This window comes from Nothobranchius furzeri, chromosome 9 (genome assembly GCF_043380555.1).
Source record: "Nothobranchius furzeri strain GRZ-AD chromosome 9, NfurGRZ-RIMD1, whole genome shotgun sequence".
NCBI lineage: Eukaryota > Metazoa > Chordata > Actinopteri > Cyprinodontiformes > Nothobranchiidae > Nothobranchius > Nothobranchius furzeri.
In genome coordinates this window covers 70,335,910-70,438,061 of record NC_091749.1, presented here as the reverse complement: position 1 = coordinate 70,438,061, position 102,152 = coordinate 70,335,910, and the positions used below count along the sequence as shown (strand labels likewise).

Below are 102,152 nucleotides of genomic sequence, written 5' to 3'. Positions count from 1 at the left end.
AGGTTTATTTTTAACTTTTTTAACAAAAACATTGTTTTTATATTAATGATGCTTACTCTTTTTAGTTCAGTAAACTAAACGTCAAAAAACCAAAATTATTAGATACCTCTTTTTCTTTTATGTATTAATACACCATGTCAGCATATAGCTTAAGAATTGCTTGGATTTTTCTCAATAATTTTAAGTATGATCTTTACATGAAGGTTTAATTTGAAGTAATTTATAGATTTGAGCATTAATCCCACATGCTCCTGAGACCCACTACACTGTCGGGATTGTAATTAGATTTCTTCATTGTAATAATTTATTCTATCAACTCACTTGCTTAAAGAGCAAGTCACCCCCAAATCAACTTTTTTCTGATAAACTATATAAATGTGTGTCTAATCGTGCTGCAGACACGTGTAGTTAATAGTTTTGCACTTCAGTGCTTTTTAGTTAAATTTTTAATTTTCTGCCTAAAACTTTCAGTGTTGTGCCGTTGTCAGGTAAAAACTCTGCACTGCATTAGAATTTAAATCTGCCACCGCTATTGGCTAAGAGGTATGCTATGATGTAAACTGGTCCTTATGTCACAATGCCATTGTGAGCCTGTGTGTGTGTGTGTGTGTGTGTGTGTGTGTGTGTGTGTGTGTGTGTGTGTGTGTGTGTGTGTGTGTGTGTGTGTGTGTGTGTGTGTGTGTGTGTGTGTGTGTGGACCCTTTTACTACCTACGTCATCAAAAGTTGCGCGCGCAGCCTGGCAACGAGAGTGAAGGCTTCCTCATTCACACTCAATACTAAAACAGCGTTTTAAACCCTTTGTTTTGAAGTTCTGAGCACATAAAAATGTCGGGTTGTTGCGTGTATGGATGCCAGAATCGCTTCTCTTCAAGCAGTGGACTGAAACTTTACAGAATTCCGAAGTTCTACCTTTTTCCTGCTCAGGTCTTTCCATGCACATGCCTGAGATGTAACTGCAGCCTTTTCTGTTTTTCCCATCCTAACACAAAGCTCAACTTTGAATAAAATTGCTGCTGCGTGGCTGCAGCATGACCCAAGTCTGGAACATCAAAATGACAGAATTAAACAAATTTATACACTTTATTTCATGCTTCAAATTAACATTTCATTCTAATTCATCTGTATTTTCCCACTGCATATTAGTATAAACTGTATTTCTCTAAAATTAACACGACTGTACTCTGAGCACGCCAAAAAAAGAAACCTATACTATACTCAGCCTGCCATGCAGGTACAGTTGGCTGTGAAGACATAGTTCTCTGGTTTGTTTACTACGACCCAAGCCTCGTACGTAGCAGTCTTGTGTCCTTGTCTTTGGCTAGGAAGGACTTCTGCCTTCAAGACGCAAAACTCAGAGTCTATGTGGTGATATTTCACTTTCTGTACGTGGCCACAGACAACATAGTTGTATGCATTTAACGATTTGTATGCCCGTAGCTTCTCACGTGTGTACTTACTGGGCCTCTCCACTAAAAACGTATATATATCAGGCCACTGGATATCTGGCCACGCACCTACATCTTCCACCCATTCCGTAATGCCACAGGGATCCGGGAGTCTGTTGCCATTCGTTAAAGTGAGTTTAATGATATAACATTCAAGATTTGCCGTGATAACCCCGCAGCGTAGCTTGATAAAGCCTGAAACAACGCCATTCTCTGTTGCCAAGCTGCGCGCGCATTCTCGCTGACGTCATATTGTTTACAAACAGTAAAAGGGTCTATTCGTTAGCGGCTCCGCCCTCTCGGTCTGCTAGGCAACAGCATTTGTTGTATTTTTCAAACATGAAGAGGGAGGGAAGTAAGTTTCTTGTAGCTCCACTCTCACTTCATGTTTAAAAAAATGCAACAAATGCTGTTGATGAACTATGATGTCAGCTGATACATTATGATGTCACAATGTCGTTGTGAGCCTGTGTGTGTGTATTTGTTAGTGGTTCCACCCTCTCAGTCTGCCAAGCAACAGCATTTGTTACATTTTTCAAACATGAAGTGGGAGTGAAGTAAGTTTCTTGTAGGGGGTGACTTGCTCTTTAAAAATTATGAAAATCATGAAGAAAACATTAATGATGCACAGAAAGACAATTGTGGAAGTTTAAAGAAATCGGGTTTACTTTATAAGAACGTGTGATGACAAGTATATTTTATAACAAAGTTTTATATTCAATATATTTCCTTTCTGAGGATTTCCAGTAAACGTAGTCAGAAACAATAAAAAACGGCTATTCAAAAACACAGCCTATGTACATACATGACTTTATTTCTACAGTAATTTTTGACACCATCTACCTTATTTCACACAGCTGGTTGTATTATATATAACTTCCAGACCAAAAATCAATCAATCTAAACCAGGGGTGTCAAATATACGGCCCGCGGGCCGGATCCGGCCCGCAAACGGGTTAAATCCGGCCCACGAGATGGTTGTGTAACTTTATTTTCATACTTTACAATGTAGAGTGAAAATAAACGTATCTTTGTGAGCAAGTTTTCTCTGTAATGAGTATAACTAAAACAAAGCTGCGCTCAAGACTCACACAAGAACTTGAATCACATCCTGAAGTTGGCCGCCACTCAGGATGTGACTTCTGATGTTGATGTGCTGGTGAAAGCTAAAAGATGTAAAGTAAAATGAGTCAAATATACTTTAGGTGCTGCATGAAACTGATCTAGCCATGTGATCTGTAAGCTCTTTGAATCACCAAGGAATGTTTTTATTTATTTTTTATTCAAATTTTCAAGTACACTTCAGGTGTTGTACTTGTACTATTTTGGATACACTGTCCTCAGGCTCCAGCTTTGTTTTATATTGATTGTATTAAAACAAAGAAAACAATCTGAAGTTGTTTTTAATTTACCGGTCCGGCCCACTTGGGACTAGATTTCCCTCAATGTGGCCCCTGAGCTAAAATGAGTTTGACACCCCTGATCTAAACTTTATTACTACTCCTCCATCATACTGAATAAAAAATAAAGCAAGCCATTCTGTGTCATGTCAAATTATAAAAGAAAGATTTTGAGTTCAATTTCCTTGAGAAAAGGCTCAAAAGGATGAAGTATAAAACAAAAATCCAAACCGATCGCACTTCAGCAGCTGTAACTCAAACCCAAGTGGTTGTAAATTTGATCCAAGGACAGGATGAGCTTTTCCTGCTGAGCATTTTAATTTTTCCTACAAGGATTCCACGTTAACAAGGATTTTAACAGGCATCCAAACATCAACTGTACCAGCGGAAAAGGCCGCCATTAAGCTGAATGTGTTCAAACGAAGCAGATTATCATTTATTTATTATTTCTACAGAAAAATTAGACAAATTTACACTGGCTTCCAGTTCGGTTTCATATTAAGTTCAAAATCCTCCCGTTGGTTTACAAATCTAATCATGAAATGGCCCCCTCTTATTTGGCACATCTTTTGAGCCCCTATGTTCCGGCGCGAGCCCTGAGGTCCTCTGACCAGCACCTTCCGCTTGGCCCTCCTGCCCGCTATATGGCCCCTGGCGAACGGGCTTTTTCAGTTTGTGCGCCTAAACTTTGGAACCAACTCCCCGACGGTCCGACTTGCCCCCTCCCGTCCCACTTTTAAAGCATGTTTAAAGAGCAAGTCACCTCCTACCAGAGTATTACTCCACTCCTGTTTGAAAAATGCAACAAATGCTGTTGCCTAGCAGACCGAGAGGGCGGAGTCGCTAACAAATACATAAACACACATAGGCTCACGACGACATTGTGACATCATATGGTACCAGCTAACGTTCTAGGGTACCTCTTAGCCAATAGCGATGGCAGATTTGAATTCAAATGCAGTGCAGAGTTTTTACCTGACAACGACTCAACACTGACAGTTTTAGGCAGAAAATTACAATTTTAACTAAAATGCACTAAAGTGCAAAACTATTGACGACACGTGTCTGCAGCACGATTAGACACACATTTATATAGTTTATCAGAAACAAAAGTTGATTTATATTTACTAAGACATCACAATATAACTATAGACACATTGCTAGTCTGTCTGTCTGTCTGTCTGTCTGTGCGTGCGTGCGTGTGTGTGTGTGTGTGTGTGTGTCTACTCTGTCTTCTCGATCCCCAGTGAGTCGTGGAGGATGGCTGCTTATACTGAGCCGGGATTCTCTGGAGATTTCTTCCTGTTAAAAGGGAGTTTTCCTCTCCACTGTCGCTTTATGCTTGCTTAGTATGAGGATTGCAATGCAATTTGCTGGGTTCCTTATATAGGAAACATTATTTCTGATTGGCTTAATGAACTGACCTGAAATGGAATGTTTATTATGTGAAGTGCCTTGAGACGACTCTTGTTGTGATTTGGCGCTATATAAATAAACTTGAATTGAATTTGGGGGTGACTTGCTCTTTAAATACATATTTCCATTCCCTGGCCTTCCCGGCTGAGACTTGTTTAACCCTTGTGCTTTCCTGTTTGTTTGATATTATAGTTTTTATTTGTTTTATCTATTTCATGCTGCTGTATCTAGTTTGGTGATGTATTGTTTTGTATAGCACTTTGGGTGGCATGTTCGCCGATTAAATGTGCTTTATAAATAAAGGTTGACGATGATGATGAAAAATGGGCTGTTTTTAATGAAGTCACACTACTTTCACAACAAAAGAGTTGGTAGGATTTTATAAACAATAAAAATATTTGGAAACGATCCTCAAATTAGTTCATGAACTTAATTTTTTTCACTAAAGAAAAACAATTTATTTATTTATTTATTTAACTTTTCCAGCTTTTTATTAGCAGAAAATTCCGATTTTGACAAATACTTTGCTGCATTTTTGACATGAAACTACTTGTCCTCATTGCCCTCTGGGTGTCCTTTAAAGAGCAAGTCACCCCCAAATCAACTTTTTTCCCTGATAAACTATAGAAATGAGTGTCTAATCATGCTGCAGACACGTGTAGTCAATAGTTTAGCACTTTAGTGCATTTTAGTTAAAATTTTAATTTTCTGCCTAAAACTGTCATTGTGCCGTTGTCAGGTAAAAACTCTGCACTGCATTTGAATTTAAATCTGCCATCGCTATTGGCTAAGAGGTACCCTAGAACGTTAGCTGGTACCATATGATGTCACAATGTTGTTGTGAGCCTGTGTGTGTCTGCATTTGTTAGCGGCTCCGCCCTCTCGGTCTGCTAGGCAACAGCATTTGTCAAACAGGAAGTGGGAGTGGAGTAATACTCTGGTAGGGGGTAACTTGCTTTTTAAGCACCCCCCCCCCCCCCCCCCCGAGTTTTTTAACAAAATTTTAAGAGAAATTTAATATATGGGATATTCTGACCACCTAAATAAGCACAGTATTTATCATGAACCACTTTCTATGAAATGTAAACACAAAACAATATTTGTACCTCTGGAATTAAACGAAATAACGAGATCGCGGATACAAGCGGCCGAAATGAGTTTCCTCCGTAGGGTGGCCGGGCTCTAAGAGATAGGGTGAGGAGCTTGGACATTCGGGAGGGACTCGGAGTAGAACCGCTGCTCCTCCGGATCGAAAGGAGTCAGTTGAGGTGGTTTGGGCATCTGGTCAGGATGCCTCCTGGACGCCTCCCTGGGGAGGTGCTTCGGGCATGTCCTGCCGGCAGGAGGCCCCCGGGTCGACCCAGGACACGTTTGAGAGGTTACATCTCCAATCTGGTCCGGGAACGCCTTGGGGTCCTGCCGGAGGAGCTGGTGGAGGTGGCCGGGGAGAGGATGGTCTGGAGCTCCCTGGTTGGGATGCTGCCCCGGCGACCCGGACCCGGATAAGCGGAGGAAGACGAAGATGAAGGAATTAAATGAAATTCTTAAATATTTTTATTATTATTGGCACACAACAGCCAGCATGTTCGCCTCTTTTAAGACAAATAACTTGTTTTCAGTCAGTGAATCATTTTAAAGCCCAACAACAAAACCCGTCTGTATTCAGTGAGCGGGGTTTTTACCTGTGAAGGGGGAGGAGCTACAATCTGCTCACCTGATTTCTTAAAACTCTTTAGTTTTATTTAAAATATTTACAAATATTTTTACCTAGAAAAAACCCAAATCCAGCCTTTTTTTTACTTCAACTGTAAATCATAATTTAAAGTAAAAAAACAAATAATTGAGCGATGGCCGTCCTCATTTCTTCACCACCTTCTCCAGGTAACTGATGAATCTCCTCAGGTTGGTTTTGATGTTGTCCAGCACACACAGCTGCTGCGGGCCGCATTTACCTCGTCCTTCTTTACGGATCTAGGAAAAGGGAACAAAAGGTCGTTCATCAAACATCAACAAAAAGAACACAGAGCATTAATCTCTACCTTGGCCTTGAAGACGGGCTGAAGAGCCTTAAGAGCAGGAAGTAAACCGATGTTTCTAGCAGCTAGCTCCGCCTCCTCTCCATCCGCAAACACGTCAAACAACGCGTCGAGGGCTTCTCCGTTCACTACCAGGTCTGCATCCTTGGTGGCGACTTGAAGTAAAGCGTTTCCGATCATCTGGAGGGGGAGAGCGTGTTCTCAGAGGAGGAACAAACGCTGAGGAGGAGGAGCAGAGAGGAGCGATACCTGAAGGAAGTCCGCCGTGTTCTTCTCCTTGGCTAAAGTGCTGCCAGTGATGCCCAGAATGGAGACGGCGTTGACCCTGACGCTGATGACTTCACAGCGGGTGGCGGCTTCGCTCAGCCTCATCAGCTGCTGCGGGGTCATACACTAACACAAAAGTAAAACGCACTGAGTATAAACGGGACTTGATAGTCAGGTGATACAGGTGCGGCGTACCTGAGGGATGTTTTTGGAGGCAATCATCTGTAACAGCGACCTCATGGCGCTGATCACAGCCTCCAGAAACTCCACATCTTTGGGAATGTCTGAATCAGAGGAAAAATTATTTCATTTACGAGTTTTTTTGAGTTTAGTTTAAGATCAATTAGAAAACGAGGCGAGACCTTCGGCGCCGAAGACCAGCGAGGACAGGTGCTGCGCTGCTTCCTGCAGGGCCGTCGCTCCGCCCAGAGATTCTGCATCCATGGTGGAGAGGATGCTGTGGAGGCAGGTCAGCGCCCGCGACTGAACGCGCTGCATCCTAAACACCACCAGTCTTTATTAGAGGCTGTTCAAAGCGCAGCAGCTGCACAGGAGACTGATGCAGATAAATGCTGCCTTTTTTATTTTTATGCCTTTATTTAAACTAAACTGAGGCACAGAAATACATGCAAACTAAAATCCTCTCATAATTGTCTTTTAATAACTAGGAAATCAAACCCTGTGTGGGTTAATAATTATAAGATGACAGCGTGGCCTAGATCCGGGTCCTGTTGCTGATAATGAACTCATACGAACAATAAATTCACAATAAAGCAGTTTGTTTTTAATTAAAGAGCAAGTCACCCCCTACCAGAAACTAACTCCACTCCCACTTCATGTTTGAAAAAGGCAACAAATGCTGTTGCCTAGCAGACAGAGAGGGCGGAGCCGCTAACAAATAAACAGACACACAGGCTCACAACGACAATGTGACATCATATGGTACCAGCTAACATTCTAGGGTACCTCTTAGCCAATAGCGATGGCAGATTTATATTCTAATGATGACGGTGCAACACTGACAGTTTTACAGGGTATCTGCGGGTTTAAGGGAGCCAAATTTAAGACTAGCGCCTTCCAGAGTCCTGGAACCCCCCAAGGCGCTTTACAACAAAACCAGTCATTCATCCATTCACACACACATTCACACACTGGTGGGGATGAGCTACGATGTAGCCACAGCTGCCCTGGGGCGCACTGACAGAGGCGAGGCTGCCGAGCACTGGCGCTACCGGTCCCTCCGACCACCACCAGCAGGCAACGTGGGTTAAGTGTCTTGCCCAAAGACACAACGACAGCGACAGACTGAGCGGGGCTCGAACCTGCAACCTTCTGATTATGGGGCGAGCACTTAACTCCTGTGCCACCGTCGCCCCACTTTGACCAAATTTAAGCTACTTTAAAAAATTAAATTTAAGCTATAATTTCCAGCTATTGCCTGGAACCGGTGCTAACCACGTCGCGAACATGGGATTAGCCATCCAATTACCATTAAGCTTGCACTTCCCCATGGCGCACGCTCCCACTAGCTTAATTGGCTAATGTGCTCATTTAAAATAGCCCCTTTCACAACCAACTGAATGTGTACGGTTCCGCTTACGCCAACATCGTACACAAAAAAAGCTGAACGCTAACTAGAAATTCACAAAAATTTTATAGAAATAGAATCTTGTTTATTGGGTCTTTGGTCATTTAAAAGCTAATTTAAGACTTTTTAAGGACCCGCGGATACCCTGATTTTAGGTAGAATATTTAAATTTGAACTAAAATGCACTAAAGTGTTAAATTATTGACTGCATATGTTTACAGCACGATTAGACACTCATTTATATAGTTTTATCAGTAAAAAAAGTTGATTTGGGGGTGACTTGCTCTTTAAAATGTCCGTATTTTGGTTCACGTGTTCTTTTGACTTTCAGATTTTGGCTCGTACCTCCACAAGTTTGGACTTTGTTAGACAAAAATGTGTCGGCTGAAAATGGACGCTTTTTTTTTGGTTCCATGGTGACGTATTACCTCTTTGTCAGGCCTCTCCAGCAGGGATCCGGGTGACAAACACTCAGTGCTTCCTGTCTGGGGAAATTTGTCTTTTTGAGAACCTTGAATAAGGAGAAAAAATAAAAAAATCAGACACACGTTTCCAGGAAACGGTGAGGTTAGTGATTTTTATTCCGGGTATGTGGTGCCGAGGGCTGGGAGGGCTTCTGTTTGCCTTTTCTGGTATGCTGTGCTTGATCAAAGCTCCTTGAACCTCAGCTGACAGGCAGAGCGGAGACATCAGACTAGACAGTCCGTCACAGAGGGCGTCGGGCCCCGTGTCGCTCTCGTCGCTGCTCGACTCCTCCTCCCACTCGTCGTCAGAAGGGTCTTTTAATGACACAGATAGAGAAGTGTTCAGCTCGTTTCTGCGTACCCAAACAAACTCTGCTGGTGAGTTTTGTGCTGCAGCGGCTCTTTTGAAGTGACTAGCACATTTGTGGTGGCCGTGTGTGTCACAGGGAATGAAAGCTGATGGGGAGGAGCCCGGGGTCAACACTGCTGTCCGTGGCCCCCAACACTCACCGTCAGAGCAGCACATGTTGACAATGATCTCTAAGGACGTTTGCTGGGCCGTCAGCAAGGCCGTTGCCTCCCTCAGCTCCTCCTTACCCCTCTGGACGGACACACACACACACACACACACACACACACACACACACACACACACACACACACACACACACCACGGGAGTCAGAACCCTAATAAAACAATGACTTTGAGCACAATTATCGCACTCGTTTGTGTCGGCTCGACGTGCAAAAGCATTTTTCCTGCTGAAGCTCGTGTTTTTAAGGCGGGATCGTAATTTCAGCTCGAATCTCCTCGTCACAGCTGGATAACTAATTTATAACGGTGCAACACACAGCGTCGTTTAGAGGGGAACTTTCAAACGTCAACACGCTGCCGGGGACAGGTTCTGTCTCGCCGGGTCAAGTCTGGGGAACGTCAGCGCGGGCCACGCCTCAAACACAACAGCCTGACCGCGCGCCAGCCTGGCTTTGCGCTTCCCGGGTGACTCACAAATCGCCTTTTCACCTGAACGCTTTCAGAGTCCAGACGTGGACAACGCCCTCCTCACATAAACACGAGTCAGACTTCAGAATCCAAACCGAAGGAAATCCGAGTCCTGTTAGGGACGCTGTTACCAAAAACTCTGGTGCAGATATTTCTCCATGTTTGGAAACATATTTGCGCATCATAAACTGACAGGAAACGACTTTACATGTCCCTTTTTCTATTTCAGTGAGGGTAAAATGTGTAGAAAAAGTGGATTAAATCACCTCAACAAGGAATTTAAACGCTTACATTTGAACTCTGGAGGGAAAACTGGAGTTTTCTGATTAGTTTTACAGCATAAGGTCAGTTTACTGGACATGTACAGTGGGGCAAAAAAGTATTTAGTCAGCCACCGATTGTGCAAGTTCACAGAGGTCAGTAATTTTTCATCATAGGTACACTTCAACTGTGAGAGACAGAATGTGAAAAAAAAATCCATGAATTCACATGGCAGGATTTTTAAAGAATTTATTTGTAAATCAGGGTGGAAAATAAGTATTTGGTCAATAACAAAAATTCAACTCAATACTTTGTAACATAACCTTTGCTGGCAATAACAGAGGTCAAACGGTTACTATAGGTCTTTACCAGCTTTGCACACACAGTAGCTGGTATTTTGGCCCATTCCTCCATGCAGATCTTCTCGAGAGCAGTGATGTTTTGGGGCTGTCGCCGAGCAACACGGACTTTCAACTTCCTCCACAGATGTTCTATGGAGTTGAGGTCTGGAGACTGGCTAGGCCACTCCGGGACTTTCAAATGCTTCTTACGGAGCCACTCCTTTGTTGCCCGGGTGGTGTGTTTGGGATCATTGTCGTGTTGGAAGACCCAGCCACGTTTCATCTTCAAAGCTCTCACTGATGGAAGGAGGTTTTGGCTCAGAATCTCACGATACATGGCCCCATTCATTCTGTCCTCAACACGGATCAGTCGTCCTGTCCCCTTAGCAGAAAAACAGCCCCAAAGCATGATGTTCCCACCCCCATGCTTCACAGTAGGTATGGTGTTCTTGGGATGCAACTCAGTATTCTTCTTCCTCCAAACACGACGAGTTGAGTTTATACCAAAAAGTTCTACTTTGGTTTCATCTGACCACATGACATTCTCCCAATCCTCTGCTGTATCATCCATGGGCTCTCAGGCAAACTTCAGACGGGCCTGGACATGCACTGGCTTCAGCAGCGGAACACGTCTGGCACTGCAGGATTTGATTCCCTGCCGTTGTAGTGTGTTACTGATGGTGACCTTTGTTACTGTGGTCCCAGCTCTCTGCAGGTCATTCACCAGGTCTCCCCGTGTGGTTCTGGGATTCTTGCTCACCGTTCTCATGATCATTTTGACCCCACGGGATGAGATCTTGCGTGGAGCCCCAGATCGAGGGAGATTATCAGTGGTCTTGTATGTCTTCCATTTTCTGATAATTGCTCCCACAGTTGATTTTTTCACACCAAGCTGCTTGCCTATTGTAGATTCACTCTTCCCAGTCTGGTGCAGGTCTACAATTCTTTTCCTGGTGTCCTTCGAAAGCTCTTTGGTCTTGGCCATAGTGGAGTTTGGAGTCTGACTGTTTGAGGCTGTGGACAGGTGTCTTTTATACAGATAATGAGTTCAAACAGGTGCCATTAATACAGGTAACGAGTGGAGGACAGAAAAGCTTCTTAAAGAAGACGTTACAGGTCTGTGAGAGCCAGAGATTTTCCTTGTTTGAAGTGACCAAATACTTATTTTCCACCCTGATTTACTAATAAATTCTTTAAAAATCCTGTCATGTGAATTCATGGATTTTTTTTTCACATTCTGTCTCTCACAGTTGAAGTGTACCTATGATGTAAATTACTGACCTCTGTCATCATTTTAAGTGGGAGAACTTGCACAATCGGTGGCTGACTAAATACTTTTTTGCCCCACTGTAGAAGAATGACAGATTCAATCTGAGGCCAGTTTCTCTCCATAAAGAAAGAGACTTTAATGATCTACTCAAACCCTGAGGCAACGGATCAGATGAGTAAAACCAGGGGTAAATATCCGTAGCTGTTAAGTGTGAGAAGACTGGCGTGTGTTGGACTGGTTGTCATCGTCCCACTTACAGGAAGCAGGTCAGAGAAGTCAGTGTCGATCTTCACAGTTTTCCCATTCCCAGCCTTTTTCGGCCCTTCATTCTCCTCTTCATCCATCTCCTCCTCAGCGAGATCTCCTGCCACCTGTTCCTTCACATCTGGAACAGCATCTCTCCGATTGGCCTCCTCTGCCCGTCGGAGTTCTGGGATCAGCACGCCGGCATCCAGGTCCAGACACCGAGACAGGGTGGCCACCACGGCGTCGAGGGTCTGGGACTGACGGGCCGCAGGGATGCTGTTCTTCATGTTCCACAGAGTCCCTGAAAGCCGACGCGGGGGCAGCTGTGAGGCTCAGAGGTCATAAACTCATCAGTCCTGCTGAGAAAAGACCACCCGTACCTGCGGCCAACGCCCTAAGGAGAGCGCGCGCCATGTCCGGCTGAGTCGACAGCAGCACGTTCTCCAGGGCGCCGAGCACGGCGGCGTTGGCGCTCCGCAGCAGCTCCGGGTTGTCCTCCGTCACCGTGTGCAGACAGTGAGCTGGGAAACATCAGACACGGAAGTTTGACCCGTCTGACTCAGACGCCAAACCGAATGAAAACGTCTTCATTTAAAACATTTCATCCACGTTTACAGCCAACAGACGTTTGTGATGCACTGCAACAAATTTCCATGTCAGGTAGACAACACGAGTTACTAATTTCTGATTTAACATGAAATTTCTCCTTCAAATCTCCAGAAATTGACAGTTTTTCTACATTTTCAAGGCAAACTGCAGCACTATCAGACACTTTGCTCACCTTCTGTTCTTTTAACTAGAAGGGAGCAAAAACAGAAAAGCCGACTCGGGTAAAATCCCGGTACCTCAAACAACCCCACGTTCACGCTGCCCCTCTGAGCCAAACGCACTCCCGGGATTCAGAAGTAACTCCTCCACATCACCCCGCTTCTCCTCCAGCATCACTGGCTGCCAGTCAACTTCAGGGTTCATTTCAAGATCCTGGTTCTGGTCTATAGGGCCTTACATGGACAAGCACCACCTTACATTGGTGATCTTCTTAGTCCCTACACCCCCAGCAGGTCCCTGAGGTCCAGTGATCAAAGCCTACTGGTTGTGCAGCACCAGGCTAAAGGTCAAAGGTGACAGATCATCTGCTGCTGTGGCCCCCAGACTCTGGAACTCTCTCCCCCTGAGCCTGAGATCAGTGGACTCAGTGGTCTCCTTTAAAAAGCAGCTGAAGACTCACCTGTTCAAGCTGGCTTTTGTATGACCTTCTTCACCTGTCTCTCTTTATTCTGCTCTCCCCACCTATTCCACCTTCCTCAGGTTCCACTGACTTCCCTCTTTCCTGTTCACTCTCTCTCTCTCTTAACATTTTTTAATCACAATTGCCTATTTTTGCTCATTTTAAATATATTTTCTAAATGCTTTTTAATATTTTTACATTTTTTGTTTTTGTGAAGCGCCTCGTGATTTTTATCTTGAGAGGCGCTATAGAAATGATATTTTCTTCTTCTTCTCCTAGCTAGCTGGAAATGAAGCGGGGCTCAGGTGGACACACACCGTTCTGTTAAGCTTGGTTTATGCTTGACGCATTCTTTCCGCTTGGTGATGCGGTTCGCGGATGGAACGCCCTTCACAACTTGCAGCGTTTATGGTTCACGCGGCTTGTCTCTGCGGTGAGCCAATATTCTCCCAAACTGTAGGGGGCAGCATGGAGCTCTACGGCATGCATCCAACACTACACCATAGTAGAAGTAGAAATTACTGCTGTTTACAACATGGCATTCCAGCATTTTTTAACAGCGTCCTCGTCTTTTCCGACAGTGCGAGCTATTTCTCTCCAAGAATTATTAACAACATGTTGATCACGGTGATCTCTGAGAGCTGAATCATACAAATGTCTGTATTTACCAACCTCTGCCATACTAGTTCTTGCCGGTCCACCATGTTTTTCCGCATCCGACCGTCCGCGTGGTTAGAAAATTTCCTAGGTGCGCGGTGCGGAAATTTTGGGCCGTGAGGAGGCGCGGTGGAGGGGTGTGGTTGTTAAAATGACGCAACTTTTCCGCGCGGAGCCGTGCGGACCTCGCGGACGCGTCAAGCATAAACCAACCTTTAGCCCCACCCCCAGACATTCTGACCAATCTGAAGATTCTTACATGGTTTGTTTGATTTTTACCTTTCTGTGTGTGAAAACGACTCAAATAACAGGAAAACAGAAGTATTAATGAGATGAATATAATAAAAATCTGTGTTGATGTAAAAAACATCTGCAGCCCAGTGAGATGCAGATGTTTAGCGTTTAAATCAACCAACATCCTCCTGATTTTTTATCTGGACAAGAACAACAAGAGATGATTTCTGTTACGTTTACATCTTTTAGATTCAATAAAGGAATGTTAATTTTCCCAGAGAAAAAGCCTTCAACATGATGAAAGTCTGGAGTTTTTCATGCCGTCTTTTTTTTGGAGAGCCAGCCTCAGTTGTCGTGGTCACGTCTGATCTGGTTGGTAAAATCCAGACATGCAAGTTTGTTTCTACGCTCAGCGCGAGAACTAAATGATCCTGCAGCAAAGTTAATGGTTATTCAGAGTCTGTCCTGTTTGGAAATCCCAGTACCTGGAAAACAATCTGGAAACGACCCAGTGGAATGAGGACGGGCTCACAGACACGCCCCTTTTTCCTGCTACGGTCCAGCAAATGGGCTGAAGTGGAACAAAGGTGAACAAAAGCAGAGCTAACACAAGAGATGCTGCAGGATCACGTCAGTGTCGACCCAAACGAGGTGACGTCTGATGACATGCGTTCTCCTCAGAACACAGAAGGAAAAATGACACAAAACTGCGATTTTTCTCCTACCAGCTGAGATGGCCAGCTCCACGTTGTGAGGATGTCTCTCCAGACACTGGACAACCACGTCAAAAAGACCCGACTTGTTGAACAAAGACAGCGCCTGGCTGCTGCTCTCACTGGGAGGAAAACATTCATATCAAACATGATTTAGTGGTTAATTATAGAAACAATGTGTGGGTGTAAGTAACAGCTGCGTCTGTCAGAGAAATACTTTTGAAACGAGAACTTATCAGAAACACGTTTATGGGCTTAAAGAGCAAGTCACCCCCAAATCAACTTTATTTTCCTGATAAACTATATAAATGTGTGTCTAATCGTGCTGCAGACACGTGTAGTCAATAGTTTTGCACTTTACTGCATTTTAGTTAAAATTTAAATTTTCTGCCTAAAACTATCAGTGTTGTGCCGTCGTCAGGTAAAAACTCTGCACTGCATTTGAACTTAAATCTGCTATTGCTATTGGCTAAGAGGTACCCTAGAACGTTAGCTGGTACCATATGATGCCACAATGTCATTGTGAGCCTGTGTGTGTGTTTGTTAGCGGTTCTGCCCTCTCGGTCTGCTAGGCAACAGCATTTGTTGCATTTTTCCAAACAGGAAATGGGAGTGGAGTAATACTCTGGTAGGGGGTGACTTGCTCTTTAATCATACAGAAAAGTAAAGATAACTTGTTTGATTTCAAATTAGAAAATGCAACCCTTTCTGGAACCTTAGCAGGAGTGGACCCTCATGACATCACCATAAAGAGTTTTAGTGTAAAATTAGTGTACTAATTCCCGGTACCTAGGAATCGATACCGGTACTTAACGGTGCCAATTTTCAATACTTTTGAGTGTTTAATATTTTAATTCTCTTTTATAATTAAATATATATTTTTCTCAATATATAACCATATTTGATAAATATCACAATAAATAACATACAACTGTTTGTATTTTAACATCGTCCTTGTAGTTTTATAAGCTGATGATTAAACTGAAGCAAACATCTTTACTGTGAACTAAATTTACTGTGTATCTTCATTCCTTTTGCCGTCTTTTTTAATTTGATTTTTCCTACTGGGAAGTTAGAATTTCCGAGGAGAAAGCGAACACACCATTAGCTGATAACAACGGTGGCAATGGAAGCTAACATATCAAGCTAACGTTATCTTAAACAGTTTATTTAGCTGCTGGAGCAGATTAAAACGATGATGCCTCACACTTAGATCGTTGTCACTGGTTTCATCTTCACCCAATCACCCGTCGCATTTAGTAAAGTGAAGCCAAACTTTAGAGCAAGTTCATGTTCTTCCAGTCGGAAATTCGGAGTTCCGAGGAGAAAGCGAACGCACCATTAGCGAAACGGAAGCTAACAAATCAAGCTAACGTTATCTTAAACATTTTATTTACCTACCGGAGCAGATTAAGATGAGGATGTCTCACTTAGATCGTTGTCGCTGGTTTCATCATCACCCAGTTACCCATCACATTTAGTGAAGTGAAGCCAAACTTAAGAGCGCGTTCCCTTTCTTCTAGTCAGAATTTCGGATTTCCGAGGAGAAAGTGAACGCACCATTAGCTGAACGGAAGCTAACATATCAAGCTAAGGCTATCTTAAACATTTTATTTACCTACTGGAGCAGATTAAGATGATGATGCCTCACTTAGATCATTGACACTGGTTTCATCATCGCCCAGTTACCCATCACATTTAGTGAAGTGGACCCAAGCTTTAGCGTGCGTTCTTTCTACCATGCTGCTCTGCTTACAACTCGCTCGCAGCGACCGACGACATAACGCTCTTGCGCATGCGCAGATGTCTAGGCAAGTTCTCGTTATGAAGGACGGGTACCGAAACGAGGCGCCGTTTCAAATGACGTGAATCAGTGCTCAGTCAGAACTATGGAATTCGGTCGGTACCTTAAAAAGTACCGAATTCGGTATCCATCGCTAATGTTAAATGGCCTGTATTTGATATAGCGCCTTCTAGATTCCTGGAACCCCCAAGGAATTCACCCATTCACACACACATTCACACACTGGTGGTGATGAGCTACGAGGTAGCCACAGCTGCCCTGGGGCGCACTGACAGAGGCGAGGCTGCCGAGCACAGGCGCCACCGGTCCCTCTGACCACCACCAGCAGGCGATGTGGGTTAAGTCTCTTGCCCAAGGACACAACGACAGCGACAGACTGAGCGGGGCTCGAACCTGCAACCTTCCGATTACAGGGCGAGCACCTAACTCCAGTGCCACCGTCGCCCCACTAAAAAGAAAGGGAACAAACGACGGCCCTGTTTACCAGATATTAAAGCCAAAGCTGACGCACACCACCTGTGCATTCTTGCACTGCAGCAGAGGTCCACAAATGGCCCGCAGGCCACAGTTTGGTGTCCCTCGCTCTACGATATTTCTGTATAAAGGTTATGCACCAAGACAGGTCCAAATATAAGTACTTACAGACATCTACTACTATATTTGATGATGCCACCCCACCAGAATTTCATTTGATCAATCGTGTTAGCTTTAATTCTAGCGGGAATCTAAACGAACTGCCCGGATTTTCTAGGTTGCTTTGGGATCTGTTTGATCTTTACTTAAAGGAAGTGAAGACTTGGCGGCCTTCAGACCTTACCACAGATTCCAGAGGAGGTTCACCGCTTCGTGGGCCACATTCTCCACAGGATTGTTCTGGTCGGTCATCGTCACAACGGCGTTGTCGAAACCAGCACAACACTGAGAAAAACAAGCATCTCCAGTTGTCCGTTATAAGAAAAGAGGGCAGATTTCACTACAAAAACACTTAAATCTTTTATGCCGCCAGGTCTTAACAAAAGGTCAGCGGCGAGTTAGAATTTCACACCGAGTCTATTTCTCCCCCAGCGTGCACGCAGCACTTTTTCATCGAGTCACCGCGGGTGAAGCCTTGGAGCGGCGTCTAATTGCGGGAGATATTTCGGCCTGCTGATGAGGAGGAACTGAAGTGGTGGAGTGAGCTAAAAGCAGCGGCGGAGTCTCACCTCTCTAAGCAGTGCTGTCAGAGGAGTCATCACGTCGTGCTTCACCATGTCCTCGCACACCTCCTGACCTCCACACGCACTCAGATTCCTGCCAGTGAGAAACAGACCCAGACGCACACTCATCATCATCAGTCGCATGGAGGAGACTCGCCATGTTTGTGAGGAGCTGAAACCAACACTAGGAGCAACGTTTCCGTGGTATAAACGGAGGTTTAGAAGGAGTGCTGGGAGAGAAGAGGGTTGGGAGATGATCAGTGATGTAAAAGAGCTCGATATGGTGCAAGAGTCGCTTTAATCATCTAAATTTAATTCTAATTTAATCATCTGTGCCCCAGACAAGCTGGTTCCCAAAGTCAGAGACTCTCTTGGTCAGCTTGCTTCTCACACCAAACCCCCTGTCAGGAATCTACGTGTGACCTTTGACCCAGCTCTCACCCTGGATTCTCATGTCAGTTCTCTTGTTCGCTCTTCCTTCTTCCATCTCAGGAACGTTGCTAAGCTGAGTCCCATTCTGTCTCGCTCTGAACTTGAGACAGTTCTCCACACCTTCATCTCCTCACGCTTAGACTACTGTAACTCTCTTTTCACGTGTCTGAGCAGAACCTCCCTGAACCGTCTACAGGTGGTTCAGAACGCCTGTGCTCGGCTTCTGACCAAGTCCTCCAAACACACCCACATCACCCCGCTTCTCCTCCAGCTTCACTGGCTGCCAGTCAACTTCAGGGTTCATTTCAAGATCCTGGTTCTGGTCTATAGGGCCTTACATGGACAAGCACCATCTTACATTGGTGATCTTCTTAGTCCCTACACCCCCAGCAGGTCCCTGAGGTCCAGTGATCAAAGCTTACTGGTTGTGCAGCACCAGGCTAAAGGTCAAAGGTGACAAATCATTTGCTGCTGTGGCCCCCAGACTCTGGACCTCTCTCCCCCTGAGCCTGAGATCAGTGGACTCAGTGGTCTCCTTTAAAAAGCAGCTGAAGACTCACTTGTTCAAGCTGGCTTTTGTATGACCTTCTTCACCTCTCTCTCTTTATTCTGCTCTCCCACCTATTCCACCTTCCTCAGGATCCACTGATTTCCCTCTTTCCTATTCACTCTCTCTCTTTCTTAACATTTTTTTAATCACAATTGCCTATTTTTGCTCATTTTAATATATTTTTTAACATTTTCTAAATGTTTTTTTATACTTTTACATTTTTTGTTTTTGTGAAGCGCCTCGTGATTTTTATCTTGAGAGGCGCTATAGAAATGATACTTTCTTCTTCTTCTTCTAAATCCAAACACTTATCACGATATAGCCTGACTTTCAGAAGAATGGCGCCCTCTTCTGGGCTACTTCCAAAAATTCTGTACAAATCTCAGTACTGTGCACAAGCCTGCATAAAGTCTTTATAATTTCATGTTAAATACAAAAACTAAACAAGTAAAGACAATAAAGACAATGCAGCTTTATTTATAGCACATATTTAATCCACAGAGGCAACTCAATGTGCTTTCCAGTTAGCAAGAACTTTAAAATCAAAGTGACAGCACAATTAAAATATTACACACCAATCAATTTAGATTTTTAAATTAAAAAGAAAAAAGACAAAGTTTAAGCGTGAGCAGTTACAGTGCAGAAGGTGCAGCATAAGAACATTGGTAACACCTTAGTTTAGGGAACACAAATTAACCATTAATTAGCTGCCAATTAATATGCATATTAGTGGACTACTAAGTCTGAACTAGTCATTATTAAGCACTTATTAAGAGCTTATGCTGTAATTTTAACATTAACAGGCCATAAATTAAGAGTTTTATCATAATAAGCCATTCATAATGATTTGTAGCTGATTAACGCACATGCTAATTAGCTCAAATCAATATGCGGCTTTTTACGAAGTAATTCAGGGGGAACATATTCTTGCCTTTGGGTGGTTAATTAATACTAAACTACTAGTAATTAGGTATGAACAACATCTGACTTTAGAAGGGGGAACATGTTCTAGCTTACAGGTGGTTAATTGTTTGTTGTTTAGGCTCTATTAACATGTGGAGTTTGGTGTTTATTTACATACCAGAACATAATATTTTTGGTTATTAATGCAGAATAATAATTTGCCTTGAATTACTTCTTAAACAGCCACGTATTGATTTGAGCTAATTAGCATGTGAGTTATCAGCAACAAACTAGGGATACAACAATACCACTTTTTTTCCAAACCGATACAATACCGATACTTGGATCTGAGAACTCGCCGATACCGATTACCAATACCGATACTTCTGCCACACAAACAATGCAATGATTTGGAATACAGATTTTATTTTCTTCTCTGCTTTCAACAGGAAAAGACTGTGAGGTAGATAAAAAAGTAAAATATCAGTTAACTTTTACCGATACCGACACTGGTATTGGTATCGGCACCGATACCAGTATCGTATCAGTGCATCCCTACAACAAACTGTTTACTTTCAGTTAACAAACCATTATGAATGGCTTATTTTTGATCAAACTCTTATATTATGGCCTGTTAAGAAGAAGAAGAAAGTATCATTTCTATAGCGCCTCTCAAGATGAAAATCACGAGGCGCTTCACAAAGACAAAAAATGTAAAAATAAAAAAAAGCATTTAGAAAATGTTTAAAAATCTATTTAAAATGAGCAAAAATAGGCAACTGTGATAAAAAAATGTTAAGAAAGAGAGAGAGTGAACAGGAAAGAGGGAAATCAGTGGATCCTGAGGAAGGTGGAATATGTGGGAGAGCAGAATAAAGAGAGAGAGGTGAAGAAGGTCATACAATGACCAATTCCAACCTTAATGTTGGAATTACAGCATTGGTAATAAGCATCTAATGATAGTTTCATAACGACTAATTCAGACTTAGTCCACTAATAAGCATTTGAATTGGCAACAAATTAATGGTTAATTTGTGTTGCCTTAAGTGTAACCAAACATTCATTCACAGGCTGATGAAAACATGAAGGTTTTCAGTTTTGATGTAAAAGTTGCTAAAGTTGGAGCACATTTGAGGTCATGAGGAAGCTGATTCCATCTGTGAGCAGCACAGCAGCTAAAAGCAGCTTCACCCTGTATGGTTCTGACACGGTTCTACCAGCTGACCCAGAGCCCTGCTGGGCGTAGATACAGGAAGGAGATCTGACACGTATGCTGGCCCCATGCCGTTGAGTGACTTATGAACTAGTAGAAGCACTTTGAAATGGATTCTGTAGTTTACTGGTAACCAGTGGTTTAAGAACAGGAGTGATGTGTTCGGTTCTCTTGGTCCTTGTTCAGACTCTAGCAGCAGCGTTCTGAATTGGAACTTTGGCTGAGATTCATGCATTGGCACAAAAGATGGATGCGATCAAGGAGCGAGTGAACGGATCAGCGCGGATTGGGATAGATTAATTTACGCCATTATTGGATTTTGTGAGGTTGAGGACCAGCGGAACTTTAAGTCTCAGAAGAAATTATCTCTGTCTGGCCCCAAAACAATTTCTTATCTGAATCTGGTGCCCTTGAGCCTGTGAGGCTGAAATGAATACCCCCCAAAGAAATGTGAAATGCTGTCGTCGCCATGGCAACTGTCTCCCTATCCCAGCCTGGGTGGGACTGCGAGCTGTGAAGCCCACTGAATCGTTTCCAGGAGTCACTGTGCCCTCTAAACCCAACGACCTCCTCCCCCGTCCAAACGGAGGTGATGAGCGCTGCTTATCGCGGCTGCATGCACTCATGTGTGGAGAGTCCCCAACCCTACCGCCCCACCTAGTGGACACTTATGTTCTGTAATGTCTGAAGTCTGTTGCATTTCTGTCTGAGGTGTTTTTTGCATTGCAAAGCTGCCCTCCCTATGGAGGGTAACTCTGAAGTGCCTTTTTTCCCTCCACCTGAACCAATCCTCATGTAACCCTCTGATCACTATTAAGGTAGCGTGACTCGGGTTGCGAATCACCACAGTCACCAATTCTTGTCATGTGTCTTTGCCTATGTATGTATGTCTGATCTCTGAATTGTGTGTACTGAAACTCTAATTTCCCTCTGGGATTAATAAAGTATCTTTGAATTTGAATTTGAATTGAATTGAATAAGCTGCAGTTTCTTCACAGCTTTTTCGGAAGACCAGTCAAAAAACTGTTGCAATAGTCCAGCCGGCTGGAGATGAACGCATGAATGAGTTTCTCTAGATCTTGTCTGGACATGAGGCCTCTGAGTCCTGCTATTTTATAAAGATTATTGTTCTTTGTGCAGCGCTTTGGTCAGCCTACATGCTGTGTTTAACTGCGCTATATAAATAAAACGGTGTGGTATGATAAAAGGCTGATTTAGGTATAGCCTCGTGACCAGTGAAGCTCAGATCCAAATCAACTAAGCCAAAAAGATTTCCAACCTGGGTCTTTGTCTTTCTTCCTGTGGAGACGAGCAGAGCCGTGTCCAGGACTTTTAAAATGGGGTGACCCATGTGGGGCACTTGTTTATGCATGGGTAGCACCAATGGTTATGCTTATTTATTTATTTTACACAAATCGTTTATTTATTTATTTACTTTCTAGTGAATTTTGGAGTTTCACATTGAACAATCACCATTTTTTTCTATTCATCTTCTAGTTTTGTGGCGGTTAGCAAGTCACTTCTTGTTGCATTATTGCCACCAACTGGCGTTGAGTGGGACTCTAAATACTATTTATATGAATATGAAAAAATAATAAATATTATTAATACTACAAAAATGTTCTGTAGGCCTGGGCTAGAAGACAATGTTAAAGGTGCATGCTACCACACACTATTTTTGGAGTTTACAACTCAAGCCTTTTGTCGACAATGTAAAGACAATTTAAACTGGAACTTAGTAGGGTGGCACCTGGGGTGGCCAATCAGATTCTAAGGGTCGCATGTGCTACACCAGGCCACTCCCTGGACACGCCCCTGGAGACTAATTGAGCACACAGCTTAAAAACTACTGATTCTTTACCTGAGCGCCCCGGCGGCCGTCTCTCTAACAGCCAAGCTGCCATCCAGCAGCAAGGGACCAAGACGCTTCACAGCCCCCCTCTGGAGAAAACCGGGAATGGTCTGGCTCTGCTGCACCACCCTGGAAATGCTGGCACAGGCGAACTCTCGCACATCTGCACTGGGACTCTGCAACTGAAAAGTAAACAAAACAACTCAGAGACACAAAAACTACTAAAATAATGCAGTGGCTGCTTTCCCTATGAGCTGTTTTTGTTGCACAAGGTAAAATTACGGTTGCATTTTGTGTTTCTCATTAAAAACTGTTACTGGTTGTGTACTTTGTTAAGACACACAACGATCCCTCAAGGACATGTACCAGGTTCTTTATTCTTTCTTTGCTTAAACATATGTGTGTCCGAACCAACTTGTGTGTCTGCCGATGACACAACAGCAGCAAGACTCGTCAGAAAACTGGAGGAAACGTCTTACAGATGAGCACTGAGGATCTCTTTGATCAGCTGGAGATGCACTTTCTGGAAGGGCATGTGAAATCCCCCCGTCTGGAAGATGCAATCACTTCTTTCCACTGCAAATAAACTGCTGCTGAACTCTCAGTAGCGTTTACAACATGTTTGATGCTATTCTCATATCATTTGTACATTTATGTTATATGCAGTATAATTACTTTCTATTAGGGATGATTGATATTATCGGTCTGCCAGTAATATCGACCGATATCAAGCTTAAAATTTAATATCTGAAATTTTCGGGATCGGTTTTCGGTCTTTTATTGACTTAATTCTTACAAACCATACCCCTGGTCCTCAGGGTTGCACTTTTAAACACCAGTTTCCCTACTGCTGAAAGAAAGAAAGAAAGAAAGAAAGAAAGAAAGAAAGAAAGAAAGAAAGAAAGAAAGAAAGAAAGAAAGAAAGAAAGAAAGAAAGAAAGAAAGAGAGAAAGATTTTCTATAGCGCCTCTCATGATAAAAAATCACGAGGCGCTTCACAAAAACAAAAAATTGAAAATATATAAAAGAATTTAGAAAAAACATGTTTAAACTAAGCAAAAATAGACTATTGTGATTACAAATGCAAAGAAAGAGAGAGTAAGAATAGGAAAGAGGGAAATCAGTGGATCCTGGGAAAGGCGGAATAGGTAGGGAGAGCAGAATAAGGAGAGGGTGATGAAGGTCGCACCCTAACCAGCTTGAACAGGTGAGTTTTCAACATTCTCCCTCTCCTGATAATAACACTTTACTCTCTTTGACGCTGGATGTGTTACTACTAGTTTACCCGTTTAATTATAGATCCACTAGGATAAATACAATAAAGTTTATCTCTCACCAAATAGAATATTTACTAAGACATCACAATGTAACCATAGAAACATTACTTGGTGTGTGTGTGTGTTAAAAGAAAGTTTTCCTCTCCACTGTCGCTACATGCTTGCTTAGTATGAGGACTGCTGTAAAGACTGACACTAGTCAGTGACTTGATGCAACCTGCTGGGTTCCTTATATAGAAAACTTTTTTCTCATTGGCTTAATGAACTGACCTGTATTGGAATGTTTACTGTGTGAAGTTCCTTGAGACGACTCTTGTCGTGATTTGGCGCTTTATAAATAAAATTGAAATGAACTGAATTGAATTTTTGAAGGAGACCACTGCGTCCAGAGTCATTTGATGGATTAAATGAATGGGTGATTAACAGGCATCTGCAGCACTTGATGTCCTCCTGAGGAGGCAGTGTCAAGCAGGTGTGCTGACGCAGAGCCATGGAAAACATGTAGGATAGTGTGCCTTGAGGACCAGGGTTGGGAAACACTGACATACACATATAATAAATCAGACTAGCTGACTAGTGACTCTCCGAGACATGCTAATGGCTAGCCTCTCAGATGCTAATGACAGCCTATCCATGCTTAAGGTCCGTCAAGGGGGTAGGAAATCCAGCTAGGCACACTAATGGCTAGCCTCTCCGATGCTAACGCCAGCCTATCCATGCTAATGGTCCGTCGAGGAGGTAGGAAATCCAGCTAGTGACCAGCCTAGGCATGCTAATGGCTAGCCTCTCCAATGCTAACACCAGCCTCGTGATTTTTATCTTGAGAGGCGCTATAGAAATGATATTTTCTTCTTCTTCTGTCCAGGCTAACGCTAGCCTATCCATGCTAATAGACAGCAGAGGGAGTGTGTAAACCAGTCAATGACCAGCCGAGGGCCGCTAGTCCCTAGCATATCTAGTAATAACGCCGTAAAGGTGCCATTTCTCAGTAAGCAGCGCCAGCCTCTCAGTTACCGGCACCAGCTTATAATTAATAAGATCAGTAGTTTGCTTCAGAATTTATATAGCCTCCTGCTGCTGGGCAGCAGTCTTAATTTTGGCCCCCATACCGAGCGATAGCTTTTGCGATCAAAACAAGAACAAAACTCCTCCAGCATTCCTTCAACTAGTTCATGCCCAGTTCAGTTATAAGAAGAAGTAGCACATCTAGCGGGGGCTCATAGAGAGCGGTATGTTAACTAGCTTACCAACGTTAGCTTATGTTCTCTCTGCAGCTGTTCAGTGATGTAAACATGTTGCTGACTTTGTCTAAATTCGCCCCTCTGTATTCATAACACAGCAGACATCCCAGATGTAAAACAGCTTTCATCCTCTCAGCGGTAAGAGTGTATAACTCCTCAGGTTAAGGTTTACTGGCATTATCCTGGTACACAATAACACCAATGCAACATTCATTATGTGTTCAATACTGGTGCAATACCGGATTTACATTGCATGCTTGTGTCTCTTGCAGCATGCTGCATAGTGCTGGTCCAACACTATGGGCCCCATGTCTGTGTTCACCTTGGGCCCCCAAATTGCTAAATCCGCCTCTGGTATTGGAGCAAAGTTTTTTCTTTTTTACTCAAGGTTTTTAGGGGTCGAAGGTTGCAATACTAGACTACTGCCTATGTGTATAAATACATGTACCACTGATATGACTTTTCTTCCAATTATTCTCTTAAGTGTTGGTGCTGCTGTAACAAGTGAACTTCCCCACTGTAGGATCAATAAAGTCTATTCTATCGGAAATTAAGTGCAGACAATATCGGCATAATGGTTAAAAAAAGCCAATATTGACCGTCTCTACTTTATTTACAGTAACATTTGTTTTTCCATTTTTCATTTATTAAACTATGAAAGTGAGTGTGCAATGGTACTTTTTGCTCCTATTCTGGAAATTGAAAATATTTAAGTTTTTTGTGTTATTTACTAGTTTTACTTTAATCCATCTCCAGACTGTTTAATTGACGTATTATCTGGCCCTGCAGCTCTGATTAAACATGGTTTTACATCACTGCCCAAATCTAAACCAAGCACTTTATTATTTAAATTTCCCAGCAGGTGACAGGGATGATACAAAAATAAAACATTTACATTAATTTCACTTCATTAATCCAATAAAGTCTTAATTGTGACCTATTTAACTGCACGGTGAAGCATTTTAGTAACAAGGTAAGCACTTTCAAAACCAAACTAAGCTGGCTAGAAAAATCGAGCACGAGTTAACTGAAGGAACTAAACTCCCAGCTGTCTGCATTTGCTCATCCAGACACAGGTGTAGGACAGGTGTTCGTGTGAATTAGCTCGCGCCAGCTTCACTAACGCACGCGAACACAACTCTGTGGGTTTAAAGTTCCTACTTTCTCCAGCAGCTCTGCAGCTGGACAGTCGTCTTCATCGTGGTCTTCCTCGGCCGGGTCCTCCTCTTTAACTGCGTTCACCGGCAAACCGACCGAGTTGAACTGCGGACGTTTAAATTTAGTGGTTTTGCTTTTACCCATTTCGGCCCGTTTCTACGGGTTCGTGTAAACAGGATGTCTGTTGCTGAGCGCTGGGCTAGGGCGAAAGTTTAGCGAAAACACCGACGACTCGACTCAGGCGGAAGCCATGTGGAAGGTCCTCTCTCCTGCCGTAAAGCGATTGCTGCTGGCGGAAAGCAGTGACGTTGTCGCAAAAACAGATAAGAGACGTTTTGTTCAAGTGTGGCAAACTCCTCAAAAGTAAAATCATTATTTATGTGGAAGTTTTTGATAGTTTTTTCTTTCTATTTGCACATTTTGATGATTGTGTTTTTTCTTTTCTTTTTACGTTTTATTTTACTTTTGATGTCATGTATTTATTTACCTCAAAACCTGGATGGCTGGGAGCTTTCTTCAGCTGAATGAAGATAAGACTGAGATCCTCATCTGTGCCCCAGACAAGCTGGTTCCCAAAGTCAGAGACTCTCTTGGTCAGCTTGCTTCCCACACCAAACCTTCTGTCAGGAATCTTGGCGTGACCTTTGACCCAGCTCTCATCCTGGATTCCCATGTCAGTTCTCTTGTTCGCTCTTCCTTCTTCCATCTCAGGAACATTGCTAAGCTGAGTCCCATTCTGTCCCGCTCTGAACTTGAGACAGTTCTCCACTCCTTCATCTCCTCACGCTTAGACTACTGTAACTCTCTTTTCACGTGTCTGAGCAGAACCTCCCTGAACCGTCTACAGGTGGTTCAGAAGGCCTGTGCTCGGCTTCTGACCAAGTCCTCCAAACACACCCACATCACCCCGCTTCTCCTCCAGCTTCACTGGCTGCCAGTCAACTTCAGGGTTCATTTCTAGATCCTGGTTCTGGTCTATAGGGCCTTACATGGACAAGCACCATCTTACATTGGTGATCTTCTTAGTCCCTACACCCCCAGCAGGTCCCTGAGGTCCAGTGATCAAAGCCTACTGGTTGTGCAGCACCAGGCTAAAGACCAAAGGTGACAGATCATTTGCTGCTGTGGCCCCCAGACTCTGGACCTCTCTCCCCCTGAGCCTGAGATCAGTGGACTCAGTGGTCTCCTTTAAAAAGCAGCTGAAGACTTGCCTCTTCAAGTTGGCTTTTGTATGACCTTCTTCACCACACTCTCTTTATTCTGCTCTCCCCACCTATTCCACCTTCCTCAGGATCCACTGGTTTCCCTCTTTCCTGTTCACTCTCTCTCTTTCTTTACATTTTTTAATCACAATTGACTATTTTTGCTCATTTTAAATATATTTTCTAAATGCTTTTTAATATTTTTACATTTTTTGTTTTTGTGATTTTTATCTTGAGAGACGCTATAGAAATGATATCTTCTTCTTTACAGAACTCATGAAATTACACAATTATGATTTCACAGAAGGAGCACCCAGTGTTAGCTTCTTAACGGGCCTGTGTGATACAAAAACCTATGGCATCAACAACACCTCTACTCCCCCAGAACCACACGTCTCAGTCACCTGTTGGACAGAGACTAAATCACAAATGGGTAAAAATCGAACATCAAAAGTGTAAAAGCCAGGAGATCAATATGGTGTTAAGTCATCATCCTGTGGGATCAGCCATTAATGATGCTTTTGAATACTGTTACGCTCCAGGCTGTCTAGGGGTCCTGGGGTAACAATGAGAACGCATGTTCTTGTGGTAAAAGTAACAAAACAACATTTATTTAAATAAATATAAACTCAAAACACAGATTAACAAGACACATCAGCAGCAACACAAAACGAGTAACAACTAAACTCTCATATTAACCAAATTAATACAAAAAACCACGAAAGACCATCACGATTTCCCTTTTACTGAGTGATGTCTTAATAAAAGCAAGCGAAGGGGTAAAGTGTCATTTACCCCTAAAAGGCCAACGGTTAAACACAGAGAGTTAAGCTCTCACCAAAGTTGTTACATTAAACTTAACAAAACCAAAAGCTGCTGAGGAGACAACAGCCCAGAGAGAACCTCCCGGGCCTGCTGCTCCCTGAACTGAGGGCTGGCTGACTTTTATGCTGCTGGTCATCAGGATCAGCTGAGAGAATCTAACCGGGAGGCAATCTAGTGAGATTGGAGCCAGGTGCTGCATCTCCTCTCTCTCTCTCTCTCACACACACACACACACACACACACACACACACACACACACACACACACACACACACACACACACACACACACACACACACACAGGGAAAAACCCAAATGGCTCTGAGCCATAACGAATACATTCAGAAAAGGTATTTCCTTTATGGAATCATCATTCTCATTCCAAATCTCAGGGCCCTTGTGACTCTAAAGCTAGTACACTTCATCTTATGTTGTTTCCCTCTTCATACATTTCCCTTCTGGCAGATAAAAATAAACAAGAACCGAAGATTGAAGTCAAAATAACATGAAAAAAAGATAGAACTGGATATATGTGATGCAGGTTGGAATGGGTCAAGTATCAGGTGTGATGTGTGAATAAAAGCAGCAATAAAAGGAAAAGTGAGAGCAGCCATGTTGTCTGGTTTAGAGACCATGTCCAGGAGGAAAAGACAGAAAGCAGAACTGGAGGTCGCAGAGCTCAAGATGCCGAGGTTCTCTTTGGGAGTGAAGAGGATGGATAGGATCAGGAATCCATGAGAGGGACAGCTCCTGTTGGATGTTTTGGAGAAAAAAGCCGGAGAGGGTTTGGACATGTCCCGAGGACAGAAAGTGATTACAAACAGAAGGATGCTGAGGTTGGAGCCACCAAGGCTGAGAAGACCAAAAGGGAGATTTATGAATGTGGCAAAAGAGGACCTGAAGTGTGTTGATCTGAGGGTAGAGGACGCAGAAAACAGGACTAAATGAAGACAGATAATTAGCTGTGGCTACTCCTGAAGGGACACGCCCAAAGAGGCTTTTCTAGTCACACTTGTGTTGATATTGTTAGAATCGCCTTAAAATGTTTATTATTTATGGAAGTTTAAACTTAAATCTACTCTAGTTCAAAGGTCAGTGTTGTGTGCATGACAAAACTTGGTGCATCAACCTGGTAGCCCTTCATACGGCTCTTTAATCATGAAGTAGCTCTCAGCTTCATGAAGGTTGGTGACCTCTGGTCTAAACACTAACAAGAAGATTCATTAGTAACGAACAGGAATGAAAATTTACAAATCAAGGAACATTTCACACCTGTTGTGTTTATTAAGGTAAATACATTTAAAAAATAGAGCATTTAGATAAAATACATTTAAAGTCATGAAAGGAAATAAACACATCTGCACTCACTTGAATGCATAAAATATACGAAAGATGAGTGGATCAGCAGCCTCAACAAGCACATCAACTCAGAGACAGTATTTAAAAAGGCTTTCAGTTCATTTCTTTGTTCCAAAACCATTTTTATCACGGTGACAAAATCCTCCTCAGTGCCGCTTGGACCACCTGATGGACCGGAGAGCTGCCGGCTCGTTCGAAAGCAAAACTCGACCGGACACCAGCAGATGAGATCAGAAGTCACTGGATATGCGGTCGTGGTTTCAGGATGAGTTTCCCCGTCTGGAAGATTTTAAACAAGATATGTGCAAAAGTTAACTCATCTAAAAAGATGACGGGCTAAATAACATCAGATCTGCTGACTCACGTCATCACAGGACATGTTGTATTCCGCTAAAACTGTGCGGCAGCGGGCAGCGATTCTGAAAGTTCAAAGGTCAAGGATAACAGCCAGCAATGAACACGGATGAGCCATTAACTGAGGGTTCTTCACCCAGACACCCAATAACACTGCTGCTGCTGCAGGTCCGCTGCAGCACGGAGGATACATCGAAGGTGCTACGACTCGTTTGTGTATCCCAGCAAAGAAGAGAGCTATCAGAGTGACGCAGCTGATGGTGAAGAAGGGATGATTCCATAGTGATGATAAGAAGGAGACCTGCAGAAGGAGGGAGGAACAAATCACAAACATCCCAGATTCATCCTTCAGCAATAAAGTTCAGCAATAATCTAGTCCGACTGCTGCTGTTGGCGCAATTAAATCCTAACATGAAAACGTGTCCTTTTGAAAAATGCTGAGGAGGTGAATCTAAATGATAAATGACCCGCACTTGTGTAGCGCTTCTCAGAGTAAGGACTCCAAAGCGCTTTACACTACAGTGTATCATTCATCCATTCACACACATTCACATACTGATGGTGATGAGCTACGATGTAGCCACAGCTGCCCTGGGGTGCACTGACAGAGGCGAGGCTGCCGAGCACAGGTGCCACCGGTCCCTCCGACCACCACCAGCAGGCAACGTGGGTTAAGTGTCTTGCCCAAGGACACAACAGCAGAATTCTCTGTCCGGAGCCGGGATTGAACCTGCAACCTTCCGATTACTGGACAACCCGCTCAACGTACACCAAGAACCATCTAGTTCTATCTTTTCTTGAAATATTTTTTAGACTTTTCTTTTCACTTGCCCTAATGCGTTATCTCTAAACTGTGGGCGACTTCTGGTATTTCTTCAGTTTCTTTATTTCACATTTATGTGGGCCGCTGATACTGACGTAGAAATTTCAGGGCAGCAGTAGCTCAGGAGGTAGAGCGGGTTGCCTCATGACCGGAGGGTTATGGGATCGGTTCCAGCTCCCGCCAGGGGTGTTCTGCTGTTGTGTCCTTGGGCAAGACACTTCACCCAACTTGCCTGTGTTGGTGGTGGTTAGAGGGGCCGACGGCGCCAAATGGCAGCCTCGCCTCTGTCACACCGGCTGTGGCTACAAAGTAGCTTACCATCACTAGCAGTGTGTGAATGTGAGAGTGCATGAAAGCGTCTTTGAGTGGCCTAAACAAGCGCTATATAAGTTCGATGTATTATTATTATTAATAAAATAAAGCTAAATTAAATAGTTTTGACAGATTGTCGTGTAGCACTCGTTTCCACTGGCATAAACTTTCCCCATCATTTAGGATGGAATCTTCTCCTCCTCCTCCTCATCATCCAGCTGTCTCTATCATTTCGCACAATAATTTATGTTTTTGACTAGAATTGATGAAAAACAGTTATGGTATGATGTGAGCACAAGTCCTAACTGGCTTATATAAGACCTAACATGCATGGTTATATATAATTTGTGTAAAACATAAAAATTAGGGGTAGCAGCTGTCACATGCATTGCTATTTGCTTCGTCCTCCTTCCAGCGATACAAACCTTCTGCGTGTCAGGGTCTATTAGCCAGTTCCACGCTCCAGTGGCCGTACAAACGGAAACAACGATCAGGATCACTGAAACACGAGGAGAGAATGGGGACAGATGCAACATAACACACAACAGGTATTTGTTTAGGCTTGGAGAAAAGGAGCAAAACATCGTTCCGGATTAACCTAATTTACACACCTCATACCCACTTACACCTGACAGTGAAAGATCTAAACAATCCATACACCTGTCCAAATGGTGCTGTACTTGGCCTCATATTGTGATTATCACGTGCAGTCCAAGTCTTCCAAATCTTTGGCGAAACTGTCATTTGAACTTTTAATCACATTAAGCCCCATTTGATCACGAGACTCTGCTGTAATGATGACAGTAAGAGTGAAAGACAATCATTCAATGGTAACTTACTTCGCCACCTGCCTGTTGCAGGTTGTAAACAGGACACATATTCTGTCAGTCTTCTCTCAAAGGCCTTCAGGTCTATTAAAAATAACAGAAACATTAAAAGACTACACATAAGACGAGCGTAAGGGGTTAACAAGAAAAAACTCCGAAGACTTTTACGCGTTTGTTTGGGTGGAGGAGAAATGTTCCGACTGAATTATGTCAACATCAACACGATAGCTGAGTTTAAGCTACACTTTGAGCCTAAATGCTAATTTTAATAACACTAAAAACACAAACGCCCCGTGACTACGTTCAGTGATGCCCCACACCACCGCTTAGATGCCCGACAAGTTCTCCGACAAGTACATGATTTATGAATTCAAACTAAAGTACGACTGAACGCCTTTCAGCTAGCAAACAAGCTAATCTCACAAGCAAAAGTCAGCTACCGTAAAGTTATGCGACATTATCTAACTAAACACTGCATAGAAATATGTTTATTTAGGAGGGAATGTGTAGTCAGAAACCTAAAGTTTACTCAAATGTCTAATAAACGGAGATGTTTTATGTTTTTCGTTTGCTACCTTCGGCCTGCTCCAAGGAGTTCATCTCTGAGCCGTTCACTGCTGCCTCCTGTTGGCTGCGTCACTTTCCCTCAGCTGAATGACAGGCCTCCAGACCAATCAGAATTACGTAAATTTCATGGTAATATTTGATTGGATGTGATGATTTTTAAGGGTGGAACAAACGCTGAAGCCCCGCCTTCAACGGTCTATTTGGTGCTTTGACCGACAGATGGCGCTGTCGCACTAAAATATGATTTTTTTTAGACAGGTGGAATTTTTTGGTTTTATTAAACATGCCAGAAGTACATGGCTTAAATCAAGTTTAACACTGAAAATGTCACGAAATAAATTATTCTAATATAAAAACAAAACAAAAGGGAATTATAAAGAATAAAAAGAATAATTTAAAACATTTAATGCGATGTTAAGTTTTATGGATTCTTTAATTTCAATGCAAATCACTGCAGAATTTACGCATTAAGAACATTGACCAGAGTGAAAATCCCATTTTACTGCCAGGATAAAAAAATGTTTAGATATGATGTGATAATACATTTTTAAAGTGAAACTTTGTACAGAAACTTTTAGTTATTCATTTGATTTAAATGCTTATGATAATTTCTCAACCAGAGGTTTTTTAAGTAAAAAAAAGATGTTTTCTTTTGAATCTTTATTTTTAGCAAACATGGAAACCATTTAGTGTACAAGAAGAATACACATCAATGCATTTGAACAGACAACTCAGTAGGAAGTTGTGATCTTAAGCCATGTTAACGTTAAAAACAAAATCAAATGCTGTAGTCCGCTTTTTTATTTACAGGCTTCAATTTGTTCTGCAGCCTGACATCAAACTGGTTTTTCAGAAGTTCCTCTATCTCATCATCATTTACGTTTTTTATGTCCAAGACGTCGATCCCTTCTTCAGGTTTGTAGGTGACCTCGCTGTAGGTCCATCCAACAAGGACTCTGAATCCTGTCGGCGTCTGCAGCGAGCAGATGGACTTATTGGTGAACAGAGAGGCTGGATCTGTTTGGAGCGAGTGGTTTTTTTCAGAGAAATGCTCCGGTTCTTGAGGCGTCAGGGTGAAGCAGTAGAGCTGCTGAGTTTCCTTCTTGCTCACCAGACTGGATTCAGCAAACGCCGGATCGAGAATCTTTGGTTTTCGACGAGTTTTCTCCAGGGTCCACGTCCCGTCCTTCTCAGTGAGATGAAACACCCCAGCGACTTGAGGCTGGTCCTTTCCTGAGATGAGCTCTATCGGCTCCCACAGCTGGAAAGACACCCCAAAGCTTACATCAGCTATGTAGGCCTTCTCACCAATCCTGACCATGTGGATAAGATGATCATCTCTGGATCCAAAGTCACCGTTGTTGAAAACTCTGGAGCCCAGCATTGTGGCATCAAAACCCATCTGTCTCATCACCCACCCAAACAGGGAGTTGCTCTCAAAGCACCAGCCTCCTCGACTGCGCCGCACGATCTTATTGAAAATCTCCTCCAGGTCCATGGTGATCCTCTCTCCGCAGTGAAGGCTGAGGTTCTCAAAAGGGATCGACATGACGTGCAGCTTGTGGATCGACCTCAGGGTGTTGAGATCCGCTGTGTCTTTGGGGCCGTGGAAACCGATCCTCTGGAAGTACTCCTCCAAATTCATCGTGCCTGTAAAATATCAGGATGTCGCATACATTTAGCGATTCAGAAAGTTACGCAATTTATCAGACAATTATCAAGCATTTACTAAATTGATCCAAGTGTGAGGGCAACAATTTCATTTAGTGGTTTTCTAATAATGGAAAATGATCAAAGATAACAAAACTTTTTGATCCTACTTCAGCAGAGGAATCAAAGCTAATGACAGTTAAAAAAAGAACACTATCAGAGCTCTCAGCTCTACAATTGCCGACAGCGTTTGGATCAGTTAATAATTGACTGAAGATGTAATTCATTGACGTGCAAAAGTAAAAGGTGGCGTGCAAAAGCTGAACTGTGTGTGGACATTTAATGAAGCTGCAGACTTTAGACTTTAGAAAAGACTTCATCGCTGAAATAAAACTTTCAAAAGTATTCAACCTTTATACGGCACTCATCCAAGTATTTTAATTTTTTTCATTTCAACCCCAGGTTGTTGTGATAGTAAATAACCAAAATGTGTTTCTGTTGTATCTGAAAATCAGAGAAAACAACGTGATCAAATGTGGATATTGGTAAAAGAAATCCCAAAATAAAAAAAGTGAAATAAACATTATTTGTGAATAATATCGATAATTATAAGACACTTTAGAATAATCTGGCTTCTTTTAGAACATTACATCACTGTTGAAAAATACATAATGTATCACAATTATTAAACAATATAGAACATTTTTGAAAAGTTACTGAACAATAGATATGTAGAGAATTGGAGGGTTAAATTATGACCAATAAAATTAGATGATTCTATATAAATATCGAACATCAAGCTGATTGATCTTCAGATAATCAGATATTAATTTGAGCTCTTAACACCTGGAAAAGAAAGTGGTCCCATCGTGGTTTGTGTGGCGTTGCCGTAGTATGACGTCATAGACACAGATCCCTGTCCTGCTCACGCTAGGCTACCTCACACATGGATGTTTATAAATATCTATGCGGGCGCTGACACACAACACAACTTCTCCTGCTCACTTCTTCTTTAGGATGACAAGTTTTGATTGTTTTACTAGAAAAAGCTGCAAATAAAACTTGTACCTCTCATCCGGGCATTTACATCCGCTCACACCACAAGGAAGCCAGAAAAAAGCAAGTAAATTATGTTTTGCTAACCTGCAGGAAATGTCGATGACAGTTATCCAGAAAGTAGCTAAGGGTTACCAGAAATGTTCCTGGGGTGTCCGCTGGGTGCCTTTAAGGTTTAAAAAGTCAAGAAGAGGGTTTGAAAAGCTGTTGGAAATAGCGACAAAGTCACTTAGTTGGCAACGCTGTCAGGGAGGAGCGCTTGATTTTATCTCGGGGCAGCGCAAGAGGGAGGAGCTTGTATTGTTTTTTATAATCGTTCAAAACTCAGATCGTATTTGGGATTAAAATTTGATTAATTGAGCAGCCCTACACACAAGCATCACAGAGATTAAAGTGTACACAAGAAAGCATGCTCTAGAGGTCTGCAGCTGTTCAACAGCTCATGAGAAGTAGCCGTTGGTTGCCATGCGTTAGGGAAGTTATATAACAGTAAAAAAAAGTTTCACGTGTCAGTAAAAATTTGCAACACAATTGTGGTTTTACTGGAAAAATGTATTCCCGTGTGATATTTTGTCCATTTCCTTCGCTAATATCTTAAAGTTAAACAATTTTACAATTTCTGGTTTGATGTTCAGTAAATAAAAGCCTCTGTGCTTCAAATGTGTAGAATAATGATGCACCAACTGTAGGCAGTAAGTTTAAAGATGAAGATAAAATCACAAATCATACATCAAAAAGTCCCGAACTTCGTGTGAATACTTTTATTGAGATTTTAAAACGTGCAAAAGTAAAACAAAAATAACTCATTGCGATAAATGGTGAGACTTGTTTAAATATGAATGTCAAAACTAGATAAATTGCATTTCTTGCAGAAATGCTGTTTGAATGCTGGATAGCTGAAACTGTAAGCTGAAGCTGCTGAACAGCTGAACTGAAGCAAGTAAGCAAAACTGTCAAAATGAGCTGAATGTGTTGAAAGATGTAGAAGCAAAAATCACCAACAAGCAAATAAAGCACAAAAAGTAAGTGAAGAATAGAGAAAATAATCCAAAATAGCAAAAAAAAAACTGAAATCTGTGAACATTGTATAAAAACCTGGACAGCTAAAATGTCTAAACACTTTTTATTTCAGTTGGAAAAGTTTAACAGTTTAGTCTTTAAGTTTAGCCGAACTGTGAAATTAGCAGCTTGTGCTAAATTCGGTAACTGATTGCTGAAGTCGCTGAATAGCTGAAGTGGAGCTGAAACTAAGCTAAAATGTCAAAATGAGCTGAATGTATTTAAAGATTTAGAAGCAAAAATCACCAACAAGTGTAATAAAGCTCAGAATAAAGGTGGAGAGTGGACAAAAAAATGCTAAACAGCAGAAAACTTTAATCTTTGAATATTGAGTAAAAACTCAAAAGTTGAAATGTTTAAACAGCTGGCATTTGAATGAGAATAGTTTAATAGGCACATTTTTACAATTGGCTGAACTGTGAATTTAGAAACATTTGCTTATAACATATGTTCAGACTTGATATGGGATGGATGAATGGTTGGATGAATGAAATGATAGATGGATGTTAAATGGTTTATTGGATGGATGGATGGATGGATGGATAGATGGATGGATGGATTGATGGATGGATAGAAGCATGTATGGATTTATAAGTGGATGGATGGATTCCTTAGGCAAGCTGGTTGATTTGATACATCACATGTGTGGGTGTGTAATTCCATTTAGCCATTGACCTCTCTCAACCAATCAGGGAGCTGGGAGGGAGCGGGGCACTTTCCCACCTTCTGGCGGTCAATCAAATTTAACTTGTTTCTAGTTTAAAGTACAGATAGTTAGTACAGATAGTTCAAAAAGATCAAAAACAGGAGTCTGTTATTGGCTCAATATTCAGCTTTTTGTATTCATTCCTATGAGACTTGGTTAAAGCGATTTGTAGTTCCTTGTGTTGCCATGGTAACAGATGTGTGCTTTAATAAAGCAATGCACAATGTCACATGACTCTTTTAAACTTTGAATAACATTTCTATATTAAAGTATGTTGATACAGTTGTGTGTAAAATGTTGACTCCGCCTTTGTAGAGAGGGTGCTCGCTGCAGAACTACAAAGGCGGAGCTGCACCAGAGTCAGCCCCGCCCATTCACGCAAACTCAGCCTAGCCCACTGACTTCTTCTGTTTTTGTTTTTCAACTTTATAGAATAGGCTTAAAACATTTTTATTTTATAGGGCCTATGGTTAAAATCTGATGTTAGCCTAAATCTGGACAAGTAGGGGAGTAGAGGGAGGTGGAGTGCACAGTCGGTAAAGACGGCTCTCCCTTGCCCTGCCTCCAACATGCCTACATCTAAATAGGATAGATTATCCAGAGTTATCTCTGTAGTTATGCTGCTATAGGCTTAGACTGCTGGAGGATACACTGACCACTTTTCACACTCTACTGCTTTATTCTACAATCTGCTCTTTAACTGTACTATTTTCTGCAATTTCAGCTGTTAACTTTATTTTCTCTCTAAGTGTTTTTCTCCCCAGAAGAAGCTACAATGACGTTCTGCTGAGCTGTGGTGGTCTCATGGAGGGGGCCATCGTCTAACACACTGCTGCTAACCACTAATACATTCACTCTCTCCTGATAATGGCTTTTTGCTTTCCTTGACTTTTGATGTGCTAATTCTAGTTTATACATTTAATTATAGATCCACTAGGATAAATACAATAAAGTTTATCTTTCACCAAATAGAATATTTACTAAGACATCACAATATAACTATAGACACATTACTAGTCTTTGTGAGTGTGCGTGCGTGCATGCGTGCGTGCGTGCGCGTGCGTATGTGTGTTCTGTCTTCTCCATCCCCAGTGAGTCGTGGAGGATGGCTGCTTATACTGAGCCAGGATCCTCTGGAGGTTTCTTCCTGTTAAAAGGGAGTTTTCCTCTCCACTGTCGCTGCATGCTTGCTTAGTATGAGGATTGCTGTAAAGTCACTGACACCACGTGCACAGATTTGGGGGTTTATTCAGACATTTGGCTTTGCATCATGAATCAAATGCTGTGAAGCTTTGAGGGCTCATGTTGCTGTGATGTAAGGTTGATGTTCTGCTGACTAAAGCATTAAGGTGAGTGTTGGGTGTTGATGGACATTTACTTCACTACAGTTCTTCCATTAAAGTTGTTTAACATGTTTAAAACATTACAAATTACAAAATGTTTAATATTTGTCATTAAAAAAATAAATGCAATATGGTAATTTAAGATCATCTCACTGCATTTGAGATCAGAGAAACAGCCGCTAAATCCTCACATAAGTTTTGTGCTTAATTTACTATTCTTGTTTTGAACTTCAAAGGATTATTTTTGTTTTGTAATCCAAACTGTATTATACTGAGGTTCAATTTCAGAAAATCAACAAATTTATCCTGTCCTTTATCGCACCGGAAGTTGAAGCGTTTTGAAGTAAAACTAAAACTTCATCAAAACTTTCAAAACAAGGCATTTATAAATCTAGTTTATTAAATCTAAGGCTCAAATCAACAAGGCATAATTTATAATAGAATATTCAGATATTTGTATTTTTTTCCAATTCAGATTTTGTTAAGCCGTTGTGTATATCAAGTAAAATGTTTTAATTTTTTCTTTTATTTTGGAAGAAACGTGACCATGCTTCCGGTATTAGGACCGAGCTAACAGGAAGTTAGCGAGTTCACCTCTCAAGTGTTCTGAGTCATTACAAGCCAACATTTCACTGTTTTTGTGTCGAGTTTACCGCCAGGGTTTATGTTACCAGTGAGTACGTTAGCAGCTAAGTCTAGAGAGTACAAAATGTAGCATAACTGTTAGCATGTAGCGCGTTATGCGGCTGGTTTAGTCGGGATTTACTAAAAACTAGCAGGTTTTAGGTTCTGATAAGGGTTCATGTAGAAACACTAAAGTCGTTTACTTATTTATTTGCACCTCAGCTAATAAATTATTACATTTTCAATTAACTCAATCAGCATAACTCTATTTTAATTGCTAGTGCTTTTGTGACTTTGCCATTTTGTTTTAAAAGGTTTTTGACAGATTGTCTGTCGCCATGGAAGACACACCTAAAAGCACATATTTAATAACTGGAGGATGTGGCTATTTTGGCTGTCGGTAAGAACTATTTTATTTATTTTTTAGATGATAAAAATCAGATGAAAAATGTTGAGCCTCCAAGTTGTGTTGTGCAGGCATGGTTTATGGCCACAAGGTGGCCCTGTCGCACCATTTACCAGCTAGATGAAACTCTATCTTGTTAAAAAGTATTTTGTGATGCACTGGATTTAAGCTCAGGCACCGTGTGAGTTATAAATAAACTCTCTTGAATTCATGTTTGCGTTTGCAGCCTTGCATGTGCTCTGCATGAAAATGGAGCCAGAATTATCCTGTTTGACACCAGCCCTCCACATCAAGAAGTCCCTGAAGACGTGGTGTTTGTCTCAGGTGATGTTCGGGACTATGCACTGGTTGAGAAGGCTGTCGTCGGTGTGGACTGCGTCTTCCACATTGCCTCCTATGGCATGTCCGGTAGGGAGCAACTAAACAAGCATCTGATTGAGGAAGTCAATGTTCAGGGCACGCAAAACGTATTGAAAGCTTGTGTCGAGCATGGAGTACTGAGGCTGGTGTACACCAGTACCTTCAACGTGGTGTTTGGAGGCCAGGTGATAGAGAATGGGGATGAAAGCCTCCCTTATTTACCTCTCCATCTTCACCCGGATCACTACTCAAGAACCAAGTCCCTGGCTGAGATGGCGGTGCTAAAGGCCAATGGTACAGCTCTGAGTGGCAGCTCGGATGTGCTGCGAACCTGCGCCCTGCGCCCAGCAGGGATCTACGGGCCTGGAGAGCAGAGACACCTGCCCAGGGTTGTTAGCTACATCGAGAAGGGGGTCTTCAGGTTTGTTTATGGTAGTCCCAGCAGCCTGGTGGAGTTTGTCCATGTGGATAACCTGGTGTCAGCCCACGTGTTGGCTGCAGAGGCTCTGACTGCAGAGAAGGGGCACCGCTCTGCTGGCCAGGCTTACTTCATATCCGACGGGAGGCCCATCAATAATTTTGAATTCTTCAGACCTCTAGTAGAAGGCTTGGGATATCCATTCCCCAAACTTCGCCTTCCCATCTCCCTCATCTACTTGTTTGCGTTTCTCACAGAAGTGATTCACCACGTCGTCGGGCCCTTCTACAACTTCCAGCCGCTGCTGACGCGCACAGAGGTGTACAAAACCGGAGTCACGCATTACTTTAGCATGGCCAAAGCAAGAGCAGAGCTGGGTTACGAGCCCCAGGAACGCTCCCTGGATGAGGTGGTGCGGTGGTTCCGAAGCCGAGGCCACGGGAGGAAGCGTCAGGACTCCTCTGTCAGACTACTACTCAACCTCCTGCTGGTTTCTGCCTTCGTGGCCGTGGCGCTGTCCTTCCTCCCCGTCGTTGGTAGTTGATGCTGAAACAAAAGATGGCAAACGCTCATCGTGAATCAGGACTGAGTCGAACGAAGATTGTTTGACTTTTCAATGGAAAATGTTCCAGAAACGGGGACCAATGATCCACAAATGCTGTATTGGAGCTGTTTGGTGTTCCGAGTTCAACAGAAACGAATAAACTCTTAACAAACTGAAAAGTGCTCATTGTGTGTTTCATTAAAAGCCGCTAAAGTGGAATAAAATCGCAAATATTTTATTTCTCGCTCATTTAGAACATTTCATCTTTGTTGTGTTTTACAGGATGAACTTGAGTGCCAATCCTAACTCTGGTGGATTGTTTGGTTTGGTTTTTTTTGCAGAAGGAGTCGGACCAGGTGAGGCGTGCTTTGTGGTGGATTTCAGTCTGCCTGGCGAATGCAGACTTCCCTTCGCTCTAAACTATTCTCCTCAGAGCCGACAGCCCCTTGCTGAGTTGGTCGCAATCATTGTTTCTCTGCAGCATTAACCACATTCCAGAGGGGCGCAGCGCATCCCGTCTTCCTCCCCGCATTCCTTTCAGGGAAACGAGTCCCTGACTCCAAACGGGCTTTTGTCGGAGTTCTGCCGCTCCGGTTCGGCTGGGATCGGTGAAAACCACACAAGCAGCCGCTCTGCGTTTATTCAGCCTGGTTAGTTTGCGCCAAAGCGGCTCTGGGGCAGAACTAGGGAGAAAGCCAACAAGGAGAAATTCCTCCGCGCAGCGCGCCATTGACTGTAAAGACCTTTCAACTTAACAAAAACTGAAGTTGACAAACGTATCGCTGTCGGCTGAAACTGTGAGAAAGAGTTTTTTTTTTTTGTTGTTGGCGGAGGGAGGGAAGCAGAGGGGAACGATGCGGCTCTCGGCGCAGATTTGCGGCTCCGCCGCTGCTTTGGCGTGAAGGAGCGACGGCGGCGTTTTGTTTTGATTTCCATGTGAAACACAATTAGTGCTCCGCGGTGTGAGCGCAGCGCACTCTCAACTTGTCCCTCTTCTATGGAGCACTACCAGGGGGAGCTGGAGCTCCGGGCCGCCGCGCTGATGGACGACCTCTCCCTGTACGACGCCTACAAAGACGGGATGTTCAGCACGAGGAGGGACCTGGTGATCAACCCAGATCTGGACTTCTCCACTCCGGCGGGCGCGGACCTGAAGACCAAGCCGATGAATGGCACCGCTGTGCTCCACCAGCAGCATCACACCGTGGAGAATTTCACAACCGGGAATAAAGTGTACATGGCGGCTCCCGTGCGTCCCGTGAACTGCAGCCGGACGGTACCGGTGGATTTCTGCGCCCCTCAGAGAGACGCTGCGTACAGCGAGGAGGGCTGCTGCACCAAATCCGAGGTGGCGCTGCCCTGCTACTCTGGCACCTCCGAGAGGCACAGGAGGTACTCTCTGGAGGTGCAGGGCCACAGGTATAGCACCGGCTCCACCTTTGACGGCGTGCCCATCAGCAAAGCAGTGCCTCTGCCCGGCAACAGGTGCAACAGCGTCTGCTTAACCAGCAGCCACGACGGGAGGTACAACGCCGCCAGCCCCCGCTCCAGCCTGGCATCCTCCCAGGAGCAGAGCAAGCACGCCAGCCCACGGTCCAGCATCAGCAGCCCGCGCACGAGCCTGGTGGTACCGGGTCAGGACAGGTACACGAGCCCCAGGTCCAGCCTGGTTCACTGTGAGGGCAACAGTGTCCTCAGCCCGCGTTCCAGCTATGCAAGCACGGCCAGTGACACGAGCAAGCACTCCAGCCCCAGAACCAGCCTGAACAGCTGCGACTGCTGCAGCAAGCCCAGCAGCAACCGGACCAGCGGCATCAGCATGGGCTACGACCAGAGGCACACCAGCCCCCGCTCCAGCACGGCCAGCCAGTACTCCTTCACCACCAGCCCCAGGTCCAGCTACTCGGACTCCCGGTACGGGCCCGTCGCGAACCATGACCTGGAGGGCTCCATCCTGTACGCGGCGCCGCTCGCGAGCCCTCGCTCCAGCATCTGCAGCCAGGACGGGAGCGCACGACCGGGGACCGCCGCCAACTGCGTGGTCAGTCCGCGCTCCAGCATCTCCAGCCACAGCTCCAGGAGCTCCCGCAGCTCCCGGGGCTCTATGAGCACCTACCCGGACATGCAGCTGCCCTCGCCCCGGACGTCCATGCTGGGGAGCAGCCTGCACGAGGACGCCCTGCTGCAGGAGTATGGAGACTCTAATGGGACCCCGAACCGCATCCTCCTGCAGGCGGTGACCGAACCCCAGCAGGCAGGAGGAACCGTAGAGATAACCGGGTCACAGTCCTCTCTGACTTACGGGATATCCTCCAAAACGGTGTCGTCGGGCCAGAGGTTCAAGCTGCCTTACCAGGTGACCCCCAGCCGGGAGAATGGGCCGAGCCAGGCGGAGAAGAGGCTGGAGGCGCTCACGCTGGAGCTGGAGAAGGAGTTAGAGATGCGCATGAAAAAGGAATACTTTGGTAGGTTTTTCATTCTGCAGCATACTTTTTATCAGTCGTGTGTTTTTTATGGTTTGGAGGAATAGCTGTGAGGTTTTTAGAAAAAAGGTTCCCCCAAAATAAAGAGTAATTGATTTTTTTACATCATTTTCCAGTGAGGGGGTCTTTAAAGTTTTGTTTCTGATGCAAAATCTGTCATGTTGACATTTTTATCAGGTATGAAGTCATGTTTGGATCTTGTTTCTTCTGCAGAAACATGATGCTTTCTCTGACTCCAAACATTCTGCACACTCTTCACTCAAGACATCGTCTAAATAGTAAAATCATTGTTTTTATGCATGCAGGGGTTCTTTTTGGATTGTTTGCTGATCTGTTTTCTCAACCACAATCTGCAACCTCGTCATGCATCATCTCTGCTAACCAGTGGGTCACACTCTGATAAGAAATGCTTTGCAGGGCAGTGCTAATGTCCTGGCAGAGCTAACATTTGCAAAGTACGGTGGCGTGGAGCTGAATGGAAGCCTCTGTTCTGGCAGAACACACACACACACACACACACACACACACTTTGGTCATTCAGAGCTGTGTGGTTAGGGTTTGGGATCAAGTTTGCCGTTCAGGTTCAAGCAGAGGATTGAGTTTTTCATTCAGAGTGATGCAAACTGAAAATGTTTGGCCTTTTCAGCATCTGAGAGGATTTATGGGCGTGTCAGACATTTATGGTGTGACAGGCGCTGCGGCACGGCGAGACTTTGAGCAACAGGAGGCTTGCAGAGGAAGTTGTCCTCTACCTTTTTAGGGTTTGCAGCCAGAGAACAGTGACATGTTGTAGCTGGTGCACTTGCTCAGACGGTCTCTGGCAGCTGTTGAGTAGATCCAGAGAAGCAGGTGAATGAGAGAGGATGGAAGATATGAGGAAGGCAGACAGGTGTGTGTGTGTGTGTGTGTGTGTGTGTGGTGGGGGTAATGACAGTGGTAATAGATAGAAATGAAGAGAGAAAGGAAAGGGAGGGAGAGAGAGAGAGAGAGAATGCAGCCAGACGCTCCTCAGTCCCAGCCCAATAGAGACGGCTCTGTTTCCGTAGCGACAGTACCGAAATTGATCACTGGGGCTTGTTTTAGGGGCCCCGGCGGTGCCTGCCAGCACCCCAAACAGCCCGCTCTGCTCCACGCCACTGGCCAGCCCCTGTGTGGCCCGTTTGTTGTGGTGGCGTAGGAGCTGTGAATCAACAGCTGGCCTGGTGGAAGCTTGCAAGTGAAGCTGCAAGCTGCCCCCCCCCCCCCCCCCCGTCCCTCCTCCCAAGCAGCACCCCCCACCCCGGACTCTCCCCGCAAAGCCCTTCATTAACCAGCCAGTGGGGTGTCGGGCAACACCAGACACTTGGCACACGATCCTGGCTGGCGGGCCAGACGTGGTTAGTGGGGGTCAAGTCTGATCACCTGCCCAGAATTATAATGGCAGTAGTCATGCACATGTCTGGCACACACATGCTGACTGTGTGTGTGTGCATGTAGGCCTCAAATGTGTGTAACTTTGCAGGAAAGTCCTTCATGCACTGTGGAATTTGTTCTTTCTTGAAAAAACATGAAATTAAACGTATTCAGTCCCTGCTGGTCTGCAGCAGGTCCATCTGTCTGCATAATACTCTAAACATAAACTTTCTGTTGCTCCTGATTCACCAAAAGGTGGATGAGATCATCCTTATATCTGCACGCCTGTCTTTGCAAAACTTCTCCTCAAGAAAACACAAAAATAGCTCCAACTCTGTTAGATTTACAGAAATTGGCTTAAATTTGGCCTGATTGTCACTAAAAATCCACGATTGTAGCTTCAGCTTCCAGCCTGAAATCTCACTAATCATTTCAGAAAATTTAAGTCGACATTTTCCGTCCTTCATTTCTGTTTACTTTACCCATTAGAAACCTGCTGCTTTTGCAGGAAGTGAATCACCTGCAGAGATTTTTATGTATTAATATTTGGCAGCATCACAGGAGGAACCTGAAACCGGATTCTGAATGTCCTGCAGAAGTCGAAACTCACACAGGGTGGGCGTTATCGGTTCGGTGATGAGAAAGACAAAGTCGGCCGCATTTATTAATATTTTCATTTATAATCCAGCTGCTTATTCTCTAAGGTATTTTTCCAAATCAAAATTAGACACATTTTCTTCTGCTTGATGCTCCTTAGCAACCAATTAGAATTAAAGTCTTCCTGCAAGAAGCTGCCTTTGAGTTTCCCGCAGAACAATAATCTGACTCGCGCATAAAAGCTGGGACGTGTTTGAATATATGTGCATCAAGTGATGGCATTTTTATTTTTAACCGCAGCACACATTGCATCCTTGCTTGCCAAGCGAACATGTTGGGACACAGGCGCAGCGCAGATCCAGCATCCTGCTCTGAACGCCTAACGAAGAGCGCTCTGGATCTCCCTGCTGTCCTGTAAAAAAACCCAAACCACATCCTCACTTCAGAGACGCTCCAGGATTTACAGCAGCAGGACCCGTAAATTGCATTTATGGTCCATGTTTACAAGTTGACGCGTGAAAATCCAGAAGCTCTGAAAACACGCGGCGTGTCGGTAACTGCAGCGAGTAGATGGGACAAAGATGTAAAGGTCCGGCTGAAGGAATGGTTTCTTTCTGTCCAGCTGCTGAAAGTCGAGGCACAGTTTTATATGGCAGAGATCTACGGGGGAGAAAAGATAAACGTATTGAGGATGAAATCATTACGGAACAATCATGCATAAGTTGTTGAGGGACTACAAGTGATTTTTTTTTCTAGAGGGTGACATCGAGGAGGATAATCTCTGATTTTCCTCGTTGGTGTTTCTAAGCTGCAGCCTTTGGCCAGAGAGTGTGTAGATCTCTTCCTTCCGCTCTGCTTTTTGCCTTTAAAAAAAACCCCAAACCATTCATCTGACGGCATCTGAACCAAACACGCCGGTGTCATGTCTGAATTAGTAACCTGGTGCTTTTAAACCCTGTTACCGCTCACCTTTCGGATTTACCACAAGCCTGAACTGCACGGAGTCACTAAAGCTGGGAGAAGCTGGGTTTGGTTGAACGAGGAGGAAACTTTAGTCAAACCTTTAATTTTTTTTGCAGTGCAGAGTTCTGGGTCATTTCTGGGAGGAGGAAGACCGGGAGTTACGATGGCTTGGTACTCTCAGGCCTTTCAGCACTTTGCTACGATGGCAGCCTATCACGGCCATTTTTCTAGCGAGTGATGTCACAGATCAGCACCAAAATGCCTCCACGCACATTAATAACATTCTGGGGACCTGGAGAGTGGCTGTGTGACATAAAGAGCCCTTCAATAACAAGAAGAAGCACCATTTTATCATTTATCTGTGCTCCACAAACTGGAGTAAATTACAGAGTTTGGGGGGGTTAAATTCAATTCAAGTTCATTTATAAAGCGCCAAATCACGACGAGAGTCGTCTCAAGGACCTTAGCGCAGTAAACATTCTTATATAGTTCAGGTCATTAAGCCAATCAGTAAAAAGCTTCCTATATACGGAACACAGCAGGTCGCATCGAGTCACTGACTAGTGTCAGTCTTTACGGCGATCCTCGTACTAAGCAAGCATGTAGCGACAGTGGAGAGGAAAACTCCCTTTTAACAGGAAGAAACCTCCAGAGGATCCTGGCTCAGTATAAGCAGCCATCCTCCACGACTCACTGGGGATGGAGAAGACATACACACACACACACACACACACACACACACACACACACACACACACCAAGTAGTGTTTCTATGGTTACATAGTGATTTCTTAGTAAATGTTCTATTTGGTGAGAGATCAACTTTATTGTATTTATCCTAGTGGATCTATAATTAAACGGGTAAACTAGTAGTAGCACATCCAGCGTCAAAGAGAGTAAAGTGTTATCATCAGGAGAGGGAGAATGTTTAAGTGGTTAGCAACAGTGTTCAAGCCGATGGCCCCCTCCATGAGGCCACCACAGCTCGGCAGAACATCATTGTAGCTTCTTCTGGGGAGAATTCTGCTGTTGTGTCCTTGGGCAAGACACTTAGGCCCTGTCCACACGTAGCCGGGGATCTGCCAAAACGTAGATATTTTTCTACGTTTTGGCCTGTCATCCACACGAAAACAGAGTTTTTTCACACGGAAACGGATCTTTTTAAAAACTCCGGCCAAAGTGAAGATCTGTGTTTTCTCCGTTTTGGGTGTCTGCGTGTGGACGGACAAAACCAGAGTTTTAAGGTCCGCAACGTCACTTTCCGCGACAAAAAATGCTGACATCACGTGTGCGACCTGTGTTTACACTAGCCGACAGCATGGATGCCCTCAGAGCTGCACTCGCTTTATCAATTGTCCAAGCGCTTTTTGCTTGTTTGTTTTTGCAAGCGGAATTACTGCTCCTTGTGGAAGACCACAGACGAAGGACGAGGTTAAGAACGGGGGAAGTACTGCCGCCTACAGGTCTGGCATGTCCTTAACAACGTATTTATCCGGGTACGTGTGGACAGAGTTTTTTTAAACGAGGTGGTGTGGATGCAAGTTTTTGGAGGGGCGGATACTCGTTTAAAAAAAAACCCGGCTACGTGTGGACTAGGCCTTAACCCGCCTTGCCTGCTGTTGGTGGTCAGAGGGACGTGCTCGGCAGCCTCGCCTCCGTCAGTGTGCTCCAAGGCAGCTGTAGCTGCATGGTAGCTCATCCCCACCAGCGTGTGAATGACTGGTTGTGTTGTGAAGTGCCTTGGGGGGTTGTAGAACCCTAAGAAGGCGCCACACAAATAAAGGACATTTACCATTTAGAAACCCAGTTTAAGTTGGATTCTCCTCCAAACAGGAAGGGAAGACTTTTAGTCTGACTTCCTGTCAGAAAGGGGGGGGGGGGGGCACATGTGGGTGGTTACCACGGTAATCCTGATGAGCCACTGGCAGAAGCTTTAATTTTTGTTTTGGTCATGTTTCTCCTAAACACAGCTTTTAAATGTGAGCTCAGATCATTGAAACCTTGATGTTGGAGGTGCATGCAGCTCGGCGTGATCTAAAGGTTCTTGTTAGAAATCGGCCAAGCAGAATAAAAGACTGAAAAGTGGCTTCACCGCTTCTGTTGTGATCTTCGACTTTCTGTCTTTCTGATCAAAAATCTGTTTTAGTCACGCGTTTAAAAACATCACCGGTATGATATCAGAGTAAAAGGATGTTTTGGGGTTTTAACTTTAATTTAAAAAAAAGGTTAAAATGACCAACTTTCGCTAGGAGAGTTAAACGTCTGTGTCTGATTTATTTTGAATGTAAACAAAAATCTGATTCTAAAAACTTAACCGGATGCTTTGCTGTCGAAGCTCATCCTTTATCCTAGTGGCACTCCAGTCTTGCCCGTGACTTGTGGGACTCGCTCCTTGGATTTTATCTGGGTTTGATCTGATTTTACACCAGATCCTGCTTCCGAGTCGCGTCGGTTCGGCCCACTTGGGTCCTGCGGGCACCGTGACCCCAGACTTACCCCATCAAGTCTCCGCACCGACGCACTCTGAGGAACGCGACCTCACCGGAGCTCGTCTTGTTTTTATTTAGATCGATTTGAAGCCTTCTGCGGACGTCCCTGTAGATCATCTGAACCCTGAAGTTAGAGTAGCTTTGGTACCTTTGGTTGGACTGAAGCGGGACGCGAGAGCTTCTGTTAAGAAAAACCTTCCTGAAATGGGTAAAATCTAAGATTTAATATTAAACTTTGTTGGAATAAGTAACTTGAATTACTTTTTATTTTATTCTCTCTTGTCCGTGTTGAGTTTCCAAAGGTTTTTATCTGATTTAACGTGTAGTTCTGGTTCAGGCTGCAGCAACTTTTCCCTCAGAACTGACACTTTTTTTTTCATTCTCAGAACTTTTTAATGTAATTTTATATTTTCTGTGGTATTCTGCCTTTTTCCAGTTTGTTGTAACCCTCAGAAATAACAACTCCAGCATGAGCAGCAAAGTAAAATAAAAAAAACCCAAAGTCACTTTTTTCCTGTTAGGTTTGGAGCTGCAGGTCTGACATTTTCATAAAAACAGAGAATTTCTCGTGCTGTTTGGCTTCACGGTGGATCACAAGTTCTGTTTCTACTTTCCTGACGGGTGACGGGCCTCCGTCAGCTCCCCGCTGGAGAAGCCGGGGCGCAGCAAGAGTCCGGTTGTTTTGTCTTCTAGAAACTCTTCCTTGCTGTTTAGCAGCGTGTCGCTCTCCTCTCAACATTTCCAGTCTGGGCTCGCTGTCTGTGTTCATTCTGCGCTGAAACAAACGTTTTTATAAATCACTGCCTTGTTGCCTTCGGCAGGTATCTGTGTCAAGTGTGGGAAGGGTGTGTACGGGGCCAGCCAGGCCTGCCAGGCCATGGGGAACCTCTATCACACCAACTGCTTCACCTGCTGCTCGTGTGGTGAGTACAGCCGTCAGTTAGAGGAGTCTGGAACGCAAATCCTACCTGAAGTCGTGGTTTTGGAGCATCATTGCCTGTTTATTGAGCTCCTGTTTCATATGCCATGTAAGACATTTATCGTGTGTGTGTGTGTGTGTGTGTGTGTGTTAGGAAAATATCTCAAGTACCGCTGGGTGGATTCTACTTCCTTCCTTAAAAATAAAGTTTTGGTTCCAGTCTGAGTGTTTACGTCCAGTCCCACACACCCCGACACATGGGAAGAATTTTAGCTGAAATTGCAGAAAAGTTTATCTGCCTCTTCCTCACACACACACACACACACACACACACACACACACACACACACACACACACACACGTCTTTCTATCATAGTGAGGACCGTCCATTGACTTCCATTCATTTTTGTGACTCCACTGTGCCTAACTCACACCCCAACCCTAACCATAACCAATCCTGATCTATTCCTAACCCTAACCTTAACTAAAACTTATTTCACACCATATCTCTAACTGGTATAGTAAGCTTCTTGGTAAGCTTCTAAAAAAAGTGAGGACCAAAAAATTGTCCTCACATTGTAGGGAAAATGGCCAAAATGGTCCTCAGTATGTAATAAATACAAGAACACACACACACAACCCATCCTACCTGTTCACATTCTTTATGATTGATAAGCTAATGGCTAGGAATGAAGCCAAGCTCAAAGCTGCCATCTGAAAACGGCTCCAGACACTTAAAGGATGTTATTTCCATTCCACATGGAGCTCTGTGGTTTTCACACACACACGCACGCACGCACACACACCACACCACAAACACTCACACACACAACTCCCATCCTACCTGTTCACAGATCATTTGCTGCTGTGGCCCCCAGACTCTGGACCTCTCTCCCCCTGAGCCTGAGATCAGTGGACTCAGTGGTCTCCTTTAAAAAGCAGCTGAAGACTCACTTGTTCCAGCTGGCTTTTGTATGACCTTCTTCACCTCTCTCTCTTTATTCTGCTCTCCCCACCTATTCCACCTTCCTCAGGATCCACTGATTTCCCTCTTTCCTGTTCACTCTCTCTCTTTCTTTACATTTTTTTAATCGCAATTGTCTATTTTTTGCTCATTTTAAATATATTTGTAAACATTTTCTAAATGCTTTTTTATATTTTTACATTTTTTGTTTTTGTGAAGCGCCTCGTGATTTTTATCTTGAGAGGCGCTATAGAAATGATATTTTCTTCTTCTTCACATTCTTTATGATTGATAAGCTAATGGCTAGGAATGAAACCAAGCTCAAAGCTGCCATCTGAAAACGGCTCCAAACTCCTTATTTTCAAAGCAGTTCACTTACAGGGTGTTATTTCCGTTCCACATGGAGCTCTGTGTGTTTGTTTGTTTTTTTATAACCGGTTAAACGTTGCACCCCCAGTGCACCCTGGAGTGAAATCCTGCAGGAAGCTGTTATTTTAGCCAAATTAGCCATTTAATGTGAAAATAACAAGGTTGGGTTCTTCTTGTTCTAAAGTGTATTGTTGCTGATTTAAAATGGCATCAGTTTCCCCTCATATCGTCAGTGCCCCAGTTTCACTATTTATGGTTATTTTGCAGGAATATCAAGAAATTCCTGTTGGAATCTCAACATCAGTGTCAGTTCTGCACAAAAATAGAGATATATTTGACTGAAAGGCTTTATGTATAACGTAATTTCTCTAATTCTACCTTATAGGTGGTGATTTTCTAGTGATGCCTGCTCATACTGATCTATTATTTAAATTTTTATTTTGCTATTTATAGTTTAAAAAATTCAAGAATAAATATATTAGAGGATTATTAAATTAGGTATTACTTTAGTGTGAAAAACATTATTGTTTAACATTTATTTATAGTCAAAATGGGGAAAAAGTAGAAATTTAAGATGGCAGCAACTATTTGTTCAGACTAGCCGTTAGCCTGTCAGTCTTGTGGGGCTCTGAGGCTGTTCAGCCTCTCAAAAAAAAATCCCTTTAAAATATATATTTTTAAACTCTCATAAAGCCTCAAAGAAATCAAATCCTGGCGTGTTTCTTCTCCACGACTGTAATTAAGTCTGCTCTTAGTCAAAGTTCAGTATTGTGTGTGTGTGTGTGTGTGTGTGTGTGTGTGTTTCTGTATGCCCCTTGCCACACAACTCCAGACCACCTCTCCTGTTTCCGCGGACAAACAACAGGAAGATGTCCTGATGGATTCTTTCAGTCTGAATGTGTCGTAGAGCTCTGCTCAGAGCCCTCGGGCTCCGGAAGAGCTGCCTATAATTTACATGTAACCAAAGCCACATATTTTCAGATTTATTGTGTGTTGGAAGAAAAGAGGGGGCCGAATGCTGAGTGTCTAGTTGCTGTGGTTGCTGGGTTTTCTGTAGGGAGAGAGGAAAAAACCCGAGCCCCCGGACTGGTTAAAAGCTGTTTCGGACGTCCTTATGATGCTTTTAGGGGTTTTGTTCAGAGGTCAGCTTTCATTTCCAGAACAAAGACGGTTACTCTTTGCTTTTGGTGGAATCAAACACATGTTCAACCAGATTATTTCCTCTGAAGACTAAAACTACTCCGAGGGCCCGGCTGAGGTAGCTGTGCTGGAAGTAATTACCTTCAGACAGAAATCGGACGTCTCCTGAGAGAATTATCGGTGAGTTTATTGGAGAAATCTTTTTCTGAGCTTCTCAGGTTGGTTTATTGGGAAACATGTAAAATATTGTTCTGCCTGTTTTGTTTTTAATGCCCTAAACAAACGTTTGCTGCTTCCAGAGAGCCTGCACTTGGCACGGCGACTACTCGGTGCTTCATCAGGAGCCATGTTCTGTTGTTTGTGATTTTTGGTTTCTGTTCACCGTCCCTTGTGCGTTGGTGTCCTCCGGGTGTCCGGCGCCCCACGGTGAGGCCGGTTCGCTGAGACGTAGCTCCCTGGTAGCTCCGGGCTTTGTTTAACCATGCATAATTGAGCCCTCCTCTTGGCTTACTCCGATGGTTGCACCCTTTTTTCATGAGATGGCCAAGAATGCAAACCCTCCCCACCACCACTTCAGCCAGCCTTCCCTGGAGGACCTCAATCACACACAGTCACAGAGTGTACCAGACCTGCTTATCAGAGGGGGCCGGCCCTGCTATGGACTCACTTTAAACAGCAGACACATGCCAGAGTGATTGTGTACTTGTGCCGCCACACGTACGGCAGAGGACCCGGTTCGGGGTCTTTTCAGTACAGATTTGATCTTTGGGGGTGTTTCTCAGTGTCAAGGCGCCTGGCCTTGCGAGGCGATGTCTTGCGCCGCGAGGCACCTTGCTTACGAGGACACTGTCCTTCCTCGGTCAAAGAAAACGGTTAAATGGAACGGACTTGCGTCACGTAACCGCAGCTTCCACGGCGGTCACATAACATCACGTGACACGGGAGATAACATCATATTTTATACGCATATGTTTATTAAATTAAAAATATAAGTGAGTTACTACCCGCTAGCCACCGAAGCTGCAACTACTAAGCAACTAGCCAACCATAGATAACTTCTTTGGATCCAAAAAAACATTTTAAATTAGTTGACTTACTTTTAAACTTGAAAATTGTCCCCGAAGTAGCTGCCGGCTTCTGATCCGCCGTCCTTTTGAAAATACCGCGGTGTATTGTGGGTAATTGTTGACCAAGGCTAGGCTACAAGACATCTCCCGTGTATCCCTGCTCAGCTAGCTAAACGGCTAACAAACGGAGAACACACGCCTCGGTAGAACATGAACATTGGAACACGTCTTGGCGGCTCCCGATGACGTATCTCCTAGGCAACCGGGGCGGGGCCAAGACATCAAGGCAAGGTTCCTTGACATTGAGGCCTAGTCCACACGTAGCCGGTTTTTTTTTTTTAAAACGAATATCCACCCCTCCAGAAACTTGCATCCACACCACCTCGTTAAAAACAAACTCTGTCCACACGTACCCGGATAAATACGTTGTTAAGGACATGCCAGACCTGTAGGCGGCAGTACTTCCCCCGTTCTTAACCTCGTCCTTCGTCTGTGGTCTTCCTCAAGGAGCAGTGATTCCGCTTGCAAAAACAAACAAGCAAAAAGCGCTTGGACAACTGATGAAGCGAGCGCAGCTCTGAGGGCATCCATGATGTCGGCTAGTGTAAACACAGGTCGCACACGTGATGTCAGCATTGTTTTTGTCGCGGAAAGTGACGTTGCGGACCTTAAAACTCCGGTTTTGTCTGTCCACACGCAGACACCCAAAACGGAGAAAACGCAGATCTTCACTTTGGCCGGAGTTTTTAAAAAGATCCGTTTTTGTGTGAAAAAACTCCGTTTTCGTGTGGATGACAGGCCAAAACGTAGAAAAATATCTACGTTTTGGCAGATCCCCGGCTACGTGTGGACAGAGCCTGAGAAACACCCTAAGACATTGCAGTTAAATGCTATTTAATGTGCATCTCACTGAATAAAAATACAAAATATGCATATTTTCTATTAGATTAACAGAACTTGTGTTCATGAAGCATGATATATAAGTAGTTACGTCACAAAAGGCATATGACAAATTCAGTGTCTCAGTTGGTTTACCCTAGTTTTAATCCGAGTTTTGGTCTCAAACTCCTCCCAAAGTTGTCCCACACGTTTTGCTCTTTCTGACGCATGAAAACTAAATTGTGGAGAAATTCAGACGTTCATAACAAATCCTTAATCATTTCAAGCAGAAACTTTTCCCGCAGATTTTCTAAGTATTTTTTGTTTTTCAGCAACATGACCGCGAGGCCCTGAACTTCCTCTAGGATATGGAAAAAATTTGAGACATTTCAGAATCTCCTCTGCAGTCGCTGCTTGGAATTTGATCCCAAACTGTCTCACAGTCCGATGAGAAACCAGCTTAATGGGAAATTTGTGTCATCATGAAGAGTTGTTTTGTCACAGTTATTTTATCTAAGAAAAGGACAGTTCCCACTGGTGATGTTCCCCAAAGTGGGCGGGGACAGGAAGAAGTCATCCGACCCTAGCAATAATCACAGCTAGCTAGATGGCTAACAAATAGTCACTAATTATTGGTATTTAAAACAACTTTTGCTCCAAAAAGCCATACAGTTGTGTTAGAATGCTAAATTGCCTAGTTTATGCTTCCCAGCTCAGTGGTAGAGTGTCCGCCCTGAGACTCGGAGATCGTGGGTTCAAATCCACGGTCAGGTCATACCAAAAACTTAAAAAACGGGACCCAATGCCTCACCCAGTTAACATTCAGCATTAAGGGGTGTGATTGGGGGCCTAAACCACCAAATAGTTCCTGAGTGCAGACATGTCTGCAGCTCACCGCTCCCCCAGGGGATGAGTCAAATGTGGAGAAAAAGCATCACCAGAGTGTGACGACTAACGGGACTTTAAAGCTCTCAAATGTACACGAGTCTGTTTGTTTAGATTACATAGTTTCTTCGAACCAAACTACGTCTGAATTACTACCCTGCTGTATGTGGGACGCTCCGTCTTTCATTCGGTAGTTTTGTTAAACCAGGAAATAAAAGCACACGATTACCAACGTCAACCATATGAACCAGAATATAAGATCGGATCAGGACCCATTTCAGTGTTTTTACTAAAGCAACACTAATAGTTTCTAACACTAAGCTGTTTTTTTAAAACTGGTTTCAGTGGTTCTTGAGCCAGAAACTTTGCCATGGGACACTGCGCTGCTGCATCTGCCGACCAGAAACTGCACCTAATAACTTTGGTGGTTTGGTTAGGCACTATTGGTTTTGGTTAGCTCACGTAAAGGCTATTAGTTAGCTTTTTTAGGAAGCAGTTGGCCTTTTTGTTGGCCTCATGGCAGAGTCTGGAAGTAAAAGTAAGAGAGTAATGTCTTTGGAGGTGAAGCAAAGAGCTAAAACCAGAGTGAAAACTGACATAGCCTACACTGGATTCAGTTTCAAACCATCTAAAACTACTACAAACATTGTCCCAATAAGCATATGTATGTATGTATGTGTGTATATATATATATATATATATATATATATATATATGCAGTAGGGGGAGAACGGGAAAGATAATGTGAAAGGCAGAACTTTTAACATGAGGAATTGCAGCACCAGGACTGTTTATGGGGTGCACAAAATAGGAGGTTCTACCCGTGTGTATTAGGCTCAGATTCATGACTGAAGACATAGTGACCTTATACTGAACACGTGAATATTTTACACACAGAAGGGACTGAGGGAGAAAATATGTTCCTCCTCCTGTGTGTCTCTCCTCTCTGCAGCCTCAGTTGGATGAGTTCAGTCCAGTTAACGCCTAAGGATCCACATTAGTCTGGTGATTGGTCTCTGTTGAAGTTTCTGAGAGCTCATGAAATGTTCATTAGACGGGATTTCGTCTGATGAATTGTCACCAGGCCTCGCTGGAACTTTAGCATGTTCAGATCATTTAGGAGAACAGTCTCATTCATTCATTCTTCTCCATTTTAAAGTTTTATTTAATTCTTGTGAAGCGCCTTGTGTTTGTTATCTAGAGAGGTGCTATATAAAATATTGGTTTTCCTCTCCGAGTGTCCAGCGTTGTTGTGAGCCTCTGTAGTCTGTCAGTTCAGGTTCTTTTTCAAAAACCGGAAAAGCAATGAAAAAAATATCAAAAAATGATAATAAAATGTATTGGGTGTGATAAAATTGTCTAAAAAAAGATGACTTATAAATTGCAACAAGAAATTTGACATAAATTTGGTGCAAATGTAGCAGTTTTTCCCAAAAGTGACAAGAGAACAAATTTCCGTGTGATGCCAACTATAACCGTACTCGTTCACGCAGCTGCAGCCTTTGGTTTTTTGCAGAATACGTCCGTGTGCAGCAGCAGCATCTGTTGGACTCCCAAGATTTCCACAACTTTGATTTTTGTCTTTCTTTCTTTTTTTATCACAGGAAAACAAAATGTTTCACGTGGCTTAACCACTTTAGAGGTGGCGTGCACCCACAGCAGGAGTTTTCTCTGAGTGGTGCATTAGGTCTTATTATGGGATGTATGTGTGTGTTTTGGTTTCAGCGTGAACCTGGTTTACAGGAGGAGCAGCAGCAGATCAGTTATGGGCTTTAAAACTCAGCTAGAAGCTGCTGTGTGAAGACACAAATCCATTTATCTGTTCTGCAGGACAAGACCTTGAGTTTTCTGCCAAAGACGGAGAACAGAGCATAAAATCCTCCCGCTAACAGAGGAGGATATTTTCAGTTTGTTTGTTTTAGTGTCGTAACAATGTTGAAACACTTAGGGTTGCTTTTGAGGTAACGATGTGAGGGAGGGATGAAACCCAGCGGTGGTGTGCAGCGAGCTCTTTCAGTGAGATGCTTCAGACGGGTCCGTGCTGAGAGGGGATTCTGACTCTTAATCAGCCTGATTGCAGTCAGGTGGGATTGCATGGATCTTTTTCAGCTGCAACTCCTGATTTCTGAGTTGGTGAAGACGAGCACTCTTACGGTGTCTGTACAGGATCTGCTCGGGGTCCTTCGACTGCCGATGACGTCAAAGTACGGCAAACCCATTCGGACAAAATACACTACACATGTATACTGTTGGGAAGAATTTAGCAGTTTTGTTATTAAAATAATGTTTCTTACGACGTAAGTTTGTATTTATAATGGTATTTGTAAAATAAAACACTATATTTTATTCATAATGTTGAACTCCTCTTTGAGCACATCCCTTGAAGGATCATAGGTATTAGCAACACCTGTGAAATAGTAGTGTGTCCCGTTTATTGAAGTATTTTGTGTTTAGAGTTTTTGACGTCTTGTCCATGCGTAGTTCAGTTACGCTCATAGCTGCTAGCCAAAACTCTGGAGTTAAAAGTTTTCTGGCTTTACTAAAATACCTTTCTGTACTTATTTGATTGATGGTAGTTTTACTTTCTATTAGACTCCATATGTAATCATTTGGCACGTTTCTAATTCATAATTTGTAAGAATGTAATCGGTGATATTAGCATTAGCACTCCTATGGGTTTTTCCATGTATATTAGCATTGCGCTAACCACTCGTTGCCAAATTGCAGTCTTTGCGATTAGAGAATCTCCTTTTGTCACATCGCAATTTAATTGCACACACAGTTAATCGTTCAGCCCTAATATACATGCAGCTCTATGCTAAAAGTGTATTTTCAAAGAGGAAATGATGGATTTCTTTGTAAAAGTTGTCCATCTTTCCAACAGAAACATTTGCCTGGACCGTGATAACAACGTAACGTGATTACGTAACTTCCGTGAAGTTCATGTTCACCCAATCAACTACTTTGACGTCATCGGCAGTCGAAAGACCCCGAGCCGATCTTGCACCCGAGCAGATCCTGTACCGACACCGTCCCAAAGCTTTTGCAACAAGTTCCTCCTCAGAGGGGAAGAAGTTGTTATCTTATGTTGAAACTTCCCAGCAGGCGTCTGACATTTAGGAAGTTGACAAATACCCCCAACTGGAATGTGACCTGATGTGACTCACGTCTGCATCAGCTGTTTTGTCTAGTCGAAGGTTTTCTTTGATATGTGTTTGGCTCACTGATTCACTACATTGTCTTGCTGTGGCTCGCACGTATTTTCCTAATCAGACACCAACCTATTAGTTTCATTATGACAGTAAAGTTGCTCGTTTGGGAATGAACTACTGGAGCTGCTGCTGCATGCCTGATCAGCTCAGCCTCATTTAGACTCACTCATGTCTGGGAGACATCGCCAAACATTTCAAGAATGACACACATGTGTTTTCTAATGAAGGAAGCCCAGAAAGCACCACTGAAGGGCTGTCTCCTAAAGCCGATGCAGCTGTGGGATCAGGACGCCGCCGCTGCAGAGCTCCTACAGGAGGGGTGGGAGCCTGATCTCTGGATGCACAGAAAAACCTGCATTTATGCTTGTAAATACACAAAACTACCAGCTTAGTTAATGACATTGCACAAACTTCAATGAAATTATGAAAATTGGAGCAGTTTAAAGTGACAATGTGTAGTTTTTGCTGTTCATTTCTGGAAAAACCCATCGAAATGTAATAATAATAATAATAATGATAATCATCATCATCGAACTTATGTAGCGCTTGTTTAGGACACTCAAAACGCTTTCACGCTCTCACATTCACACACTGTCAGTGATGGTAAGCTACGTTGTAGCCACAGCCGCCCTGGGGAGGTCTGACAGAGGCGAGGCTGCCATTTGGCGCCGTCGGCCCCTCTGACCACCACCAACACAGGCAAGTTGGGTGAAGTGTCTTGCCCAAGGACACAACAGCAGAATACCCCTGGCGGGAGCTGGAATCGAACCCATGACCCTCCGATCATGAGGCGACCCGCTCTACCACCTGAGCTACTGCTGAAGTGTTGTTGTAAATGAATTAAAAGATGCCCAGTTGTTGAAAAATATTGGCAGTTTCATAACATGTAACCATAAAAATCTGGTCTAAAATACATGGGAGCGGGTCTAAGTCTCTGGGCGACGCCATATTGGATGCCATATTTCCTTCTACAGAAGCCAGTGCCAGGGATGAAAGGGAATCTGATGTTCTTGTTATTTGCTGGAGGTTGCACTCCCAGGGATTTTTGACCCTAAGGGCCATCTGTTGATAAGGTCTAATACAAACACAAAAATAATGCTTGCTTGCAGTGATTTAGGTATGTGCTGCCCCCTATCGCCAGGGAAAATGCACACTGTCACTTTAAAGACAACAGGTCGTGGTTGCTTGGATCGTCTGTCATCTGAGGTATTTCAGGATGATATTTACAACATCAAAAAGTAATTATTTATTAGGTTTGTGCAGAAAAACAATTAAAATGGCTGAATTATCTCTTAAAGTAACTCAGATGTCCATTTCCCAAACGTAAACTAAGTTTATGTTTGTGATTTGGTGCTTTTATCCAAAGGGACACACGGAGGAGAGGCAGCAAAGCAGGTGAAGTGTCTTTTGTAGAGGGACGTGTTTTGAGCCTTGTTGTCCACTCCATGGGACAATACTAGATTATAGTTCTGGACTTAAGTTTAAACTTTAACCAGTCCGACAGGTGTGTGAATATCACTTGTAATTATTAAACAAGATTTCCTCTCAGAGGGAGCAGACGTGACCAGAGGACAAAGGTGGACGTCTCCCTTCAGAGGACCAGGCTGAGGCCTGCCGACGCCCGGCCAGAACTGCTGCACCAGAGGACATCTTAGTCAAATAATTCCCCCAACAAGATGACGCATCAGTCGTCTTCTTGTATGAAACAGAGGCTTATTTCCATGGCAACACCCTCATTCAGGAGTGCATGGAGCCTGCATGATCAGATATTACAGACAGCCAATATCAGGAGGAGCAGATGCCAGGACGTAGGTCCGGTTTTACCCCATTCGACAACGAGCTCTGCTTTAACATACGTGACATTTAAATAAGTTTAGCCTCAAATCCGTTTGCTGCTAGAATGCAGATTATCGGCGGGCGCTGCTCCGGCCGTGCGAGGATGTTCGGCCTCGCTGCAGCGCTGTCTGGTGACAAAGGGCCGGAGTCGGGTGGGGGTGGTGGGGGGAGGGGGTGCCCTCCCTGAATGGGACCAGCTAGTGACCTCAGACAGAAAGAATGTCCCCATTTGCTCAGTCGGCCCACTCCCCTAGCAGCGCTCCACACAGTCATCAGCACTGACGCCTTTGTGTGCACCTTCCAGACCCGGAGACCTCCCCGGTTCTCTGAGCGGAGCCTCCGTCCTGTCCCGTCCACCCATGTCTCTGTTGGAGCCACATCCCAGAACTGGGTTTGAACCAGAAAAATCTCTTAAATTAAAGAGGAGGGGGAGCATCCATGCTGGGAGACCAATCAAATCAGTGATGATGATTATTAAATCTGACTGATGGGGCAGCTTTAGGAGATCCGCAGGTGTCGTGCTGCTGGAGAGACGCATGAACTTCAACGGGGACGAGCTGGGGGGAGATCCAGAGATCGACCGACGGGGTTTTTCCTCTTCTGATGTGTAGATGTCATGGGCCGATATCTAGATGTTTTCTGTCATATTTACACATTAAAATTTCACTAACGACATCAGCTGATGCACGTTTCTGAACCTGAACCAGTTTTTGAACCAACTGTTGAATATTCATTTTGTGCTCAGAATTATGATTTAGAGTTGGTTAAAAACAGGAATGGAGGTCTTTAAAGTGACTTTACAGAGTTTTGAATTTTTATGCTCGTAAAGGTTTATGATGGGTCAGTCCTCCTGCATGCTCACATCATTCCCTTCCCTTGCTTGAAAAATCGTTCCAAAATGAAAGTTGAACCCACATCTTTTTTATCTGTGAATTCAATGCCGTTCGGCGAGTCTCAAATAAAAATTTGGGCATCTTACTGTAAAAAAAATATATCATTAATGTAAAAAAGAAACTCTAAATGAACTATGTTCACATCCGGATCGAACCCAGGTCTTCTGCACGAGAGTCCGACATCTTACTAGGTGAGCTAAAGCGCCAGTGACAATCACAGTATCTGTAACTTTTATATCCTTGATGACAGCTGAAACGTCAAACCAAAGAACGGTTCGGAGCGAAAATGGCTATTTTGCTGCTAATTTGCAGGAAATATCTAGAAGAAAGTTCTACAGAAAGTAGCTAAGGGTCCTCAGAAATGTAGCTAGCTTTGTCACTAGGCGTTAGGAACAGCGACAAAGTGGCACTGCCTCTCTCTCTGCTGCTAAAGCTACGGATAGCAAATGCTACGGGCGATGCCTGAGCGTGAACGCGCATGAAGCAGCCTGCTCGACCCGAGCATCTCTCTTTTTCTGTGATTTTACAGAAAAACAGGCAATCACAGTAAAAATGCCAGGGCTCATTCTACAGGACCAGGGCATTGCAGGAGAATGTATGAAGAAGACATTTATTATTTCTATACATGTTTTGCCTGTCTAACTTCCTTATAGTCCCTTCAAAGGTACGATGCAGCGTTTCTGATATGGGCCCAAAAAAATCAGCAGCACATATCGTCCATCATGACCTCTAGATATCGGTATGGGCAATAGGAAACCCCACGTCGGTTGATCTCCGATTGTTGTTGCAGCAATGCGGCAAACGTGTGACCTCCTCAGGGTTCAGCCGAGCTCCATCGTCAGAGCCGCTGCTTCAGATGCTTCCCTGCTGACCCCGCCTTAGATAGCAGGATCTGTTCTTGTTGTCATTTATACGTTATGATGTTTTCAGGTGATAAGAGACGCTCTGCATAGTTACATGAAAAGTGATCCAAACCGGTTTAAGCTGCCCTGCTGAAAGGTTCATGCCTATTATCTGAATGCTTAGTGTTTACTGTAGCAGCAGTCTGTTGGTCCCTGGATGCCTCACATCCAGTTCCTCTTATCCTGTGGTGTTTTCTGCATCGAGGAGAGAGAACGCTTTACTTTTATTGGAAAAAATCAAAGTTTTGCACTAGAAAAATAAAGTTCTGGCCTCACTGCTGATCTTAAGTATTGAATCATCATGTCTCATAGTTGGAAGCACATTTCTAATTTCCTCACGCGTGTTCTTTTCTCCAGGGAGAAGGCTTCGAGGGAAAGCCTTCTACAACGTCAACGGAAAGGTCTACTGTGAGGAAGACTTCCTGGTAAGTCCACCGCACCTTCACAAATGGACCTCCGCCTCTTGGAGGGCTGATGGAGGCTGCAGGTAGAGCGGAGAAGCTCAGATTAGGACTTTGACATCATTAGAAGCTGAGTACCATCCCCCGTAATTCAGACTAATTTCCCAGGGGAGCTCCTTCCCATCCTTACTGTTTAGTTTGGACACGCAGGAGGTGGCTGTCTACTTCTGGATGGACACGCTCTCCTTTACACGTAGAAGCTGGCGAGATAAAAAGTCTGTGAATCTGCCGGTTATTGCTTTACTCCAGAGGATTGTGTCCAAACGGAGGAAGGAGATCTAACTGGTTCCTCTAAACGGTTTGAACTCTTAATGCTCCATCTCATCTGCTGACTACACTTCCTGTTTATGAGCAGCTTCCTCTCAGAGCTGTTAGGAAACACTCAGGTTCCTGTTTTTTGCCTCTGACACTTGGAGGTGGGGGGCTGACCTGACGGGATGAGATTAATCTCATCGTCTTCAGGCTGAGACCCAGCTAGTCTGCCCCGTCACCCTTTAGGGGGATGGAGGAGTCAGAGGGGGAGGTGGCAGCAGATGGTAGATCTGGAGCGGTGTCATGAGGGCTGCCCCCCACCTCCACCTGGTAGCTGCGTCTCCTCCCTCCACCAGGCCCCTCTGTGTCATCAGGTCATGACCCCGAGGGGGTGGCTCACCACAGATGGTCACCTTTACCCCGAGTTCTGGTTTAAAGGGAACCTGATGGTTCCAGTTCCTCTGCTGGTGGTAATCGAAGGGTTTTTCAATAAGAACTTAATTGGGTCATCCACCGCTGCATGAGTTTTGTGTTTTCGGCCATCTTGAATTCTGTTGACTTAAAAGGATAAATAGTTGCTTTCTGAGAGCTTCATGAAAATCTGTGCAGTGGTTCATGAGGTCTTTCACTAACAAACTTGGTCCAGCCTAAAAGTTAAACATCTCATTTGTTTTTTCATCAAATCTCCAGTGGTCTCTGGTGTGCACGAACGAACGAACGAACGAATGTGAGTCATTTCTTGTAGAAAAAAAGCTCCCGTTTCAGAAAGTAGAAATTAGTCAGAGGAGCGAGGGGCAGAAAAAGACTTACTTATTAATATTCGTAATATTCAAACATCTTGCCTCTGATTGGCTTACAGCAATGCAACTCTTCCGCTGCCTTCGTTCGCTCTTTGATGGTTAATAAGTTTAATGTTGATGTTTAATCTCCACAAACGGCCCAAGCCTAAATGTTGTGTCGTTGCTAATGCTAACAGTTAGCTGCTATTAGCCGATACGCGCCCTGCTCTCTCCTTCCCGTGGGCAATCCCAAGCCAAGGTGGGCGGGACCATTAATGCTTTTTCTGACCCGATCGCTTTCCTTGTCTGTTTCCTGTCTGTGGCTAATGCAGGTGATGGGGCCTGCACGTGAAACTGAGAGTGACTGATAGTGCCTCAAAAAGAACAAGCATTACACGGTTTCTATGGTAACGAGAACTTCAAGGCTAACATTTGGAGTCTGTTGAGACCAACTCTGATCAGTTAGAGCTCGGCATGTTTGATGTGACTGAGTGAAGTTACCTCCACACCAAACTTTAGCGGTGGCAGCCATTTTGGATGGTCCACTCTCCGAAAGCGAATCAGCTGTAGATGAGCATCCATTTCAAACTTTCTGAGAAACTTGTCCCGCTGCTCATGAGATATTTTGCTAACAGACGAACACAAGTACTCTCACTACGGTCCATTTAGCTTTTTTTAGTATTGGTATTAAAATAAGTCTCCTCCAGATGTTCACGTCCACCGCAGCTGATTCTACAAAGACTAAAATCTTCCAAAAGTTCTCTTTGAGCTAAATAAATCTCATCATCTCACCCGCAGTACTCTGGTTTCCAGCAGACAGCAGAGAAGTGCTTCGTGTGTGGTCACCTCATCATGGAGATGGTAAGATCCGCCATACTTCTGGTTCCGCCCATTTTCTCAGTGACACCTTCTCATACCTTGTTTCTTCAGATCCTCCAGGCACTTGGAAAGTCCTACCACCCCGGCTGTTTCCGCTGCGTTGTGTGTAAAGAGGGTTTAGATGGAGTGCCTTTCACTGTGGACCTAGAAAACAACATCTACTGTGTCAAAGACTACCACACGTAAGGAAAAGCTCGCTGCTGAGCGGCAGGAATGTCCCCAGGAAATGTTGTAATGTTTTGTTTTTCCTGCTTTTGTCTTTGTTAGAGTTTTTGCTCCCAAGTGTGCCTCGTGCAACCAACCCATCCTTCCAGCACAGGTAAACAATCAAACGTCTCAGATTATAAAAATACATTTGAAAGTGTTTTCAATCCATAAATGTTGAGCCACGTTAACGAGAAATCTATCTCAACAACACCTCTAATCACTTTCCTCCTAATAGCAGAAGTTTGATTTTAGCAGCCAAAGGAAGGAGATTTGCTCTTACTTGGTTCGCGGTCCAACGGTGCCTGGAAAAGTTTTTATTTAGTCTGTTTAAGAAAACTTGTCCAAATACAGAATTTTAGAAACCTGAGTTGCGATTTGGGATTGTTGATTGCTGGTGATGTAATCAGATTATTCATTTTTTATGAGCAGGTCTGGGATTATTCTAAATTACCATTTTTATCCTTTAATCTAAGATTATCAGATTAGATCATTTCCAAATCATTTAAAGAAAAAAAGTCGAAACAGTTCCTGGATTTGTTTTCTGTAAAGGGTTTAATCCAAACCTAATCTGCAGGAGAAGACAGGAGATTAAATTATAAAGGCCTTTGGGGGGGCACTTTGTAGGATGTTTTTGTCTAGTCAGCTACATGAACAGCCTTTGTTCAGAGAAATAGAGTTTATGTGCTTCAGGGCTGATGAGCTAATGGCTAATCCGAGTCTAGATAAGACTGTTCCTGCTATTTTAATTCATTCGCTGCCAGCGTTTCTCACCGTTCTTACAGTTTTTTTAAGAGTGACAGAACGTTGCGCGCTAGGATGATGTCGACGCCAAAACAACCAAAACAAAGAGGAGACTCACCTCTTACATCAGGAAGAATCTGCGCATTTCAAGAGCTATCCGTTCTTTCATAATCCGTTGTTGAATTGTGATCGGCAGAAGCTTTTCCGGTTTGCCCCTCACTTTTTTTTACAGCAGCGGCCCAAAACGATCTCCTAACACATGGAAGTTCTGCTTCCTGATCACGTGACGTGTGACGTACGTGGATGAAGATCGGCTTTAGAGCTGAGATGCTTGTTCTCATGGTGCGGGGGCTCGTCCGACGCCCACACAGTAAAAACATGCAAATGAACGACTTTAGTCGTCATTGGTAGTGAATGAGTTAGAAACCTTCACATGACCTTCAGTTTAAAATTAAATTTTAATTCACAGGGAATTCTGTGTTTTTAGCGTCAGCAGTAGCCAATGTATCACTCCCGGTGCATCCAGAAAATGTAAATGCCGACTTTAGTCGTCAATGGCAGTGAATTGAGTTAATAAAGGTATAATTTGATTATTAATGCTTAATAATGCACTAACGTTGACTCGTTCACTGCCAATGATGACTAAAGTCTTCATTTGCATTTTTTTTACTGTGTGAGCATCGGAACGAGCCCCCGCACCGTGAGAACAAACATCTCAGCTCTAAAGCCGATCTTCATCCACGTACGTCACACGTCACGTGATCAGGAAGCAGAACATCCATGTGTTAGGAGATCGTTTTGGGCCGCTGCTGTAAAAAAAGTGAGGCGCGAACCGGAAAAGCTTCTGCCGATCACAATTCAACAACGGATTATGAAAGAACGGATAACGCTCGAAACACGTGGATTCTTCCTGATGTAAGAGGTGAGTCTCCGCTTTGTTTTAGTTGTTTTTTTGGCGTTGACATCATCCTAGCGCGCAACGTTCTGTCACTCACAAAAAACAGTAAAAACTGTGAGAAACGCTGGCAGCGAATGAGTTAAAAAAGCAGGAACAGTCTTAGATGATGTCACAATGTCATTGTGAGCCTGTGGGTGTGTGACAAGCTGCCATTTTCGGATCTATTGGGAAAAAAAACGAGTGAATGAGAGCTTAAAGAAGGTTCTTCAACTAAATTTGTTCAAGGCCGGAGTTTTTTCCAGCAGACACCGAGAGGGCCACATGCTCCTCTAAAATAAAGTTCAAGTATTATAGTATCTTAATTTAAAATATTTAAAATGGCTTTGTTTGTCATCTAAACTGGTTTTATTGTAGTTTTAGTTGTGTTTGATATATGTAAACCATTATTGATGTTTGGGACAATGAATTTTACTGCTAAACCTGGGAGTTGTTTGGTTCCGAAGGGTTGGGGGTCCGGGTGGAAAGGTCTGGCAGGCCAGATGTGGCCCACGGATCATCAGTTCAGGTTCACTGCCTTAGCATCTAGATGGAACATCAGGATTAGTATTTTTTTATATGTTCATTCTGTGTGTATTTTCATAATCCATTACTTTGTTCTTGTTTTACACAGCTGTGAACTCTAGCCGTCATCAGAATTTGCCGGCGGCGTCGCCCTCCACATGAAAAATAACCAGGCAGACGGACGCAACCCTAAAAACAAACACATACAGGAAACCAACACATGTGTATTATGGACATCGGAACATCCCACGATACATAAGATGTCAGTTATCAGAATGTTATACCACAGAGCAAATGTAATAACAGAAGAACGAGACCGTAACTAGTGGATAGACACGTACAAATTGCATAAAAAACCGGCGGATACCCAACACAGGCAATATGAAAACAACAGACCACGACGAAAAAAAAGAAAAACAAACCAAAAAAAAAAAGAACCAGAAACACAGAAAGACCAGAACCAAAACCAGTAATAACCCTTCCATATATCAAAGGCATAACGGAAAGAATAATAACAACAGTGTAAAAAACATAAAATCAACACACCAACAAAAAACCATACGTGATGGTCAGAAAAAGATTAGTACACCCAAAGGACAAGATACCAGCAGACAGAAGCGGTTTTACCATTAGGCATAGGTCGGCGGCCGCCTGGGGCCCCCAACATCAGGGGGCCCCCTCGCCCTGACTGCCGGCACCCTTCTGTTAATCCCACATTGGACTATTCCTTTAAGACGCCGATGCACAAACAGGAAGTGATTGGTAGTCATTCCACTCCAATCCAGTTGGTGGCAGTAATGCACCAAATTGTTGTTTGCCAAGTGCCATAAGACCACAAAGAAGAAGAAGAAGAAAAAGCAGAAGAAGAAGAGAGGCGGGAGCATTCGTAACAAACTCGAAGCGGTAGTCAAAACATTAAGCATGAGATGGAGTTATCCTAGTGGCTCCAATAAGAGAAAGAAGCAGCATGCTTTAAAAAAAGCTTTTATCTTCACTTCAAAAGTGACGTCGTTTTTCAACATAAACATCAAAAGGAAGCAGAAAAGGAAAGACAATGGAAAACGTTTAAAGGGAGGAAAACATAGACCAAAATGGAAAATAGAAAAAAAATAAAGAAAGGCAGAAGCACAGGAGCACTCAAAGGGAGAAAAGACATGAAAAAAGAGGAGGACTAATAAAAAGTGAAAATAACTCGTGTCAGAAGAGGGGAGAGTTTCGCAAATCCAGTTAAAGATAAGATTGTCGAAAATTTAGTGTAAGGGGCCCCATGTCTGTGTTCGCCTTGGGCCCCCAAATTGCCAAATCCGCCACTGCCAGCAGATGTGGAGTCATATAGAAATCCCATGCAAACTCTGCAATACATGGGGGAACTGGACGCCGACTCAACACACGGACAATAGAACATCAAAGAGCGTGAGAAGGAAACAAGTCGAGCACACAAGAGCAGCAAAACAAGGAGCAGAAAGTACAATAAAAAAATCAGCCGTAACTAGAGCTGACGATAATCAATTCATCGTGCGATAGATGAAAATGAACTCAATAAAATTTCCAGCCTCGATATATCGGTCCTTGTCAGACACGTGATCTGCATGTCAACCACACCCCCTGACCGCCATTTTAGGTGTATGACTCGCATTGCTAGTGGAAGCCGCAGCTGAAGTTGAAGCAGAACAAGAGTCAAAAAGATGGATAAAAAGAACAAGGAGTAAAACTGTGAAGGAGGATAGAGATTGGTATTTTCAGAGATTGTCTAACGAAGATCTCTACAACCTCAAAGGAAACAAACAACGCTCCGATGTTTCATTACAGCTGAAACATATCACTTGAGTTGCATTTTTGTGATATATAACATTACATAAGTGGTTATTTTGGGCTCAATAAGGTCGACAATAATGTCGTTTATCACCAATAATTTGTTGGACAATGTATCGTCCATCAAAATTTGTTATCGTCCCAGGCCTAGCTGTAACAGACCTCTGCACATGAGAAAACCCGTTAATGGACTGGGACAGCACACGGATCATAACACAGAACAACAAAAATACAGAAGATGGATTAAGGAAGCGACAGAAATACGGAGACGTGGACACAAACCCACGAGCAGAGATGATGGAGTGTCACCGTCGGATCACACGCGGGACAGTGTCATCAGCAAGGCAGTAGAGGGCGACACCGTCCTCTGCTGCTCGCGGATAAGCAGAAGCGACGCCGCCAACACCGGCGATCTCTGATGACGGCTAGAGTTAAGAGCCAAAACATGTAAAGTACAATATTTTTACTAAGCTGTGTTAAAAAAAAAGAACAAAGATGGAGATCATCAGGATTAGTACTTTCATCACAACCCTGTCATATCCAGTCTACTGCCCCCTGGTGGAGGATCTGCAGGTGGAAAGGGCCCGTTTTATTTATTTTTGTTATATTTTTCTAGAAATAAATGATAAAATAAACATTTACTTTTTGTTCTGACAGGGCTCTGAAGAGACTATCAGGGTTGTCTCTATGGACAAAGACTACCATGTGGAGTGCTACCACTGTGAGGTGAGGCGCCCCCTGCAGCGAGCACTGTGTCCTCACACACACACACACACACACACACACACACACACACACACACACACACACACACACACACACACACACACACACACACACGTTTGAGATGGGCATCGAGGTTAAAGCTCGACTCCATGACTCATTGACAAAAAGCAAAATTCCAGCACTCTGATCTCAGCTTGGGGGTGATGGTACTCTCATCCACCTCATTGCTTTCTCGCAGATGATTCATAATCCAGGAATGACAAAAACCAAATTATTCATCAAATCTGTGAGACCTTTTGCTCTTTTCGCTGTGAATGTTTCTGAATGACTGACGTTCTTCTTCCTAGATGTTGATTCGGTCGTTATGTAAGAAGCAGGTAATCATTCAACAGACCAGCTGCAGGCTGAGGCTGAAGTCTGCAGCCGCATCCCTCTGCAGGTCCTTAAATACAGAAACAAAACGATCTGTATCCAGTAACACACCCGGAGCCTTTGCTGTTGGTAACATAGATGGGATCTTGAAAGTGAGACCCATTCATACTTAGTTTGTGAATCGTTAGTGGTCAGCAGGTTTGTGTAAAGCTTCTGGGTTTGTCTTTACTGTCTGCAGCGGAGCTGAGAGGTGAAGTTTGCTCAGAGGATTCACCTCCAAGCTCTCAGGATTAACTCGCTCTCCGACGAGCGTCGTAAATATTACTGAAACGCACTCGTCACTGAAAAGCTCAACAAATTCGGAAGAATATGCACGTTTAAAATAATTCAATATTAATACATTTCTTTGTTATCCTCTTATTATATACATTTACAGTGTTTTATAGTCCTCATCGCACAACTACTGGATCTGGTCCGAGCCGGACCTGGTCTGAGCCGGAGCTGGATCTGGTCCGCGTCGTGGCTGGATCTGGTCGGATCTGGATCTGGCCTGAGCTGGACCTGGTCTGAGTCTGATCTGGATCTGGTCTGAGCCAGATCTGGATCTGGTCTGAGCCGGACCTGGTCGGATCTGGATCTGGTCTGAGCTGGGCCTGGTCTGAGCCGGAGCTGGATCTGGTCTGAGCCGGACCTGGTCGGATCTGGATCTGGTCTGAGCTGGGCCTGGTCTGAGCCGGAGCTGGATCTGGTCTGAGCCGGAGCTGGATCTGGTCCGAGCCGGAGCTGGATCTGGTCCAAGTCTGATCTGAATCTGGTCTGAGCCATGGCTGGATCTGGTCTGAGCTGGATCTGGTCCGAGCTGGACCTGGTCGGATCTGGATATGGTCTGAGCTGGACCTGGTCTGAGTCTGATCTGGATCTGGTCTGAGCTGGGCCTGGTCCAAGCCAGACCTGGTCGGAGCTGGATCTGGTCTGAGTCTGATCTGAATCTGGTCTGAGCCGTGGCTGGATCTGGTCTGATCTGGATCTGGTCCGAGCCGGAGCTGGATCTGGTCCGAGCCGGACCTGGTTCTGGTCCGGTTAGCCTAGGGGAGCTCAGACATCCGGTCCAGGCTGACTGTGTTTGTGTCGTGTCTCCGTCAGGACTGCGGTCTCCAGCTGAACGATGAGGAAGGACATCGCTGCTACCCGCTGGAAGGACACCTCCTGTGCCACAGCTGCCACATCCACCGGCTGCAGTCCAAGGCGCCGCCACACCCGCCATCCAGCTACCCTCTGCATGTGACGGAACTGTGAGAGAGGAGGCTGAGCTCCACCTGCCAGGTTATCCAGAACACCAGCAGTGAGCACAATGCGCCCCCCCCCCCCCCAGCTGGACCGTGAGGACACCAGGCCCTGCTCTCCCGGCACTTCTTCCCCCGTTTCCTGTTCTGGTGCCTGACACTGAAACCAGTAACATCAGAGCCACCTCCTGACCTCAGGCCCACCAAACAGAGGGTTTCCGGGTTTGGACTTCTTTCTCTGTCTTTATTCCTGCGCTCCGACTGAAGCGGATTGCAGCGGCTGGGAATGCTGTCGTCGCTGGCGCTCCGTTGCTGGACTGGACCAGGCCGGGCAGTGCCTTCGGAGTGGGCCCCCGTGCAGCTTCACACACTGAAGCAGACTGCTAAAGGCTATGCAAAAGGGCCCCAGAGTCACAACACCGGCACCAACAGCTGCACCACGAGCCCAGTGGACTGACTGACCGACATTCCACTTAGGACGTCCGAGGACCGCTCCTCGAGAGATTCACAAGCAGTGTCTTAATTAATGAATATATTATAAACAGAAATAAAACTTTAGATGCACATAGGTCGTCTTTTATATATAAATATATATTTCGCAGAAGTTTTCCACATATGAGCCTCGATGTAGATTGTATTTTTTATTATTTTTACATATCTGTGCTTGTTTTGGAGTCTGGAACACAGTCGGAAGCCTCAAAACTTGTTTTGGCTTCCAGGATCTGTCGCATCGTTTTCCTGCAAGATGCCGAGTCTGTTCCCGTCTGTCCCCCGAGCTTTGTGGATTCTAGCTTTAGCATGCAGTTTGTTTTATTTTTGGTTTCAGAGTAAATCAGTGACTTTTAAAACACAAAGGACACATTTTAACCTGATTTAAAGGGATAAACCTCAGTTTGGGGAAGTGGATTATTTCTGACCAGGACCTCATTATTTTATATCAAATTCATTATAAAGTTTAAATTATTCGCTATAAATAATCATACATGGTACAAATAAAAGGACAAAGTCTAGTTAAAAGAAAGAAAATGACTTATTTAGTCAAAAACAAATAAACAAAAATGCATTTGGGGGGTGGGGGGGTCATGCATTTGAATTGGAAAACTTAATTAATTTTGAATATTTAATTAGTATTGTAGTCAAACCCATCCGAAGCAGACGAGCGAAGGACAAAACCTTTTTTTTTTTTACTAAACTGTAAAAAAAAGAACAAAGTAATGGAGCTAAGGAGCAGCTGCTACAAGACCAAAGTGAATTATGAATACAAACTCTGGTCATGCGCTTTTCCACAGCTGCGTGGAGGTGTACAAGGCTTTAGCATTAGCATGAATCGATCTCTTAAATTGGAATTGTTTTGAGACCGTTTGGTTAGAAATATCCTCCACTTCTCCAAACTACAACTGCTGGGACACTTCAGTTACACCTAGACGGTTCCTTTAAAGACCAAGTCACCCCCAAATCAACATCTTTCCTGATAAACTATATAAATGTGTGTCTAATCGTGCTGCAGACACGTGTAGTCAATAGTTTTGCACTTTAGTGCGTTTTAGTAAAAGTGTAAATTTTCTGACTAAAACTGGCAGTGTTGTGCCGTTGTCAGGTAAAAACTCTGCACTGCATTTGAATTTAAATCCGCCATCGCTATTGGCTAAGAGGTACCCTCGAACGTTAGCTGGTACCGTATGATGTCACAATGTCGTTGTGAGCCTGTGTGTGTGTGAATTTGTTAGCGGCTCCGCCCTCTCGGTCTGCTAGGCAACAGCATTTGTTGCATTTTTCAAACAGGAAGTGGGAGCGGAGTAATACTCTGGTAGGGGGTGACTTGCTCTTTAAGAAACCGACGCATGAAGAATCTACCTGGCAGTTCAGGTGCTTAAAGAAGAATAAAACAAACTGCATTTAACTGAGTTCCTCACTTCCCACCAACCAAACCGAACCGGTGGTCTGCAGTGTGTGTGTGTGTGTGTGGGGGGGGGGGGGTCGTACCTGAAATCATGGAGCTGCTGGTCTCACCTTTGTGTATTCAGAGAGCCCCCCCTCATCCTTGCTGGTTTGTTTGTGTAAATATTCAAAAGACCTAAATGAGACAAAAACAACACGTGAAAGGTCACTCCTGTATGGATCTTCTGCACGACCAGGTCTCACTGGGACGTCTTTGAACAACAGATTTCATCTCAGAATCGTCCCAGACTTGTCTGAAATCAGTTTCCCATTTAGCACCAATGTGAAAACAGGATATTATAGAAGAAAATGTCCTCTTTAGGGGACACGGGGTCCCAGCATGATGAAACCTTAGGTTTTATGTGTCCTCTGCCTCTGATTGGATACTGATGCAACTTAAAGCTGCGTGTCTAAAACAAATTAGGACACAAAGATATTTATTAATTATTGGTGGTTTTTAGTGTCGCCCACTAACTGATGACTATAAATTTAGACCCACTGAAGACCAATAACATTGAATAAACATCAATAATAAAGACACTCGCTCACGTTTTACAGTTTAGTGCCAATTTTCTCTCTGCCAACAGCCGTGGTCCAGTGACACTCTGGATTCATGCAGACTTATCCAGCACATTTTGTAATGTGTGTGTGTGTGTGTTCGTGGCAGGGCCGTGACACACACGCACACCTGGGTGCGTTTGCAGGGCGACCAGCAGGATTACTTCCTGTTCTGATGCTGCAGACGCCGTTCGGTCCTGATCTGTTCTCTGATGCTGTAAAAATCACCGTTCTGAGTAAAAACTACTGAATGTGTTGAAAACAGGCCGATGTGACATGAATGTAATGTTTAGAGGAAAACGACTGCGTCTGATACATTCCTGTTGTCTTTGATGTCACTTGTGCGCCGTTCTTGAAGAACGAGGCACTCTTTAAAGTCATCTGCACGGATCGTCGTCACCCACAACAAACCTGCTTAAGGACGACTCTTAATTTTCTACTTTTCTAAAACTTTGCATAACGAGGCAGTTTTTATAAATCTGATTCTGTTTTCTGTCAGAATTCACTTTGAGCAAAAGCACGTCTTCGTTAGCTCCGTCAAGCACACCTTTTGTTTTGTTTTGATTACCTAGATGGATCATTTTTTTAAAAAGGAAACTAGATTTATTTATCTAAACATGAAAAAAGTCTAAATTTATTTAATGTATTAAAATCGGGATGTATCATTTAACTGTAGATGATGTAGTCTACTCTTTTCAATAAAGTGGTTTTGTAGCTAACTGCACAAGGCGTCAGCTTTTCCCTTTGGGAATTCATTTACCAAGGTGTGATGACCTTTGACCCCTCTGATATTTGACCTCCACCCAAGTGCGTACTTTACCTGACGCTTTGGCATTCAGCCTGAGTGAAAGCACATAAAATGGCCGATATTATTCGATCTTACATTGTTAGACGTGAGGAGGTCATGATGCAGGAATTCAACCGCAGGTTCAGAAACCAAACTGTTCCACCAGGAATCCATTTAGCTGTTGGTTTTGAGCCACTTTAAGCTGCAATGAGGTAAAAACACAAAGTAACCTTAGAGGTGCAATAGCCTTAGTGTCATTGAAAATGGACCAGGAGGTCATTTGGCCCTTTTTTTGTTTACTTTTGTCCATGCACACACTCTGAATCTAACCGCAGGTAGACTAAGGACCCCCCGTGGTGTGGTACTGTAAACACAAATGCTCTCACCAGCAATATAAAAATAAAAGTTAAACTGATCAGGGGTTTCTTGAGCTTTTCCAATTAAATAAATACAATTCCCCCCAAAAGACAAGCAACCAAACCAGGGGCGTAGATTTGGCATGGACAGAGGTGACGTGTCCCCACCAGTATCCGGCGATGACCAAATAGTCCCCACCAATAATTTGACCGCCAACGTTAAAAACCAACAAGCCAATCAATATCTCGTTACCCTAGAGGTGCGTAAAGAGTTAAAGTACCTACCTCTGTAACGTATATGGCCACTATGAGATGTAGATTTATAAGTCCCCATCAATGTCGAGAGCAAATGTACGCCAATGAACCAAACAACAATAAAAAGATGCAAAGATCTAAATGTATCCACAAAACAACCTGATGTGTTGCAGTTCGTTTTGGTTTTGCCCTCTGGTTTCCAGTAAATCGAGCACATCTTCTTCCAGTCTTCAGCTCACCTGTCTTTTGTCCCACAAGGTTCTGTGCTGGGGCCTCTGCTCTTCCTCCTCTATCTGCTTCCTCTTCAGCACATCCTGAGCTCCTTTAAAGGAATCTCCTACCAACAGTAAACCTTCTGATTAGGGGGTGAGCACTCAACTCCTGTTCCACCATCGCCATGGGACGCTGGTATTTGAAAATCCTCACAGATTTAATGTAAGTCACGCTGCAAATTAAGCTTGGTTTATGCTCGGCGCATTTACTTTCCGCTTGGTGATGCGGCTCGTGGATGGAACGCGCTTCACAACTTGCAGCGTAAAAGCTTGGTTCATGCTTGACGCATCCGCGAGGTCCGCACAGCTCCGCGCAGCAAAATTGCATCATTTTAACAACCACGCCTCTCCAATGCGTCTCCGCACGGACCAAACTTTCCACACCGCGCACCTAGGAAAATTTCTAACCACGCGGATGGTCGGACGCGGAAAAACATGGCGGACTGGCAAGAACTAGTATGGCAGAGGTTCGTAAATACAGACATTTGTATGATTCAGCTCTCAGAGATCACCGTGATCAACATGTTGTTAATAATTCTTGGAGAGAAATAGCTCGCACTGTCGGAAAAGACGAGGACGCTGTTAAAAAATGCTGGAATGCCATGTTGTAAACAACAGTAATTTCTACTTCTACTATGTTGTAGTGCTGGATGCATGCCGTAGAGCTCCATGCTGCCCCCTACAGAGACAAGCTGCATGAACCATAAACGCTGCGAGTTGTGAAGCGCGTTCCATCCGCTGAATTATACAAATGTCTGTATTTATGAACCTCTGCCATAACTAGTTCTTGCAGTCCGCCATGTTTTTCTGTGTTCGACCGTCCACGTGGTTAGAAAATTTCCTAGGTGCGCGATGCGGAAAGTTTGGGCCATGCAGAGGCGCGGTGGAGGGGCGTGGTTGTTAAGAGGACGCAAGTTTGCCGCACGGAGCCGTGCGAACCTCGCGGACGCGTCGAGCATAAACCAAACTTAAGCATCCATGGACTCACCCATCTTGACTCACAACAGGGAAGGATGTTGTTTTAATGTCCAGGAAACGGTAGAGGATGTCTCGCATAGTTTAAGCTAACTGTTAGCATGAACAGCTTTCCCTAACTGCTGAAATCTCATAGGCCTGTGTTTTTTGTGGAGATAAAAAAATCAATATTGCAAGTCAGTGGTAGAGTGGCATTGCTGTTATCCAATCCAACTTTCAGCAAATAAGACTCCATCTCAGCTGTGATGTCACAGACATGGCCTGCTGAGCCAGGGGTTTGTAGCCTTTTCTGAGCCCCGAGTTGTGCTTGCAAGGCATTCATTTTTTCTATAGACCATTGCAAATGTATAGAATAAACTGGTAATCCACACCTTTAAAAGCAAACCAGTTTATGAGCTTATTTTTAGCAAAAATCTTGTGCATAGTGCTGAAATCCTAACCACCAAATTTCAGCTCCACATCTGTGAAACTGAGTGAGTTTGAGCCATCACTCTGCTGCTGCTGAAGAAAGGAGGTGGCCATCTTAGATTGGATTCAAACCCTTTCCTTGTTTTGAGGCGACACGACAGCTTTAACCTGCTGAGGTTTTGCTCCAGTACAGCAGCAGCAAACAGTGCAACAATTCGCTTTTGTCTCACGTGAAGCCGGTCTACCCTCAACACAGAGACAGTTTGTTTTCTGTTGCATCTTTCATGTTCAGAGCTTAATTATGATGATGTCTGTTTTTGAACAAAACAAATAAAAGTCACAATATATTAATGTTTCAATTTTTTTAAACAATAAAATCCAAGTTTTGTGGCCCACAAGGACTTTTAACTTGCCGATTTCATCCCTCGTCTTGAAAAGTTTGGACACCACCTGGGTTAAAGTGTTTATAATCCAGATTATTAGAGAAGAGGACATGTTTTATGCCGGCGAGAACAGTGGTTTTCAGTGTGAGGAGCTTGTCGGTGTTGGTTGACAGCTCTATGAGTCGCTACACAAAGCAGCCTTTATGTAAGTGAGGGTTCCACCCTGTGACTCAGTGTGTGTGTGTGTGTGTGTGTGTGTGTGTGTGTGTGTGTGTGTGTGTGTGTGTGTGTGTGTGTGTGTGTGTGTGTGTGTGTGTGTGTGTGTGTGTGTGTCTGAGCAGAGGTCCCTGGAGGATCTGCTGTGAGGTGAGCTCTGTTACTCGCCACAAAAGAGACCAAGAACACCTACACTCCAGAGCGCGCAGACAGGAAATGAGTGAGAATGAGTTTTCACTGCAGGATCAAATCGATCAATCAGCCCAAGTTTATTCATAAAAGCACTTTTCATACATGAGAGTTAAACACAAAGTGCTTTTAATAAAATGTTTGAGCAGTAAGTCGTCAAAGACTGAAATTGAATAGTTTAATTCATGCAGAAAAATCTAATTATTGACCAAGTTCAAGCTTCAGAATAGAGAATCCATCCATCCGTTTTCTTCTGCTTATCCGGAGTCGGGTCGCGGGGGCAGTAGCATAAGGCGAGAAACCCAGACTTCCCTCCCCCTGCCACTTGGGCCAGCTCCTCCGGGGGAATTCCAAGGTGTTCCCTGGCCAGGTGAGAGACGTAGTCCCTCCACCGTGTCCTGGGTCTACCTTTAGGTCTCCTCCCGGTTGGACGTGCCCAGAAAACCTCACCAGGGAGGCGTCCAGGAGGCATCCTGACCAGATGGCTGAGCCACCTCAACTGGCTCCTCTCAATGTGGAGGAGCAGCAGGTCTACTCCGAGCCCCTCCTGAATGATCGAGCTTCTCACCCTATCTCTAAGGGAGATCCCAGACACCCTGCGGAGAAAACACATTTCAGCCGCTTGTATCCGTGATCTCGTTCTTTTGGTCACTACCCAAAGCTCATGACCATAGGTGAGGGTAGGAACATAGTTCGACTGGTAAATTGAGAGCTTTTCCTTCTGGTTCAGCTCTCTCTTCACCACGACAGATCGGTACAATGTCCACATCACTGCAGATGCAGCACCAATCCGCCTATTGATCTCACGCTCCATCTTTCCCTCACTCGTGAACAAGACCCCAAGATATTAAACTCCTCCACCTGGGTCAGAACCTCATCCCTGACCTGCAGAAAGCATTCTACTTATTTCAATTAAATTCAACATTTCTGTAGTTTAAAATACTTTAAATAGGCCCCGACCACCTGTAGGTCCTCCACCAGGGGCCAGCAGACATGTGTAGAACTGGATATGGCAGGTTTCTGATAAAGGTACTAATTCTGATGCTCCATCTGGGTGATGTAGAGCCAGCAGTGGTTTAATGGGAATTTGTCTCCAAGGGCTTAAAGGTAAACTTAACTGAGTAACAATTTTGTACTCATTATTTCTTATTATAACCGGTCACTCTGAGGCCTGGTCCACACGTAGCTGGGTTTTTTTTAAACAAATATCCGCCCCTCCAAAAACTTGCATTCACATTACCTCGTTAAAAAAAAAACTCTGTCCACATGTACCACGTTGTTAAGGACATGCCAGACCTGTAGGTGGCAGTACTTGGAGAAGCCAGGTGCCGGGCAATAGCCGTTCTTAACCTCGTCCTTCGTCTGTGGTCTTCCACAAGGAGCAGTAATTCCGCTTGCAAAAACAAACAAGCAAAAAGTGCTTGGACAATTGATAAAGCGAGCGCAGCTCTGAGGGCATCCATGCTGTCGGCTAGTGTAAACACAGGTCGCACACGTGATGTCAGCATTTTTTGTCGCGGAAAGTGACGTTGCGGACCTTAAAACTCCGGTTTTGTCTGTCCACACGCAGACACCCAAAACGGAGAAAACGCAGATCTTCACTTTGGCCGGAGTTTTTAAAAAGATCCGTTTTCATGTGAAAAAACTTCGTTTTCGTGTGGATGACAGGCCAAAACGTAGAAAAATATCTATGTTTTGGCAGATCCCCGGCTACGTGTGGACAGGGCCTAAGTTTTCCATGCAGGCTGAACATAAAATAGTCTCCTACACCTATCTCCTGCATTAGCTTCTGATAGAAAACAGACGGTGTGTCATGGTCAGAGGCAATAAGACGCAGCGTTCTCAAGCACAACCCGCTTTTATTGTCTTGCAGCAACAGCAACGTGTCTACATCAACCTCCCGAAGGAAAAGACAAAGAAGAACATCCTTACACCCTTATTCTAGTGACTTCTAGTGGCTCCCCCTATGATAGCCTTACTAGGACACAAACAGGTTTCACAACATCTCCCCCTTTAACAAAGGTACTTTAAACATAAAACAGTGTTGTCAGAACGCAGGACCTCACAGGGGTAGACTACCCTCAGTCCTGTTAATGGATTATTCTTCCCTTAGAACATAGAAAGAGATAGCCCTCAGTTTCTGAATCTGAGAGGTACTTTAATCTCCCGCCCCCTGGAAGTCACTCTCACAGGTGTGGTAGGGCGGAGAAGAGACCCCGGGACAGGGACTGGCAATGCCTTTCATACAGTTGATTCTTGGGAAGCAACCGCCCCTTTAGTTGGAGTAGTCGGTGTAGCTGGAACCATGCTCTGCTGCTGCTCCTCAGGATCCGAGGTGCCTGGGACAGGCTGAAGGTGTCGTCTGTTGCAGCGAGTCACGTTCCCATTCGCCATCTCCACCAAGTAGGATCTCGGCTCTTTAGACTTACAGATGACCCTGGCTGGAGTCGTCCACCCCTTTTCCCCGTCAAGCTTCACTACAACATCCTGGCCTGGGGGAAGCTCAGGAAGTGGACGAGCTGACTGTCTGCGGTTGTAGAAGAATCTGTAAGAGTCCTTAGCTGCAACATCCATTTGGCGCACCGTGTCCCTATTGACCAGACTGGGCAGCAATGTCTTGTCAAGTACTGGGACAGTGGTGCGGATTTGACGTCCTGTCATAAGTTGAGCTGGGCTTGCACCGGTTGCTGCAATTGGCGTAGAGCGGTAACTCATTAAGGCTAAGCAGGGGTTCAGCTGTTTGAGAATGTACTTGGCCGTTTGGACAGCTCTTTCAACAGCTCCATTCGACTGGGGGTAATGAGGGCTCAACGTAGTGTGGGTGAAGCTGTAGCTCAGTTTGAAGTCTTGGAACTCTGATGATGTGAACTGCGTCCCATTATCACTGACCAGTTGTAACGGGATGCCTCATCTAACGAACATATGTTTAAGCTTGTTAATGACCTGTCTGCTGGCTGTTGTAGTGAGGGAAGCAATCTCAATGTCTCTTGAAAAATAGTCAACGATGACAAGAAAGTTCTTACCCTCGAGCTCACATAGATCAGCTGCAATCTTTTGCCAGGGGCCATTGGGCAGAGGAGTATTCACGAGGGGCTCCCGTCGCTGTGTAGGCTTGTGCTCTCTACAAAAGATGCATGACCTCACCTTGTGCGTTATTTGAAGTCCAATGTTGGGCCACCACACTGTTGATCGTGCGGCTTCATGTAGTTGGTCAAGGACACCGGGTCTGAGTGCTGTGGGAGTTATGATGCGATCGTGGTAGAGCACTAGACCATCGGATTCTGAAAGGTGACTTCTGGCTGCATACAAGCCTAGCAGTGATTAGCTCTTTGCCATCCTCCGAGGCCACCCTTGTCTGATGAAGATGATTGCTTTTTGAAGCTCTGGGTCCCTCTGTGTAGCTCTATGAATTTCCTCCAACTTCTGTGACTTGATAGGTTTGCTTGTCACTACGTTGCTCACATATGCCTTGACCTGGCTGTCTGTCTCAGACGGGTAGCATCCGTGCAGTGGATGTCTGGAGAGTGCGTCGGCCACCACTAACTGTTTACCGGGAACATGCTCAGCAGTGACATTGAATCGCATCAGCCGCATCAGCAGTCTCTGACATCTCAGTGGCGTTTTATCAAGGTCGTATGAGTTGATCAAAGGCACCAAGGGCTTATGGTCAGTTTGTAGACGTACATGACCCATGCCTTGGATGTAGCGGGCAAAACGTTTGCAGGCCCAGACAGATGCTAAACAGTCTTTTTCGATCTGCGAATATCTTTTCTCTGCGTCTGTGAGCGTGCGAGAACAAAAACCAACGGGCCGTAACTCCCCCTCATGGTCCTGTAACAGTGCAGCACCCAGACCATAGCTGCTGGCGTCTGCACTGACAACTGTTGATCGGCCTGCATCATAATAACAAAGTGCATTGCTTTTGCTTTGTTGAATGCTTGCTCTTGAGGCTCGCCCCATGCCCATACAGTCTCTTTATTGAGAAGATTGGAGAGGGGGTGCAGCACAGTGGACAGGCCCGGCAGGAATTTTCCAACATAGTTTATTAATCCGAGTACCTGCCTGAGTTGTTCTACATTGGTGGGGCTGGGCATCCTAGCAATAGCCTCCACCTTGCCATCATCAGGTTTCACACCATCCGCACTGATGATGTGACCGAAGAACTGTAGTTCATTCTTTCCGAAGTGGCACTTGGACCCATTAAGCTTAAGGCCTGATGCTTTGATTGTCTGTATTACTGCATCTAAGCGTTGGTCATGATCCTCTTTGTTAGCCCCGATCACCAGTATGTCGTCCATCACAACGACAGTCCCCTCTAGGCCCTTGAGCAAGGTGCTCATGAGCCGCTGGAGGATCTTGGGTGCTGAAGTTATGCCAAATGGCAGGCGTCTGAAGCAAAACCTGCCCTTGGGAGTTATAAACGTGGTTAAATTTTGGCAGCTGGGGTCCAGTGGTATTTGCCAAAACCCACTGGAGGCATCCAACGTGGAGAAAACTTTAGCTCCTGCTAACTTGGAAGTGATGTCATCCAATGTGGGCAAAATGTAACGTTCGCGCTTTACTCCCTTATTCATTCGTTTTAAGTCCACATACACTCTGACCTCATCCTTGTTGCGCTTTGGAGCAGGCACCATTAGTGCACACCAGTCTGTTGGCTTGGTGACTTCCTCAATGATGCCAAGTTTGAGCATGCGCTTTATTTCCTTCTCCACCTTTGGGAGGAGCGGAAAAGGTACCCGGCGTGGGGTGGTTACGCTGTACGGCACTGCATCTTCGGCCAGCTCGATTTTTACCGGTTCACAGTTCAGCAGGCCCATTTCCCCAAACACATCCTCTGTTAAGTCACTACTAATTTTGTTAACTCTAGCAACTAGTCCCATGCGCTTCGCCACCGTCTTTCCCAGTAGGTTACTTGCGTATTGCCCTCTTATAACTGTAATCCAGTACTGGTACTTTTGGCCTTTGTACACTGTAGTAGCAAGGAATTTCCCCATGCACCTGACTTTTCCACCAGGGCTGTACACCGTTGGCTTACACTGGATAAGTTTGGGTCTCTGCTGGAGTTTATTAAAGGTCGTTTCTGCCATAACAGTGGTGTCTGCACCTGTATCAAGCTTGAAATCAACTGGATTGCCATTTACCAGTAGCTCAATGTCCCAGTCGGCATCTGAGGCTGACTTCTCAATGACTGTAGTTTTTTGCTCAGTCACTGCTCCCAGGAAAAGCTCCCCTATGAAGAATGAATTCTCATCTGCGTCCTCTACAGCCTCAGCCCTGACCTCTTGTAGCATTTTGGTTTTGCATACAACTTCAAAGTGTCCCAACTTATTGCACTTTCTGCATCTTTTATTGCGGGCTGGGCAATTTTCTGTTTTGTCATGCACCCTGTTGCATCTTTGGCACTTTGGTTTACTCTCACTATGTCGTTGCTCACGTACCTGACGAGGTTGGTAGTAACTCCTTCTCGTGCTGTTATGCCTCTGTTTCACCTCACTCACAGTGCTTTCCACATGCTCCGCACTTTGCTGTTTGACTTGTTCACTCTGGCGTGCCAGTTGAATGGCTCTATCCAGAGTTAAGTCTGCCTTGAGCTGCAGTTTTTGTGAAACATCTTTGGCAATTAATCCAATAACGATGCGGTCCCGGATCTGCTCGTCTTTACCGCCGCCAAACTCGCAGTGCTGCGCGAGTTCGTACAGGCTCCGCACGAAAGCCTCGACCGTCTCCCCGGCCCTCTGGCTCCGTTTTTGAAAACAGGCGCGGTCGTGGATAACGTTTCTCTTCGGGACGAAGTGCTCGTCAAACTTTTGTATGACCAGATCATACTCAAACTGCGGACTTGGCTTGGCCTCAGTAGCAGCAGGAAACACAAATGAGCCATATATTGGTTTGGCATCTCTCTCCATAGAGTAAAGAAGCGAGTTCACCTGCACTTCGGCGCTCTCCATCCCTAGCTTGGACGCCACTCGAAAACGGGAGAATCTCTGCCGCCATATCGGCCACTCTGCCGGCTGTGTAAAGTCGAACAGCTCCGGAGGTCCAAATTTGGCCATTTCTCCGTGTAACTCGGCGTGAAGTCCTCACTTCTGACACCATGTCATGATCAGAGGCAATAAGACGCAGTGTTCTCAAGCACAAAGTGCTTTTATTGTCTTGCAGCAACAGCAACGTGTCTACATCATTCTCCCGAAGGAAAAGACGAAGAAGAACATCCCTACACCCTTATTTTAGCGACCTCTAGTGGCTCCCCCTATGGTAGCCTTACTAGGACACATAAACTGGTTTCACAACACGGTGAAACTCTAGGATTAGAAAATCCTGACAGATCTACGTCACACTGTCACTAACATTCATGAACTCACCCATCTAGACCATCGACATATAAATATTGCACAATGGGTTTCCAAAGACTCCAATAAAACACATTTTTGAAGATAAATGGGAGGTGGCCACCACCGCCATTTTGACTGTGTCACAGGTTCCGTCAAGCCCAGACAATTCCATAAAAGGGAAGAGAGGTGGAGCTGAGGGTGGGACCGTAAGGCTGGGATCAACTGACGACACCCGGTCGAACTAGCTACAAGCTAACCTGAAGCTAACCTAAAGCTAACACGGAGGTGGGAACTAAGCTAACGGAGGTAGCAACCTAGCTACAACCGGAGTTTACTGTACACAGCACCAGAGCTTCTGAGTCAGAGATACACCGGGTTGACCGCTGGGTAAAACCGGGTGGAACACAGAGGTCTCAGAGAGCTTCACAAGCCGGCAGCCGTGCAGCAGACAAGCGCCGCTGCGATCTGAGATGCGCAGAGCTGCCGCTGGGGAGAACCAGGTGGAAAGGTTTCCATCCCAGAGCTCCACAAGCCAGCAGCCCGCGCAGCAGACAGAAGCCACGATCAGACAGAGATGCGCCGAGCTGTGGGGAGGGGAGAACCGGATGGAAAACATCGGTCTCCCGAGAGCTCCACAAGCTGATAGTGGGAACCCAGCTCCACCAACATGTTATATTTCAACCCATTTTCTAAAGTGCAGCATTATGTTAAATACACTGGGTTTTACCCTATTACATTTAAATTTTATGGTTAAACAGTACATGTTAAAATCTAAGCTCAGCTCGGCAGTGACCTAAAATACATAAATATAATTTTACTTACCGAAAAAAATGAAGTGGAGACTCCTTGGATGCTCTATTAGTGCAATTAATGCCACAGCAAGTCATTTTGTCCAACAATTGCACAAATAATATCCAAAAAAGAATACACAAACACAGAGAGACTCAAAATCCCGGAACAGTTTCCAAGCCAGACCGAGGCTCTACTGAGGCCTTTCCACGGAGCTAGCTCTGTGGTCACGTGGGTCTGATGCTCATTAATTATACAGAATTTTAGGCTTTTAATACACTTCAACAGAAGAGTCAGAAAAAATTCACCCCCCTCAGAGTTGTCATGAGTGTAAACTAGATCATTTAAACCAAGAACATGTTTTGGTACCAGGCTGTAAACATGTTCATTTCTGCTGTGAAATTGGTATTTTTAACATGGGAGTCAATGAGGATTTGCTCGCTTCTGACACCAGCCCCTAGTGGATGAGGGTGGAACTGCAATTTATTTCATTTCCGGGTTTGCTTCAATTTTTCACCCGCATTGTGGGGGCTTGATCTAGACTCACGACAGGGAAGGCTGTTGTTGGTTTAGCGTCCAGCAAACAGCAGAGAACGTCTCAGCTAGTAGAAGCTAACTGTTAGCATTAGCAACTCCACCACACAGCAGAACTCCTTCATTATTGTGTTATTTGTGGGGATAAAACTTCAATGCTGCAGAGCAAACAGAGTCAATAGAGTTAGCCAAAAAGAGGAGAGATGTCCGCATATCAGGAAATGAGACTCAAAGTCCTGTCGTCTGAAGCTAGTTACTCCTCCAGCACAATTCTCCTTCCTCAAACATGCGCATCGGAGCTTTTTCCTTCAGTACGACTCACAAGGCATTCATTCCTAGAGATTAAATATGTTACAGTGCTCTCTTTAGAATATTTTAAAAGCATTTCACTGTTTTTCTAATGGATGCACTTCTTGGTTCGGGGCTGTAAGCATAACGTTAGTGTATTTCTAAACTCGTTTCCATCTGTACCACCCAGATTATGAGAATTTGCTGAAGAATCGATGTTGCTTGTGCAACATGTGTTCAGCCGAAGCCCCGCGAGGCCTTTCTGGACTCACCAGACCTCCGATGCTGCAGCGTCTTGAGCTCGGCCCACGTACTTAACTTAATCTTTAAATAGCTCCTGTAGTCGTGGGAAAAATGAAGCTGGGCTTGACACTGTGACTTTTCTTAACATCCTCCAGGGTTTCTCTGCTCTCAGTGGCAGCCTCAGTCAGGACTTGATCACTGAGATTCTGCCCAGAAGAAGTTCCCTGAAGGTTTGTGAGAAGGGGACGGACAGCTGAACACATTGAAGGCATGTGAGGAATAAAGCTGGCTCCATACCCGTGAGCCCTTTCTCCACCTCCTCCTTCTCCAAGGCTGGCTTTCCAAGCAGTTTTACGTGTCGGGAAGCTGACCCTCGAACAGCCTCCAGCTCTGCAGCTCATGATGAATACAAATGTGTTGAGAACCAACTAAATAAATAAAAACACGCTTTTGGGAAGATTTCTGCAGACACTTTCAGACTTGTCCCAAACTCAATGCTGCACCTGAAATGGAGAGCGTACAGTCCCAAACTGGCACAGAGGTCACGTTACCATGGCAACCGCTGTGCCAGGGCAGGTTGATTGGGCCAAAGAGAGACCGGTCGACAGGCAGGAGGAAATAAAAGTGCCTGAGTAGCCGAGTATGAAGTGGAATGTGAAGGTATGCGGCTGCATTGTTCCACAGACATCTCAGGAACGCATACAGAACATTATTCATGCTCCCATGCCTGCACTTTGATTCCACTCGCTATGGAAACGGGCCTGGTGCTGCGTGTCGTTTCCTCGGTGTCGGCTTGCCGTACGGCCTCGGTGTCTGTGGACAGAGCCTCCTGCCGTGAGCACTCTGCACCGATAACTCATGAAGGAGGGACTCGGCTTCCTCGGACGCACTCGCTGGCATCTCGTTTCAGAGCCAGAGGTAAAAACGACAAGTCGGACTTGAAGTAATGTAGCGTTGCCTGGCAACAGCACAGAAAACCAGGCATCGTCTGGGGGTCTGAGGATCTTTTTTAACTTTGTGTTTGTCCTCATGCACACCCTGTAATTGCTTCCAGAGAGGGTTCTGCGTGGCGGAGATGCCGTAAATCACCCGACTCGCAGCTAACTGTCAGATATTTAACTGTGATTTCATGTTTGTCAGGATGGAAACGTTCAGTTTAGTGATGCTCAGCGTCTGGCCCAGATGTTGTTTGTTTTTCTCCGTAAATGGACAGGCATCGGGGGATTTGTGGGAAGGAAGGTTCCAGTACAAATGAATTGACCTTTGACCCTTTGTTCCAATAAATGGTAATTTCTGGGAAGGCTGGTTTGCTGCAAATGACTAAATCTGGCACTCTGACGCCATCTAGTGGTGTCCAGGTGACTTGAAAGGGAGAAGGCTGCAGCACCTGGAGTGGAACTGGGAAACGCAGACACAGAATGTTTTATTTCACAAACAAAGTGACGTGTGACAGAGTGAGGAGAGCACTTCACACTGCCGGGCTCAATTATCTAATACAGAATGATTTCCCAACAAGAAAAGCAGAGTAACAGGAGCCCAGGTTTCCTAATGAGACGTCCCACCAGCTTCAGCCGGGCTGCGGGGGAGTGACCAGCTGCCTGCCACCAGATCCTGAGCTGACCAGAAGGATAAAGATGAAATAATTGGGACATTCAAAGCCAGGCAACATTTTTCTTCAGGAAGTTGATGAGCCCGTTGGTGGACGAGTCGTGGGAGTGGACCTCTGCCACGTCCGTGAACTCCGGCTCGATCTTCTTTGCAAGCTGTTTACCCAGTTCCACCCTAATGATGGAGTCAGGGGATTAATCCTAGCAATGCATTCATTCTCCATCACTTATGTTAAATGAGTGACTCTCACCCCCACTGGTCGAAGCTGTTGATCTCCCACATCACGCCCTGGACAAAGATCTTCTGCTCGTACATGGCTGCAGAATGAGAATCATTAAAACGAGAGGACACACAGTTCTTTACAGTCCAATCGTAAAGATATGACATATAATAATAACAAGCTCGCTCAGCTTGGCAGCACAGGTTCAAACAGACTCTGTTACTATGCAACAGTCCTCACGGAGCCTCCTCTGGATGCTGGAGCAGTTTAACAGCTCATTGTTCCTCCACAGATTCAATATCGCTGATCAAAAACTCAAAGCTTTCTCCAAGAATAACTTTATATAAGAATAACTTCAAATTAGTGGATTTTGACTGTACTTCGTCTTTATAGAAACCGACTGAACCTCCTCCGCTTAGAAAAGGCCACATGGTAGCGTCAAAACTACGAGCTACAAAATCAGAACGATGAGTTTTTAAGTCAAAAATAGAAGCCTTAAAAAGTTAGAATTTCAAGGAACAGGTCAAAAATAGTCATAAATATTAGTTTGTAAATTGTTATCAGTTGTTACTTTAATCTCGTGACTTTACAATCTATAATAGTTAAAGTTATAAGTATTTTTCACAAAATCATGATTATCTAATTCTTATCGAATGATCTCATTATTATGTCAAAATCAATCTCACACTTGTGGTTTCCAGTTGAATAAACAGGAAATCCTAATTGTGACTCAAAGCCATTTTAGGCACAAGTTAACTCTAAATGATAAGATACGAGTAAAAACTGTAATTACAACGTCCCAACTTTGACTTTGAAACTCATCAGCTTGATTTGTTTCTGATTATTATTAAAAAATTCAATCTAAATGATGAGATTCAAAGCCATTTTGTATTTGGTAGTTTCAAGGGCAAAATTATAATTGAGACTTTAATTTCAACATCATGGATATGCAAAGTCGTAATTCTGTGATAACTAATAATAATTCCAAAATTGAGAGAAGCAAATGCATTATTTTGTTTTTATTATCATAATAATGAGTTTAATTTATTATGCCCTTTATATCAAGAAATCTCAAAGGGATCATTTCTAAAGGTTAAAAGGCTTTTTTAATGCTTTAATCTCATAATTATGAGTTATTTGTTTATTCATGTGTCATAAAATAAACTTTAATAGTATTTTAACAGATTTATGATACATTTTGAGACCATTTTTCTTATGAGTGGCAGAATCAATAATAATAATCTTGTCTAAACTCATGTTTCATCACTGAGTCTCACCTATGAGCGCTCCCAGAGTGAACGGTGTTAATTTCTTGAAGATGATGGAGTTGGTTGGTCGGTTTCCCTGGAACACCTGAGGTAGTCAGGAACAGGTGAGATAATGACTCCATGTGTTTTAATCTAGGGGTGTCCAATCCTAATTTTATTCAGCTGGTGAGCTTAATGAGCTGCTGAATAGGTGATCCAACCACTGAATCAGGTGTTTTGGAACAGAGAAACAACTAAAACATGCTGAATGGAGGCCTTGATGACCAGGGTTAGACATCATGATTCAAGGACACTAGGGGACACTGACTCCAGAGGTGGTTTGCACAAGCATCATGAGATCATCTGCTTGAATACTTTATCCAGCGGAAAGTAAATTATTTATGATAAGAGATCTATTTTCCACTTGACCTTGTGCGGTAAGAGTTTCTCCAGAGCCTCCCCGCTCAGACCACTGGCCTCCAGCTCCTTCCTGGCCTCCTCGGTGGTCTTACCCCTCATCAGTGCTTCTGTCTGAGCCAAAAAGTTGGCCAACAGGATCTGGAGCCAAATCAGAAACACACCCACTCAGTAACTTTAAAGAGCAAGTCACCCCCAAATCAACTTTTTTTTGCTGATAAACTATATAAATGTGTGTCTAATTGTGCTGTAGACATGTGTAGTCAATAGTTTGGTACTTCAGTGCATCTTAGTTAAAATTTTAATATTCTGCCTAACGGTCAGTGTTGTGCCGTTGTCAGGTAAAAACTCTGCACTGTTTTTGAATTTAAATCTGCCACCGCTATTGGCTAAGAGGTATGCTATGATGTAAACTGGTACATTATGATGTCACAATGCTGTTGTGAGCCTGTGTGTGTGTATTTGTTAGCGGCTCCGCCCTCTTGGTCTGCTAGGCAACGGCATTTGTTGCATTTTTCAAACATGAAGAGGGAGTGAAGTAAGTTTCTTTTAGGTGGTGACTTGCTCTTTAAAAGCTGTTCTAACATGGCAGAATGGGTCAGATGAGAACTATTTATAACTTTTACACAGAAACACTTGTTGCTATGACGACAGACACCTGTGCAGTTCCATTCGTACCTTGTGGTGCAGATTGTCCCTGATGGGGTGCTGGGTCTGAGCTGGTATCAGGAAGTCAGCTGGTACCATTCGTGTTCCTGCAATCAACAGGTCCAACTCAGTTATGGCACGACACCCCCCACCCCCTGCGTGTACCTTGGTGGATGAGCTGGTAGAAGGCGTGCTGTCCATTAGTCCCCGGTTCTCCCCACACAATCGGCCCAGTGTGGTAGTTTACTCGTGTTCCATGGTTGGTGATGTACTTTCCATTGGATTCCATGTCCCCCTGGTGCACAGACACTTGGTTATTTATTATCTGCACCAACACACACGCTCAGTCAGGAAGCTGTTTCTTTGACTTCAGCTTTGACCATCTCCTGGTTTTGGTTGGATTTTATATGTGACTTTTTGAAGTTATTTTCTTTGATCAATTGTAATAGCTGATACAGCTTTGTGAGCTCTGCTGAAACCCGAGGACGAACCTGTTGGAAGTAGGCAGTGAAGCGGTGCATGTACTGGTCGTAGGGCAGCATGGCGTGAGTCTCAGCATGGAAGAAGTCGATGTACCAGATGCCCAGCAGGGCCAGTAAAACAGGAGCGTTCTTATCCAAGGGAGCGGTTCTGAAGTGTTTGTCCTGCAGCACAAAGAGGCTGGTTTAACTTTATTCCTGGAGTGCTTTTCATCTACAGGGGTCTCTGTGACCACTGAGGCGAAGCTGAGAAGTTACCGTATCCTGCGCACATACCATCCAGTGAGCTCCAGAAAGAAGCTTCTCAAAGTTGTCGAAGCCTGTTGAGGAGATGGAACATGTCTGTAAGGATGAACTCAGACACATTTGCTGAAAGATTGTTCTTCTTAGCTCTGATAGCAGCTTCCATTACTGCAGTCCAACTGAATTATTGATGCAGGTATTGAACAGGTTTCTAAAAACTTCTGGGTAAAGAAGAGAGAATAAAACCTGGTGGATTTCTGTCTCAGTTGTGTTTCTGTGACAGCAAGGTTTATGAGTTTGTGAGCAAAATATCTCATAAAGCTCCAGAGAGATTATTTTGAGGCTCTCAGAAAGTCTAAATGGGACGTACAACCTCTTTAAACATCTGATTCCTGATGGCAGCAAATGCAAAATGGTGTTGAGGAGAATCTGGAATTGTCCTCTTCACAAGTTTCATAATTTACATCCTCACTGAAAAATGTTCACCTTGTTTATCCTTTCGATAGATGCATGGATGGATGGATGGATGGATGGATGGATGGATGGTTGGATGGTTGGATGGATGGATGGATGGATGGATGATGGATGGATGGATGGATGGATGGATGGATGGATGGATGGATGGATGGATGGAATCATGATGGATGGATGGATGGATGGATGGATGGATGGAATCATGATGGATGGATGGATGGATGGATGGATGGATGGATGGATGGATGGAATCATGATGGATGGATGGATGGATGGATGGATGGATGGATGGAATCATGATGGATGGATGGATGGATGGATGGATGGATGGATGGATGGATGGAATCATGATGGATGGATGGATGGATGGATGGATGGATGGACAGAATCATGATGGATGGATGAATGGAATCATGATGGATGGATGGATGGATGGAATCATGATGGATGGATGGATGGATGGATGGATGGATGGATGGATGGATGGATGGAATCATGATGGATGGATGGATGGATGGATGGAATCATGATGGATGGATGGATGGATGGATGGATGGATGGATGGATGGAATCATGATGGATGGATGGATGGATGGATGGATGGATGGATGGATGGAATCATGATGGATGGATGGATGGATGGATGGATGGATGGATGGAATCATGATGGATGGATGAATGGAATCATGATGGATGGATGGAATCATGATGGATGGATGAATGGAATCATGATGGATGGATGGATGGATGGATGGATGGATGGAATCATGATGGATGGATGGATGGATGGATGGATGGATGGATGGATGGATGGATGGATGGATGGAATCATGATGGATGGATGGATGGATGGATGGATGGATGGAATCATGATGGATGGATGGATGGATGGATGGATGGACAGAATCATGATGGATGGATGAATGGAATCATGATGGATGGATGGAATCATGATGGATGGATGAATGGAATCATGATGGATGGATGGATGGATGGATGGATGGATGGAATCATGATGGATGGATGGATGGATGGATGGATGGATGGATGGATGGATGGATGGATGGAATCATGATGGATGGATGGATGGATGGATGGATGGATGGAATCATGATGGATGGATGGATGGATGGATGGATGGATGGGATTAAAATGCACATCTAGAGCTGATTAAAGATGGCCGCCACAATAAGTGACTGCAGCAAACACAAATACATGGTTGTAACTAAATCAGTTTCACATATTTTAAACTAAAGTTGATTTCGGTGGAACTTAGTAATGACTTCAAATTCTTCCAGCTGAGCTTGTAAAATCACATTAATTCCAGATAACATTAGATTAGGTAAGAGACGAGAAACAAACGCATTCCTTCTGGTTTTTCATTGTCCTGTTGCATGTTTCTTCTAGAGAACTTACCGATGTGCAAGGCTATAGCCATTCCTATTGCAGACCATAAGGAGAAGCGACCACCCACCCACTGTTGGAGAAAAATGGCCAAAATCACAACACATTTCATGCAGAATTGCTTTCAAAAGGTTCCTTTTGTGACATTAAATTTTGAAATAAACTATTTATGGAAGCTGTGTCAGTCAAGTAGGGTCTTGTTTTATAATCACCCATCAGAAGTACTGTTTTCTCCGAGGTTTGAAGGCCATAATAAAGCTGCTACCTTTTAAATACCAACAATGTGACTAAAAGCAGCTCTCTGACCTTTGATGCAGCTCGGCCTTCACCGTAACCTCTGCAGCAGGAAAGGTCGCTACCAATAATAACTGAATCTGAAGAGAGGGGCTTCTGATTACCCAGCAGCTGCTCTGTAGCGTGTTTGTCCCACCTACTTCACAGGTCAAAAGTCTGGTTTATTTATAGCAGCTGCTCATATACCCCCCCATCACAGCGTTGGGATGAAAATGTGACCTGCAGCACACCAAGTCTTAAAGATCACTCACATCCCAAAACTCAAACATGTTCTCCGTATCGATGCCGAAGTCCTTGACTTTGGGCTGAGGACGCAGACACAGACGACAGGACAGATTAGAAGTTTCAATCCACACATCAGAATCCTTCAAACTGACTTTTAAACAGCGATGTGACTTACGGCGTTTGTGGACAGAGCAACAAAGTGCTTGGCGACAGCAGCTTTCTGTTGAATCAAGTCAATAATTAGGAAGGATGCTGGTCAAATACATTATTGTAACTGTAAACGCTCATTCATCCACTCACATCTTTGGCACGTTCAAGGAACCAGGCTTTGGCTGACTCGGCATTGGTGATGGTTTCTTGGGTGGTGAACGTCTGCAAATATAAGGGTATTAATGTTGAGCGATCCAACAACAATCACGTCTGCCTGAAGACAAGTTTTCATAACAAAATACATCTCGAGATGTTCAAACTCGGGGGGTCATTTATCTTGTCACTCCTCGTTAAAAGTCCAAATATGTACGAAACTCTGAGAAAGTCATCGTTGTCTTCAACTGATTCGTGTTTTAGGTCAGCCTGTTTCCAGGTGACTTTCGCTGTAATTTTACTTTAAAAAACAAATGAAATTTAGTGTTTTTTGTCATCGAAAGTTATACTCTGAGAGTTAACTGGTTGTACGGCATCTAAAAAAAAACTTGAAACCATCGTCACAAATTCTTTGTCAAGCCACTGCTGGCCTTAAAGCATCCAGATGGAGCATCAGGATTAGTACTAGGGATGTAAGAAAATATCAATATGGCAATATATCGTGATATTTTATCCTGTGATTTAATATTGATATTCAAAATCCATGTATCAAAATTTTGGAAGAATTTACATGCAAATATTTGTGTATTTTCTTGTCTTTTGGTGCAATTCAAACGCAGACCGCTAGATGGCAGCAGTGTGCAATGTGTTTTGTTTCCACCATTGAAATATAAATCCCTCAGTTATGGTTCAGGTACCTCGCGTTAAAAATGTTAAGTATCACTTTGGACTAGGGCTGGGCAATAAATCGGAAATTTATCGTTATTGAAATTTCTGACTCTTATCGTGATCATTTTTCCCATGTCAATAAATTTGATAATAAAGAAATGAAAAGATGTGTAGGTTGGTAAAGTTCACATCCCTTTAAGAAGCTGTACCACCTTGAGTCATGTAAAAATGTGACTCAAGTAATACATGTGACAGCCCCATCTAGTGGACAGCTTTTGTTTCTGCGCATACCTGCAGTTATCACCCATTTATCGTTATCGAGGTGAAATTCTCAATATATCGTGATACTGATTTTAGGTTACATCGCCCAGCCCTAGTTTGGACTGTTTATTGAATATTCCTACAAAAAAATTCAGTCTAAAAAAATTGCTAATATCATCTGACTGAATGTATCGCAATATATCGTGATATGTTGTATCGTCTCCCCTGTATCGTGATACTTATCGTATCGCCAAAATTTCACCAATACACATCCCTAATTGGCACCTTCATCAGAAACCTGCCATCTCCAGTCCTATTCGTGTCTACTGCCCCCTGGTGGGGGACGTACAGGTGGTGAGGGCAAATTTCGACTCTTTATTACTGTTATGCTGTGTTAGAATCACAAAGCAGAATAAAACTGATTGGATTGTGTTTTAAAATTAGGTTTCATACTTCAGAGGGACAACTCCTGCAGGAATAGTTGGCCATTTGCATTTCTTCAAGGATTGCTAGGCCTTTCATTTTTATGTGATTTATAAAGAAAGCAGAAAGCTTTTTATTCCACATGCAAAGTTTCTCTGGTTTGCTGAATCCGTTGGGCTTATACCTTGGACGCAACAATGAAGAGTGTCGTCTCAGCATCGAGTTGAGCCAGCGTTTTGGCGATATGGGTCCCATCGATGTTGGACACAAACCAGACACGAGGTCCATCCTTCGAGTACGGCTTCAGGGCTTCTGTCACCATCAGAGGACCCTGAGGTTCAAACCAAACTGGATGAAACAAATTCAAACAAGAATCCTCGAATATGCAGCGGTACTCACGAGGTCCGATCCTCCAATCCCAACATTGACGACATCTGTGATGGCCTTCCCTGTGTAGCCCTTCCACTCGCCACTGCGAACCCGCTTCAACAGATGTGCACGGCCGTCACAAACATCACCACAAAACATCATTAGCTCCAATCCATGAAAATGTGGAAACTTTCCGGCCTTCTCACAGACTCACGTGACAGAAGCCCTTCATCTTCTCCAGAACATTGTTCACATCTGGCATGACATCTTTGCCATCGACCATGATGGGAGTGTTGGAACGGTTCCTCAGAGCAACATGGAGCACAGCGCGCCCCTTCAAACACACACAACAGCACACGGAGGTTTATCCAACAGTCACCGGCTGCTGTGGACGTTTAGTCAGCAGTGAGCACCTCTGTGAAGTTGATCTTCTCTCCAGTGAACATCCTTTCTCTAGCAGCTTCAATCCCTCTTGATTTGGCCTGAAGGCAAACGTTTCAAAGAATAAAGTCTCATAGCCAATCATGATGAAGAAAGAGCTATGGAGGTTAAATTACCAGGTCAACCAACATCTTCATGACCTCATCCGTGATGAGATTCTTGGAGAAATCCAGGAGAATGTCTCCATCCTCGGTGTTGAGTGTGAGGCTGTCCAAACACAAAGACATGTGAAGGTTGTCCCTGGAGGACCTCAAAAAACAACTCTGCTCATTCGCATGCAACACCTGTAGCTCTCCCATACCTGAACTTGTTGAATCTGTCTTTGTCGGCCTCAAACATGTGCCTCATGTTGAGGCTCAGAGCGTGGGCTGTGTACCAGTCCTGCAGCTTCTGAAAGTTGGGGTCCTGAGTGAGTCCCATGTCTGTTTCAGAGTGGGGCTTGCTGTGCTCTGCTGTGCAGGGCTGTCTGGTCTGAGTGGAGCCCAGCTGGTCAGAGGGAAAGCTTTTTGACGAGTCCAGATCCACGCTCGCCCCTCCTACATGTCACACCACACCAACACAGCTCATGCTCTACAGAGCAGCAGGGGTCCAGCAACACGTTACAGCTGGGTTTTAATACACATGGCTACTGTAAATTTCACGTGTGATACTGAAACTGCTGAAAAATGTCGTATATTTGTAACCTCTCATGTTAACCCGACCTGAAAAATAAAAACCCTTTTTTTTAGATTATTTTAGATTATCCTAAAATTCTGTTTGATTGTAAATCACTGGCCTGTTTTGATTTATTATGACGTTTTATGCCCTTCAACCCAATTCATTATGTTAAAATTGGTTTGTTTGTCTATAAAAATGAATGTAACAAGGAAAAAGAGCATTGCATATGTAATAAATAAAGGTTATCTTATGGTTGTTAGGTGAATTTGACTCTATGTAGATTAGAAATGACTCCTACATCATGGGAAAACACTTTGGGTACAGCTCATTTTGTAAACTGATATGGAAATATTAACCAAGTGACGGATGTGAACTACAGGATGCAATATCATTTCTTTAACAGTAGAGGGCGAGAACACACCAGCCTGTGGAATGAGATTTGTTTTTCTGTAGAAAAAATGATACAGCAGGAACGAAGCGTCATTGGAAACGATTTGTTTATCACAGCAGTGTTTAATAATAATAATAATACATTTTATTTAAAAGCGCCTTTCAGGACACCCAAGGTCACTTTACACAAAACACGTAATAAAATACAATAAAACAATAATAAAACCCAAAGAAGAAAAACAAAGAGAGAAACAGTTCAATAAAATCAGAGGCAGATTTAAACATGTGTGTTTTGAGTTTTGTTTTGAAAAGGGTAAAACTGTCGATGTTCCTGATGTCGGTGGGAAGTGAGTTCCAGAGTCGAGGAGCAGAGCGGCTGAAAGCTCTGCTCCCCATGGTAGCGAGACGGGCAGAAGGAACCGCAAGATGGATGGAAGAAGAAGATCTGAGTGAACGGGACGGGGTGTGAATACTTATAAGGTCTGAGATATATGGAGGAGAGAGGTTGTGGATTGCTTTGAAGGTATGAAGGAGAATTTTGAAGATGGACCTGAATTTAACTGGGAGCCAGTGAAGCTGCTGGAGAACCGGGGTGATGTGGTGAAAGGAAGGGGTTCTGGTGATAATACGGGCTGCTGAATTCTGGACCAGTTGCAGTTTATGAAGGAGTTTGTTGGGGAGACCATAAAGAAGTGAATTGCAATAGTCGATACGGGAGGTGACGAGGCTGTGGACGAGAATGGCAGCAGTGTGAGGAGTCAGTGAGGGACCCCTCACTGACCCCTTTAAAACGTTTTTTATTTTAAAACGTTTAAAACATGTTTTATTGAAGTGAACCTGAAATTGTATTTGAAAAAGGTTTTAAAGCTCCCATGAAGTCAAACGTGAACTTTAAATGGTGAAATTCAGTTATCTTTTGTGATAGCTTTATATGTTTGTATCTAGATTCTAAACATAAACCAAAACAAATGAATGCGATTGAATTCATTTTCAACATAACTTCACAAAAATTAAAATGACAATTTACACTACATAAAGTTTCATATTAGAAAATATTACAAAATGGAAATGGTTACTCGACTCTCGATTTTATTTAGAAAGTTCAACGGAAATAGTTGCATCAATGCTGACTTGACAAGTGGCAAGCTTGGCTTTATTTTGGAAAATCCTACCGGAAGTGTTGGTTTCCTACTGGACTTGACTGCGGTCGCACACAGACAGGGAATTCGCTGTCAAGAGGGTGGATGCCTAAAGCTGGTGAGCTATATGCCTTGATGAACTTTACGTTTTACCTCTAATCGTATCGTGTTTATTAAAGTTGTTGAAGCCTTTTGACAAAAGTGGTCCCAGCTGAACTAGTACCACCGGGCTGCTTTATCAGCTCGTGCTTCTCACCGTTTTTTACAATCATGTCGCAGAGGGCTAGCTGAGTAGCTAACCGTTGCTCGCTTAGCTTTGCAGCTAACCTGCTTAGAATCATCAGTGTGGTGTCCATTATCGGACGCTCCGTACTCTTGACACGAATATTTCATTGTTACCCTTAATATGTCAATATTAAATTTCCTCAAACGCGCTTACAAGCAGTTTGAAAGAGCTGCTGACGCGTTTAGTACTATTGTAAGAATTAATACCCGAATAGCGGTGCACTAATCCAGCTTGTTGTCTGCTGATAGAGAGTCTCTGCCTAAGCTATCGGAGGAGCAGCGGTTGGCGCTCTTGCTTATTCCTGTTGTCACTGACACTGGTTTATGTTGTGAACATGGCTTCTAGTTTTGATCCACGTCTTGACAACGTTTAGCTGCGGTAGTTTATGCTAAGACGGGGGTGTGTTGGCGTGTGAGTGTGTGTGCGAAACCACAGCAGCGAGCTATTTGGGCTTTATGTCCGATAACAGACCTGGTCTCGAGTTGAAGTTATGCGCTGCAGTCGGTTCTGACCAATCGACGAAAATCCATTTTAGGTAGACAATTAAAAAACGTAATGTACCTGTCGTTGTGTCGACAAGGTGGGTAGAAGTGCACTAGCTTGCTAAGTAACGAGCGGGTGTTTGTGGTTCTGTGCGTAACGGCGGGGCGAGTGTCAAGGCTGGAATGCGGCGGACCCAGTTGTGTACCCGGGAATGACGGTCTGAGCAGGCCGTGGCGTTTTCCTGTCACTCGCTGCTCGGACTCACCGAGCTGATGCACCGACAGCGCAGAAGCCTTCCTGGCGACGCTGCATGTAGGGCGTCAAAAGACTATTAATAGCTGCGACATAGCGTTCCCATGACCGGAGCCATCGTGTCATCCCAGCGAGTTTCGATGAAACCGACCGAGAGCGCTCCGGGGGGTTTGTGATCCTGCACCGTCTCAAAGTATGGACTTTGTTTTTAATAATTCCCTGGCCCGGATACGCGTGAGGGAGGGAATAAAAGGAGATCGATCGTGTCAAACAAACAAACAAAACAAAAAAACATTGTCTTGTGAATGTCTATAAATAGACTAGTCAGGCGTGCAGAATGCTTTTCAGATTCTTTAGATTTTAAAGATGGAAACCAAGTTACTCCCATTGGCACCATGACAGCTGTGTGTGTGTGTGCGTGTGTGTGTGTGTGTGTGTGTGTGTGTGTGTGTGTGTGTGTGTGTGTGTGTGTGCACTTGACTTTTATATGTTTAAGTGGACAATTTTTGACTTAAACCTGTAACATGTGGACATTTCCACATTGTGGGGACATTTTGCTGATCCACGCAAAGCTTAAAGAGCAAGTCACCCCCAAATCAGCTTTTTTTCCCTGATAAACTATATACATGCCGCTGTCTAATCGTGCAGCAGACACATGTAGTCAATAGTTTTGCACTTTAGTGCATTTTAGTTAAAATTTAAATATCCTGCCTAAAACTGTCAGTGTTGTGCCGTCAGGTAAAAACTCTGCACTGTAGTTGAATTTAAATCTGCCACCGCTATTGGCTAAGAGGTATGCTATGATGTAAACTGGTATATTATGATGTCACAATGCCATTGTGAGCCTGTGTGTGTGTATTTGTTAGTTGCTCCGCCCTCTCGGACAACATCATTTGTTACATTTTTTAAACATGAAGAGGGAGTGAAGTAAGTTTCTTGTAGGGGGTGACCCGCACTTGTATAGCGCCTCTCAGAGTAAGGACTCCAAAGTGCTTTACACTACAGTGTATCATTCATCCATTCACACACACATTCACACACTGATGGTGATGAGCTACAATGTAGCCACAGCTGCCCTGGGGCGCACTGACAGAGGCGAGGCTGCCGAGCACAGGTGCCACCGGTCCCTCCGACCACCACCAGCAGGCAAGGTGGGTTAAGTGTCTTGCCCAAGGACACAACAGCAGAATTCTCTGTCCGGAGCCGGGATCGAACCAGCAACCTGGACAACCTGCTCAACCTGTTGAGCTACTGCTGCCCCGACACCCCAACACTTGGTCTTAGTGGTATGGTGTGAACGAGCTTTTAGATTAGGTGAGTTTGGGTTAAGGAACACATGCATACTAATGTACATCTGGAATTGCACAAATATTGAACACATACTGAATATTTCATAGAATATTTAGAGAACACTTTTAAAATATTGGGGTTTTCCCTTCATCTTTTTTTCATGTAATTAGATAAAAGTTAACTATCAACTTTTTATTTAAATACAATTTTGTGTTAAATAGAGATGCTGCACAGGGTTTTCTCTGGCTGGTCTTTTTAAAACATGCCACCCCATTTCTGGCATGCAGTGGCAGTATTTGTTTTCATCTAATTGTTTAAAAATCAGAGGTTTGTTTACTTATTCCTCAAAGGAGGAAAATGGCAATTTTCCCCAGCTTTTAGATCATTTGGACCATTTATGGGCATACGATATTTTCTATAATAATATAAAACAATATTATATTTATGAAAAAGATAATGTCATGTAATTTTCTTGAGGTGTTTTTTCAAAGTTCTCCATATTTTTAGAACTTTTTAGTTGAGTAGTTTTTTTCTACTATGCAAATTTAAGATGTAGAGATGAAAATATTCTCTACCAAATGGTTGACCTGGTATTTTAAGGGTATAACCATTAAAAAAAATCCAAATATAAACCGATTTATCAGTTAGACAGATGAATCGTTAAACATCTAGTTAAAACTACTTAAACTCGATTGATGCACTGATCAGTTGTGTGGGTGCTTTGTTACATTCTCCTAGGTTTCACATAACTTCTTTCAGATTGCAGAATCCACCACATGGCTTGCTTTTGACCTCACCATGAAATAATAAACTGTTTCACTGTTTAGTCAGGTGCTGTTTTCTTCCTGAGAATTGCTTCATGAGTTAAATCATGTGTAGAAACATGCAAATGTTTGCTGATCTGCTTTGTTATTAGGAATGTGCTTCAGAGTAGAGGCTAGGGATGCACCGATCAGGTTTTTTGCTGCCGATCACGATACTGATATCAAAGAATGCTGATCACCGATACCGATCACGTGGATTGGCCAGAAATTTTCTACAACATTATAATAAGTGCTACAAACAACATAATCTGGGAATAAAGGAAATGTAACCTAATCTAAAATGGTGTGTATTAAGGTTGTCACGGTGTTAAAATGTAACCTCACGGTTATTGTGACCAAAATTACCACGGTTTTCAGTATTTTTTTTAAACGTGCTACATTTTCACACAATTAAATAAACCCTGTATGTCAGGAAATATTGTCCTCAGTTTGTGTCTAAATTTTGCCTAAAATGTGTTATTTTGTAATTATGTTGTTTATTTGTTTACATTTTTCCCCTTTAGTCTTTAAAATACCAATATTTGCCCATAACTTCTTATTTTTTGTCTGTTTGATGTCATCATTTTAAAAATATTAGATCAGATGATACTCAGTACTCAAGTAGCCTTCTAATCAGATACTTTTTTACCCTTACTTGAGTAATAAACCCTATATCAGGAAAATATTGTCCTCAACTTGTGTCCCTCCAGTGAGCTTTGCAGATGTGGGAAAATGTCATCAGGCAGTAATCGTTGTTAAATTCATAATTATTCTCGGAGAGAGACCAACTCTTATCTGCCCCTGGGAGCCCCGTAATGCATAGCGTCATTTAAACATGGCGGTGTCCGCGACACGGTTTATATGCAGGTAGCGGCGCTGCGGCTGCTTTATATAGCGACTCGTTGCATTCTCCCTCAACCCAAATCCTCGGATCACGCATTTTAGCTAAAACGCTAACGTTAGCTTGCCTTGCATTGACTGTAGAGTTGTGGGTGATGGTCACGCAGATGTGTCATGAGATTTGAAGCGTTGCTGCCTTTCACAGACACTTTTTCTGCACGTGCTGCACACAGGATAGCCGTCTTCTATCAGCTGTCCCTCGGCATTCTTCAAATATCCAAAAGATGCTGTACTTCCCACTTTGTCTTCTTTGAGGGATAATAAATGTCCTCCTGAGCGCTGCCGTCTCCTCCTTTGGCCATTATTTCAGCTTTAGCTTCAAGAAAGTTTTGGTTGTAAACAACAAAGTGCGCATGTGCCGCCGGCAACTTCAGCAGATGATACGGTGGCTGGTAAGGGTCACCGCGCCTACACCGCAGCCACGGTAATCCCACCGAGATAATATAGTTTTTTTAAAAACAAGACGGTTATTATTATTTTCAACTTTTTTTTACCGGGGTTTACCGCTACACTGGTTACCGTGACAACCCTACCTGATCGGTCTGCTTTGATCTATTTTGAAAACTCTGATAAAAACCGATAGGGGCGCTATCGGCCGATTGGGATCAAATGCCGATCCATCGGTGCATCCCTAGTAGAGGCCACAGATATATTGGGCCAATATCCTCAATTTTTTCTATATCAGCCAAAATTATTTTTAGAAGCCGATATAGAAGAAGACAAAATCGGGCACCTGTGTGGCCAACTGCCGCCACTACTAGACTGAGGAAAGGACCCCAACACACTGTTCTTTTTATTGTTTTGAGTTTATTTTATATTTGAAGTTCAATAAATATTAAAAGATTTTTTTACTTATTTAATTTATATTGCACATAGTGCATGTTCAGTTGTCTTTCACAATCAATGTGCTGCTAAAACTTATATATATCAGCCTTAATAATCAGCTTTAGATATCAGCAACACAATTCTTTAAAAATTGGTATCGGCATCAGCCTTAATAAAACCCATATCAGTCTGCCTCTGCTCCAGAATATTGAGTCACATCTTTAATTCATCATCTAGTGATTGTAAATAATAGCATAAGAGCAGCTCACTAGTATTATGGGCTTT

At 43.9% G+C, this 102,152-nt stretch overlaps 6 protein-coding genes across 6 annotated transcripts; 2 read left to right on the top strand and 4 right to left on the bottom strand.

The window, feature by feature from the left end:
* Positions 1-5,799: 5,799 nt before the first annotated feature.
* On the bottom strand, positions 5,800-26,473 carry heatr3 (HEAT repeat containing 3). The gene is made up of 15 exons (XM_015954066.3): positions 26,201-26,473; positions 22,531-22,703; positions 17,578-17,665; positions 17,193-17,293; positions 14,584-14,693; positions 12,120-12,260; positions 11,751-12,040; positions 9,129-9,219; positions 8,779-8,933; positions 8,583-8,665; positions 6,929-7,065; positions 6,762-6,850; positions 6,549-6,692; positions 6,303-6,479; positions 5,800-6,234 (listed from the first exon to the last, which is right to left on the bottom strand). Exons 1-15 carry the CDS (start codon positions 26,339-26,341, stop codon positions 6,121-6,123), a joined length of 2,034 nt encoding a protein of 677 aa, XP_015809552.1. The 5' UTR covers positions 26,342-26,473; the 3' UTR covers positions 5,800-6,120.
* A 3,010-nt stretch (positions 26,474-29,483) lies between these two features.
* cnep1r1 (CTD nuclear envelope phosphatase 1 regulatory subunit 1) lies at positions 29,484-32,563 on the bottom strand. The gene is made up of 6 exons (XM_015954067.3): positions 32,475-32,563; positions 31,912-31,983; positions 31,498-31,571; positions 30,129-30,238; positions 29,948-30,002; positions 29,484-29,862 (listed from the first exon to the last, which is right to left on the bottom strand). Exons 1-6 carry the CDS (start codon positions 32,497-32,499, stop codon positions 29,821-29,823), a joined length of 378 nt encoding a protein of 125 aa, XP_015809553.1. The 5' UTR covers positions 32,500-32,563; the 3' UTR covers positions 29,484-29,820.
* A 548-nt stretch (positions 32,564-33,111) lies between these two features.
* Positions 33,112-35,459, bottom strand: LOC107382082 (arylamine N-acetyltransferase, pineal gland isozyme NAT-10). The gene is made up of 2 exons (XM_054732614.2): positions 35,260-35,459; positions 33,112-34,116 (listed from the first exon to the last, which is right to left on the bottom strand). Exon 2 carries the CDS (start codon positions 34,109-34,111, stop codon positions 33,245-33,247), a length of 867 nt encoding a protein of 288 aa, XP_054588589.1. The 5' UTR covers positions 34,112-34,116; positions 35,260-35,459; the 3' UTR covers positions 33,112-33,244.
* A 3,367-nt stretch (positions 35,460-38,826) lies between these two features.
* Positions 38,827-40,814, top strand: sdr42e1 (short chain dehydrogenase/reductase family 42E, member 1). Its single transcript, XM_015954071.3, has 3 exons — positions 38,827-38,953; positions 39,219-39,304; positions 39,537-40,814. The coding sequence occupies exons 1-3, from the start codon at positions 38,945-38,947 to the stop codon at positions 40,630-40,632; spliced, it is 1,191 nt and encodes a 396-aa protein (XP_015809557.1). The 5' UTR covers positions 38,827-38,944; the 3' UTR covers positions 40,633-40,814.
* A 601-nt stretch (positions 40,815-41,415) lies between these two features.
* wtip (WT1 interacting protein) lies at positions 41,416-70,720 on the top strand. Its single transcript, XM_015954070.3, has 8 exons — positions 41,416-43,097; positions 49,378-49,479; positions 61,981-62,048; positions 63,914-63,976; positions 64,046-64,176; positions 64,262-64,313; positions 68,871-68,939; positions 70,455-70,720. Exons 1-8 carry the CDS (start codon positions 41,630-41,632, stop codon positions 70,605-70,607), a joined length of 2,106 nt encoding a protein of 701 aa, XP_015809556.1. The 5' UTR covers positions 41,416-41,629; the 3' UTR covers positions 70,608-70,720.
* Positions 70,721-86,521: 15,801 nt separating this feature from the next.
* gpib (glucose-6-phosphate isomerase b) lies at positions 86,522-95,428 on the bottom strand. Its single transcript, XM_015954072.3, has 18 exons — positions 95,144-95,428; positions 94,959-95,049; positions 94,815-94,883; positions 94,616-94,735; positions 94,432-94,515; positions 94,217-94,363; positions 92,677-92,748; positions 92,552-92,596; positions 92,403-92,456; positions 91,870-91,930; positions 90,013-90,056; positions 89,749-89,901; positions 89,423-89,552; positions 89,288-89,364; positions 88,622-88,750; positions 88,223-88,298; positions 86,976-87,042; positions 86,522-86,899 (listed from the first exon to the last, which is right to left on the bottom strand). Exons 1-18 carry the CDS (start codon positions 95,260-95,262, stop codon positions 86,770-86,772), a joined length of 1,668 nt encoding a protein of 555 aa, XP_015809558.1. The 5' UTR covers positions 95,263-95,428; the 3' UTR covers positions 86,522-86,769.
* Between the last annotated feature and the right edge of the window lie 6,724 nt (positions 95,429-102,152).

What these genes read in the sequence shown, in the direction of transcription:
- heatr3 (XM_015954066.3), bottom strand. Translation starts at nt 26,341, where the DNA reads ATGGGTAAAAGCAAAACCACTAAATTTAAACGTCCGCAGTTCAACTCG. An exon ending in TGACAGCACTGCTTAGAGAG is followed by an intron (nt 17,294 to 17,577) that starts GTGAGACTCCGC and finishes TGTTTTTCTCAG; the next exon opens with TGTTGTGCTGGTTTCGACAA. An exon ending in AACCTCCTCTGGAATCTGTG is followed by an intron (nt 14,694 to 17,192) that starts GTAAGGTCTGAA and finishes TTTTCCTCCCAG; the next exon opens with TGAGAGCAGCAGCCAGGCGC.
- cnep1r1 (XM_015954067.3), bottom strand. Translation starts at nt 32,499, where the DNA reads ATGAACTCCTTGGAGCAGGCCGAAG. An exon ending in CGAGTCGTAGCACCTTCGAT is followed by an intron (nt 30,003 to 30,128) that starts GTATCCTCCGTG and finishes TTGAACTTTCAG; the next exon opens with AATCGCTGCCCGCTGCCGCA. An exon ending in ACAACATGTCCTGTGATGAC is followed by an intron (nt 29,863 to 29,947) that starts GTGAGTCAGCAG and finishes AAAATCTTCCAG; the next exon opens with ACGGGGAAACTCATCCTGAA.
- LOC107382082 (XM_054732614.2), bottom strand. Translation starts at nt 34,111, where the DNA reads ATGAATTTGGAGGAGTACTTCCAGAGGATCGGTTTCCACGGCCCCAAA.
- sdr42e1 (XM_015954071.3), top strand. An exon ending in TGTGGCTATTTTGGCTGTCG is followed by an intron (nt 39,305 to 39,536) that starts GTAAGAACTATT and finishes TTGCGTTTGCAG; the next exon opens with CCTTGCATGTGCTCTGCATG.
- wtip (XM_015954070.3), top strand. Translation starts at nt 41,630, where the DNA reads ATGGAGCACTACCAGGGGGAGCTGGAGCTCCGGGCCGCCGCGCTGATG. An exon ending in CTTCACCTGCTGCTCGTGTG is followed by an intron (nt 49,480 to 61,980) that starts GTGAGTACAGCC and finishes TCTTTTCTCCAG; the next exon opens with GGAGAAGGCTTCGAGGGAAA. An exon ending in GTCACCTCATCATGGAGATG is followed by an intron (nt 63,977 to 64,045) that starts GTAAGATCCGCC and finishes TTGTTTCTTCAG; the next exon opens with ATCCTCCAGGCACTTGGAAA.
- gpib (XM_015954072.3), bottom strand. Translation starts at nt 95,262, where the DNA reads ATGGGACTCACTCAGGACCCCAACTTTCAGAAGCTGCAGGACTGGTAC. An exon ending in AGAAACTCTTACCGCACAAG is followed by an intron (nt 88,299 to 88,621) that starts GTCAAGTGGAAA and finishes TGACTACCTCAG; the next exon opens with GTGTTCCAGGGAAACCGACC. An exon ending in CACTCTGGGAGCGCTCATAG is followed by an intron (nt 87,043 to 88,222) that starts GTGAGACTCAGT and finishes CTCATTCTGCAG; the next exon opens with CCATGTACGAGCAGAAGATC.